This window comes from Peromyscus leucopus, chromosome 1, assembly GCF_004664715.2.
Source record: "Peromyscus leucopus breed LL Stock chromosome 1, UCI_PerLeu_2.1, whole genome shotgun sequence".
In the NCBI taxonomy this organism is placed as follows: domain Eukaryota; kingdom Metazoa; phylum Chordata; class Mammalia; order Rodentia; family Cricetidae; genus Peromyscus; species Peromyscus leucopus.
The window spans coordinates 50,457,748-50,584,896 of NC_051063.1; the positions used below are offsets into that span (position 1 = coordinate 50,457,748).

Consider the following 127,149-nt stretch of genomic DNA (forward strand, 5'->3'; position numbering starts at 1 on the left):
ATCACCTCAATTCTCACAGAATGTTTTTGGAGAATTTCTCCCCACTTAGAAAGCTAATACCCTAGTAGCAAAGAAAGGGTTAAACTACACAATTTAATCTTTCACTTTTGTTTACATTCCAGTAAGAAATGCAATACTTTAACTTTTAAAATGTTAACATCCACCTTGAGAAACACAAAATAATTTTATACAAATTAGAGATCAAATATACTACAAAGGGGACTTCTAGGGAAGCCCAGGACTCGGCCAACAGAGCCATCACTTTTTCTGGGAATGCCTCAAAGATAAATTAAATCCCAGACTCTGCTGCTTCAATAAGTCCTCTCAAGCACCAAACATATGGAGGGAGCGCCCTCTAGTGGTAGACCAAGATAAATGGGAGGATTCCCCACAAAAACTGTGCTCTGGTTTTCTTTGCAAGGTAGAACTAGAACCAAGGCACAAAGCTGTAGCTGCCCAGAACGGTTAAAGAATCTTTACCTTCCGCTGGATTCATGGCTGCATCATGAAGTAATGTTGCCACACATCCGGCTGCACCTGCAAATGAGAAAACAACTGCCACATGTAAGGCCAAGAGGGTGAGCATGTCACTGAGGCCCCAGGTAAGAGTGAGTGGCTGTGACAGAGTGAGGAAAGGCATGGTAAGAGGCAGTCCAAGAGGTGGCTTCAGAACCCACTGCTCCTGAGCTCCGGCTCCCAGAAAGGAAGACACACCCCCAACTTAAAAAGGCCGTCACTGCACATTCTACATCTGATAGGAAGGCCCAAAAGGGGCAAAGAAAATATGGCAAACATCTATCCTGAGAATAAAAGCAGCCGTGCCCTGGCAGGAAGCAGATACACTTCTGGCAAGGCATGCCACACAGCAATGGCCACCACTGCAGGGAGAATGAAGCCAGGTAGATGGAGCCTCGGTCTAACCTGCTTCCTATCCTGGGGCCTGGAAAACTCCTTCTCCTTTGGTCCTGACCCACTATGCCCTGCTCTCCACACTCAACGTGGCTTTCCATCTTCAAACCCTGGGTTGCTATTTTTTTCCTTTATTTCCACCCAACCTGTAAAGCATCTGGATTCTCCAAACAGTCCCTTGACCCCACCCCCATTCACTTGTCAGGGCTGTCATGTCCTCATCAACACCAACTGCCTCTGATGACATGGGATCCTGAAAAGGTGAGGTGAAGAGCTGGGGCTCCATTAAGTCTTCCTCGAGTGGTTGGGTCACCTCCAACCCTGCCTTGAGACGCAGGCTACCACCCAACTACCAAGAAACACATAGTGGGGGTCTGAGTGTGTCTCCACATTACCAGGCATTAGAAGCTGATGCCAGGGAGATGAGAGGAAAGTCAGGCTGGTAGGGAAGGGAGAATACTGTGACCTTTGTTGAGGTGCCCCAAAGGAGGAGTGGGGTTGAAGCAGCCCGCTGTCCGAGCACATGAGGTTTGGAAGTCCCTCCCCTATAATCTGGCCTACCCCAGCCCAAAGCTGCAGCTCCAAACCATGCTGAGACTGGGAAGCACTGGCAGCAGCAAAGCCCAGAGAGTTGGGGAAGTGGGGGACCAGCACAGGAAGGCTCAATACCATTGGCAATATGGCTATTGCCCCCTGGATGGATTACATCACTCAATGTCTTTTTTAACTTTTCGTAGCAGGCAAAATAGAGGGCGTGGGCAGGCCCCGCGCCTGTTGCTGTGACATTCAGCCCCCGCATGGGCCTCCACAGGCCCTCTGTTCTTATAATTCTCCAGAGGGCCTCCAACACGTTTCGATAGCGGGCGGCTGGGTCAGGCTGTAGACTCTGCATCCGGGTCTGAAATTACAGCAAAAAAGGCAAAGTCAGAGATTCCAACTTCTCGTCCGCCCCATCACACAGGCCCTGGGCACCAGACAAGCCTGTGGGAGTGATCCTTCGTATCCAGCTTTTACTTCTTCCCAAATCTATGACTCATCTTTCCAAGCCTTGGACCTTTTTTCATCTAGTCCTCCACAGCCAAAAAGCAGAACACCCTTGAGAACATCCTTTAAGAACACTGCCTCTTGGCAACATCCTCCAACTCCAAATGATCCACTATCTCAGCAATAAATACCAAGCGTGAGATCCAGGGTTGCTTTTTCACCTTAACAAAGTTTGGAGATCAGGGCTGGACAGATGGTGCAGTAGTTAAGAGCGTGCATTACTCTTGCAGAGGGCCTGAGTTCAGTTCCTGCGCTGGGTGGTTTAAATGCCTGCAATTCCAGCTCCAGGGGATCCAACACTCTTCTCTGGCCTCTCTGGTTACTTGCACTCACATGCACATACCCCTAATACAGGCGCACACACATAATGAAAAATAAAAATAAACCTTTAAGTTCAAATATTTACTGTCTAGAGCGCCCTCGGTGCTTTCTTTCTAAAGGTAAGCCCTGGCCCTACTTCCTGACCACATAATACCCTGACTAAACCAAGGGTGGCTCACCTTTTGACATCTTTTCAGAGCATTTGGCTTTGGCAGCTGGGTCTGCATGTTAAAGTCTTGATAGAAATAGCATTCCCAACAGATGCTGCTCCTAGGAGAAAAGCCTGGCCCCAAACTGTGGAGATGAGGAATCCAAACTAACCTTTCAAACTCAAGGACCACTCAGACTTATCTAAGTGGACTGGATTCTCAAAATGGCCTTGGCAAAGAAAGCCAGTCTCTATGAAATAGAACCTTCAAAGATTAATGACTGGCAGCAGAGTGTGGGTGGTAGACACTTGGAGAACAGCCACAAAGTTCACAGAAAGAGTCGAGTCACTGGCCACCAACCCTGACAACCTGAGTTTGATCCTTGAAATCCACATGGGGAAAGGAGAACTGATTCCTACAAGCGGTCCTCTGACCTCCACTGCCCTTTCAGAGGACCTGAATTCAGTTCCCAGTTACCCATGTTGGGGGGTTCATAACTGTAACTCCAGCTCTAGGGAATCCAATGCCTGTCTTCTAGAATCCATGTGTACATACTCTCCCCCGACACAAACACATATTAGATACAATTTTTGAAGTAGTAAGATAAATCTTTACAAGAAAATTGGAAATCCACCTTATCAGACCTTCTCTGAAGTATGTCTTTCCACAAAAATCTTAATATATTTCAAAGCTAAGGCAGCATGGAGCAGCAGTTTAGAAGCAAAGCCCGGCTACTGGTCCACAGGGGCCTATAGGGTTTGTTTGCTGAGTGGATGAATGAGTCTTTTGTCACACGCACGTCTACACCAGTTCAGAAAATAACACGCACAGCCACGGGGAGTCAATGGGGGCAACTGATGACCAGTGACATTTAAACTCCTGCTTCATATCAATCACTAGATTCAGTTTAGGTTTAAAAGCCTGAATCCTCCTGGTTCAAGTTAGGCAACTGGGATCCAAGAATAAGGCCTTTTCTCAAGAGCATGGACGAACTAACCAGATGAACAGGTCCTGGTTAGCCGCAAGCGATCCACATTCCTCTGGGGTTATTCTCTCCTGCCTGCTACTAAGAAAACGCGGCATGCTTAAACGTTAATTACCAGCCTTTCAATCAGAAATATCACATATCACTGTATCACAATGGACATTTGGTTTCCAGTTCTCAAAAGCACCCAAATACACAGTGTGCTTTACTTAAAGGGTGTGATTTTAATCTGGACCTGGTGGCTTAACAACACACACTTCCGAGAGTCTGTCTGAAACCAGTCTTCTACAGAAGGATTCAGAAACCACAGCGCTCTGCTGGAGTCAAGGGCACATTTGGCAACCAGTGATGAAAGATTCTGGCCTCAGAGAACTCTTCATCCCCAAGAGGAAACTGGACTATGCGGAAGTTACTCCCCGCATTTTACAAACATCTAAATCTAATTCAATGACAGTGCATACCTATGTAGAGACCCCAGGCCCCAGGCCCCAGGCAGAAAATATGCCGATATTTTTGAGCCAATAAATCTTTCTGCAGAATGATGAAATCTCTAAGAACATATGAAAAGCTGTAGTATGAAGAAACAAATACCATTACCTAACACTGAAGAAAAGCTACGTAAGTCTTGTGGTACACACCTTTAATCCCAACACTCGGGAGGCAAAGGCAGGTGGATCTCTGTGAGTTTGAGGTCAGCCTGGTCTACAGAGTGAGTTCCAGGACAGCCAGGACTACACAGAGAAACCCTGTCTCAAAAAAAAAAAAAAAAAAAAAAAGGTGGGGGGTTAGGTGCTTTGGTGAGGTCTGAGTCAGGAAGCCTAGACTGAGAGTCAGCTCTGGCAGACATGCTCAATCTTAGCTACGTCACTCAACTTCTCGAATTGTGAACCTCATGCAGGGCTAGAAAGACGGCCCAGCGGTTAATAGCGCTTGTTCTTGCAGAGGGAATGGGTTCAATTCCCAGCACCAACATGGCAGCTCACAACCATACGTTACTCCAGTCCCAGGGACTCCGATGCCCTTCTCATCTCCATGCACACCAGGCATTCACGGGGTGCTCAGACATATATGCAGGTAAAACACCCATACACGTAAAATAAAACAATCTAAAAAATAATCACAGAAAAAGAAAATCACCATGCTATGTCGATTAAAAGAAACAAAGCATGTAAAAACCATAATTTGCAAAGTACTATAAATGTAAGGGTTTTGACTATTAAAACATAATTCCAAATGTTCATATCCAAGAATTGACAGGTCATGGCAGCATGGTATACATCACTCACATGGGCAACTCTTCAGTCCTTAGCCACTAATGAATCCAGTTTAATTCTAAAGGTGTGTTTACTGAGGTTTTTCTGATCTATAGTAATTTATATGGCACATTCAGATGTCACTCTCAAGGTTATACACTCACAGGTGAACTCTGTCATTCTTTAGCTGGCTTGGCTCTTGAAACCTGATTTTGGGAAGCTATAAGGAAAGTTGATGAGTCACAGACTGAATTCAAATCACGACTGCCACTTAGACTCTGTGACCTTTGACAAGTTACCTAACTGCTCTCCAAGCCTTTCTTCACCTGTGAAATAATGAGCCGTGTTAAGTACTTTACACAGTGCTGGGAAGGGAAGAACATCTGGCATTCACTGATTACTTAGTTATCGTTATGAGGTGTGAGAAAACAAAGTACAAGTCAGAGACAACATTTCCTAACCTTTCACTGGTGGATGTTCAGAGATAACCCTTTACACCCGAAGTTCAAGAAAGGTTTCTCTCTGCTCCTTCCTTCTGCAAAGCACTTCGGGATACCTGCTTTGCCGCTGCAGAGCCCCACAGTCCTTTGCGCGGGGGAAGCAGCCAGTAGACTCTGAGAAGGGTTCTGCTGCTTTGGGTTTCAGAGCCTGTCCCTACAGATAAAGTCTGCCGCTTGCCTCTGAGGCCCAGAAAAGGAAACTGCGATTTATCTGGATTTCCAAAGCTCCCTATTATGATCATTATGATCTTGGAAATAGCAGGCTGGATAACCATGGCCTAGCAAGGCTATGCTGACTTCCCATGGTCCTTCCCAAGGATATTTTAAGTCAACTTGACCCTGATTAAGTGGCTAGGGAGACACAGGCCTGCATGCCAAGAGATAACGTCAGCATTCATTTGCAAGCACTGTGGTGTCTCTTCAGCTCCAACACTGACACCTGTCTCCAGGCTAGTCTTAGGGTCTGGTTGGGCGGCTTTTCCTCTTCACCACCCTTGGAAAAGCCGCCAGGGTACAAATGAACCAGGAAGCCCTTTCTAAGAGAAGGGATTTGAGTTTCATTCATGCCTGCACAAAAACATTAAACGGTGGGACACTAACTCATACCAGGCTACCTTCTCATTATCAAATTCCCAGCATTAAGAGCAAGGAGAAATGATTCTTCTAAGATAAACCTTTGCATTTTTGAAGACTCTTAGGCATTTGTCCTTCAAATCAAATAACCAATTCTTTAGTGTAGGGTTTAGAGGTAAGTTTGCAATACTGTACTGTCAATTCTTTAAAAATGCAAATCCTAAGATATATTCAGGTGATGAGGAACTATTAACCAAAATAGTTAACCTTGGTAGGCTAGACAGAGCTTCCTGCCTATGCAGCACACCTTTGGGACGCCCTTCTGTGTCCCCTCAATTTACAGGCCTTAGAAGTCACTCGGGGTTTGGTTTGCCAGCCCCTCCCTGTGTTCGGAGAGCAGGCAGTATGGCCCAGTTTGATGTGCCATATTTGACTCTCGGTGGTCTCTGTTGACTGAGTCTTGTCAAAGGACAAAGATGTGCCCCCATTAAGGATATTCTAGAGTTATTTCTTTTGTTTGTTTGTTTTTCTGTAACAGGGTTTCTCTCTGTAGCCTTGGCTGTCCTGGAACTCACTCTGTAGACTTAGGCTGGCCTCAAACTCACGAGATCCTTCTGCTTCTGCTTCCCGAGTGCTGGGATTAAAGGAGTTGGTCACAGCAGCCAGCTCTAGAAGCATGTCTAACAAAGAAATTTACAAAAATGTTTACAAGCCAATGTTTACTCTCTACAGTATTACAGAGTAAGGAACTAGTGTCCCAACACCTTGTAACACAATACAACCGTCAAACTGAGGTGGCAGTAGCGTTTCTCCTTCTCTTTCTGTGTGGCACCCGTACATGTTTAAGTGGGTATGTGTACCTTTGTGTATGTGGGGTGAGGGGCACAGACCCATCTTGGTGTCTTCCTTAACCACTTTCCACCTTGTTTATTTATTGAGGTGGTCCTACTACATAAACCAGGCTGGCCTCAAACACACAGATCTGACTCCTCTGCCTCCTAAATGCTGGGATTAGACAGGGGCCACCATACCAAGCCACCTTATTATCTTTTGAGACAGGATCTCTTACAGCCTGGAACTCATGGATTTAGCTACATGGGCTACCTGGTGAGCTCCAAGGATCTGCCTGTCTCTACTTTCCCAACACTGGGGTTATGGATGTGCACCACCATACCCAGATGAGTATGTGGGTGCAGCAGGCTAACAGAGCCATCTCCCCAATCCCAGTAGGAACATTTTTAAGTTGGTCATATTATCACAATGTATTTTCCATCCCATTAAATCATTTTTATGGCTTTCTCTGATCTGTTTTCCATCTGATACTTGTCCAAAATATAGCACCCTAGACTCTGTGCTGTACTTGCAGTTAAGAGGGAGACGTTGCGGGTCAGTGGTGGTGCACACCTTTGATCCCGGCGCTCGAGAGGCGAGGCAGGCAGATCTCTGAGTTAGAGGCCAACCTGGTCTACAGATTCAGGACAGGCTCCAAAGCTTCACAGAATAACCCTGTCTTGAAAAACCAGAGGGGGGGAGGTTTACTCTGCAGCTAGATCTTACTAGTTTTTGGATATGTTAGTAAAATGTTATTAACTTATGACATCCAACCTAAAGTCTATTTCCTAGAAGTCTGAATCACTGTAATATATTCATTTTATAATTATTATTTCATTAGTTATTTCTCTCACACAGGCTTTATTATTTCTTTTAAGGGAAGACCCAGCAAGTTGTCTGGCAAAAGTTCCTACCCAAAGAACAAGCCATGAGTCCAGTTCACGGTCTAATTCTCTGTTGACAAAGACATTTAAAATGCTAATGCTCACCTCAGGTGCACTGGACCACGTTTTTCAGTGGGGTATGGCTCTAGTTAGGAGTTATCCTACAATGTGCTGAGACACACTGGCCAACTCCACATCATTCACAAAGCGTCAGGAGCGCTTTCACATTTCCTCACCACAACTCAATGCCATTCACAAAGTGTCAGGAGCACTTGCCTTATTTCCTCATCCACTTTACTAGTGAAATTGTAAAATAGTACTGAAACCAGAAGCAAGCAGAAGAAACTGATTTTTCCAGGGCCGAAGTCAATGCTCTCCTCATGTGAGAAAACACACGTCAGGAGCTGACAGGGTATTGCCTGTACTAACTGGTGTCAAGAAAACACCGTTCTTACCAGTTATTTCAACAACCCCCTCGAAGTTACTTCCCCTTCAGTTTAGACTTCACCTTTAGCAGCTGGTGCCTCTACTAAAGCACAACAGTGAGGAAAAATACGTTTCCATCTTTACTCAGGCTGCTTCTGACCTGGATGTCCACCACCATCCTGCTTGGTTGTGGATGCAGTTGGTTTTACGTTCAACGCTGACCATACTCTGATAATCTCATTCTATTTCTTCCACGTTTACATCTACTTGCTAATATTATCACACTTTTCCCTTTTTGTCAAATTCAGGTGCCCAAAGAAAGAGACTGTTAGTTTCAGCTCTGTTGTGTAGGGGCTGATTCGGTCACACAGTCTTAACCCCAGCACAATTTTTACGGTCAGGAAATAGATGGGCTATCAGTCAGTCTTGCTTCACAGAGAAACCGAAACCTTTTCCTTAACATGCCCTTTCCCATATCCACCCCAGCCTGGAGCTCTTATTTTTGACTGAACAAATGATTTTAAACCACTCACGGGTTAAGACTGAATACGTACTTTTATCTAGCTGAGAGATCCCAGATTCCGGTTCCTGCCCAGTCACTTTTAAGGGGAGACGCAGCAAGGAGCTTGTAAAAGCACCGACCCGAAGCACATCTCAAGCCAAGCCATCAGATCGAGTTCACGATCTGACTTCATGCCGGCTGGCTTTACCTTAATCGAGTTGTAGACTTACCTGTGCTTCGGGATCCCCCATCCCACCCCATTCCTGCTCAGTCCCAGGCGGTATCAGGTCTCTGGCTGACAAGATTTTTGCTCCGAGTCTCGATTCAGATCTCACTGACCGTTAGAAATAAGTCCTGGTTCCTGACTGAGCTCAACTCCCAGCCAGGACTTTGCTTGCACGGAGTATCGGTTCAAATCGTGCGTAGAGGTAGAAGCCAGGAAGGAACCCATCGGCTCCGGGTCTCAGTCGGGATTCTGGCTCTAAACAGGGCTCAGGGTCGGGTCAGCCCCAGGTCGGGTTCGCAGCCCCCGGTCCAGGTCTCACCTTGACGCAGTCGACCGGGTACATCACGCAATGCTCCAGGATCCCTGCCACGGCGCCCGCCACCATGTGCGTGGTGACAGTGGCTCCAGCCGGCAGCGCCTCGTATTCCGGGCCGGAGTCTGGATCCTGCCGTACTGGGGGCTGACAGGCCCCCGCCTCCCCGCCGCCGGCCCCCCGGCCCACGCCCCGCTGCAGCCACCCGTCCAGCAGCGCCGACTCCCCGGGGCTCCGCCCGGGCCCAGCAGCTGGTCCTCCCGCCACACCGCCTGCACTTCGCCCCTCCAACTCCATCCACTCGGGCCAGCCGCGGCGCCCAGCCGCGCCACAGCCGCCGCCGCTACTGCCGCCGCCCCCCGGCCCCGTTGCGTCCGCCTCAGGCGCGGCCCAGAGAGCCCGGGGCCTCCGGCTCCCGCTTGGCCCCGCGGGCACGCCCCCCAGACAGCCATTGGTGCAGGCCTTAACGTGTCCCCACCCCCATTTTACGGAGCGAAATTCTATCTGTGGTATTCGCCAGACAGCTTGTCACTCCTCACGCAAGTCCCACCCCTTCCCCTTTGATCTTGGAAGCTTCTTGTTTATTGGCCACTGATTGGCGGACTTGGGCAATCGGCCCGCCCCTGGCGTCTCGGGGGCGGGAGAAACGTACAGCTGAACTTTGATAGGCTCAACCGCTCCGGCTACTTTGGCGGCGGCCATTGGCCCGGGCTACTCCGTTCTTCCATTGGCTGCGGAGAGAAGCGCCGGGAGGACAGGGACCGGCTCCCGGCTGCAGCCGGGCTCCGCGGGACGGCGTGCGTGGCTGCCCGGATTGCCGGGGAGAGGGGGCGGCGCCAGGCCTTCAAGGTCAAACCGCTGTCGGTTGCCGTTAGGACTCGTGCTCCGGCGTGCACCGAGTGCCGGGTAGCACGGCTCCCACTGTTCCCGCGGGATCTCAGGCGGGGGCGGAGTCGGCCGGGACCCTGCGTCCCCTGGCACGGCCCGACCCGCCGCTAGGGGAGGGCGGCGGCGAGCCTGCGGGCGCTCCGGAGTGGTGGATGCGCCGGGAGGCGTCCGTCGCTCGCCCAGGACCTCCCACCCAAAGCCGCCTCGTGAATCCTGCAGTGGGTGGGCTCTGCGCTGGGAATGGAGATGGCGAAATGGGGCGGGGTGAGTCAGAGGCGACGACAGGTGGTCAGGGGCTTGGAGCAGCATCCCAAGAGCGGCGGTGCAACTCCAGATGCTTCCAAGTTCAGCTTGTCCCGACTTTTAGAATATGGAGCATCTTCTCCCCGAGCCGACCCGCCGACGAACCCCACTGGCCGTGGTGACTGTCTTGTGATACGAGTCTGCTGAGCTGGATCTTGAGAATCGCTCCCTCGGGACCACCACAGGGCCACCACGTTGAGCAGAAGCAGGCACTGGAGCGACTCTAGAGCCTCCGCCTTTACTGAGGAGCGCGGGCTCCTTGGCTGGTGCTGTCGGCTTCCTCAGGTTCCCCTTCCCCGCGGCTTGTTTGCACACGCTTCCCCAGTTTCCAACCCTGCCTTTGCAGCCTATTTTAATGAGATGATGACGCAATTGCAAACTTTTCCATCTTTTCATAGCGTTTCCTTAGGATGGTAGGAGGGTTTCCCATTTCCTCTCTAAAACTTAACCCTTCTGTGAGTCTCAACTCATTTTTGGCAGTGGTTACTAACATTTGGATCGTAATCTTTTAGAAAATAAAAGTCCCCATCCCCAGCCACACATAAAATTGCATTTCATTTCGTATTTCAGCGAGATTTCCCTACAGCTTGTTCAGTCTTTTCTGTTGTCCCTTACATTTCTCTTGAGAGAGATGAAAAGGTCTCACAAAAGGATCCCTCAATCCTGTTAGACTATCACTTATTTCTTGTCAGATTGCTCCAATGATGATTAATACCTACTGTGTCCCCTCCTTATGCTCTACTATTTACTTATTTTATGATCTTTCCAAATTCAGTGGCTTCTCATGGTGAGGGACAACACTTGTCCTCCATTGACCTACACCTCACTAAAACATACTCCTCCCCCAAGAAGACTCCAATGGCACCTTTTAGATTTAGAAGTCTCTTTCACTGCTCTGGCTACTAAAGATGAACATTACTGCAGATTCAATGTTTCTTAATGGTCTTTAATACATGGTAGAATTTTGCCATTCCAAACCTGTTTTCCTCCCAGAAGCCTTCTGTTTTCCTGTCACATGCTTATTTTGTTTTTGTGGTACTGGAGAGCATTCTAGGGAAGTGCTCTACATTTCCAGCCCCTTACTGCAGTGTGGCTGAGTGGTTCTATCAGCATGGCCAGGCAAGGCCTTTGAGACAACGCGATGAGTTCTGAGTGGCAAGCAGAGGTCAGTGATGACAGATTTGGAAAAGAGCATTGTAGAAGAAGAACAGGCACGATTACCCTCATGTGAGAACAGGTTAAAGAAAAGGCTTGTTTATTACCCAATTGGGTTTAATCTGGGTATTTGTTACACAGCTGAATTACATATGGACATATATGCATGTCCCAAGAATACATTTTCTCTCCCCCCCCCTTTTAAAATCAAAATATTCATTCTTGAAAGTCCAAAATTTAGCGCGCACACACACACCCAAGCTGGCATTGTACCTGGCATATCAGTGGAGAATAAAAAGACTGATGACTGTCAGAACGATAAGACTTCTCTAAGTGATGGTCTGACCATGGGAACTGTGGCAGTCAACCAAGTGGATGAGGTGATTGTTTTCGATCTGAAACTGTAGAGGAAGACTTCCTGAAGCATATGTGGGAAAGAGTTTCAGGAGAATCTGTCTGCTGTTCTTCTCTTCGTGGACTTTTTCCTAAAACTTCATGGAGGAGCTGGAGAGATGGCTCAGTGGTTAAGAATGCTTGTGGCAGCCAGGGGTGGTGGCGCAGGCCTCTAATCTCAGCACTCTGGAGGCAGAGGCAGGTGGATCTCAGCCAAGGCTACACAGAGAAACTGTCTCAAAAAACCAAAACCAAAACAAAGCCAAACAAAAACATTTGTTGCAGAGGACTGGGTTCACTAACCAGCGTCCTTATGGTGGTTCTCAGCCTTCGGTAATCCCAGTTCCAGGGGATCCAATACCCTTTTCTGACTTCCTTGAACAGTAAGCATGCATGTGGTTCACATACATACATATAATATGAGTAAGTCTAATTAAACAACCAGCCTTTGCCTGGAAAAGCAGTTCTGAAGCAAGGCAGTTCTTTCTCTTGTTTCTCAATCAGTTTTTTTACCTTTACAAAAGAAAGGGGTGACCTCACCCATCCTTCACCTTGCTGGTTCACTTCCAGGCATATAAAAACTTCCCACTTGTCAAGGGATCCTAATGTTGGCAAGTTTACCTCCTTTACTCACATTTGTAGACTTCATGTCTTTCCTGGTTTAAATATATTCCTGCTAAGAACATATGTCCTCTGTGTGTGTGTGTGTGTGTGTGTGTGTGTGTGTGTGTGTGTGTGTGTGTTACAGTGGAGCAGTGGGTTTTAAGTCTTATGTCACCTACCCCCCCACTGCTTCCAAAGGATATGCTTCTGTATTCCCTGAGATCAAAGCCAAAAAAAAAAAAAAATGCAATATGAAACATGGTGGTAATGTCTAATTTCATTCAGGTAAGAGCTGTGTCTTACCTATTTATTCTGGGATAGGATATTAGAGATTTATACTTTTCATTTTTGTGCTGGGAGCTAAGAATGTGCTGCAAAGGCAGTGCCCTGCTACTCGAATAAATAAAAAGCTAATGATACTTTGGGGAATGGCTCTAGTCGGTCTTAATTTTATATTTTGTGTTATTTCTATGATTCCAACCCCCTCCCCAATAGATAGTATTGGGGATGGAACCTGGAGCTTCATACACACAAGACAAATGCTGTACCACTGAACTATAACCCCAGCTTCATTATGGTATTTCTAGAAGTCTGGAGAAAGTATATTCTTACACATTTTCACAAGTGAACATTATGACTTCAATAAAAGATGTAGGGGCTGGAGAGAAGGCTCAGTGGTTAAGAGCTCTGGCTGCTCTTCCGAGGACCTGGGTTCAATTCCCAGCACCCACGTAGTGACTTACAACCATCTATAATGCCAGTCCTAGGAGAGCCAATCCCCATTCTGGCTTCGATGGACACCAGAATGCATGTGGTACACAAACATGCATGCAGGCAAAGCATTAACACACATTAAATTAAAAAAAAAAAACCAAAGTGAACTTGTGTCTTATGTTGTTTAATATCTAAGTAGTGACAACATTTTTATTTCCCTTTGTCGAAAGATTATGTGCCACTTTATACCCACTACAGTGGCTTTAATAAAAATACAACCACCAAGCCATGGCATAAATCTGTATTCCTAGCACTTAGGAGGCCAAGGCAGGAGGATCTCCAGTTTCAGGCCAACCTGAACCCACATAGATTCGGTCTCCAAAACCAAACAGAAAACCTTACTCATGGCTGAAAAACAACAACCATTGTTGAGGGTGTGGAGAAAAGGAAATGTTCACCCAGTTGATGATGGGAATGTGCATGCCACTGTTTCAGTTTGGCGAGTCCTCAAAAGTTCAAGCTGGAGCTGGTGAGATGCTCCGAGAGTAAAGGCACTTGCTGCTCAAGCCTGACCGCCTGAATTTTATCCTGGAAGCCCTGCTGATGGAATGAGAGAGCCGGCTCCTGAGTTCTCCCCTGACCTTCATACACAGTTAAGGAACTGCTGTGTGACCAGCAATTTCTCTCCTAGGTACAGTTCCAGAAGAAAAGGAGGAGATAAGTGCCCATGGGTTAATAGTGGACCTTTCCACAGCAGGCAAAAGGCAGAAACATTGCAAATGTCCATCAGTAGTAGAACAGGTAAAGTCTGTGGCTATGCAGTATATAAACACAGTAACTACCATTTAGTTAGCTTTGAAAGGAACCCGGTACCTACTGATACCTGCTCTATTGTGAATGAACCTTGAAAACTTTGTTTAATGAAGGAAGGCAGAAGCACGTGGAATTCCACTAATGCGAAATGTTTGGAGTAGGCAGCTATATCTCGGCCTCAAACAAACTGAGGAAAACCCTTCCCCCCCCCAACTAAGCTGGAACAGAAAGAAAATTCGGCATGGAAAATGTTCTTTTTTTGTTTCTCATAAATTTTACTGCCACCCTCTTTGCTCACATTTCTAATATCTGCATTGCATTGACAGAATGTTATAAATTCTGTAAATAAGTCTCCCCAAACAATTGCAGGATTTTGTAAGTCCTAACAGTCCTACAAGTCCTTTTGGCTGTTCATGTCTACAAAGCAGATGAACGGTGTTTTTGGTTTTGTGGTGCTGGAGATTGAAGCTAGAGCTCCATGCATTTAGATAAGTTCTCTCAGCGTGAGCCTCTCCCCTCCTCAAGCCCGTCTTGTAGTCAAGGCAGGCTTTGAATTTGGGATCCTCCTGCTGCAGTGCCCCAAGTAGTGTGGTTATAGGGCTGTGGGACCAGGCCTGGCCATTCCGTAGTTTCTTACACAGTATGAACACAGCCTACTTCCTCTCTAGATCAACTTTGTAACAAACTGACAGCTGAATTAGAATGAGGAAGGAAGGAAGAGAGAAGGAAGGAAGAGCTTTATCCAACTCACTGCATCCTGGTTTCATCTTGACTCGCCAGCAGGAAATGAGAGCAAGGAAGACAGCACAAGTCTCTTCTAGACCTCAGCTTCACTTTCTTCTTCGGCAACATGGTGATAATTAGAATGACAGCGGTACTTGCTGTGTGACTAAACTTCCCCGGGAAGATGCAACACACAGATCTACTGATCCCAGATAAGGAGCCCATGACAGATCAAAGCACAGATAACACCAAAGTCCAACTTGGTGAACCATGAGTTTTAATTGAGATTACTTACTGGAATATGGATGAGAGGTTATCTACAGGAGCAGAAATGACTCAAAGACAGCTGCGTCACCAAAGTCACCCCAGCATGGGTGACAGCTCACGAAGCTGGGAACCTGGAGCACAGTGAGCCGGCAGGCAGGTCAACAGGTTAGATGGTGTACTTTGCAGATGCCACATTTGGTCTAATCGTCTTCCAGGCAGCTCAGAGGGTTTCTGCTCTTCCAGACAGCTGGTGGTCTCAGAGTCTAAGAAAGTTGTCTAAGACTCTTCTTTGCAGCTCGGCGTCACTTAGGCTGGGAGGCACTCTCTCCGCTTTTCTTGTTTACTCTGTCATGGAGGGGCCTAGTGAATCTGGTCAGTTTTAGGGACTTCCTGAAGCTTTTTTTTTTTTTTTTTTGAGTTGTTTACCTTTCTGCTTAAAGAGCTTTAGGAGCTTTCTGCAGGCTAGAATGTTCCAATACTCAGAGGAAACTGTTACACAACAGGTATTATGATTGAGAGTTAAATTAGAAAAAGAATGTTAGCCTGAGTTGGGGGCCCACGCCTTTAATGCCAGTACTTGGGAGGCAGAGGCAGGAGAATCTGTGAGTTCAAGGCCAGCTTGGTTTATAAAGTGAGTTCTAGAGTGGCCAGGGCTACACAGAAAAATCCTGTCTTGAAAAAACAACTGGGTGGTGGTGACGCATGCCTTTAATCTGAGAACTTGAGGGGCAGAGCCAGGTGGATCTCTGTAAATTCAAGGCCAGCCTGGTCTACAGAGCAAGATCCAGGACAGGCACCAAAACTACATGGAAAAACCCTGTCTGGTGGAGGGGGAGGGCAGGAAAGAAAAAAAAAAAAAACAACAAACAAGAAAAAGAATGTTACATGCTTAGTACTCTATTAGGCATAAAGTCAGAGCTCAACAAATGTTGGTTGCTATTAATACTGTTACTAGCTTCATGAGGTGGCTCACACCTTTTCAATCCCAGCACACAAGAGGCAGAAGCAGGAGGATCTCTGAGTTCAAGGCTGGCCTTGTCTACAGAGCAAGTTGTGGGACAGCCAAGGCTACACAGAGAAACCCTGTCTCAAAAAACAAAACAAAAATGCTAGTGTTAATATTATTCACTTTTCCTCTATAAATGTTTGTCAATCATTGCTGAAATCCATGCCATCATATTATCCCCTCCCAAGCAACTAACTAAAATGACCAAGTCATACTGTCCTGTGTTTGTTGTCCTGTTTTTTGTTTGTGTGTGTGTGTGTTTTCTGTCCTTTGTTTGTTGTCCTGTTTTTTGTTTGTGTTTGTGTGTGTGTGTGTATGTGTGTGTGTGTGTGTGTGTGTGTTTTCTGTCAATTTGGGAGGAAGGTGTCTCAATTGAGGAACTGTCCAGCTCAGATTGGGCCTGTGGCTATGTCTGTTGCGAATTGTCTTGATTTTTGATTGATGTGGGGAAGTCCAACCCAAAGTGGGCAGCACCATCGCTAGGCAAACGAGCCTAGACTCTTCAAGAAAGCTGGATGACAGCCATTAAGTGGCCTGCTGTGGAATGGTTTTTCTGTATGCTGTGAATAGGTGTTGCTATGATTGGCCTGTGGTGAGTCAGGTTATAGCCAAGCAGGAAATCCAGGAGAGAGACAGGAAGAAGAAAGGCAGAGGAGGAAGAAACAACATGCCAGCAGACCAGTAACACCACAGCCACGTGGCAACTCACAGATTAATAGGAATGTGTTGAATTAAGTTGAAATAGTTAACATAAGCTGACCCACAGGCTGTATAGTGTAATTAATATAAGCCTCTGGGTGATGATTTTATAAGTGGCTGCGGGACTGTGGGTGACAGAGGTTTGACCTGACTGTAGGGCCCGGCAGGACAGGAGAAACTTCGAGCTTCAGTGGCCTTCCTCTGAGGTTTCTGTTTCAGTTCCTGCTTGAATTCCTGCCCTGACTTCTCTCTGTGATGGACCGTGACCTGAAAGTATAAGCCAAATGAACTCCTTCCTTCCCAAGCTTTTTTTTCCCAGTGTTTTATCAAAGCAACAGAATGCATATCAGGACACTTGTTTGTGCAATCAGCTTGTTGCTAGATTACAGAAGTAAATTTGACATAATCTCACAAATAACCTTTTTCTTCTCACAACAGCATCAGTGAACTCCAGGGCCAGGTCATATGTGCTCTTAATCATTGTATGAACTTACCTTTCATGAAGACTAGCTAAAACCCTTACGCACAATGGTTAGCATTAGGACACTGTCTTCAGCTGTGCATAGTAGTCACTTGCTTGTAAGCTGAGCACTTGGAAGGATTAGAAGTTGAAGGTCAATCCTCAGCTACATAGTAGTTTAAAGCTAAGCTGGCCTGTATGAGTAGAGCTTATCTCAATTAAAAAAAAAAAAAAAAAGCTCTCTTGAGTGTTACCAAATAAAGTAATGGTCTGTTGTCCTTGACATACAAAGAACATAGGCTATCAGCAGGGATGAGGTTTGGATGGGCTGTGGGTATTTTTTTTTTTTTTGCGAGTTTTTTTTTTTTTTATGCTTTGTGATATAAATATGAGACACATTATCAAAGCAACCAAACATGGTTCTGGAGTCAGCAAACATCAACATAATAGCTTCATCATTAATAAATGACTTAGGGCAGCATATGTGGGCCTCGAACCCACAGACATCCTGAGCTATCTGCATGTGGCTGTTCTCTATGTTGCATTTTTATAGACTCCATTCATTCATTCATTCATTCATTCATATCCCCCCCTTTGGCTCTCCCTCTCCCCCTCCCCAGCTGATGGACAAACCCAGTGCCATGCACACGCTAGGCAAGCACTATACTACTGAGCCCCCGCCCTGCTTACATTTTTATTGCAGCCACATCTATGCTTCTACTTATCCAATGTCCTCTTTCTTTTAATTCTTTTTTCTCTTTGTGTACCCTGTGTGTCCTGGAGCTAGCTTTGTTGACCAGGCTAGCCTTGAACTCATAGAGATCGACCTGTCTCTGCCTTCCAAGTGCTGGGATTAAAGGCATGCTCCTCCACCATCTGGCTCTTTTAATTCTTTTAATTAGTCAACTCTTGACCTGTTAAACTTCCTTGTTTTTACAGCTTACCCATTACAAACTAGCACCTACAGGGCAGATATTCTAGGTGCAATAGTGTAAATTTATAATTTTTGCACTTTGGAGGCTGAGGTAGAGGATCTGAGTTCAAGGGCAGCCTAAACTAATAACAAGAGCCTTTGGGGGTGAGTGGATCAGGGTGGTGGTGGTAGTAGTGGAGAGGAGAAATTTAGACTTCTACATCATCAACTACCTCAGAAGAGGTGAAACAGGAAGTTATCCCCATAGTTACAAACTCTCCAAAACTGCTCTTGGATTTGATTGGCTCAGCTCAGGAGTTATCTGTTGGACTTCAGGTATGAATGCACTCAGGCCTGCCCTAAGTGGCCGAGAAAGATGAAGGGAGGCAGAGGGGCCAGGGAGGAGGCTTGAGCAGCAATCTGGTGAAAAACAGACATTCATACACTACACAACAATGATAATACCTATTATGAAGGGATTACAAGGTATACCCAACATATACATTTATTTTAAGCCTGTGTGGTTGTATATTGGTTATCTGCTGTTCAGTGATAACTTACCACACACTTTAGTGGCTTAAAACAATAAACATTTATTATCTCTGTGGCTGGGGAATCTGATACAGTTGGCTGGGACTGCAGATACCTGAAGGCTATCCAGGATGGCAAATGTACCTTTCCAGTGGCTGCCTCCCCTGACTGGCCAGCTGATGGTGGTTATTGGAAGGTGGCCTCAGTTCCTTTCCACACTGGCCTCTCCAGAGGGCTTCTTAAGTGTCTTTGTAACATAGTAGTGCATGGTACCACATTCTTGGCAAATTACTGTATCATCCTCAGTTACATGGTAAGTTCCAGGCCAACCTGGACTACATCACCATTGAATATTATCAAACATGTAGGTCCCTGTTAGTTTTAGTTGATGCTAACAAGGACCTGGGAGTTTTCATACAACATTTCTATTCTGTTATTCCCAGGCTTGTGCTGCAGCAGCACCAGGTGTCTTAGCCTTAAGGTTATGATCAAAGATTGGGTCTCACTAGCTGAGGCTGGTCTCAAAGTCACTGTGTACCCCAGGCTGGCCTTAAACTCTTGTTACTACTATTTCTGCTTCCCAAGAGCTAGGATTATAGGTGTATTCCAAAATGTCTGATTTATCATATTTTTTGAACTACAGCCATTCTAGATGATATATATTATGGTAATATTTCATTGTAGTTTTAGTTTGAATTTTATCAATGATTAATGTTGAAATTGACTTCTTGTGTTTATTTGCTGTGGTGAGTCTTGTCTAGTGTGGTGTTTGAGTATTTTTCATTTATATTTGGGAACTTTTTTCTTTAGTTTTAAGAATTCTTTTTTATATCTCTATACAAGTCCTTTATTAAATACATGATTTACAAATATCTCCCCTGCAGTGTGTGACTTATATTTTATTTTCCTAATAAACATTTTAAAGAGTAGGCCTTATTTTTAATAAAGACTGTAGTGGTTTGAATAGGTATGGACCCCATAGACTCATGTGTTTGAATGCTTCGACCATAGGGAGTGGCACTATTAGGAGGTGTGGCCTTGTTGGAAGAAGTGTGTCACTGTGGAGGTGGGTTTTGAAGTCTCATATGTGCTCAAGCTATTGTGGCACACAGTCTCCTTCTGGTGCCTACAGGTCAAGATGTAGAACTCTCAGCTCCTTCTCCAGCACCATGTCTATCTACATGCTTCCATGTTTCCTGCCATGATGATAATGAACTAAACCTCTGAAACTGTAGGCCAGCCCCAATTAAATGTCTTCCTTTATAAGAGTTGCTGTGGCACACATCTTTAATCCCAGCACTTGGGAGGCAGAGCCAGGCAGATCTCTGTGAGTTCGAGCCCAGCCTGGTCTACAGAGCAAGATCCAAGACAGGCACCAAAACTACACAGAGAAACCCTGTCTTGAAAAACCAAAAAGAGAAAAGAGGGGAAAAAAAGAGTTGCTGTGGTCATGGTATCTCTTCACAGCAACAGAAATCTTAACTAAGACAAAGACCACATCTTAAAGTCTCTGTTGTTAGCCGGGCGTTGGTGGCACACACCTTTAGTCCCAGCACTCGGGAGGCAGAGCCAGGCGGATCTCTGTGAGTTCGAGGCCAGCCTGGTCTCCAAAGCGAGTTCCAGGAATGGCACAAAACTGCACAGAGAAACCCTGTCTCGAAAAACCAAAAAAAAAAAAAAAAAAGTCTCTGTTGTGGAACTTGCTTTTATTGTCAAGTGTTAAGGAATTTTCCAGGCCCAAGGCCACTATGTAATGAGTCTTTCTGTCTACCACCAGCCAGCTCTCAAATAATGACATGGAGACTTCTTATTAATTATGAAAGCTCAGCCTGTAGCTTAGGCTTGTTCCTAACTAGTTCTTATAACTTCAATTAACCCTTTACATTAATTTACATTCTGTCATTGTGGCATTACCTCTTGTTTACCTTGCACTTCCAGTTTCCTCTGTGTCTCCTGACTTCTCCTGCATGCCTAGATTCCTCCCTTTCTTCCTTTCTCTCCCTGGAAATCCCACCTATACCTCCTGCCTAGCTATTGGCCGTTCAGCTTTTTATTACACCAATCACAGAAGTACACCTTCACACAGAGTACAACTATCCCACAACATTACTAAGGTATTCTCATTTTTTTCTCTTACAAGTGTTAGAGTTTTACCCATTGTATCTAATACTTCAAATTAGGTTTTATGTATACGGTATATGTAATGGTGGCTATTCTTGCTTGTCAACTTGACTACATCTGGAATTAAAACCCGAGTGACTGCATATACCTGTGAGAGATTTTCTTTATTACGTCATTTGAAGTGGGAAGACCCACCTTTAATCCAGATCTTTTGAGGTGGGAAGTGTTTGGTTGGAACCTCCAGCTTGCTCCTGCATGGTCTGAGAAGCCCCATCTCTGTCTCTCCAACCCCACCCTGTCAAAGTATCTCCAACAAAGAGAAGGCACCAAAAAGCCCAGTTCTTTGTTCTTGGCGGCTACAGCAGCTCCTCTCCTGAAGTTGCCAGCAGCCCAAGTCCCCACCTAAAGCGTTCAGTTTTTTTTTTTTTACCATACTTGGGCACAAACCCAGCTTGTGGTGGACACATCATCACTCCTCACCTACAGGGTATATAATCTCCCTGCTTTAATTCAAGAGCATAACTTTTTCTGCCTCAGTCTCTGGGACTGGAGAACTCACCCTGGAGTTGCTTTGCTCAAATAAACCTGTTCTTTTACTTTTTCAGTTCACCATGATCTGGCTTACTGTGTCAGTGGAGAAACTTATTATAAGGCTACAGAAAACTTCCTAGAAAGATCCACCTTTAATCTGGGCCACACTCTCTGCTGGCAGACTATTTAAAGAACATGGAAGGAGGAAGATCGCTCTTGTTGCCTGCTTGCTACCAAGTCCACTCCTTCACTGGCAATAGAGCCGACTTCTTCAGGATTCCAGCATATACTGAAGACCAGCTGAGACTTCCAGACCCATGGAGTAAACAACTACTTTGGACCTTCTGTTGGTAGACAACCATTGTTGGACTAGCTGAACCACAGCCTGTAAGTCCGTCTAATAAATTCCTTTCATATATATGGATGTTAAGTGTTCATTGTATCAGTTCTGTTCCCCTGGCTAGGGTCTTTTTTTTGTTTTGTTTTTGTTTTTTAATTGTTGTCAGCTGTCAGTGTTTGGTTTGTTCTTTCAGTTTGGGGGACAAGGTCTTGCTATATAACCTTGGTTGACGTCAAACCTTCCATTTGCCTGCCCTAGTTTCACAAGGGCTAGGAATACAGATGCACATCACTGCTGTGGGATAGTTGCACACTGTGTGAAGATGTATTGCTGTGATTGGTGTAATAAAAAGCTGAACGGCCAATAGCTAGGCAGGAGGTATAGGTGGAACTTTTGGACAGAGAGAGAACTCCGAGAAGAAGAAAGGTGAAGTCTCCAGCCAGACATGGAGAGGAAATGGGAGCTGCAAGATGGAAGAGAGGTAACGCCACATGGCAGAACGTAGATTAATATGAATGGGTTAATTTAGGTTATAAGAGCTAGTTGAGACAAGCCTAAGCTAAAGGCCAAGCTTTCATAATTATTAAGTCTCTGTGTCATTATTTGCGGGCTGGCAGTCTCAACAAAAAAGTACTACTATTCATCACCATGTCTGCTTTTATCAGTGTTTTTATTTAACAATATTTCTTTGAGATCTTCTTCTATATGTACACAATGAGCTTTCTTTTTCATTTTTTTAAATTTTATTTTATTTTATTTTATTTTACAATATAATTTAGTTCTACATATCAGCCACAGATTCCCTTGTTTTCTCCCTCCCGCCCCCCTCTCTTTTTCATTTTTGCTTTGATGGAATTATTATTCTCGTTGTAGGAAGACAGTAAACCAGTCTGTAAGACTGGGGATGTTGCTCAATGGAATAGTGTTTGCCCAGCACTCAAGCAGCTCTTGAGTTCACTACCCAGTACTGAAAAACAAAATAACTGCTGAATGAGTAAAATACTTTGTAGTAAAACAACGCTATAGGAAATATGGGCAATTGGAAGTGAGTGGGAAGAGTTGCAATTTTAAATAAAGTGGTTAAGAGCACTTCCTGCTCTTGCAGAGGACCTGGGTTCTGTTCCCAGCACCCACCTAGAGGCTCACAATCATCTGAAATTCTAGTTCCAGGGGATCCAGTTCCCTCTTCTGGCTTTCACAGGCATTGCACACATATGGTGCACATATATACATGAAGGCAAATACCCATACACACAAAATAAAAAATAAAATAAATTGTTAAAGGATTTCAAGTCAGGAAGAAGCATGATTAAATTTCACAATAATCAGGATGGGGTGCTGTCCTGGAGGGCACAAGTCTAGAGTAGAGGTAGGGCTAATAGTCAGAAAACTTCTCAGAAGGTACCGGGGAGGATTTTAAGTCCTTATGTAACAGGACCCCAGACATTAGTAGGCACTGAGACCTTAGCACAACTGACTCCATGATGGAAGTGCCATCCAGACCCTAAAACTCAGCATGCAGACATCACCACCTGCCAACACTAAAACAAAGACCTAAGCCATCAAAGTTCATAGTTCTGGAAAGTCTCTAAATGTATTGACCTTTCTTTTTGGCTTCTGTAGTTCCTCGTCTGCCTAACTGTTTTTGTGAACTGAAGACTTTTTTTGTGTTTAAAATCTCACCCTGAGAAGGCTTGGGGCTACACTGGGATCCTGAACACCCAGTGTAGTAAACAGCTGGCTAATAAAGACTTTCCATTGGCTTAAACCCATGTCTGAGCAGTCTTCTCTGGTGAATACCCCACAACACTTGAGAACACAGATTGGATGGAAATGAGGAAAGAGAGAGGAGAGATTCTAGAATGACTCCTGCATAGGTTCCCACATGGGTAGCAACCCACTGGGTAATCACTATCCAAGATGAGCATTTGGATGGACGATGTTGGGAGGGGGGCATAAAATGAGGGGAGAGACTGCAGTTTTGGTTTTGAACGAGATGCCTGAAAGGCACGCAAAGAGGGATGATTAAACATGGGAGAGAAACCTTTGGAAGTTAGACAAGTGAGGGTGTGAAAGATGGAGCATTGATTAAGGGGAAATGATGCAGCAGGACACCCGTGTTGAGGCAGGGTAGGGGCTGTGGGGGCCGGGGGAGGAGGGAGAGCGTGTTCAGGGTTGAACATTGAGGGCATATCGATAAAGTTTTTAATGTCAGAGTAGACAAACCTTTAAGGAGCAGTTCAAAGCCTGTTTTGAAATGTGGCTTTCTAGCATTTGTTTCAAGATGTCATTGGCCTACAGCAAACGAGGAAGGGAAATGGTCTCAACCTTTTGTGATTCGGCCTGCCTACTGGAAACCTCAGAACGCAACCTGGTGAACTGCTAATCAGATAAGCATGGCAGGGCTTTGTAGGGAATCATGCTGAGCACATGCCTGTGGGCAGGCAGGTTTATTAGAGGAAGTACTGTCCAAGCCAGTCAAAGAGAAATTGGCAAGGAAAGTGTAATGAGCAACTCTTTGGATTAAAATACAGCTTTCTGTCTTATGATAGTAGTTATACCTTCTAACTTTAGAGGGTGTTTCAACCCCCCTTTGGATTATAAAGTTAATGTAGCTTATAAACCCTATGAATGAGACATTGTTTACAAATAGGTAGGAATCTTGCTTATACTCTAAAACACCTATTTAGTGGAGTACTGGAGTTTGAAATATACATATTTTAGACTTAGAATTCAAAGAACAAGGTTCAAGAGGCAGTTATTAGCTGCCTTGCTAATAGCTCTGACCCCCGGGCAACTTTATTTATTAACATACAATTAAAATCACATTTCAGTACAAATAAAATACCACCATATTTCCCATTTTCTATTTTAATAAAAAGAAAAAAAAGCAAAAGGTTATAACTAACAAAAGAAAAACTATATACAAAAGTACAATAACTATATACAATATACAAGTAATAAATACCTAAACAATGTCTAGTCCATTTGTATTTGACAAATCAGAGAAAATAATTCCATTATCTATCCTGTTTTGGTAAGTCCAAAATGTATCTAATTCACTTTCTATCCTAATTAATCTTCAACTATAACTAACTAATCTTCAACTCCCTCAGAGACCCAGGAAGGAAATAATATTAGCTAACAAAAATAAAAACAGGAAGTGCATGCAAGCAACTTCCAAAAAATTTGTGAGTTGACAGAAACAGCCAGCTGCTGGACAGTCACCTGAGGTTTCTCCGCAGTGTTGGGGCATCATCTTCAGCCTATAGGCTTAGTGTATCTGATAGACTCATTTGTGATGTAGGATATACACAAGGTCAACAGTTCAACCTCACATTGGGTGAGAGCAGTCCATGTACCAGAAACACCTGAATTCCACTAGTGTCATGTCATGATTCAGGATTTTAAATTCTGGAAATTGTTGACGGTTTTTGAATTCAGCTGTTCATTCTTCTTGGCTGTGTATATATGGCTTCTTCTCAGCATCCCCTTCTTCTCCACATCCCTCTATTAAATGCCAGTCTACTATTGAGAGGCGTGAGCTTAGTTACTCTTCAAGAATAACTGTTTCAGCTGCTGTTCCATTGCACATCAGAAGCCATCAGCTCACTGCCTGTTCAGCTGCCTTCGAAGAAAAGGACACTGTACCTTTTCCGATTGCGAAGGCCACTTCAGGGATGGTGCCATATTGTCCTGGCCTCAGAAGATGCCTTTTGATAAAGCCATAACCACACTTGTTTTGGCAAGAATCAGTAGTCCTTTGTTTCTTGTCATGTCTGTCCATTTTGTCCTGTTGATTCAAGGATACTTTGTTGTCCAGTGGCTAACTTTTGCCACAATGAAAGTTAACTCCATATGCAGTTTCTTCAATGCCCATATTTTCTCTGAAGTACATTGGTACTGCCAGGAGCCGACATGTCTCAAAAAAAAATGTTTTGTTATTAAAACATTTTAAATGCCATATTCTGTAGATATCTGAAGGGTTTGAAGATAACCTGTCCATCTAAAATATATCTGCTCAATTTTTAAAACATATCTAATATGACTACAAGTTCTATTGTAATGTCTAACTACTAACTTTCATTTCTTTATATCCTAATAGTTGGTAATAATAACATTCAAGGATCAGAAAATTGCATTACATTGTTAAATGAATGGTATAAGTACAATTAGAAATATACATATAGCATCTTCTAACGATATCAATTTCAATATATATAATTTGTATACAATATAAAACAATCCAATCCAATGTAAAGTATTTAAAACTAGTAATTGTCTTTTTCTTCTTTTCTTCCTTTCTTTTACTTTCTTTCTTCCTTTCTTCCTTCCTTTCTTTCTTTCTTTCTTTCTTCCTTTCTTTTTTGAAAGAACCTTAAATCTAATCTCCTTTGCTTAGCCTTTTTCCTAACCCTTGACAACAACTGTAACCAACCCCCCTAAACAATGAAAATCATCCCAGACCCAAAACCCATTAAAAAGACCAAAAAACCACCCACCCCACAAAGAAGTTTAAAAAGTATTTCAAAACAGCCTTTGAAATATTTCCATGCCTTCCTTTCTTTAGGCACTGAACTGTTCTCTGGAATAATAAAATTATCTGATATTTATATAATTTTGTGGTTAATACCAACTTTATGCAATATGCATGCGTGTGTGGATGTGTGTGTTTGCATGAGTGTGTGTGTGCATGTGTGTCCATGTGTTTGAAAGTGGTGTGTTTGCATGAGTGTGTGTGTGTGTGTGTGTGTGTGTGTGTGTGTGTGTGTGCGTGAGTGTGTGAGTGTGTGTGTGTTTAGGGTAAGCTCTCACCAAGTAGTCCAAACTGCCTCACAGCAGTCTTCCCACTACAGCTTCCTAGTGAAGAGCTCAGGTTAGAGGACTGAGGCATCAAGCCCAGTCCCACCTTTTCTTTTTCGAGACAGGGTCTCATGTAGTTCAGGTTGGCCTCAAATTTGCAATGTATCAGAAAATGACTGTGAGATTTGAATGAAAAGAGTCCCATAGGCCCATAGAGACTGGCACTGCTGGAAGTCGTGGCCTTGGAGTAGGTGTGGCCTTGCTGGAGGAAGTGTGTTATTGGGGGCAGGCTTTGAGGTTTCAGAAGCTCAAATTGTGGCACACAGTTTCCTCTTCCTGCCTTCCAATTCAGATGTAGAACTCTCATCTACCTCTACAGGACCATGTCTGCCTGTGGACCACCATGCTTCCTACCATGATGATAATGGACTAAACCTCTGAACTGTAAGCCAGCCCCAATTAAATGCTCTCCTTTATAAGAGTTGCTGTGGCCATGGTGTCTCTTCACAGCAATGGAGACCTTAAGACAATGACCTTGAACTTCTGATCCTCTGCCTCTACCTCTGACTGCAGGAATTACAATCATGCACCATCATGCTCAGATTATTTATTTATTTATTTATTTATTTGATTTTTCAGTGTGATGCTGGGGGTCAGCACAGGGTTTCATGGTCTCTCCCGCAGACCTACATCCCCAGCCTCCACGCTTGCCTGTATACTTTCTTCTCAGTCTGTTTTCAGTGTCCCAGGTTAGGTAGAACATTAAAGCAGCGTGGTGCTTAAGAGGGAAGAAAGTTGAGAGATGAGAATTCAAGGGGAAGGACAAGACGGCAACCTGACAAACGGAGCAGCAGACGGTCAGATCACAGACGACAGAATACTGATCAGCCAGAATGAGCAGGACCTGATCAATTGTAGCTCCTCCTCCTCTTCCTCCTCCTCCTCCATCTCCTCCTACTTTCTGACCTCCCCTCCCCTCTTCTCCTCCTTCTTCAACAGGGTCTTTCTACTTAGTCCTGCCTCTCCTGGAACTCACTACACAGATCAGGCTGGCCTCAAACCGACAGATCTGGCTGCCTCTGCCTCCCAAGTGGTAGAATTAAAGGCGTGCATCCCCCAGACCCACCCTCAGCTAACTTCTTTTTTTTTATCTGCTCCTTTCCTTTCCAACTCAGGCCCAGCCAGAGAGCACTGAACATGCAGCTCTGACCCAGTCAACCAGCCTTCAGTCTTTCTCTGCTATTAATAATACTCTGATGTCATGAACATATGAACCCTTGTCCCTTTCATTATTAAGCTGTTTTACTCCTCTGACAGCATCGATTCTCTGTCAAATGCAGTGACAGTGACTGTCACTGGTTACAGTCAGCTTTGAATGAAATAGCTGCTATTGATCTCATCTTGGTCTTCGTCCCTGTCCCAGCGTCCATATATATCCTAAGCTAGCAGTGTTTTATGTGCGAAAGAGTGGCCTGGCTTTGGGAATGTGGAAAAGCAGACAGTCTTGTCCTCAAGGATCTTCCGGCTAGTGGAGCAGACAGGCACATGATTGTAATTCAAGAGGTAACTGGAACAGAGGTGTTTATAAAGAGATGTGTGGGTCGAATAAGATTTTTGGAGGAAGATGACCCTTAAGCCAAAGGTAACATATGAGCAGGGGCTGATAGTCAAAGCAGGTAGAAGAAGGGCCAGAATGAACAAAAACTATCAGGTCCAAACACACAAGGGTTCGTGCAGAGCTTAACCAAGAGGCCAGGACACGCCGCGGGTGCACCGTGTACAGTAGTGGAAGAGATACTTGAGAAAACCTTAGACTTCTGCCGTTCAAGAGGCTTCTTTATGCAAATGAGACACAGAGGCTGGTGTCAGCAAGAGTAAAAGCACCAAACGACCACTGCTTTTGTGTGTATCACCGTAAGGTCCAGGACAATGACACAAATGTTCATGATCCGCACAAGTAGACAGTCGACGTTGAAGGAATGGACATAAGCGCTCTGATGCAAACATCACTGTCTCTACAATTTTCCCCCTCCACAATGTTTCTATCACGAGAGATGACAATGAGCCCAGGACATCGATTTGTGGGCAAAAGGAACGGGATGGAGGAACTGCCATTGTGGGAAGAAAGGTTGTGGGCAAGGGGTGTACTGCTGTGGTGAATACCCCGAGACCCATCCACGGGAACGGTCCAACTGTGGGAGCAGCAGCGGCGGAGGCCGCCCGCAGGGAGCTGGCGACCCAGCTGTCGCTGGCCTTCTTACCTGTGCGGGCCACTGCCCGCCCTCCAGGCGGAGCTTGGGTGCGACGCCTTTTCGATTGGCCGCGGCACTAAGTCCAGGGGCGGGCATTCGGGGCCGGGCGCCCTTGAGGATTGGCCCGGTTGTGAACAGACTCTGTTTGTGGACGCCGCGGGTTCGTCGGCAGCTCCCTGCTGCGCACAGGGCGGGCTCCTCGCGGTCCCCTGTAGTCATTGGTTCGGTGCGGTTTCCTTGGGGACGTGGCGCCGCTGGCGGCCAGGCCTCCTTCCGGCTGTGCCGGGAGCCACGGGGAACCGCTGGGGACCAGGCTGGGCTGTGCAGAGGGACGAGCGGGCCTCGGGATCCCGTGAGTGAGATCGCGGGAGAGTTGCGGGGAGGAGAGGGACGGGAAGAGGAAGCGGGGTCCCCCATCCCTGCCACCTGGGGTGGCGTGCTCCACGAGCACGGAGCCGGCCGGCAGGGAAGCCTTGAGTCCGGGATGCTCGTTAGGGTCCTCCGGGCCCGGGGGAGGAGAGAGACCCGACCCGGAGTTGGGGATCAGTACAGTGGGAGGGAAGTGTGCAGTCACTGCGGGGATCTGGTCCTGTGGGCACTGCTGGAGGTATGTCTGAAAGCCAGCCAACCCTTTCCAGGCTGCAGCCTTAGGAGATGCCGGGGACAAGGAGGCCACCTTCTCAGGGCAAAAGGAAAAGAAGGTGACAGACGTTGAGTCTACTGAAGGGAACCCATGGCTAGGTAAGGTTATCTCTGGCAAAGGGCTCAGTGGAGGGTGGTAAGCGGGTTGAGTGGGTGGGTGGGGGGCGGTGGGTGAGGTTTGTCCTGAGGCTTCACCTGAACTTTGCATCCTGGTCAGGTGTATGCAAAGACGTCAAAAGTGGTTTTCTTTTGAAAGGCCAGTGCAATAATTTCCTGCCCATTGCCTGGGGTCGTGGGAGTAGCAGTGGTTGCCTCTGAAAGGTGGTGGTGGAGTCAGAGCCAGATTCACATTTTACTCTGTATCAGTTAAAGCTGATGTTTAAAAAGAGTCTCTCTGTGTATAACTTGTTAAAGCATTAAACTCGGTTAAATAACTTTTCTAGCTAGGCTTCTCCCAGCATTGCTAGCGGGCATGTCGCAGTTCCTCTGATTCACCGGGGTTGGGAGGTGGCCCCCGGGAGACTCATGATCTTTCCATTCACACGAGATGAAATCTTTGAATTACACTCGAGCCCAGAGTTTGGAAACAGCAGATGAGGTCTTTCTGAACTGCATAATAGAAATACTATGAGCCATACAGGTGTTTTTCTCTCGTATGGGAATGGGGGAATAAAAAACATTTAGCTTTCTCTTGTCATGAATTTTTGCCTTGAGGGCTTTCATCTAGTTATAAAACCGTTTTAAAGCAGCCACTTACAGAGAGTTTTAAGGCTTAACAAATGTTTGTCTCATTCCAGGATCAGTTTTTCCTACCTCTGCCCAGCCTCCTGGTACTTCACTGTGCCCACAGTGAGCCCATTTCTCCGTCAGCGGGTGGCATTCCTGGGACTCTTTTTTATACCCTGTCTCCTTTTGCTTCTGTTAATCATGGACTTAGGACATCGGGGCGCTTCGTCACCACGAGATAGGCAGTACGAGAGGTGAGTCAGCTTTACATCACTTTGGCTAGCCTGGTGTTGAAGTTATAAACTTACTTTTGCAGCTGGGGGCTGCGCCAGGGTCTTATATGTTGGTAAGCATTCTATCACTGAGTTATGGCCTCACTCTCCTTTTTATTTTGATTGTTGAGACAGGGTTCTCACTAAGTTTCCCAGACCCAGAATGATCTGGAACTCACTCTGTGGGCTGATCTTGGAACTTGCAGTCAGCATACAGCTCAGCCTCTTGACTAGTGGGCTAGCAGTCTGTGTCACCAGACTTAGCTATCTTTTTTTTTTTTTTTAATTCTTTAATGCATACCTTTGACTCATGAGAGATATGATACTTTTATTAGTAAAAATGCATGCCATTTATTACATAGGAAGGTCCTAAGTCCCATTTTGGCTCTGTTCAGCTTTGGTTCAAGAATGCTGATGCTGTATTTTAACCATGAAAGACGGCTTTCTATTTTCTTGTCTGAGTGGATTGAGGCTCACTGGGTACATACATGTTTAGGATTGCTGTATGCTTTTAATGAGTTTATGAATTCTCTGTCTTTGCTAAAGAGTCTCTAGCCTTGATTTTATTCTTTGTTCTGGTCTACTAGTGTGATATTAATATAACTATTTCAGATTTCTTCTGAATCGTGTTAATGTGATACTTTTCTGGTCTTTTAAGTTTGTCTTTAAAATATTTATTATTAGCTGAGTGTGGTGATACATGCTTTTAATCCCAGCACTTGGGAGGCAGAGGCAGGTGGATTTCTGTGTGTTCAACCTGTGAGGACAGCCTGGTCTATAAAGCAAGTTCCAGGACAGCCTGGGTTACACAGGCAAAATCCTGTCTTGAAAAACAACAAACAAACAAACAAACAAACAAACCAAAAACCCAAAAAAACAAAAGAAAAGAAAAAAGAAAAAATGTTTTTAGAGAGAGGAAAAGACAGTGTGTGTGTGTGTGTGTGTGTGTGTGTGTGTGTGTGTGTCCGTACTGTGTGAGTTTATGTGCACCACATGCCTGAAGAGGCCAGAGGGTATTTGATCCCCTGGAACTGGAGTTACAGATGGTTGTGAGCCACCATGTGGGTGCTGGGAACCAAACCTAGGTCCTCTGGAAGAGCAGTCATTGCTCTAAGTGGCTGAGATACCTCTTCAGTGCCCTTTTTTATCTTATGTTCAAGGGGGCTTTTTGTGGATCACTAGTTCAGCCTTGCTTTTTATCCCTTTTGGCCGTCCGTGTCTTCCTTTTAAGTGGGTGGTGAAGCCGTTTGCGTATTGTCTGTTAATTAGGTCGAGGCCTGGTCTGTCTCACTGTTTGTGTTTCTCATATTTGTTTGTCCCACCTCTTGTCCTTTTTTTGGAATGAGCACATTTTCTACTTTATCCCTCTTGTTGGATCATCAGATGTAATTTAATTTCCTTTAATGGTGGCTTTAGGATTTATAGTGCACAGCTTTATCACATTGCTTGTACTTGAACTAATGTGTTGTAACAGAGTTTAACAACAGTAAACTTTTGGTCCTCCTTTCCCCATAGTCTTTAAGCTATTGTCATACATTTTATTTCTGCAAATGGTGTCAGTTCCATAATATACTGCTATTGACCAGTCAGCTATCTTTTCAAGGATTTTTAAAACTGAAGAAAGTATTGTATGTTTACTCATATAGTCTATAGGGGGTGAATTATTTCAATTTTTTTTTTTCAAGACAGGTTTCTCTGTGTAGCCCAGGCTGTCCTGGAATTCACTCTGTAGACCAGGCTGGCTTCGAACTCAGATATCTGCCTATCTCTGCCTCCCAAGTGCTGAGATTAGAGGTGTGTGCCACTACTGCCTGGCATTTCAACTTTTATGCAACAGAGAACATCCTTACTTTGCTTTCATTTTGGGAAAAAGATCCATTGTTAAGGAACTCTATGTTGATTGATTTCTTGTTGGCTTGAATACTTTCTGAGAAGTCTGCTGTCACATGTATCTTGGTTCTCTCTGTACACCTGTGTCCTTTCTCCTGGGTGCTCTTTTAAGCAGTTTGATTGGGATGTGCTTTGTGAGAGTTTGCTACATGATTCAGGAGCAGTCATTTTCGGAGCGCTCAATCTGCCTGATACTGAGCTATAGAGCCGAGTAGAGTCTGGCCCTTAGATTTTTAGATTCATAAGGCTAGACTTTAAAAACCAAATTTGGACAAATGTTGACCATCATTTCTTCATATATTTTTCTGTTTTCCCTTTCTCCATTGAGGACCCTAATTGCATGTGTATTGAGCCCGGGATGCTTTCCCCAAATTAACTGATGATCTGGGTTTTTTTTGTTTGTTTGTTTTTGTTTTTTCTCTGTGTGTGTTTTATTCTGAATATTTTATTTCTATTTATTTTTTGATAGAGTCTGACTTTGTAGCCCTGCTAGCCTCAAACTCTGTGTAGACCAGGCTGGCCTCAAAGCAGAGATCTGACTGCCTCTGCTTCGGCATACCATTACCTGGCTCATTAATATTGTCTTCTGCAATGCTTCATCTACTGTAAATTAACAGTGAATACAGAATATCCTTTCCTCATAGAAAATTCTCCTAAATGATTTACTATGCTTTCAATGCCCTCCCAACTGCACATGAAGGCCTATATTCTTTTATAAAAAACTCATGTTGCTATATTTTTTAGATTAATTCTGCTGAGGCTACAGAATTAAATGATGTCATGTTGTATTCATCATTTTCAACATTTCAACATTTCAAAAGATTGTCTTCTTTCTTTTTTTTTTTAAATTTTCTGTTTTTGCTTTCTGAATCATTGTCAGATGTCGAATAAAGATTTTGCTATTATTTTAACATGTCTGTCTTCTTTCTTTTTTTAAAAATTGCTTCTCAGACATGTGTTAGGAGACTTTGTGCTCCAAGTTAAAAACTCACACTGACTTAAATAATAATAATTACAAACCAAACCAAACCAAACCCTTACTGGCTCATATAACTGTATGTCCAGAGACAGAAGACCATGGGTGCCACATTCACCAGCTGGATGGAAGTTGCTGTCTCCAGGGTTAGCTTATTTAATGGTTGTAAAATAGCAGCCGATAGCACCCAGGGCCATGGGCACCCTCAGGTCCTTCGAGAGAGAAATAGGCTCTGCGTGGCCTTCTCAGGAGGATGGAGGGGGATCTTGCCAGAATCCTCTAGCAACATGTTCCTTGAAGCTTCTGTGGTCGGAATTGTGACAGATGCCTATTCTAGTTTTCAATGGTTCTGTCCCCAGAATTTCTCATTTCATATTTCATTTTGTTGTTAGTCAGCTAAAAATGTGTTGAAAGCCATGATATGCAGGTACCGCTGGGACAGAGATGATTTGGTACCTTTCCTCAAGCTGCTTGTATGGTCAACCTTCCTTCTGTTAGAACTCCTGTTTATTTGTAGTTTGGAGTCATCCTTTCCAGGAGAGAACATACTGTTTGGGTGACCATAGTAGCCAGTAGTTGATCTTAAGAAATTTGTTAATTAAAACCATAAGTTTAAAATCCCAATTCATAAATTGAATTTCTTGGCTGCTGAATGGGATTTTCTTGGCAGATCTTAACACAGTTTCCCACTGGAAGACAGACGGCACTGGTCTGGCTGTGGTATTCCACAAGCATGGTCTGACTGTGGTGTTCCACATGCATTAGCTAACATGGCGAGGGTAGACTGTCAGGAGTGAGTAGTGAGCTGTATGGTAGAGAGGTAGATTAGGGCCTGGCCTGTTAAGCTGTTGGATCACGAGTGGGGATAGGAGTGGGAGCGGGGGATGGGTGGGAGTGTTCAGACTTCACCAGGGTAGAGAAAAGGCTTAGAAGGTTTTGAAGAGGAGCCTCGTGTTACAGTTTGCTCTTTAAAAAGTTCAGCAGTGGTGGGGGTGGGGTGAGGGGTGGGTGATGGTGGTGGTGGTGGGGGTGGTGGTGATGGTGGTGATGGTGGTGATGGTGGTGGGGTGGTGATGGTGGTGGTGGGTGGTGATGGTGGTGATGGTGGTGGGGTGGTGATGGTGGTGAGGTGGTGATGGTGGTGGTGGTGATGGTGGTGGGTGGTGATGGTGGTGGGATGGTGATGGTGGTGGGATGGTGATGGTGGTGGGTGGTGATGGTGGTGGGGTGGTGATGGTGGTGGGGTGGTGATGGTGGTGGGTGGTGATGGTGGTGGGGTGGTGATGGTGGTGGGGTGGTGATGGTGGTGGGGTGGTGATGGTGGTGATGGTGGTGAGGTGGTGATGGTGGTGTGGTGGTGATGGTGGTGGGGGTGGGGTGGTGATGGTGGTGAGGTGGTGATGGTGGTGAGGTGGTGATGGTGGCGGGCGGCAGTGGCAGCTGCGCACGCTTTTAATCCTCAGGAGACAGAGGCAGGTGGATCTGAGTTTGAGGCCAGCCTGGTCTACAGAATGAATTTCAGGCGAGTCAGGGCTACACAGAGAAACCCTGTCTCAAAAAACAAACAAACACAAAAAGCTCACCTTGATGGCTTTGTGAAGAATGAATTGGAAGGAAATAAGGAAGCAGAGAGACTTACTGTAATACTTGAGAGTAGCCTGAAGTTGGGTGGCCGCAGCACAGGTGGGGGTGGAAACAGTGGTCTGCAGGAGGTAGAGTGACCGTAGTTCTTACTAACTGTATCCTAAGTGACCAGATCCAATAACTAACTACTCGTGAGGTTGATTTAAGTGAAAGAAGGTCTCTGGGGCTGTGGAGCACACGACTGTTTGCTATAAGGACATTGCTCAAGTCCTCACACCTTGAAACGCTGTGGTCAAGCCGCCAGCAGCCCTGTACCTACAGCTTATTGTACACACTGCCACAAACAGCTGTACGCTATAAGTTCCACGGTGGCGGCCTCCGTGAGACTGTGGGTTCACATCGTGTCAGACACTGAGGTACAAAGATGAATAAAACGTGGCCCCTGAACACAGAGTTCATAACCTCATTAGAGAGCAGACCTGAGGGAATAATTGAGATAATCATTTCAGATCAGGAACAAAGTTAATCATAAATGAACGCGAAGAGACCCATGAGTAACTGACCAGATGTGCAATCACTAAGTTCATGTCCCATAAGTTCGTGTACTTTACTGATAAGATAGGCTGTCATATACAGCTTGTTTTTCTTCTTCCTGCCCCTACTCCTCTTCCTCCTCTTCCTTCTTCTCCTTGTTTCGTTTTTTTTAATGAAAATTTTTTATTTAATATGTAATTAATTATGTATACATAATATATATCAAGGAAATTATATATTTTAAACCCATGTGAGTCAGCTCACTGGCTAGGGTTTTAAAAAGTGATTTGTCAATGTTTATTGAATTCATTGAGAAAGTAATGGAGTCTTTATTTTTTTATTTTTTTATTATTGTTTATTCATTCTTGAAATTTTCTTTTTTTATTTATTTTATTTTATTTTTCTTTATTAAGAAATTTTCTACTCATTCCTCATGCTATCCACAGACCCCCCTCCTCCCTCCTCCCACCCCCCAGCCCTCTTTCCCAAGCTACCCCGCATCCCCACATCCCCCAAATCATCCCCCCAATCGAGGTCTCCCATGGGGAGTCAGCAGAGCCCAGTTCACCGAGCCTAGGCAGGTCCAAGCTGCTTCCCACTGCACCAAGGCTGTGCAAGGTGTTCTTACTCCATAGGTCAGGTTGGCCCGAGGGTGCCCCAGGGCAGCCTCAACGGTTAGCACTCTTCCGGCCTCAGACCCTCATACACTGCGAGTATGGTCAGGAGCCACCACGCCATTCCTGTCCTTTTCCAGTGTTTTCATGTGCATGGCTCCTGCTTGTCTCACAAAACCAAAGTTACAGCAAATTAGAATGGTGGCTCCTGGGAGTTCAGGTCCCCTAAATGCAGTGATAACTGTCATGTGACAGTGAGGCAGAGGAGGGATTTATTAAAGACAGATGGAAGCCATGTTGTACTGCATGCCTGTAAGGCTGGCTGGGCTACATAATAATTCCTGTCTCAAAAGTATTAGGGAAAAAATACACTGAATAATTCAAAATTTCTACAGTGTCTATCGTGGTAAACAGCTCTGTGTATTTTGTTAAAACTTTTATTATACAGTCTGATAATTTAGTTAATGATGATCTTGGATAATTGCTTGTAGTCTTTTATCTTTGAATCTCTTAGGGACCTGTAACAAATGTAAGTGACAAGGTCTTTGAAGTACAGATGCTTCCCGTATGCAGCCTAGGTGAGAACCTTAAGGCTGGTTATAGTTCCCTGGGGCGGTATTGTGATTTTAGGGTTAATTAGCCCTAATCATTTGCTATTCGGGTGATCATGGGGAGGCTTCTTAATATTCTAGAATCCTATTCATTTTAATGCATAAAGTGGGAGTGAAAATGATTTCTTACCTTGTCATTTGAATAGGAATAAAGCATCTAGCCAGCTGGAGTGGTGCATGCCTGTAATCCCAGCACTTGAGAGGCAGAGGTGCTGAGATCCTGTCTTGGAAAAACAAAGCCAGCAACAAATAAAGAAATAAAGTGTCTAGACTTCCCGACACATTGATTGACTTAAGCAAATGTTAGCCCTAGGATGTTATTCGAAATAATGTTGATTTTTCTATTCTTTAATTCCCTTCTCTGCCCTGAAGTATATTCCGAAGATGACGGCCAATACTGTCTCTGTTAAAAGTTCTGCTTTTTCTTTGTTTCTTTTTCTCTCCCTTTTTTTTCTTTTCTTTTCTTTTTTCTGTAGCAGCTACTGCTGCTTGAGTACCAGGAAACACTAGCTGCCAATAGAATGACAAATCAGGTAACTAGGAATCATGGGGAAAGCTTTATCGCAGTTCTGAAAGATTGAAGGCAAGTCCATGTGCTCGTGACTTGGATATTACATGCAGTTATAATATAGTTATACTTTTCCTACTTGAGTTCTTCCTAAGTCACATGCTGAAATTTGAATCCATGTTCTGTGGTGTTCCACAGAGGGTGCCATGCTGCTGGGAACTGACCACAGGTGTCCTCACAGGAATGTGGAGACCTTTGCTCAGGAGAATGTGCCAAGGAATACTGCAGCATTCTGTGGTCTCAGTAAATAACAGCTTAAGCTTATGGTGATCTTCATCTTTGTGTTTCAATGCGTGTGGAAGTGATGTTTTGTAATATTTTAACTATTTTCTGTTAGAGACCTTTAATTTACATTTTATTCATCTCTTAGTGATGTACCATTTCTAAGGTAATACGACTGGAACTATTAGAAGCTCCTGTGTGGGTTTTCTGAAGGTAGTTTCAAAGCAAAAGAGTTGTCTTTCCTTTTTTATTGTGAGAATATACCCATATTGTTTCTGGAGGTCAAAAAGAAGCATTGCATTAAATTAAAATAAAAATGGTTCACTTCTGGACATACATTTGAAGTTAGGTTTTCTTTATAAGAGTTTGAAAGAAGTGCTGGAGAGATAGCTCAGAGGTTAAGAGCACTGGCTGCTCTTCCAAAGGTCCTGAGTTCAATTTCCAGCAACCACATGGTGGCTCACAACCATCTACAATGAGATCTGATGCCCTCTTCTGACCTGCAGGCACACATGCAGGCAGAACACTGTATACATAATAAATAAAAATCTAGAAAAAAGTTTGAATGAGCCCTTTTCTGGTGAAATTGAGGACACCTCTCCACATGCATTCATTTGCTTATCTTAATGCCATTTATTCCACTTAAAAGCAGGGGTTTAAGTTATAAATGTTCTTGTCTGCTTTGGTTAATCTTGTTAGGCGGCAAGCAGTAACCTTTCAAACTGTTTTTCTGGGTGTGTATTGCTGTCAGTCATGGACAGCTACTGTAATGGCCCTGTGTTTGATTTTGAGTTATGAGTCGGGTCATAAAATACGATGACATTCAGCAAAGAGCTGGTAGGTCCGTACCGATGGAGGCCTCATTTATTGGCTTCTGGCACGTTGCTGAGTTCTATTTGAACTCTGAAAGGGGTTTAATTGGTGTTGATCAAGCAAGCCAGGTAATAGTTCGGTCACTTACAGCTGTAATGCTGTTAATCTTTTCAGGATAATGGCTGTGCAAAGCCCTGGTCTTTCATTTCTTCTTGAGGGGATGTTTTTGTGGTTAGCTTTCATTGACTCAGCAGTGACTAGAGGAAGGTCTTGTTAGAGAGAGAGGAGGTGGGAAGAGGAGGAGTCGGGGAGATGGAGGAGATGAGCTGTAAGAGGGAAGGGAAGGTCAGTGAGGTGTGTGTTGGAAAACTGGCTCTTTCTTGGGAAGGCGGCTGAAGAATTCCGAAGCTTTTAGACATTTTCTCTTAGGCTTTGGGTTCTTTCTAGAAATTGCTTTGTGTGGTGTCGGCCAAGGAGATGGGTCCAGCGGTGCACGTGATTCACCGTGAGTCTGCAAATCATAAATGAAGACGTTCAGGAGACTGGAGAGTGTAAGCGGGTGGATGAGGTTATCCGAGGTTAGCCCTCCAGAAAGTGGGACTTCTGCTACTTCCTGAGGGGAAGCTCTTCTTCAGTTACCTGTCTGCATACAAGATAAGAAAAGGAGACTTCCTGCTGCCCGCAGTGATTGCTCCAAGACTGAACTAGGGAGCAGAAAATAAATGCCATCTGGTCCTTCCTTTCTGCCCTGTGGTCTAAAGCCAGCTGACATTTTTTTCTTTTCGCTGTTTCTGTCATGGCGAAGTCTAAAGGAAGAGAAAGCTAAGTTGAGCTGCACCAGAATTAGAACTGGGGAATTGCTTATTCCAGCAGGAATCAGGAAGGATAACAGGACATTCTGCAAAGTCATCAAGACTGTCTGAGAGGCCGGTTGATTTTGAGGATTGCAGAAGGAAGACATGGAAGAATTGTGAGCAAACCAATAGCCTCCATGCTGTGTGCTCCGGGAGTAGTGAGTACCGAGTGACCGAGTCTTAGGCGCAGGAATGTAGGGACCATTGGCAAGTCCAGCAAGTAGTTGGCCTGCTTTGAGAATGGCCTAAGCTGTCTATGGCCATACCTCCCTGAACGCGCCCGATCTTCTCTGATCTCGGAAGCTAAGCAGGGTTGGGCCTGGTTAGTACTTGGATGGGAGGGAGGATGGCCTAAGCAAATGGAGAAAAACCTTAAGGGTTCATGCTGAAATGTACATGAGCTACTACGCAAAAAGCATAATGGCACTCTTAGAACAGAAGGCATTTTCAGTGGCCCCAGAGATGGTGTTGTGGTTAAGAGTGATTCCCTTGCAGAGGATTTGAGTATGGTTCCAGCACCAGCGCCCTTTAGATGGTTCACAGCCGCCTGTAACTCCAGCTCCAGGGGAATCTAGGCTCCTGGCTTCTTAAGGGCACTTGGGCCAGGTTATTGGCGCACATCTTTAGTTTCAGCACTCGGGAGGCAGAGGCAGGTGTATCTCTGTGAGTGTGAGGCCAACCTAGTCCGCAGAGTGAGTTCCAGGTGAGTTGAAGCTTCTTAGCGAGACCCTGTCAAAAATAAACAAACGAAAATAAAGGCTTTTGAAAGACTGTGGGCATTATCAGAGCCCCCATTGCTGCACAGTGGCTTCTTCTGAGAGAGCAGGCTGGGCAGTCGTTAGCCCAGGTTTGATCCCTAATACCGCATTAACCAAGTAACCCTAGGACTTGGGAAGTGGAGGGCGAGATACAAGAGACCCTGCCTCAAAAAAAAAAAAAAAAAAAAAAAATCTGGGAAACATTCCAAAGGCGATGAGAAAGAATAAGTAGACACCAGGGTGAGAGGGCGGATGCTTGGGAGGAAAAGGGTAGCATTGCAGCATTGGCTGCCAAAATGTGAGTCCTTGGGGTCCCCGGGACCACTCTGAGAGCCACTGTTGTAGTGATACTGAGATATTACGCATCCTTTTCGTTGTAGTGATTCACATAGCGTTTAAGTGTGCAGTTCAGTGGTGTTCAGCGTACTTACATTGCCATCTCGCAAGTCTGAAGCTCTCTGCCCATCAAATAACAACTTCCCTTTATTCCTCCTGCCAGCCAGTGGTCCCTAACTATCTCACTTTTGTTTCTGTGACTTTGACTCTTTCACATACCTCATGCAAGTGGAATAAAGAGAGCGTTTATCTTGTTGTGGCCAGCTTATTTCTCTTGGCATCATGTCCCGCGGTAGCTTGTAAGGAGAACCTCCTTTGTCAAAGCTGAATAGTGTTTCTTTGTACGCATAGCCCCCCCCCCCACTTACGCCTGCATCCCCTGCTGGGTGTTTGCGTGGCTTCCACTTCCTGACTGTGGTCATTGCTGTTTGCGGTTTTCAGCAGGTTGACGATGACGTTTGCCGCCACGATGTAAGAGGACATACAGTTGTGATGGCTTAGCACAAACCAAGACAGCAGGACTAAATTGTATGTGTAGTTCTTGCATTTCGCTTTGCGATGCAGTTGTCATGGGTGGGGATCTAATGCACCTGATGGCGTTTTGTTTACTGTGTAATGAGATGAAAAGTAGGCATTCGACACTCCTGCACACCAAAGCTGTCCAAGGGAGAATCCTTGGGCGGGTAAGCTGTGAAACTATTTTTACTGTGAGAAAAACCATAGTTTTCAGATTTAGGTATTTCATAGATATTTTATTTATTTCTAAAGATTCTGTCTTAAATCTGGGTGTAGTGGTCTGTGCCTTTAATCTCAGCACTCAGGAGGCAGAGGGGGTAGATGTCTGTGAGTTCTAGAACAACATGGTGTACTTAGTGAATTCTAGGTCAGCCAGAGCTACTTATTCTGTGGTGAAACTCTCAAAAAAAGGAGGGTATGTGGGCGGAGAAAGGGCTCAGTGGTTAAGACGGAGGACGCAGGTCTGATCCCAGTAACAAGGTGTCTCACAAAGGCCGGTAACTGCAGTTCCAAGGTATCCAACACCTTCTGGACTCTGTGTGTGCCAGCCCTGCACACGGTATGAATGTGTGCATGTGTGTGGTGTGTTTGTGTGTATGTTTGCAAAAACTCAGACACATAAAATAATATATATATCTTCAAAATTAAAAAAAATTGGTATACAAAGGTATAAACCTTAGGCCTTGTACATGCTAGGCAAGCAGGCAGTCTACTACTAAGTCACACTTTTAACCTGTAGACCTTCTCATGAAAATGAATGATAAACCTGTTACCTTTAAAGGAAACTAATGTCAGTATTTAAATAGAAAATAGTTGAGCTTCCAAGTGGGAAGTAGAATTTCAAGTTGATCTTTGCAGCTTTGAATTTGGCACTTCCCAGGGCCTTAAAGATTTTTATGAGAAACACTGGTGCTGATATTAGTGAATTTTTAAACTCTAGAATGAAATATGTCAGCATTAGGAAGGTTTGATAATTAATTGAATCAAGTTTTTCCAGTAATGATGTTACAGAATCATGCCTTGTTACAAAAGGTATCCTTTCTGTAGAGCACGATAAACCAATAGATTTTAATGTAGCAGTGTGGTGGTATTCTATTTGTACTGAAATGTGATTTTGATTGTATGTTAATAAATAAAGTTGCCCGGGGGTCAGAGCTGTTAGAGCCATAGCAAAAGCGTGGCGGTGGTGGCGCATGCCTTTAATCCCAGCGCTTGGTAGACAGAGCTAGGCGGATCTCTGTGTGTTCAGGGATACAGCCAGCATTGGAGACATACGACTTTAAGACCTGGAGGGCTGTACTTACAGGCAGTGACAAAGCAGTCATGTGTTTGGGTTTACAACCAATGAGAAGGCAGAACAGAAAGACTATGTAAAGACAGACAAACAGGAAGTAGCTCTCTTTCGGAGAGCTAGGACCACCTCAGGAGGAAGGGTGAGATTTTAGCTCTGAGCTCTGACCTCTTGGCTTTCTCTTTTACATTGGTTCTGTTTCTTATTTAATAAGACGGTTGGTTACATCTACATCTGGGGCCCAATGTGGGGCTCGAACCCACGACCCTGAGATTAAGAGTCTCATCCTCTACCGACTGAGTTAGCCGGGCTAGTAGAATGTAATTTTTTCTTTAGTAGGGCTTTTGTGTTGGTTTAGGTTTTGGTAGTTTTTTGTTGTTGTTGTTTCGTTTTGCGACAGGGTCTCTTTATGTAGCTTTGGCTGGCCTGGAGCTCACTATGTAGACCAAACTGGCCTCCAGCTTACAGAGATCTGCCTGCCTCTGCCTCTGAGTGTTGAGATTAAAGGTCTGAGCCACAATACCTGGCTTGTTAGTTTTTTGTCAATTTGACACAAGCTAGGTCCTTCTGGGAAGAAGGACACCTCAACTGTGAAAATGCCTCCCTAAGTCTTGATTAATGAGCCATGACAGAGGCTCTCTGAGTGGTACCATCCTTGGGCAGGTAGGTGGTACTGGGTGGCATTAGAAACTAGGCTGAGCAAACCATGAAGAGCAAGCCAGTGAGCAGCATTCATTCATGGCTTCTACATCAGTTCCTGCCTCCAGATTCCTGCCTTATGTTCCTCCTGCTCTGATTTCTGACAGTGATGGTGTGTGACCTGAAAGTGTAAGATGAAATAAACTCTCTCCTCCCCAAAGTGCTTTTGGTCATGGTGCTTATCACAGAGTACAAACCTGAACTAAGACAGTTTAGGTTCCAGTTGTAGCAGATCTCTAAGAAACTCTCCTTACTTCAGGTTATAGTATAGAAGCAGAGTGTCTCCAGCATCCTGAAGGTCTGTCAAAACTACTTCTTGGTCTGGGGCCGTAACTTGGTGGTAGAATGCTTGCCTAGCATGTGTGAGGTTCAGTCTTTACATCATTCAACCAATGAATAAATAAAAATAAATTTTAAAAAGAAAGAACACCTCTTCCCCTTTGCAGCAGGTGTGGAAGGTTAGACTATCATACACTCAACTAAAGCTGTCTGTAGCACATTGAATACCGAAGCAAATGTGAGAACGTTGATCAAGGCGCAAAAGACATTTGCGGAATTATGAACCAAAACTACTTGTTTCAGAAAGTGTAGCATAGATATGTATGTATATATGTGTATATAAATATGTTGTGTTAATATGGAAGGAATTTATCATTATCTAAGTGATTAATATTTAAACATTTGCTGGGTCTAGTGGCTCACACCTTTAATTCTAGCACTCAGGAGACTGAGGCAGGTAGATCTTTGTGAGTTCAAGGCCAGCCTGGTCTATGAAATGAGCTCCAGGCTAGCCAAGGGCTACATAGTGAAATCCTGTCTCAAAAAACAAAAACAAAGAAACAAAAACCATTTTTCACTTTATTTTGTAAGATACCAAGTGTTCATAGATAGATCCCAAGTACACAAAAGCTTGGGGGCCCAATAGGACGTGAGGACATTAGTGAAGACCCGTGATCAGCTGAAGTGAGTGCTTGTCCTCTTCATAGATCCAGCTCATTTCTCTTTTATCCATCTTAGGTATCTGGCTCGGGTAGGAGACCTTGAAGCCACCAACATCGAAGACCCAAATCTGAATTATGGACTTGTGGTGGACTGTGGCAGCAGTGGCTCCCGGATTTTTGTTTACTTCTGGCCAAGACACAATGGGAACCCACATGACTTACTGGACATCAAACAGATGAGAGACCGAAACAGCCAGCCTGTGGTTAAAAAAATCAAGCCAGGTACTCATCGGAGTACAGTTTGTTGCTAATCTCTTCCCTACTGTAGGTGTGAGAAAGGGGAGGAAGGGGGCTCCCCTTGTTTTCGTGGGGGTCTGGGCAGTGGGAGGAATCTCTCACTTATCTGTCATCCCACAAGTCTTCCAAAAACATAAATGTAGGTCTTTGGACAGAACCTTATGAGTGTTTGTTTTCTGAGTCTTATGTGATCTACACTCTCTCTCTCTACACACACACACACACACACACACACACACACACACACACACAGACACACACATATGTATGTATAAATGTTTGATTTTTCTTAAGGAATCTCCGCAATGGCAGACACTCCAGAACATGCCAGCGATTACCTGCGACCTCTGCTGAGCTTTGCTGCTGCTCACGTGCCCGTGAAGAAGCACAAGGAGACCCCCCTTTACATCCTCTGCACAGCGGGCATGAGGTTGCTCCCTGAGAGGTGAGATTCAGGACTGCAGGGGACTTAGGGAAGCGAGTCCCATGCAGCCAGGATGGAGGCAGGTGAGGGGACACCGCACAGAGTTCACAGGTGGCGAAGGCCGCTTGCTCAGAAACAGAGTGGAGCCATCCCTGTACCCAGTTACTGCACGGCCAGGCAGGCACATCTTCCTGTCCTTTGTTGTATCTCTGGGATGACAAAGGGGTTCTGAGTTTGGATTGAGGGTGTGGTGGCAGTTGGGAGTGGTGGCAGGGGTGACTGGGTCATGAAGCGAGTGTGGTGAGACTGTGTTTGCACAAAGGCAGTAGAAGAGTCACCCGAGGAACAGGAGTCACACTGGGGGCTCGGGGAGACTGGGGCAGCAATGTGACCTTCTCTGTGACTCTGCCTGGGTCCCGGGATGGCTGGTGATTCCCCCCTCTCCCTCTTACACAAACCTCTGCTGTGGGATGGTCTGTATGTCAAATGTGTTGTTCTGATTGGTTAGTAAATAAAACACTGATTGGCCAGTAGCCAGGCAGGAAGTATAGGCGGGACTAGCACAGAGGAGAATTGAGAGAACAAAAAGGCGGAGAGGAGGAGGCGCCAGCCTGCCGTCCAGGGAGCATCATGTAGAGGCAGCAGGTAATGCCACGGAACATGTGATGACATATAGGTTAACAGAAATGGGCTGAGTATAAGAGTAAGAGCTAGACAATGGTAGGCCTGAGCTAATGGCCGAGCAGTTTAAATAATATAAGCGTCTGTATGTTTATTTTATAAGTGGGCTATGGGACTGCCCGGGTTTGGCGGGACCCGGAGAGAAAAACTCGAGCTACAAACCTCAGTCTCTGTTGCTTTGGATAGCTTTCTCAGACCTAACCAGTTCGGTCTTTCTCACCTGAACCCTGAATTCAGCCTGATATCTTTGTTGTTGTTTTTTTTTTGAGACAGGGTTTCTCTGTGTGTGGCTCCCTGGCTGTCCTGGAACTCTTTTTGTAGACCAGGCTGGCCTCGAACTCAGAGATTTGCCTGCTTCTGTCTCATGAGTGCTAGGATCAAAGGTGTGCGCCACCACTTCAAGAAAGATTCAACTAGGGTTGAATACAGAGCCTAGCTAGGGAGGTGATACAGCACTAAGACTTCAACCCCAGCTGCCTATATACATTTTTTTTAAAAGGTTTGTTTTTATTTCATGTGTATGATGGTTTGCCTCCATGTATGTCTTGCACCGCATGCATGTAGAGCCCACAGATGCTAGAAGAGGGCATTAGGTCCCCTGGAACTAGAGGTTACAGATGGTTGTGAGCCACCATGTGGATACCAAGAACCAAACCTGGGTCCTCTGCAAGAGCAGCCAGTGTTCTTAAACACTGAGCCAACTCTCCAGCCATCCCTAGGTACTTTTAAAGTTTTTTTTTTTTTTTTTAAATACTGTGTGTGTGTGTGTGTGTGTGTGTGTGTGTGTGTGTGTGTGTGTGTGTGTTCGAACAGAGGTCAAAGAACAGCTTGCAGGAGTTGATTCTCTCCTTCCAACATGTAGGCTCCAGGGATTGAAGTTTGCTTGTCAGGGTTGGCGGCAAGCGCCCTTCCCTGCAGAGGCATCCCACTGCCCTCCCTACGCACTTTCTCAACCAGCTGGATGTTGTTTTCCATAGCTGCTCTACCGACTGCTGTCCCCCTGTCAAGGGTTCTTATATTCCACATCCCTGCAAATACTCGTCTTTTATTTTTCTGGTAATAGGCACCCCAGCAGGTGTGAAGTAGTCTTTGCCTGCAATGTTGATTTGCGTTTCCCTCTTGCAAACCTTAGGAAATTTTCATAGAACAGCTGGCCATTTGTCTGTAGAGGAATATCTGATCAAGTCTATAGTCCCATTTTAAAATCAGGTTGTAGGTTTCTTTCTATTAAGCTGTAGAAGTTTCTCCTGTTTTGTTTAGTTTTGAGGACTAGCCCCTCATCAGATGTGCGGGTTGTGAATACGTCATTACGAAGCTTGCCTTTTCCTTTGGTTGCTTGTTCCAGAGGCGTCTCGGTTTAGTGTGCTCCCACTTGCTGACTTTGGTTTTTGTTGCCTGTGCCTTTGGTGCCATATTAATGAGCTCAGTGCCAACGTCGACATTGGAACTGAGCCTCCAGGAGTGAGCATAAGTCTCATAAGCATTGGGCATTCCTTATTAATGGAAATATTTTTCCTTGATAAATAGCAGTTTTCTTTTCCACATGTTTAAATTTTCTCACTGGGTGTTTCCTAAAACGGCAATAATAAAAACCCTAGCTGTTGATGTAGAGCTTTGATCTGGGTGTGCCGAGCCGGGTAATAACCCCCAGTGCTGTGCTCAGCGGACTTCTTGCCTCTCTGTAGACTCCTTGAGTCATTTGGCTGTTGGCTCTCTGGTGAAAGGCAGATCATTTATGTTGTCATGAGAGGCCTTCTAGTTCTCTGTTGACAAAATTTCATTTCGATTTTACCAGCCACATTTTAAATGTTAAAGCTATAACCTTACATCATTACAGGAAGTCCTAAAAGTACATGCACCACGCCAAATAAAACTGTTCATTCTGCCTCCCAGCCTTTTCATTTTGTGTTGGTGCCTTTTATTTGTGTATCTGTATGTAATTTCTATGAAGTTATAATCATCCTATAATTTATATTATTTATTTATTCTAGACAGGATCTTACCGTATAGCCTCAAATTCAGAGAGATCCACTTGCCTCTGCCGCCCAAGTGCTGAGATTAAATGCATAAACTACTGTGTAGCTGAGGATGACCTTGAATTGGAGATCTTTCTGCCTCTACCTCCAAGCGCTAAGATTAGTAGTACGCATGCTCCATCATGCCTGGTTGTTTTTTTAGTGTGTTCCTAGGGCTGAACCTAGGGCTTTGTTCATGCGAGGCAAGCACTCTACTAATAAAGCTACATCCTCCACTCTGAGAATTTTCTTTTAGATTTATTTTCTTATTTTATTTGTACGAATGTTTTGGCTGCATGTATGTACGTGCACCACATGTGTGCCTGGTGTCCACGGAGTTCAGAAGAGCGCTTCAGATCCTGTGGGACTGGAGTTACAGCTGGTTGTGAGCCTCCATGAGGACGCTAGGAATGACACCCAGATCCTCTGTAAAAGCAACAAGTGCTCTTAATCGAGGAGCCAAATTCCCAACTCCAGAGTGTTTGTTTTTTGAAGTAAGTAATAATATGCTTTGTTTGTGACCTTCTGATGGCAGAAGGTGAGGGTGCCAGGTCACTCAGCCTGCGGCTTGCCCGAGGTCCCACCACCCAGGCAGGGGAGGAAACCCAGAACAAAGATCACAGAGTCCCCAGCAGGGCTGGGCCCAGGGACCTGGCTAGGGGTTAGCCACCATTTGTGTGTCTGGAGCAAAGAAGACACCAGGTTCACCTCCTGGCATTGCCTCTGTCCCAGAAGTTTCCATGGAGACAAAGCTCACTGTGTAGGTCCACCTGTGAGTCTGGAAGCTCTGAATGTCTGTCTTTACTATGTTGAGCCTTTCCCAAGCGTTGTACCTTCTCTTGGACTTCTTTTATGATTGACTTTAGTAGTGCATGTGTCTGTTCTGAGCTTAATGAAATCATGGCTGCCTCTAAGGCAAGTCAGTTACTGATATACATCTGCCTCTTACTGTAAGGACCTGCCTTGTATGATTAATACCTTTCTGTTTTATTAGTATTTGCCAGTAGTGCTCGTGAGTCACCTGGACTGGATTTGAATATATCTAGGTTTTATTTCTTTGCCAACAATCAAGCAGATATTTTTTTTCTGCTTCCTTTTTGTTTTATTATGGAAATACCTTTTAAAATTACATAAAGGTATTCACAGGGTCTTATTTAACTTTTAAAGATATTTTTGAGATTATAGTATAATTACAGCATTTCTTCCCTTTCTTCCCTGCAAACCCTCCCGTATATCCCTTCTTACTCTTCTTCAAATCCATGTCCTCTTCTCTCGTTCTTACATGCATATATCTGTACACGTTTGTTCCTGAAAATAACCTGCTCAGTGTGGATCACGGTACTTGTACGTGTGTTTTCAGGGCTGACCATTTGGCACTGGACAGCCCGTTGGTGTTCTCTTCCCTGGGGAAGACCACCTCTCCGGCCGCCAGTTTCCGAGGGTGCTTGTGGTTCTCATTTAGGGTTGAGGACTCGTGGGCGGTCCGTGTTCGCTGTGGCCTGTCCACTGGTGCGGTCATTGTTGAGTTCCTGTTTGGGAAGTCACGTTGGCGAGTGTTTTTTTTTTTTTTTTTTCGAGACAGGGTTTCTCTGTGTAGCTTTGCGCCTTTCCTGGGACTCACTTGGTAGCCCAGGCTGGCCTCGAACTCACAGAGATCCGCCTGGCTCTGCCTTCCGAGTGCTGGGATTAAAGGCGTGCGCCACCACTGCCCGGCGAGTGTTTGTTTTTTTTTAACGGTAGGAAATTTCAACTGTGGAAGTGTTCGGAAGGAGAGAGGGCAGTGCAGCGGTCTTCTCTAACCTGGGGCTCTGTGGAGTAGCTCGCAAGGTTGTGTCACTAAGTTTAAAGTAAAGAAATGGTGATGAAAGAAAAGTTTCGTTCTGGTGCAGTATATGAGGAGGTTTTTTTTTTTTCATTTTATTTCTTTTGAAAAAATTTAAGATTTTATTTATCTTCAATTACATGTGTCTGTGTGGGTATGTATGTGCACATGAGTGCAAGAACCTGAGAGACCAGAAGAAGCTGGAGTCGCAGGTGGTTGTGACACTTGATAACGGTGCTGGGACCTGGACTCAGGTCCTCTGCCAGAGCGACAAGCACTCCTAAATTCCGAGCCACTTCCAGCCTCTGCCTCTGTTTTTGTTTTTTAAACAAACTCAACCAAGTATATTGAAAATCTTTGCATGTTATCATATAAAAATATAAATTGCCGGGCGGTGGTGGCGCACGCCTTTAATCCCAGCACTCGGGAGGCAGAGCCAGGCGGATCTCTGAGTTCGAGGCCAGCCTGGGCTACCAAGTGAGCTCCAGGAAAGGCGCAAAGCTACACAGAGAAACCCTGTCTCGAAAAAAAAAAAAAAAAAAAAAAAAAATATATATATATATATATATATATATATTGATCTCATTCCCTGTAACATCAATATGATATTAATTTCATTATATAGATGCCCCATAAATGAACTAATTCCCTTCTGTCACCTTATTTCCCCAGATTATTATAGTAAGTATTGTTATGGTTGTCTTTATTACTTAGATTTTATTTTTAAAGCATAGTGGCTCGGGTTGGAGAGACAGCTAGACAGTCAAGAGCACTTGTTCTCTCAGAGGACCCAGGTCCAGTTCCCAGCACCGCCATGATAGTCACAGCCACCCATAACTCCAGTTCCAGGGGATGTGATGTCCTCTTCTGACCTCTGTGGGCACCAGGAACACACATGGTTCACAGACATATATGCAGGCAAACACTTATATACATGGAATGGAACCAAATCTAAAACAAAAATTTGCTAAAGTATCCTGGCTGAACAAAAGGGTAACCACAAATGAACTTCAGCAAGGTAGTTTACATCTCACGCAACCAGCAGTGAAGGGTGGTGGCCATCCCTCCCTGTCATCACCAGATCCAGCAAGCCCTCTCTTGTGGGTCACTCAGAAGCATATCCAATCTGGAGAGGTGGATAGCCCCTCGTTACCCCTATAAACTCTCTGCAAAACTTTATTATGTGTAACAGTTAACAATTTAAAACAAATGGGCAGTTGGTGGCGCACTCGGGAGGCAGAGGCAGGCGGATCTCTGTGAGTTCAAGACCAGCCTGGGCGACAGAGTGAGTTTCCCCTAAAGGTGTAAACCTATACAGAGAAACCCTGTCTTGAAAAACCAAAACAAACAAACAAACAAAAAACCACAAACAAATAAACAAAAAATTTAAAACAGTGTACATGAGATTGTATTGGAAAATTGGTTCTTCAAGTACAATTCTGCACTTTTAATAGTAGCAATATTTTTCACTGAGTCATGGTGACAGTTATCTGACCCAGTAGAATATTCCTGTGATAAATAACTTTAAAAATCCAAGATGGGTGGAGAGAGGGCTCAGTTGAGAAAGTACTTGCTTCTGATGTCCTCTTCTGACCTCCACGGGCATCAAGCATGCATGTGGTACACATACATACATGTAGGCCAAACACACATAAAATAAAATGAATAAATCTAAATTTTTAAAAAGGGTAGAGCCTACTTGAGGAAGACATCCAATGCCAACTTCTGGCCTCCCCATATGTACATACACACACACACACACACACACACACACACACACATACACACACACACACAGATGCACGCACCCACTCACCCATGCACTCACAGGCACAGTGCAAATCTAAGATGATTACTGGTCTCATTTTAACTAACATTTTCCTTGGATTCATTTTATTATCCTTTTTGTTCATTTTTACTTTGTCTAATAATCCCAGGAAAACACTTAAAACCTCAGAAGAGAAATACCCACATAGATACTAAGTTTCAAATGTCACCCTTGAAGTGGAAATTCTTATGAACTTTGGGTTCTGAACCTGATCTGGGTTTTTTCAAATGATAAGATTTTTATAAAGAAAAAAAAAAAAGCCAACCCTTGAAACATGGAAAAGTTAATTGTTAGCTCATATAAAAGATTATATAAAAGCATGAGGCACTCAGGGCAGAGTTTGTGTGGTCACGTGAGGCATTGTCTGTATTGTGTAAGGTCTGAGGGTGAATTTGTGCTCTGTAACTGACATCTCCCCTCGGTAGTTGAGAATGATGTAGTTAGGATTGTTTCACAGCCTGTGACTCTGCCGTAATTTCCTATGACTTAACTCCTACCCTCCCTGAGATAGAAAGCCATGTGCTCCTCACTTGACATTGTTTGAGTCACAGCATTATTTAAGGACTCTAGCCAGCCCAAGCATGGCGAATATGGCCCTCGCCATATTTCTTCAACCCTGTTAAAAACCGTCAGATCACATTCCTGAAGCTGGCCCCCACGGTCTGTTCCCTTATTTGGCCACTTCCTCCTCCTGAGGCTGACTACCAAGGTCCAGCTATCAAAGTATTGAAGTCCAGCAGTTAAAGACCCCTGTAGCTCACCCAGTAAACATGCCCTATTAAAACTAAACACCCCATCCTGACAGTTTCCCTTTACCTTTGTAACCCGCCATTTCCCTGTGGGCCATGTCTGTCTCCTCTCTATCCGAGGCAGTCCTTTGTCCCTGTAGGACGCCTATCCCTGTCCCTCCCCCTTGTTCCCGTCCCTTTCTCCCTTGGCCTCTGTCTCCCATCCTTGTCTCTGCCCTCTGTCCTTCTGGGGCAAATAAATCTCCTTTGTGCTGAGAACTTGGTCTTGGGGTCCTGAGCTGATACTGGTCCCTAAATAAGGGATATCGCCTTTGTGTAGGAGGATGTTCTTCGGATGTGGTCTGACCCTCTGAAGTCAAAATAGGAACCAAAGTAGGAAAGAGCTAGACAAGTGGATGGGGTAGGTGGGAGGTGTCATCACAGGACTCAATGGAAGGGCAGTTTGTGATAATAAGAGGTTTTTGTTTGTTTTCTTTAAGAGATGGGGACTCACCATGTTTCCCAGGCTAGCCCCTGGCCCCTGGGAAAGCACTTCTTCTGCCACAGCCCCCTGGGCCACTTTGGTGCCAGGTGAAAAGATGGTTAATAATTAACTTTGGGATTTTTGTGTTCTTTTCCCCGCAGGCAGCAGTTGGCTATCTTGGCTGATTTAGTGAAAGATTTGCCGCTGGAGTTTGACTTCCTCTTTTCACAGTCGCAGGCCGAAGTGATCTCTGGGAAGCAGGAAGGTACTGGGGCTGGCGGGGTGGAGCTGGGTCGCCTCTGAGGCACTGAGGATTCAGCTTCCGTAGCAGGGGCGTGGGATCACCGCGTGCGCCCACTTTCCATTTTCCTGTCCAGAGCTGTCTTGAGTAGGTGTACAGTCTGTTTATAGATTCTGCACTAGTAATCTGTTTCAGATGGCTGTTTCTAGAAGTCTCACATTTATATCTGGTTTTCACTTAGCACAAAGCACCATACTTAGTATTTAATGATTCCAAATGGAATCATCCAGTGTCATGTCTGGTCTCCATGTACCCTTAACATGCACACACGCACACGTGCACATGCACACACGCACGCACGCACGCACAATTAAAGAAAATCATTTCCAAAGGAGGGGTTTTTGTATGTCTTACAGTTGCAGTCCACCAAAGGGAAGAGATTTATTTTTAAAAATTTAATCCTGAAGTTTCCATTTCCTTCTTAATGTTCTATTTCTCTGTCTGTCTGTCTGTCTGTCTGTCTCTCTCTCTCATCACAGCCACTTTTCCATCTTTTTCATTCCAAGTGGTGTCTTTATCATCTCAAAGTTGACATCTTTTTACTCCTTTTCCCTTATGAGGTGACATTTTCTTGCCCTTTGTGTGCCCAATAACTTTATTCTATCCATGAATATCGTGAGATTCTGGGTCTTGTTCATGTCAGAAAGAGAATATTCATTTTTTAAGTAGGCAGTTACTGCCATCAGGTTTGCATTCAGCTTCGTACCTTCTTTATGTGGATTGATTCTATTGTTTTATTTTATTCTTACTTATTGTGCATGCGCTATCATGGCTTGTGTGTGAAGGTCAGCCTTAGGAAGTCATTTTTCTCCTTTCAAAACGTGGGCCCCAGGAAACTGAGGTCAGGTCATCAGAACTGGCTACACATGTCTTTACCTACTGAGTCATCTCCCTGGCCCTGTACCAGTGGTTTATTCTGCTCTCTACCACAGTATGTGTGTAGTGTGCTCATTGTAAACACCTTTGTCTGATGAGCTGTTCGCTGGCTCGCAATGATTAGTTTCTTAATCAAAGCTTTGACATTACTGTTTGCATTTGTCCCATGTATATCAGCCGGTGACCAGTCTGGGACTGGGTGATGAACTGTCCCACAATTCAGTTCGGAAAGCTGTGAGTATAGTTTAGGATCAGATCCATGCATGTGAACCTTGGAGGTGAGCCGAGAAGTTTATCACAGCTGTGCTCTGTGTCCTTCTGACTTTCCAACACTTTCTGTTTCCTGGGAGCTTATGTTCATGGTCCTGTGGTCAGAAAAGAGGCTTTTGGTTTGACCAGTCTGCCAAGCCAGCACTGCATCCACTGCATCCGCATCCACATCCAGTGCTCTGGACTGCACCTGTGTCCAGAGCCAAGAGGCTGGAGAATAAGGGGAGAAAAATAAATGTATTTTCCCAATGTGCTTGAGGCTATAGCTCCTCTGACCAAAGAGAATTCACTTCTTTAGCATTTTAGGTGTCTAGCCATCTGTACCTTGTCTGTGACAGGAATGCCCAGGTAGGGAGGAACAGAATGAAACAGAGGCAAGCCAGGCCCGGTGTGGTGGCACATGCCTGTAATTCTAGCCCTTGGACTGAGACAGGAGGATTACTCCAAGTCCGAAGGTGCATAGTGAGGTGAATTGCCGGCCAGCCTGGGCTGCAGAGCGAGATTGTCAACAACAAAATGAAATGGGCTAGGAAGATGGTGCGGTGAAGCTTGGTGGTGTCAGCACCAGGGGCTGAGTGTGGATCCCCAGCACGCACATAGAAGGCTAGGCATGATAGCATGTGCCTGTAAACCCATCACTGGGGAGGCAGGCAGAAGAAATCCTGGGGCTGGTGGCCAGTCAGCCTTGCTGAGGTAGTGAGCTTGTTCAGGGAGTGATCGTGTCTCAGAAAAATAAGCTATAGAGCAGTAGAGGAAGATCTCACACACACAGACACAGACACACACAGACACAGACACACACACACAGATACACACACAGAGACATGCAGACAGACACACACCACCATACCACCACCACCACCAACAACAACAACAACCGGACAAACAAGCAACAACAAATGCCCCTGGAGATCCCCCTGCTGCCTCTGAACCTCTGGGGTCTGTTTTCCTACTTCTTGAGCTAGAGAACAGCCTGGGAGTTCTTTCTATCCACACCTGGTTCATACTTCATCTCAAACTGCTTTTGAGGTGAAGCCGAGAAATACCTATGGGGGTGGGGGTGGGGATGAGAGACTCAGTCTAGTTTGGGAACACTTTCAATTCTCGTCTCTCCGCGTCCACTATTGGTCTCACTTTCAGAGTTCTTACAGACTGCTGCGGGCATCCCACCCACAGGTTATATTTGCATCTTGTGTGTTGTGGGGACGCTGGGTTGGTGCAGTCCCCCACTTTTCTCAGGAGCCACGCTACAAGACTCACTCTTCTCCCCCAGTGCCAGGACCAAACCCAAGCCCTTGTCCATGCTGAGCAGGTGCCCCCACCAAGCTGCACCCCAGGCCCCTCCCATCTCTCTCCCAGCAGGGTCTCACTATATAGCCCTGTTTGGCCTGAGACAAGCTGTTTAGACCAGGCTGGCCTCAAATTCATAGAAATCCACCTGCCTCTGCCTCCTGAGTGCTGTGGTTAGAGATGTGTGCCACCACCATGCCTGGCCCTTGATGCAGTTTTAAACATTCTTTTTGGAAGAGTTGTTTTTTAATAATTAGTTCGTAGTCTTTGTAGAATGATTAGAAGTTATGAATGATTGTAGAAAGGAAGAAAAGATGTAGGTGATTGGGGATGTAGGTAACTAGGGTGCATGAGCCCCAGCATGGGATGAGCCCCAGTAGGGATGGGGGTGGGGAGCAGTATGCTAGGTGGAGAAAGGAGGAGGAAGAGAGAGAGAGAGGAAAAAGAAGATTTAAGGTCCATGCACTGAGTATGGAGCAGTGGCTAGAGAGATGGCTCAGAGGTTAAGAGCAATGGCTGCTGCTCTTCCAGAGGTCCTGAGTTCAATTCCCAGCAACCATCTGTAATGAGATCTGGTGCCCTCTTCTGGCAGGCAGGCATACATGCAGGCAGTACATTGTATACATGATAAATAAATAAATAAATAAATAAATATGGAAAAGATGGGAATAGACTGAGAGATGGCTCAGTGGTTATGCACTGGCTGCTCTTCCAGAGGACCCAGGTTCAATTCCCAGGACCCACATTGTCCCTCATAATTGTCTGTAACTCCAGTTCCTGGGAATCTGGCATCCTAACACATACATGCAGGCAAAATACCAATGCACATAAAATAAAAATAAATAAATCTTTTAAAAAAAGGAGTATGGAATAGAATATTATGGTTCTTTTTATTTTTATTTTCCCAAGAAAAGGAGAAAAAGGGCACCCTTTGGAAGGGTGTGGTCCAGCAGTAGAGAATTACAGAGAGGCCTTGTCCATCTCTTCCTTAGGAGTCTATGCGTGGATTGGAATCAACTTTGTTCTGGGACGATTTGACCATGAAGATGGTAAGTCGGTTCTGCCGTGTGATATTCTTCAAGGGTGGCAGCTTCTCTTTAAGCTCTCAGTAGTGTGTACAAGCTTGCTGTGAGTTTTTCTTTGTCCTTGTCATCTTTTTATGGAAAGCTTCAAATGTCTGTAAAAGTAGAAGTAACAAAATGAACGTGGATGAACCCATCACCCAGTCTCAACACTCAGAATATTTTGCTATTTTTTTTTTTTTTTTTTTTTTGGTTTTTCGAGACAGGGTTTCTCTGTGTATTTTGCTATTTTTTGTGTCTGCTCTCTTCCCACTGAACACATTTAAAAAAAACAAAATCCTCCATGGTTGTTATTGTTTGAACAATACTTACTGTATGTGTATGAGGGTAGACATATGCACATGCCATGGGGCATTTGTAGAAGACCACATGTAGAAGAAGAGGTGGTTCTCTCCTAGCCCTCTGGATACATAGTTGAAATATTATATTTAAGCCATTTGAAAGAATTATTCTCTATATAATATACACTCAGTAATTAGATTAATTTATTTTAGTTACTTTCAAGTTAAAAGCTGGAGCTTTTTACCAACTAAGCCATCTTGTTGGCCTGGCATTTTTTTTTTTTGAAGAGGGATGGGGGTAGGTGGGGGTCGGGGTGTAGGAGGGGTGGGAATTGGGGGTGTCTTTCCCTTTGGACTCGGTTTCTGTTCTTAACTATTTGAATCCTGTCCTTGATTTCAGAGTCAGATGCTGACACTTCCCTGGACTCGGCAACGGGACGCCGGAGGACGGTGGGGATACTGGACATGGGAGGAGCTTCTCTCCAAATTGCCTATGAAGTCCCTACCTCAGCCTCTGTCCTTCCTCCCAAACAGGTATTTGGCCTTGTGTGGAAGTTCAGTTAGAAGTACCAGTGCCAGTGAAGGAAGGTCCCTGTTTGAAGCTGTACTGCCTGGGGCTGGAGTCCTGGATCTGTTCAGATAGTTGGTAGCTTTGGTTCTTTTTTTTTTTCCCACCTGGAGATGTGGGTCTCACTATGTGGCATTGGCTGGCCTTGAACTCACAATCATCTGCCTGCCATTGCTCAGTAAAGGTCTGTGCCTGCCACCACCCTGGCACTAGCTTGCATTATCATGAGTAGGTTACCTCCCTGAGCCTGAGTGTCCAAAAGGCAAAATAGTATCTATCTCCTGAAGTTGTGAGGAGATCAGAGTGTTACATAAGTGCTTGATACATTTTAGCAATTATAATTAACACTGTGTATCTTTGGGGGTTGCCTGAAGAGTTAATATACAGGTCAGTCCTGGAGACATTCATACATACCCTTTCCCTACTGTTCCTTTCCTTCAGCTCTAATCCTGTTTACCTGTGCGTTCATGTGTGTGGGTGTACACACATTTGTGTGCATATGTATGTGAAGGTCGGTGTCTTCCTTCATCTTGCGTCTCCTTCCTCTTTGAGACAGGGTCTCTCCCTGAACTTGGAACTTGCCTGTTAGACTGGCTAGTCAGCAAGTCCCAGGTCCCAGGTGCCCTTCTGTCCTCTCTTCCCCAACACTGGGATTATAGACATGTACTGCCACTCGTGTGTGTGTGTGTGTGTGTGTGTGTGTGTGTGTGTGTGTGTGTGTGGTGCGTGTGTAGGTGAGAGTGAGTGTGGAGACCCGAGATTGACAACACACATCTGCTTTTTCGTGTGAGCAGTCGGGATCAAACTCCAGCCCTCATTCTGTTCGTGGCAAATACTTGACTGAGTTCCTGGCCCCTTAAGAGTATATTTTGATGCTGACTTTGATTTTTCTCTTTGTGGCACTGTGGGTTAATCCCAGGGTTCTGTATATGATAGACAAGTGCTGTACCAATGAGTTTCATCACCAGTCAGGAATATGTTTTTAGGGAGAAGATTCATTATAGAGAGACAATAGAAACATCCCTTTTTAAACATGTAGTATGCACAAGGAATAGGACGTGCTAGTTACATTGCCTTCAGAAGTCGGTGAGTCAGCCAGCATCAGGCAGACCACGGCAGTCCTGTAAGTTGAGCTAAATAATTGGTTCTCAACCTGTGGGTTGTGACCCCCTTGGGGGAAGGGGTTGAACAGCCCTTTCCTAGGGGTCGAATATCAAATATCATATAGATATTACATTAAATTCCTAACAGTAGCAAAATACAGTTATGAAGTAGCAGTGAAACTAATTTATGGTTACACCAAACATGTATTAAAAACTGTATTAAAGGTCACAGCATTAGGAAGCTTCTCAGCTTGTGCTGTTGATATTTGGGGTGAATACTGTGTGTGGCTGGTTGTACGATGCTTAGCGTTGCCGTGATGAGACCCTGTTATGCAGCTGAGGGGCTAGGGAGTGCAGGGGCGCATCTGTGAGGCTTGGGCAGGACGTGCGCTTCATGGGGGGCTATGTACTGGGATAGGATAAGGTCAAGCTGAGCAGAGACCGTCTCCCATGGTCCCAGTGTGTACAGAGGCACAGAACAGGCAGCAGAATCTGGCTGTAGGAGGGTCAGTGGCCGATCATGCTGGGTTCAGGGACAGGTTCTGAGGACAGGATGGAATTGGATCATGAGGAATCTTGAATGTTCTTGTGGGGGCTTGGTTTTCAGTTCTGTCGCTTGTAAGGACCCAGTGAAAGTTTCAAGCAAGGCAGGCATGTGAGCCTCAGTTCCATAGTTAGACAGACTCGGAAGGTGACTCCCAGCTGTAAGTTTTGTGGCCACATTGGCTATGTGCCTGTCGGTCTCTCTCTCTCTCTCTCTCTCTCTCTCTCTCTCTCTCTCTCTCTCTCTCTCTCTTTTTTAGTAAAGTAATTTTGGTGTGAGTAGGAAAGAAAAATGTAGGTCAGTGAACCTTCAGTGAGAAGTTGCAGGGTTGGAATAGACAGTGGAAATGGAATTGGATGGAAGGGAACACATTTCAACAAATATTTGGAGCAAAAATCCAATATATATTTAGGTGAGTGGGTGTGGTGTTGTAAGAAGGACAGGGACGGATCAGCAGAAGTACTGATGGTCCAGGCTGGGGAACTAGGAGGGCGAAGAACCCAGCGAAGAATGGAGAAAGCCGAGGAAGGGCAGAGGCAACAGTGGAGTCCTGAGCTGGGGTCACAGTGAACAGTGGGGTCCTAAGCTGGGGTCAGAGCGAGCAGTGGGGTCAGAGCCTAAGCCGGGGTCAGAGTGAGCAGTGGGGTCAGAGTGAACAGTGGGGTCCTGAGCCGGGGTCAGAGCATCTTTTTGGTCTTCTAGCTCTCAAGTCCTAAGACTTCATAAGTTAAAATGAATTCACATTTGTGGTCCTTGAGTGTTAGGCCATAAGTGACTCGTGTGTACAGATTTAGAACGCAGCAGTGGAAGTACTTGCAGGCACCAACTTAGATGCAGACACAGCAGTCGTGACTCAAAGATGGATGTCAGTGTTTGGTTAAACAGACTGCGCAGCTGTTGCTTTGAATTCATAACATTTCACCAGTGCCAAAAGGAAACTCCATATTCCTTAGCAGTTATCTCCCATTGTCCCAACTTCCCGTCGCTTTCTCCCCTCTAGGGATCTGCTTATTCTGGAATTTTCTTATAATGAAATCATGCAGAATGGCCCTTTATGGCTGACTCTTAGAAAACTGTCTACAAGGTAATGGCGTTGTCCGTAGCCGTCATCACTGGTTTGGGGGCAGAGTAACTGTCCATCGAATCACCGTTCCACATTTTGTTCATTCATTCATCACCGGATTCATAGTTGAGCTGCTTCCACACTTAGGCTGTTATGGATAGTGGTGCTGTGAATATTCATGAACACATGTTTGTGTAGACCTAAGTTTTTCAGTCTCTTGGGTATAAATCTGGGAGTAGAGTTGCTAGGTGCAGAAATATGTTCACAAATTAAAAACACAGAATCCAGATAGTTATTTCCATTTCGCAATAATACGCATTAAACAAAATTACACAAGAAGTACATTAGGATTGGGATGGTCCTTCATAGCAGGGGTAGGGATAGGACTGGATATGAGGGTGAACAGGATTGATTAGACCAGAAGAGGGGCTTTGCTATGGCATTGGACTGCCAGCTCAGGGACATAATTTAATCGCTACATTTAAAGTGGAAAACCCAAAACAAGGCTGGGTGTTGGTGGCACACCCTTTTAATCCCAGCACTTGGGAGGCAGAGCCAAGTGAATTTTTGTGAGTTTAAGGCTATCCTAGCCTACATAGTGAGTATCAGGCCAGCCATGGCTACACAGTGAGACCCTGCTTGAAACAAATAAACAAAAAACACCCCCAAACAACAAAACAAAACAAAAAACACCCCCAAACCTCTTTTATTTTGAAGATAAAACTGAACTTTCCCAATGCCCAAGCCTGTCACAGGAAATAGTAAAGCTTTTTGAATAGTTCTAGACAAGGTCATAAAATAGATTCCACGATGATCTTTTCTTTGCTAAAGGATTTTTTTCTAATTAGGAAAATAGTACATTCCCATTGTGGAGAACTGGAAACTGTAGAAGTCCATACCAGAAAATGGCATCCACCATAAATGAGCCCTCCTCCCTCTGCCAGCTGCCCCTCTTGTCGCTGACACAGAGTGAATGTCCGAGGAAGGGTCACTTTGGCTTCCATCTTGAGGGGACACAACCTGGGGATTGTACTGCCCACATGCAGGATGGGTCCTCTCTCTTCAGTTAACCCTCTCAGGAAATGACCTCCCAGACACACACGGGACCCTGTCTTTGGATGTGTGATCCTCCTGCCTCAGCTGCATGGGTGCTGGGAATACAGGAGTGCATTACTGCACCTGGCCATGAGATGAAAAAAGGCCATTTTAAATAGTGGTCACAGAAGTGAAGCCTCTTGGCTTCACAGTGCCACCGCTTTCTGGAAAGGACTGGAACCCTCTTTTTTTTCTCTTGATGTTGTGTTACAGGAAGAAGCGGCCAAGATCCTGTTGGCCGAGTTCAACCTGGGCTGTGACGTGCAGCACACGGAGCATGTGTACAGGGTTTACGTCACCACCTTTCTGGGCTTTGGAGGCAACTTTGCCCGGCAGCGCTATGAAGAGCTTGTGCTGAATGAAACGCTCAACAAAAACAGGTACATTTGACACGGAATCCTCATGTCTGCCGGACGGCAGATGTTAGGGAAAAATGGTGACATCCAGCTCCAATGGCTAAGTTTGCCTCCTCCTTTCCCGCCATATTTCTAGGGACCCATTTTGGCCCCTGTTTTGCCCTAAGGGTACATTCTGCCCTTTAGTAATAAGGCTGGCAAAAATGTCCATCTTTGTGTTATTTTGTTGTATCCACAACCACACCTGACATCATGAAATGTTTACAGCTAGGAAAAGTGGATTAGCTCCTCTCGTGTGAGAGATTAGCTTGAATGCATTAAATTTAACAAGTGCATAAGGTTAAATTGCTTTTAAAATAGTGTCCAAGTCTTGAATAGTCAGTTTTTCATCCAGAACTGCAAAGATCACTGATTTCTTTAAAAAGATTTGTTTTTATTTTTATTTACATGTACATGTATGTTTGAATGTGTGTAGGTACCTGTAGACATGAGAAGAGGGCATTGGATCCCCAGGAGCTGGAGTTATGCTTGATTGTGAGCTACCTCATGTGGGTGCCAGGAACTGGTCTTGGGTCCTCTTCAAAAGCAGGAAGTACTCTTAACAGCTGAGCCGCTCTTCAGCCCCGAGATCACTGATTTTTCATTTCAATACCTTCAGGCCATAATGAATAGCTATGAAGTAATTGTTCTTATTTGTTTGTTTTAAAGTTATTTATCATTGTATTGTTGAAGGTACAATAAACAACGGTTCTTTTCTACCTAAAGAGGTACTGGTGCATCCCACTTGTAATAATTTCTCCATAGTAGTTGTCTTAGATTTAGAGAATGTTGAATACTGTCTCATCCGTCTTTTTAGCTGTTTAAGCCCCCGTCACTAGGAGTTCACGGAGCTTTGGGGGATCCGGCATTCTGGGTGATTGCATGAACAGCCCGCAGAGTGTTTCTGTTAGTCCGCACAAGCTGACCTGAGCCGGGGCACTCGTTGCTCGTGCTGGTGCTGCTGTGAGAACTGGGGATCCCTGGCTCCTAAGGCTTCGAGTTGGTTCTCTCCTTCTTCGGGAACTGCTGTGCTCCCCTCCTGCTGCGTGTGCTCTTTCTTGTGTTGCTCTCGCTGGGCTGCATCCACCCATCCATCGCCTTGGCACTTCCTGGGCAAGCCCTGAAGTTGCCCACTTTAGGATTGTTGAGGTCAAAGTATGGCTCCCATAGCTGGCAGTCTACCAGACAAACCTATCCTCCTGGGATGGTTCTCACTTCCTCATAAACATTTGAGTTTTCCTTGTAGTTAGTGACATGCCCTTAACACAGTCGATTCCATTTATTCTCTAGCGTCCTGTTGCCTTGCCCTTTCCCGTGTCCTCCTTCAGTTTCTAATTGTTCGTGCATCTCCACCCCGCAGAGTCCACGCCTTCATACCTGCCTTTGTAGGAACTGATAATGAACAACTAATGCAGGTACCAGTGGTCTCCATGTGAGTTCTGTCCTTGGCCAGATCTGCACGTTAATCTCCTTAGTAGCGAGAACACGATTGCTAGACAAGTATAGACTAGAGCCGTAGAACTGTATGATCCATGAAAGGAGTCAAGTCCTGCTCTTCCTCCCATTTTACACTGAGGGATCTGTGATTCCTTCTCTGGAGCTGTCACTCTGCCTGCTACATCCCAGCACCACTCACTCAAGGCCAGACGTCACTGTGCCTCTGCCATGGTTCCCTCTTCAGGAAGCTCTCCTCTCTGAATTCTTCCCTCTTTGTCTCTTCCCAGTTGGCGTGTGTGTACTGTTGTGTGTATATGGTGTGTGTGTGTACTGTTGTGTGTATATGGGTGTGTGTGTTACTGTTGTGTGTATATGGTGTGTGTGTGTGTGTGTGTGTGTGTGTATGTGTGTGTGTGTGTACATGCTGATAGGTGTGGATGTGGGCATGTGTTTGTCATGGGACACTTGAGGTCTTGCCTCAGTCCTCACCTTCACCTTGTTGGAGAGCAGGGTCTCTTTGGTTGTCCGCCGTCCGTGCCCTAAAGCAGTGGGATCTGGGAGAGCGGAGCCGATAAATGAAGCGACCAAAGCCTCATGTCACAGCCAGCTTTATTCAGAGCCTCAGACAATTTGTACTCTGAGGGTAAAGAAAGGTCACATGAGTGAAGTTCTCGTGAGTTCAAGCTGTATGCAACCACAAGCACAAGCCACATGTGACAAAAGCATGTTTCTCCATGGAGGCATATAAAGGAGAGTCGAAACATTTAATCGAACAGCAGCAAGCAATGATGAATAATCCGGAGTAAATTCACTCCTATCTGCTACACCTGGGAGCAGTGTGAAAACACAGTCCAAGAACAGTTCTGTGTTTTGAAGACACTGAGGTCACAAGACTCTTGTTTCCTTGGAGTGGTCTCACAGGCACCCAGAATTCTCACACGACTCCATTCCTGGACCGTGTTCCGACAGTCCACTACTGTGCTCCCAGGCCAGCTGGCCCTTTAGCTTGCAGGGAGTTTTCTGTCTGCCTCCTGTCTCCCTGTAAGGCACTCGGTTACAGTCACGTGTCTCCTCAGCTGGCTGTCCCGTGGGTTCCGGGGATTCAAACTCAGATCCTCCCACTTGTGCGTGAGTGCTTTACCCACCGGGCCGTCTCTCCAGCCCCCCGTGTGTTAAACCCGAACTCCTGGCACTTTTCAGAGGTCTGTGGGGACGAAGGCCGGAGAGAGAGCAGCAGATTCACAGCTCCTGTTTGACGTAGACTGGGAAATAAATGTTGATGTAGGGTTGAGTGAGATCCATCACTGGTACATCTCTCTTTTTCTAAATGTAATTTACTTAAGTATGCAGATGTTGCTGCTGTATAGTAATACTCAACCCTTGTTGCTAGTGTTGTCATTGATAATCAGAAGACATTTGTGAAGTGAACTTAGTTCTCAGGAGAGGTCAGGGTCAGCACTCTCAATGTTCTGTCTGTTTTTGTCATTGTGACAGATTGCTGGGCCAGAAGACAGGCCTGAGTCCTGACAATCCATTTCTGGACCCCTGTCTGCCTGTGGGACTGACAGATGTGGTGGAGAGGAACAGCCAGGTCCTGCATGTCCGAGGAAAGGGGGACTGGGCCACTTGTAGGGCGATGCTGAGCCCCCTGCTGGCCCGTTCCAACACCAGCCAGGCCTCGTTGAATGGCATTTACCAGTCTCCAATTGACTTCAACAACAGCGAGTTCTATGGCTTCTCTGAGTTTTTTTACTGCACAGAGGATGTGTTGCGCATCGGTGGCCGCTACCACGGGCCAACATTTGCCAAGGCTGCTCAGGTAACTCATTAATAATCAAGATGACTCATGCTGGCAGCTACCATTTATTGGATGCCTGCCTTTCTGCCAGGCAGTATACAAAGGGCATTGCATGCATGATCTCATTTGAGTCTTCATAAGGGCCTATGAGCCTTCATTTTAAGAGGAGAAAGTGACCTCAGAGGTTAAGGGACCATCTCTGCTGAACCGCCTCCTGGTTTTAGGTTTCCATGGGTATATTATCACCAAGGTATAAAATTGTTCTAATGGTGCACAGTTAGCTTCTCTTCCAACTTCCCTGATATTTATGGCTCACAAGTATCATCTCATATAGTTTCCCCTTCGCTAGGTGTCTGACTTGTAAGTTGCTCTTGGTGGACGAGTCTGCTTTTCTTCTCTTGATTTGAGCCAGCGTCGGGGCTGCCAAGACGGCTCAGTGGCTAAGCCGTTGTTATTCTTCCAGAGGACCAGTGTTCCGTTCCCAGCATCCAGGTTGGGTAGCTTACAACAGACTCCTGTAAAAATCCAGCTCCAGGAAGGAGCTCTGATGCTGTTTTCTGGTCTTCTTGGGCACCCACACAGATGTGGCACATACATGCCCCCCCTATACACACACACACACACACACACACACACATACACACACTTATACACACAAAAAAAAAGTAAAAAAAAAAAATCTTAAAAAGAGGCCAGAATGTATGATGTAATAAGGTCATGGATATAAGGTATTATGAACCCCAGTGGTGGTAGAAATACTTTTCTAAGTGAAAAGTTAAAAATTCACTTTGCACATAAATAGAACTTAAACATCTTACAAGCTTACCACATCTTTAGTTACCAGCACAGCTAAAAATTTAACCAGCTCTCTGTAGCTCCTGCCTTAGTTTAGAGTCTGTATTAGTTAAGTTTGTTGTTGTTTCTCATTTTATTTTTTGGTTTTGTTAATTGTTTTTGAGACAGAGTCCCGCTATGTTGCCCTGGCTAGCCTAGAACTTGCTATATAGACCAGGCTGGCCTCCCTACCTCTGCTAGGATGAAAGGCATGTGTCACTACACCTGGATTTGTTAGTCAACTAAGAAAGATCACCAAAAATAAACAATCAAACAAATAAATAAGTAAAAATAAAAAATAAAAAGAGTACTGTAACAAAATATTTGCAGTGTTCAACTTAAAAAAACAAAAGTTTGTTTTCACAGTTTATAAGTTCCAATCCATTGGTCAACTGGTGCCTTTCTTTGGGCATATCATGGTGGAAATGCATGCAGAGTCAAACTGTTTACATCATGAGTCTGGGAGCAAAGAGTATGGAGGAAGCTGGGGTCCCATAATGTCCTTTAAAGGGGCTGCCCCGGTGATCTGCTCACTAGTCCTCATTTAAGGACTTGGTCCCACCTTGTCTCAATGGTGCCACACAGGGCCCCACATCTCTAATACATGAGTCTTAGGGAACATTCTAGATTCAGCAGTCATGTTTTTGATTTTTATTTAATTCAGTGATCTGTCCTTGACTTTTTAGAATTCCGATGCAAGTGTTGTCTTCCCGCCTGTCCTAGATAAGCTGCGCACGGTTACCACCTCCTATCGCCATTGCCTTCCCTGCTTGTTTTCACTGAATATTGTGCCGTCTTGCAGACTCTGGTGCCCCTTTGTTTATTCTCTTACCAGTAGAGTGCAAGCTTCATGGGGACAGAGTTTTTCTTCTCACCACTTCATCCTCTGACACACAGGAGAGCACCTGGCACCTGATAGTCAGCAAATGTCCTTTTCCTGAACCATCCGAAAACAATTCTTTGAGAGTTGAACCCCCCAGGCAGGCTGACGGGCTGCTCTCCGTGCCCATATGAGTTCCCCCTAGAGTGGGAGGGTACTAGCTCCCTGACTTTTGATGTTATTCTTGAGGCTCTCTGAAGCCTAAGAGGCTCAGAGCCAGCTTGGGCTGGTTCGTATTATATGTGGAAGCCATGGGAGAAGAGGCGTGGCATCGTGTTCAGTGGTCCAATGTGCCATTCATTTTCCTTGGTGAGACAGAAGCCCACGACAACTAGAAATGGAACAGCCGTGCCTGTGGGGAAGGTGGAGAATTCGCCTGTAATTTTGTGTTGCACTGTTTTCTCTGTGCTGGTTCCAGGATTACTGTGGCATGGCGTGGTCAGTGCTAACGCAAAGATTCAAAAACGGCCTCTTTTCTTCACATGCGGACGAGCATCGACTCAAGTAAGCGGACTTCTTTTCTGCTGTAGACATGGCCTTAAAACATGGGTGGCAGATTACAATGGACAGTCAGTGAACAGTACGGATCAGATTTTAGGCTGAAGGAGAATTTGGTTATTTCAGATTTTGGTTTTCTGGAGGATTGGGAGCAAACAGTGTGTTCGTTTCTGTGGCAGGAAACCAGAAGTTACCAAAGAACTCTCTCCAAGTGATGCGTGTCAACAGTGATGACCTTTTTATTTTAAACATTTTATTGTAGAAAATTAGCTGAAAAGTAGTGTCTTAGGGTTTCTATGGCTGTGAAGAGACACTGTGGCCACAGCAATTCTTATAAATGAAAACATTTAATTGTGGTGGCTTACTTTTTCAGAGGTTTAGTTCCTTATCATCATGACAGGAATCCAGGCAGCAGACAGGCAGACATGGCGCTAGAGAAGGAGCTGAGAGTTCTTACATCTTGACTCACAGGTAACAGGAAGTAATCTGAAACACTGGGTGTAGCTTGAGCATATATGTGACTTCATGCCCTCCTTCACAGTGACACACTTCCTCCATCAAGGTCAGACTTCCTAATAGGGCCACTCCCTTTGGCCTTTGGGGGCCATTTTCTTTCAGAGTGAAAATGTAACTGTTAACTAGTTCAACATTTTTTCAAGGATTCATAATCCCCCCATTTGTAAATGTTTAGTTTGAATAATTCAAAGGTGCCAGGCATGGCGGTGCACACCTTTAATCCCAGAACTCGGGAGGCAGAGACAGGCGAATCTCTTGAGTTCGTGGCCAGCCTGGTCTACAGGGTGAGTTCCAGGATGACCAGAGCTACAAAGAGAACAAAACAAAACAAAAAACAAAAGGAAAAAGAAAAGATAAATTCAATGACACAAGCAAACATAAAATAGTGCAACGAATCCCTGTACATCTGTCACCCAGCTTCCCTAATGACAGTAACTCCTGCCAGTCTGGTTTTTCATTATGCAAATCATAGATGTTGTACAAACACATCATAGTTATTTCAGGATGATCTCTGAAGACAGGGATCTTGAACATCAAGACTGGAGAAAACCACAGCCACAGGCTCACTTTGGCTCTACTTAGTTGACTGTTTTCATTTTACTCTTTTGACTCTTGGGGGCCCACCACCCAGCTCCCAAATAAATACACGGAGTCTCATTCTTGCTTATGAATGCCTGGTCTTAGCTTGGCTTGTTTCTAGCCAGCTTTTTTTTTTTTTTTTTTTGTTAAAAACATATTTTATTGTATTATTATCTGCATCTTCAAGAAATCCTTAGAAGCAAAGCAATGCTTCAAGTGAAATGCAAATGTAAAAATAAAAAAAAAAAAAAATAAAAAAATATATATATTGTGCATAAATATATATTGATAACAAAAATCTATGTATCAATACACATTTGATTGATTATCTACTTTATTACATCTTACAATAAAAGAAAATACTGCTGAAAAACATGAGTATTAATGTTCTTACAGTCTCATTTAACATTAACACTATTATATATGTTAAAAATAGCACCAAATATATACTGATAATATACATAAAGAAAAAAAAAAAATTCAATAATAAAATAAAAAAAAAAAGAAAAACAACACTTTCACACACATCTTACTTAAAAGTATGATCAACATTGCCTATATTTATATAACAATGGACGACTTAGATGGATCCCATTTCATACTATTACTAAGTAAAAGCACAATAGTTTATTCACAGAGTATGGCAACTCATTTGATTTACATATACAATCAGTTACCTATGTTTCTCGTGGGCGGCCGCATCTCTGTGAGTCGAGCAGCTGGCTGTGAGTCCAGGAAAGCGCAGCTACCAGAGACCCTGTCTCCCTCACTATCTCCCTCACTTTCTTCTTTGATCATCTCGCCATTCTCATCTAGTCTTTGTCTTCTTCTCCAGATTTCTCTCTCTCTCTCTCTCTTTTTTTATTCCCTTTGCCTGCCAGCCCACATAGCCTTTCTCCTGCCTGGCTATTGGCTGTTCAGCTCTTTATTAGACCGATCAGGTGTTTTAGACAGGCAAAGTAACATAGCTTCATAGAGTTAAAGAAATGCACCATAAAAGAATGCAACACATCTTTGCATCATTAAACAAATGTTCCACAGCATAAACTAATGTAACACATTTTCAATGAATTTTGCACAACCTAGAGGTGAGAAGGTAAAGCAAGGAGAAGCTGGTTGCCTGACATCTGACAGAAAAGCATGGGTTCCTTCAAAGGAATGCATTACAGTTCTATTTTCTTTTTAGATTTTAAAGCTTGATAGACTTCCTTCTCGCCACTCAGGTATCAGTGTTTTAAGTCAGCGTGGATGTACCAAGTCCTGCACGAGGGGTTCCACTTCCCCTATGACTACCCAAACCTGCAGACAGCGCAGCTGGTGTATGACCGGGAGGTGCAGTGGACGCTGGGAGCCATTCTGTATAAAACCCGATTCCTGCCACTCAGGTAAAGTCAGACTAAGCAGGCTGCCCTGACCTCAGAGGATGTTAAGTCAGTGCCTCAGAATAGATTTCTCCAGTCAACCACTCAACTCCTCCACCCTCCAGAGACGCCCGCAGTTTCTTCCATCTGAGCCATTGCTCCAGTCAGGCGCGCTGGAACAGAAAGGTGGAGACGGACTGGCCTGGAATCCCTTCTAACCTTTGCATTTCAGCAAGCCGGCTTTACTGGCCCTCCGACAGACTGGTCTTTAGGTTTGGGCTCATACCAAACGCTTCTAGGATATGCACTGGTGACCTGAAATGTGAATCTTAGTTAGTCTGCAAAATGTATTTGACAGGGCATTGAAGGAGGCAGTCTGGGCAAAGCACTCGTTCCTAGTGGATAGAAGCATTCCAGAAATGGTGTCATTGACCTGGCAGTCTGTGGTGGTCTAGCACTAGAAAAAGGACCTGACATGTTTTTTTTGTTTGTTTGTTTTTGTTTTTTGTCTGTCTGTCTGTTTGTTTTGGTTTTTCGAGACAGGGTTTCTCTGTGTAGTTTTGGTGCCTGTCCTGGATCTCGCTCTGTAGACTAGGCTGGCCTCGAACCCACAGAGATCTACCTGGCTCTGCCCCCCAAGTGCTGGGATTAAAGGCATGCACCACTGCCGCCTGGCTCTGACATGGTTTTAAGATGGGTATTTTCATCCGGTTATGGGAGACCCATGCCTTGCCGTTCTGTGCTGTAAGATATTTGGGATATGTTTTAGGTCCTCTTTTCTAGGCCAGGTTCAGAGGAAATAAGATGGACTTTTTCTCTCCTGTGCCTGGTCCTCTAGACTCTGTGATCAGGAACCAGACGGTGTGTACCAACTAAAGGACTGATTCCTGTCACTCAGAGGTACTGCCTGTCCCCGCATTTGCCCAGAGAAATCAGAAATCCATATTTTATATGAAATCCTCCCATTTGAAAAGTTACATTTTTAAAAACCATTGCAGGTCATACAAACAAAAATGGATCTAATGCCTGGATGATGCAAGAGTGGCATCCTAGCCAGGCCAGTAAACCAGTGCTCTTTGGTTTATACAATGCTGTTTGTCCAGGTGATGCTGCTACAGCTGCTCAGGCCACAACTGCCTTCGAGTATAGAAATGCTAGATCCTAAGAATATTACAACTTTTTTTTTTTTAAGGTGTAGACACATTCAGTTTGTCTTGTTTAGATTCAAGGAATACCCTGTTCTTAGTACTGTATTTGCAAACTACATTTTCAGATTTATGTTACAGCCAGTGTGGTGGCGCGCGTACAGTTTTAATCCCAGCATTCGGGAGGCAGAGGCAGGTGGATCTCTGAGTTGGAGGCCAGCCTGGTCTACAATACTGAGTTCCAGGATAGCCAGGGCTCAAAATGAACAGACAAACCAAAAAGCAACAAATAATGATAACAACAATAAAAAAAAATTATTTTGCAGGTGACCAGTTTTGTCTTTACTTTAAAAAACAAACAAACAAACAAAAAAAACACTTTAGTTTCAGTGGCCTTTTGACTTTGTCTCCACATTCTGCAGCATTAGAGCCCACGGGGCTCCTCCTCCTGTAGGCCAGGGGAAGGAAGGTTCAAGAGGAGTCAGCCCTTGGGCTGGGGACGTCCTTAAGCTTAGCTTGCTCGGGGCAGCTGGTTTCTTAGGATGTTTGAGTGGGACAAACTCGGTGGACCCTTCAAACCTTGGCCAATGTTTCACTCCCCAGGGACCTTCGGCAGGGAGCTGTCCGGCAAGCCCACGGCGGCTGGTTCCGCCTCTCCTTCGTCTACAACCACTATCTCTTCTTCGCTTGTACCCTGGTGGTGCTGCTGGCCATCGTCCTGTACCTCCTGCGAATCCACAGAATTCACCGCCGACAGACTCGAGCCTCGGCTCCGCTGGACCTGCTGTGGATCGAACAGGTGGTTCCGATGATCGGGGTGCAGGTGGGGCCCTGAGGCCGGACCAGAGCTGGAGGAACCCCAGGACTTGAGGAGTGCTGCTCACAGAATGCCTCCACTTTCCCGAACTGGCCTCGGATGCTGCTTTGGCCTGGGAATTTCTACTTTTTCACTTTCATTTCTTCTTAATGCCCAGGACAGGGCCTTTTCTCAGAAGCCGTAACCTAATCTGTGAGGAACTAAGGGGCGAGAGGCTGGTGCTAACACAGGGGACTAAGCTTAGCCCAAATGAGCATGCTTCTCCTTTATCTCGGAAATCTGGTGTGTTTCTGGGATGTAGCATTTTCCCCTCTTGCTGAAGCAAGTTTTTGATTGGGCAACTGGAATCGCGGTTGAAACCCACTTGGATCAACTGATACAAAGCCAGAGACGTTGTGCAGCTGCCCCTGCTTTCTTTCTCTGTAACAGAGATATCCTTATGTGGAGATCCACAGCCTTGAATAGGGACCCAAGGTCTCTGAGGTTCAGTGGACCAGGATCTCAAGGCAACCCAAACGATACAAGCTCCTTGCTTCCTTGACATCCCCGACGGGGTTGCTGTTGTTATCTAGATGGGAGAGGTTAAAACCCCTTTACAATGAACGCCCCACTGGAGATCTGACAGTATTTTATCTGATATTTGGTCTGGCCAGTACAGAAGACGTTTCCATGTCTACGTGCCTCACGGGCTGTTGGGCATCAATGTTGCCTTTTGAGCCTTAAGCGTGCTTACAGAATGGAGCAGCTGTGATGGGAACCGGGGACCTGGTTTGCCTGTTTTCAGGCAAATCTCACAGGCGTATTTTTCTGTGCAGAAGATTCAAAGCAACTTGCCTCATTTCAGTGCTAAGATCTTACATATTTTGGGATGGGATGTATTTGGGGTTTTTTGTTTAAGGAAGAATAGGATCAAGAGAGTGGGCAAAGGCAATAAAATCAAAGTGTTTTTTTTTTTTTTTTTTCCTTTTGGTTTTTCAGACAGGGTTTCTGTGTAGCCTGGGCTGTTCTGGAATTCACTCTGTAGGCCAGGCTGGCCTGAATTCAAACTCACAGAGATCTGCCTGCCTCTGCCTCCTGAGTGCTGGGATTAAAGGTGTGCGCCACTATGCCTGGCTTAAAATCAAAGTTCTTACCTATTTTTGGAATGCTTGAAAGAGCAAATTCTAAACTTTGGAACAACTAGATAAATTTCCCATGGAGCAGCCTGGCCACTTTTTGGACATGTCACAAATAGCACTTCCTTTACAGGGGAGAGGAAAGCCATATCCATGTTCTCACCCACGGCCTCTCACACTGGCTCCTGTGCAGCCTAGCTGTCTTGCAGTTCTATGAAGAGTCAGTGTTCATTAGCTCCTCCCTGCCCCCCACGGACTCTTATTTCCATAGAAAACCATGAGGGGCCTGCCTGGGATTGTTCCCAGGGCGGAAGTAGTAGCTTGACTTCCTCTTTTTGGGAGTAAGGCAAGTCTCTTGAGCCCAATTTTTTAGGTAGCCAAGACTAGCCTTGAACTCCTGATCCTGCCTCCATCTCCTCCAAGTGCTGGGTTTAAAGGTGCACCCCAAGACCTGGCTCATTTCCTTTCCTCTTGCCAAATCCTTTTATTTGTAGGGTTAGAATAGAGAATAAAAAAGTCAAAATTTAAGGAATAAAAATTGATTTCTTTGAAAATATATTCCATATTGGGAACAGAAAGGAATAAAATACTTTATGAAATAGAGAAAAAAAACAAACAAACAAACAAAAAAAAACTAAAATGGTCCTAGGGAAGCCAAGGTGAAGACAAGTGTATTGACTCTGCAGTCAGGCAAGTTCTGAATTATTTTCCTTTTCCTTTTTTCTGAGGCAGGGTCTCATCATATGACCCAGGCTGGCCTGGTACTCAGTGAGCCTCCTGCCTTAGCCTTCTGAGAGCTGGGGTCACAGGTGTGCATCACTGTGTGCACATTAGATAAGGAGACATCTAGCAAAGAATCCTTCACTTTTACATCTTTTACTTTTCATTGGGACTGTCATTGACATTTTAAATTTTAAGTATCTCTTGAATTCTGATTTTGACGTCCCATGAGTGAGCCTTTGCCTTTTTAATGCTGCTTTAAGATGACAAAGATGTCCTTGCTAGCCATTTGCCTCCTCAGGGAACTTTTCATTTCATCTTGGTTTCTATATGCCAGTTTTGGTGTTCTTGGGAGATCTAGTTCCCATTGACCCCGGTTTGTGTGACTTCATTGCTCAAACTGAGGTTGGAGGAGGGAGGAGGGAACCGGTCCAGTTTGGAGGCTCTCCTCACTGAACCTACTCTTTGCCCTTTGCCAAGCACTTACTTGTATTGCTCTTTAAGACTTCATGTGTTCTTTGTATATTATTTAATCATATGACAGCCTTTTGGATTGATAGCCCTACATCCTTTTTATAGTTGAAAAAAAAAATCTCAGGATGCCGATCTTTATCATTTTTCAATATAAATATATTTCTTAATTTATTTTAATTAGTCTTTGAGTTTTTGTTTGGTACATTATATCCTGTTTACTGTTTTGACATTATGGGATCCGGACTTACCCTTATTGATCTAAGACTTCCCGGAGTTCCACAGACTGAGAACAAGAAGGGACACTTTGCTGTGTGATTGAGAAGAACTGAGCATTTTGTTCTTGACTGGTCCCGGGTGCTTCCGTCACCCCTGTCGGGTACATTTCCCGGGGAATCAGGCAAGTTTTCACTGCAGCTGTTGTAGTCTTTTTTTTTTTTTACTTTAGGTTTTTACTTTTAAGCAATTAGCTTAACTTTGCACAATTTTTTTCCTAACCACAACATTCCCGACACATAATTACAATCTGAATGAAGGTACAAATGCCTAATAGAGATATCTACCTCATTGGAGAACTTGGTGGTGATTCTTGGGCAGTTTCCAGATTGGGATTTGTGTGATTTCATTTCGGTTGGGATTAGGAATTACAGTCAGAGTAGCCGTGGCTGTTTCCGTCTCCTTAGTCCGTCTCCTAGTCTGTGCTTAGCTTCAGTCTTGCTGTTGGCATGATAAGACTTCTGCCAAACTTGTGAAGATTTTGTTGGTGTTACAAAAATTACTATGCTCAAAAGTGAGATGTCAAAACCAAGTTTGGCACCTTTGACCAACACAGAATAACAAATATTTTTGTAAACAGTGAATGCATCTGAAATCAAATACTTTTAGGTAATGTTCTGAATCCTGAGTGACTGTCCTGGACCTCCACCTTGCTCCTAACTGGGATCTGATCTAACTGGAAAGCTCTTGCACCCTACTTGGGTTTGTCAATGCTGGGGTTTCTGTTTCTGTGGGTGGCTCCTTAAGGGTCTATTGTAAGCCAGCTTTGTCTTGTTTTATATCCGAGTAGGCTGTCATTGTAGTATTTCACATTTCCCCTTTGCCCCAGTATTTCATTATTTTTGTTTCTTAATACTATTATTAGAGGGACAGAAGAAAATCACACCAACAGACCATTTTGTTTTTTGGAAATCTGAGCAATAAAGAGATCCTTTTATAAGTGGAATTACTGCTCATATATAAGGGCTTCCATTTTTTTCAATTATAAGATCATTGCTTCCATTTTTATAAAACCAGAGTTGCAAATATTCTGAGTAATAGGAGGTCTAGTCATGCATGCATGTCAGACAAGCTTGAAGATGTGTCTCCTCCTGAGCCCCTCCTTCAAGTAGGACAACCGCTGATAGACACCCCCGCGTCCCCCACCCCCAAGCCTGCTAGTCTGTTCCCTCTGTGTGTCACTGTTTACAGGAGTGCAACACCTGAGATCACTTATGAAGAGAAAAGGGTTTTAAGGATTCAGTTTTAGAGTCCAGCTCAGTAGTCCAGTGCCCCTTTTGCTTTGAGCTTGTGATGAAGAAGTGTACATTGTGGCAGAACTGCTTAGCTTACAGTCAGGATGCAAGAGAGGAAGAAATTGGGAGTCTCCTATGTCCTCCAGTGACTTAAAGACCTATGAAGCTATGCCTGCAAGGGTCCCACCACCTCCCAATAATGTCACCCTGGGACCAAGCCTTTTACATGTGAGTCCTTGGAGGACATTCCAGCCCTAAACTACAGCATGATTTGAAGGCAGTCCTGGCAATTCCTAAGCAGCCCACCATGGAGCACGACCGAGTTTGGCAGTAAAGGATTTGCCTCTTCAGCTTCTTAAGGCCGCCTTTGCCAGCAGGTATTTCTGCTTCAAATTCTCCTTCACACTTTCTGTCTACTGAAGATGATCTTTACCTCTAGTGTGGTCTCTGCAGTGGCCATGGCGTCTCCACGGTGATCTACAGTCAGATGTGCTGCACCTGTGGCTAGGACTGCTTCCCAGATGCTTCACATTAGATAAGAATTTTGTGGAATTCTTAAATTTTATGAATAGTTCTTAATATTCTGATGAACATAAAGTTCTAGAAAATGTGTACTGTGCTGGAATGGTGGCTCAATCACCCTCATGTGGGGGCATAGCTCGGTGTTACACATGCCAATCTATAAGCCACCATTCACCCCAGACCAGAAGGAGGGCGGCAGGGAACCTGTAAAATCACGGTTCTCCAGAGTCGGTCTTGTGAGCAACCTCACTTGTGGCAGTCGTTCACTCTGCCACAGTAGACGCTTATCTCGGAGTAGGTTAGTCAACAATCTGGGCCACTGAGACAGACAGCTCAGCAGGTAACACCACTTGCCACATAAGCCTGGCAACCTGAGTTTGACCCCAGAACCCACACCAAGGTGGCAGGAGAGAACCGATTCACACGAGTTATCCCCTGACCTCTGCATGCATATGCATGTATAGTATGGATTCCCCTATCATATACATGCACACAAAATAGTAAGTAAATTCTTTAAAAAATTAAATCATGTAATGAGAGTTATGGCCTAATCAACCCAAAGGGGCTGGTAAAAGGAAAAAATTAAATCCTGGGTTAGCTGATTGAAAATACATGTTTTAATTACCTTTATGTTTAAAAACAATTGACAAAACTGTTGATAGACTGTTGAAAACATTAAAGGAAATTTATTTGATCCTTTAAGTGTACAATGGCCTTTTCTGAACTAGACAGTGGAACATAAAATCAGTAACTGTATTATTCCCACCAACTCATGCTTCCCTCATTCAGTATTTGGTATCTATCAGTATTTGTAAATCATACAAATACAAAAATAGTTAAGATGTATCTGTTCACCAGGAGCGCACAGAAACCGTAATACAGTTAAATAGCTCAATACCAGACCTGTTTCCTGACATGCTCAACTGTAATAAGAGAAAAGTGAAGTAAAAAATCTGAAGCACTTTTCCCTGGCCTCCACGGGCATCTGTACACAATAGGAACACAAAGACACACACAAACACATAAAAGATGATCTTCACTTCCAAATCTAGCTAGTTAGCTGCTTTTAAAAACCAGAAGATATGACAGCCCTAGACCTTGGTAACAAACGTTCAGTTACCCGTCGACTGGTCCAGTGAGTCCACTGGGCACCTGTTCTTGAGTCTACCAGCCTGGTGTCACCAACCTGACTAGTGGACACGACTGCAGCACAAGACACAGAAACCCAAGATCTTCCTAATGCCAAGAAAAGCCAGACTGCCTACTAAGAAGCAGCAAATGACAGACACTTCTGCGATAGATTTTAAAGGGAACCTCTGATGTAAGCACACCTTAGTGACATTCTTGATCCAGTGCCCATCTCAAAACAGTCTTGAGAGACTTGACCAATTTGGAAACCATGTCAAGGCCACTCTCTTAAGTTCTTGTGCTTGCTTATGAATTCCCAAGGCAATTCCAGTCCTAGGAAGTGATTCTCAGAATTATTTTGGGACTCTTCGGAGTTCATTCATGAGCCAAAGGGCACCACTGAGCAGAGCCAGGGAGCCTGACTGGTGTGTGGCAGCCAGAGGAGTTGGAACATACATAAGCAGAGTGCTAATGCCCAAGGCCACCTGTTGAAGAAGAAGAAGAAAGGTAGTAATACTGAAAGTGACTGCACGTGACCAGAGACACACCTCCACAGTCTCGTCAGAACATTAGGAAGCATGTGTCTGACCTAAGTAAACAGAAAACAATGAAACTCAAACAGAAATGGTAGACCTCAATTCCCCTTAGTGTCCTCTAACCACTCTTTATTTTCCTTTGGGAATGGGTCTTACTCTAAGCCATGCTGGCCTGGAACGCATGGTTCTAGCAATCTTCTTCCTTGGTCTCCTGAGTGCTAGGATTATAGGCAGGAGCTACCATACCCAGCTTCTACCTGTCTTATTCCACACTGGTAGTTAGCATTACCAGTTTCTATATGCCTTACTTTCATATATATGGTTATTGAGAGATACATGTTTTTTGTTTTTGTTGGAGGCAGTTTCTCTGTGTAGCCCTGGCTAGCCTAGAACTCACTATGTAGACCAGGCTAGTCTGGAACTCACCTGCCTGTCTTCCAAGTGCTGGAATACACAGATACATAGAGTTCTGTGTTGTTAAAAATGTTCTGTCCCTTGAGTTTCCTTAAACTGCTGTGCAGTATTCCATAGCAAAGACACACCATGCATGGTTGTTTGTTTCCAATTTTAATCAGCACAATTCCAAGTTTCCTCACACTAAGTTCTTACTATATTAGGTATTTCTAAGGCATATACAACCATCAGTTTTCTGGACCAAAGCATTATATATTATATATATCACATATATTGTCTAATTGCCCTCTGAAGAAAGCTAGTATAGAGTCATGGTCTCACCAAGAATATCAAAACATCCATTTTCCTATACTTTCCTATGCTAATAACATTATCTCTTTGCCTGCTCCCCGCACATTCAAACTTGAGCTCTCCAGAGTCATAAGCACAAAATGATATCAGTTGCTCCTCTCTGACATTAAGAAGCTGTTGTGTTTAATAGCCATTTGTCATGATTAATCTACCATTAACATTAACTTGGGGGATGGCATCAGATCAAGAAGGGCTCTGTACCTGTGCATATGCCAGAGCGAGCAGAGTCACTGCTGCCATCTTGGTCCTTCGAGGAAGGGGGATTCTCCGGGACAGGAAATAGAGCACTGTAATGGCAGTGACGGACGTGATTCCCTAGGGAAAGAAGATTATCATTGTGCATGCTAGGCTTTCCGCCACACTGACTCCCGTTCAACTCCTACCTCTCAGGAACCCTGAGCAACCAGGGAGACCTGTACTAGGCACAAAGAACACTGTTCCACCCCTGTTGTATCATTAGCATCACCCACAGTCCTCTTCTGCTTGAACTGAGGTGGCACTGTCCACCCAGGGTACCTTCTGAGTTTGTGTTTACTACTTTATACACATTTACCTTCCCTTAGGTAAGAGCCTTGCCTTTTAAATCAGACCACGTATCTTTAGCTGTAATTTTGTATCTAATTTTAAATTCCTTTTTTCAAAGGTTTATCTTATGTGCAGGGGTGTTTTGCATGCATGCATTTCTGTGCACTATGTACATGCGGTGTCTGAAGCACTACCATCTCTACTCACAGAAAAGGGTGTTGGAGCCTCTGGAACCAGAGTTAGTGCGAGCCCCCATGTGGATGCTGGGAACTGAACTTGGGTCTTCTGCAAGAGCAACAAGTACTCTTAACCACTGAGCCATCTCTCCAGCCCTAAACCACTATTCTTAAAGCAGGGCTGACCTTAGCACATAAAGGGTTAAACTTTCCTGGGTTGTGAGTAGAGATGGTAGTGCTCCCAGCTGGTAAAAACAATGAAAATCTTGGTTTTAATTATACCAGGACAAGGGTCTAGGGTTGGCAATAAGGTTTCTTTTCCATCCATGCCAGAGAGAATGTTTTCTGTCATATTTTTATATGTTTCAAAACAAGCCATAGGGGCAGATTCAACCATACTTTATTTATGCTAAAATACTGTGTAGGGGTGGGGACTGAGACTACCTGGGAATGTCAGCCCTAGACAATGGATTTGCATCCTCTCTGCATCTCCTCATCTATCATCTCACACTCAGCATGCCTCCATCTGATGTCTTCCTGACTTTAGCTTAACACTCACTCTAGAGGTTCCATTTCTGCTAGTCATGTTTTATGAATGCTGCAGGAGAAACTTTGGGGTCTCCTTTGATCTCTTTTTACATGTATTCCTAACAGCTAATCTTAACTTCATGCTCCTTTAAAGTTCCTCAGATCCGCCAGCTATCAAGGTTTTCCACTTATGTCTTGTTCCCTGTGACCATATTCTGCTTTCCCTAACAACACTGGGGTTTCCTGGGTGACACCGGTTCACCACACTCAGGCTGCCAGGCCAGTCTTAGTACTGTTCTCACACTGTCAGTACCTATGGGCTTAAATAAGTGGAAACGTATTAATGAAGCACCTCCGGGGCTCTTCCGAGCTGTGTGCTCAAAGACTACAGTCTGTTCTCTAGTCAACCGCATCTCGCTGAAATGACACTTAAGCGTATTCAGGACTGAGGGGGTTAGTATTAACTTGCCTCTCTGATTTTAAGCTAGAATTTGGGTGTAATGACAAAAATGTCAGATTATTAGACATCTGGTCAGTCCTAGAATTGCTTCCAAAGAACAAGCAGCTACTGCTGTGCTAACTGCAGCTGCCAGTGCCTCACTGGCACCCCCGAAACGTGTGTGAGGGTCCCAATGCCCAGTGCCTCACGTCTCACTGGCACCCCTGAAACGTGTGTGAGGGTCCGATGCCCAGTGCCTCACTGACACCCCCAAAACGTGTGTGAGGGTCCAATGCCCAGTGCCTCACTGGCACCCCCAAAACGTGTGTGAGGGTCCAATGCCCAGTGCCTCACGTCTCACTGGCATTCCCAAACGTGTGTGAGGGTCCTTATGCCTCACACCTCACTGGCATTCCCATGTATATTAGGGTCCCAATACCTCACGTCTCACTGGCACCCCCGAAACGTGTGTGAGGGTCCCGATGCCCAGTGCCTCACACCTCACTGGCACTCCCAATGTGTATTAGGGTCCCTATGCCCAGCAGTACAGACCAACGCACTTACCAGAAGCCGGTGATCAAACTGTACCATGGTGGGGTTCTCAAAAACATTCTTCAGGATGGGAGAGAAGGTAAGGAGGTCCTCTGGGATCCAAGAGTCTCCCATTTTGGGGAAGGAGTTGTAAACAAGCCCAGCATCCAGCCCTGCTACAAAAGCCCCTGCATGCCAAGATACACAGGACTTCTCAAAATAAAGACCAAATATTAGCTCTGAACACAGAAGTCTCCTAGCCCAGAGCTAGACAAAGGAACTATTTGGAAGATAATAGAAAAATAGGCAATTGGGCTTCTCGGGTAGAGTACATCACAATCTCCACAGGAACTCAGCAACACCTCGAACCCTTATCTGCTCCGATCCCAAGACTGTAGTGTGTCTCTGCTAGAGAGCAGAAGCTCTGGAGGAGATGCCTAGTCATTTGGAAAAGTCCTTGTTTTTGATTCTGTGTCCTTCCTGGCCCTAACTTCTGCTGATCGAGCTTGGAACTGTACCCCTGACTTCCTCAGTCTGCCCCATGCTCTGACGTGGGAATCTTCTGCCCGTTCCTCCCCCTTCATCCTGCTTGATTTTCCGCACAGCACTGAACGTTACCGGACGTGCTTTGGTTGTGCTTTTCTGTTTTTCTTCCAAGGATTCAATAAATATTGGTTGAAGGAACAAAGAAGATACAAAAAAATTTTTACAAACTTACAAACTAAACCCTGGATGAGCACAAAAAGAAGGCAGGTGTGAATGGACGGATGATCGATCCATTATTACCAACAGAGTCAAAGAAATGTGAATCATTTTTGTAAACATGACTTACAAGATCAAAATACACATTATATAGGAAAGGAATGGAGAGCAGAGAATCAGGGGTGGGTGCTCTTGGTTTGAATTAATGTCATTTTCATGACCGAGCAGTGCTGTCCAGTGAAGCTTTCTGTTATAGTGGAAGTGCTCCATGTCTGTCTCCTACAACACATTAGCCATAAGGTACATGTGCCTGTTGATCACTCAGTGTGGCTAGTGTAACCAAATGAAAGCTAAATGCTATTTAACCTTAACTTAAGTTCAACCATACGGGGCTTCTGATTCCTGTGTTAGACACAGCATTCCACAGTGAGAAAGGTGAAGGTGAACTTAGGATTTAAGGAAGAGAAGTCCAGGGCTGGAGCGATGGCTCAATGGCTGCAGTTCTTCCAGAAGACCTGAGTTCGATTCCCAGCACCCACGTTGGGTGGCTCCCAACTACATGTAACTCCAGCTACAGAGGATTCAATGCCCTCTTCTGGCCTCTGTGTACCTGTGCACACACATGGCATATACTCACACAGACACACACATGTACACATAAATAAAAAAAGCTCAAACTCTTAGGAGGAAAGACCTACACTGGTCCCAGCTCCAATGAACTTGAACATCTTTGACCACTGAGGACAGGCCATCTGTCTGACCCATTCTGTTCAATGTGTAACATAATGTTTATATAACACATAACACAGCTTCTGCTACATGCCAGGGACTGTTCTAAGCATTTCTTGTACGTGACTTACAGTCATCATCTCATCATCTGTTTCACACACAGCTTGCAGTTCCCACGTGAGGCTAGTAATCAATTTGAACTTGGGCAGTATGCATTTAAGTAAGTTAAAACTCAATAGTTTTGTTCAACTGAGTGGACAGTAGGAACCGAAAACAGAGGGTAGATGGTGGGAGTGAAGGAGCCAAGTGGGAAAGGAAAAGAGAAAGAGGCAGCAGGAATAACAGTGCTCGGCAGGAAAGGTCACTGCAAACTGGATGGGACGAAGCCTACCTGAGAGAGCCGTGAGGAACACCAGGCCGGCTGTTCCGCCAGCAAAGCGTCTCAACCACAGGAGCTGTCGGGTTTCAGGTAACTGAAAAGGATAATCAGGGAATCTCTTTGGTAGGAACTATGGAGGCAGCGAGATCTCCAAATCCAAACGCAGACAATTTAAGGTCAGGTTGTCTCTGTCTGCTAATGACACTGTTCTAATGGAGGATAAAGACTCAGCAGATATTGTTCTAACATAGGATAAGTACCCCAGCAGTACTGTTCCAACATACATCGATTTCATTGTTAGACATTTATCATGTATCTTCCCAGACATCTCAATTAATTAAATTTAAATAGTTCCCAGTAGCTAGTGGCTCCTGGGCTAGAGAACGTGACACTATATCACTTAACTAGCTATCATCTCAAATTCTTTCTATAATTGGGTAGAATATAAACAAAGAAAAGGAAAAATTGATAAAAGTTATCAGTAAGCTACCACAGTTCAATTCCTTGTTTGGGTATGTGTGTGAATGTGTGGGCGTATGTTTAGGGGTTGAAAAGGAAGAATAGGTTATCAGCAAATAGCTGTAGATGCAGGCAATTTATTTTATATATTTGTCTTGGAAGTCAGAGGAAGAACAATTTTTCAGATGAGGAATATTTACTATGAAAATGCTTCAATATGTGGCTTTCCTGTGAACATCTCCAGTCCTTACTGGGATCTAAGCCCTTAGCTGTAAATATCTACTAGATAATTCTGAACATCAAAATGTTCTCCATGAACAGCTTATCCAGGCCGACTCACGATTTAATAATATTTGTTTGATTATCACTTTTTAAATTAAACATTTTAAATGTTTATTCATTATTAGTGTGTATGTATGTGTGTGTGCATGCTTGTGCCCTAGCACAAGTGTGGATATCAAAATACAATTTTGTGTAATTGATTCTCCTCACCCACTTTCATGTGGGTTAGAGGATTGAACTCAGGTTTCCAGGCTTGTTGAGCCATTTTACCAAGCCAACATTCACTAGTTGTAAATATCAGGAAAAAAGTGAGCTGGGTGTGGTGGTGTACGCCCTTAATCCTAGCACTCAGGAGGCAGAGGCAGGCAGATCTCTGTGAGTTTGAGGCCAGCCTGGGCTACTGAGCAAGTTCCAGGACAGCAAGGGCTACATAGAGAAACCCCTGTCTCTAAAAACCAAAAGTGAAAAAAGTAAAAGAGAAAAGACAGAAAGACAGAAAACAGTGTCCTAAACAAGTCTGGCAACTCAAGACTTCTATTATAAATGAAGCCCCCCCCCTCCTAAAAGAAAACAAAAGTTTTATTTTGAGTCAAAGCATAAAATATAAAAGCTGACATTTTCCTGAGGGAAAACTAGCATACAGAAAAGTACCTTTTAGACACAAATCACTATGGTTTAATAAACAGTGTTAGACTGAATGCTAGGTCCCCACTTAATGACACTCTGGGCTGCTGTTCACCAGCACAAGTTCAGCCACAGCTCTTGTTCAGGTCCTCCTGTCTTGTCTCCATTCAAAGCGGTTGGGTTACGTCTTACATTCAGTTCACCTTGCCTTTTTCCTAAAATGTGTGTTTTCATATTCCTCATTAGACAGCGTTGACAATTCTATATTACCGAGCAATTCCACTTCTGGATATCTATATCTATATGTATATATCCCAAAGACCTGAAAGCGGCGTCTCAAAGAGCTAGCTGCGCACCCACGCTCACAGATACTTTCTTTACAACAGCCAGAGAGAGCAGCAGCTGTTAGAGGGATCTGAAGTCTGACTTACTAACTGCATCAGAACCAGATTCCTACTTCCCTGCCCTGTGGGCGGGCACCTGTGCAGCTGTGCTAACAATGACATTTACCTTGTGCTGAGGGAGGAGCAGGGACAGTGAGGTCCACAGGCTGGCACAGTAAAGAACAAGTGCGGATCCCAGGTGTGCTGCCAGGCGGTACTGACTGACCCGAGGGATGTCATAGGACTCTGGCTTTTCCTCTAGTCCACTTTTCACCATGTACCAGCCCAAGAGCCCCTGGAATTCAAGCAGAGAGGGGCAAATCACACAAGGTTTGATCTGTTAGGTTCTACTGAGAAAGCACATTATAAGAAAGAACACCCTGCCTACCCTTTTCCACACCTGCCTAGTGTTCATAGCCAGTGTTCAGGAAGTGTGAACAGGAAGTATTAGTGCTTGGTCACTGTTTAGACTTATGTTTTGTTGAAGTATAGTTCAGGTATATGAAATCATACAAAAGTTTACACTCAAAACTTTATAAATACTCGATATAACTTAACATGTAAACCAGTGAAACAGAATAGTTTACTCTATGAAAACTAGATTGTACTTGGAAAAAGCTTAATACAGGTTAACTGTTTAAAAACAATTACTGTAAAGACAGGTGGGTATAAGACAAACACAAAAGTGGGGGGGAAGTCATACAAATATGTAAGATTTTGCATGTAGATTGCTTTGCAAAAATATATTTCTACTCTAAGAAAAATGAAACTAGAAACTATAATTTGTGGAGGTGAAGAAATTTAAAGTTGAACTTTAAATTCCAAATTCAGTCAAAGAAAGACTTCAGCTCTTGGGAAGGAAGGAAGGAAGGAAGGAAAGGGGAGGGTGGAAGGAGATTGGTTTAAAAAAAAAAAAGTGCATGTTTAAACCAGATGTGGTGGCAGAGACTTATAATTCCAGCCCTTGGGAAGTAGAGGCACCAGGATCAGCAATTTGAGGTCATACTTGGCTACATAGCAAGTTGTAGGTCATAACAAGATTTGGCTACACAAGACTGTCTCATAAATCCAAACCAACCCAACCAAACAATAACAACAACCCCACCATTCCCCAACAAAATGCAGGTTTACGGTTAGAAAGCTCACAGGATGCATCACACTCCACGGTCCTCTGCTTTAACCAGCAAATAACCCAACTACATCCATCCAATCTTAGCAGATAAGACACAGTCATTTCACCTTCTGCCTCCCACCCCCAGAATCAGGTCAAAGGAGAGTTTCTACTATTCTTCAGGCAATTCTTCGGGGGTATTTCCTTCCGCTTTCAAGATTAGCGTGGCTATTCTAATTACCTTTCATCTTCAGAGACACTGGAGAAATGAGGCACGTACAGTGTGAATTCTCCAGCCTAACTTGCTTCCTGCCACAACCCTATCTGACATCTTAAACATCTACCTTCATTTCTAATGTTTAACTATAAAATTAAACTTACACTATTCCATCTAATTTGCTTAGTTACTAAAATATAATAAAAGTTAACTTTTATAACAAATTTCTATAAAATAACTTTTATTAGTGTTTGAGTCTTGACTATAGTTTGTATTGCCTCGTTAATTGCTTCTTAATTAGCTCATCTCCTTACCACTTCTGAGTTAAATTAACCACCTCGTCTCCTACTGGTCAAATGTTGATGTTTCTTTGATGCCGTGACATCATCAGGAACTTTACATTTTGACCCAAATACTTGTAGGTGTCTTCTCTAGTTCCTTTTCTTGGTTCTTAGCTTTAACTGTAAGAATCTCCCAAAGCTCTTTTCTTTAAGATAAGTCAGCTTACAGGATTTTAAATACCACTTATACTTGAACTTCGGCTATATCTGTATCTCAACTTTCACCCCCAAACTGTTTCTTTTGGCGTTCTCCTCTGTAGTCACTCTACAATAGGGACCAGTCCTTCTGAGACAGCAGAAGAGTTAGAGAAATGGAAGAGAGCCATGATGGGGGCACGAGCTCGACTTCTAGTGCCATAAGACAATGTTCTTATTGAGTGCTCACTGATCTGAGACACCCAGCCAACTGCTTAATAGCTGTTATCTCATTTAATATCTACACTCCCTGAGCGGCACTAGAGCTATCTCTACCTACAGGAAGGAGATCGTATATGACAAAAGCCAGGCAGCTTGCCCCACGTGGCAGAAGTGAGGTTAGAGCCAGGCCTATGGCACTAAATGCTCATTCTTACCTTCTCTCTTTCAGTGCTTCAGACCTGACTCCCTTAAATACTGCCAACTAGGCAGCTCTCTGGAGCATCTCTGCTTTCCCAATCTTGAATAAATCTTACCTGAAACAGACTAAGCCACAGAGGGCAAGAACGCGTCCTTTCATGCCACGGCTGAGCCAACCCTTTCTCCAAAAGTAGGCAGCGGGCAGGATGTACGCAAGGCCTACAGCTCGACCCCACATTCGGTGCGAGTATTCCATGTACCAGATAAACTTGAATTCCGCCAGTGTCATGTCATGATTCAGGCTAGGTGAAATGGGAGTCAAAAATGAAGAGAGAGGAACCTCTATGGGGTTTATTTACTTATTCTGTGTGCATGGACACATAGGTGCCACAGCATGTGTGTGTTTGTGGGGGGGGGGTCAGAGACAACTTTTTGGGAATCAGTTTTCTGTTCTCTCCTTCCACCTTGTGTTTGAGGCAGGGTCTCTCTCGTATCTGTCGGCCCTTGAATTTCTGGCTAATTTTCCTGCTTCCCCCTCCCATCTCACAACAGTGCTGGGATTAGAGATGTATACCGTCACATTTGGCTTGTCCCACAGCTTCTGGGGTTGCATTTAAGTCATGAAGGTAATGGGCAAGCACTTTCACTGCGAAGCCATCTCCTCAGTCCCTCCGCTCGTTTGTTTACCTGTGGGATGCAGAACTATTCTGTCTTGCAGCCTCACAGACCTGCACTCTTCCTCGTCAGTAACTCTAATGTGATTCTGGACTTAAAGTTTAGAGTAAGCAGCTCACTACGTTCACGTGAACCTGAGATCAAGAAATCAATCTAACCACTGTAAAGGATTTAAAGAAGCAAAAAATGCAGAGGATATGTGCTAGCTAATGTTATGTACTTGATACAGGCTAGAATCATTTGAGAGGAGGGATCCTGTTGAGACAATGCCTCCTGAGACTGAGCTGTAGACAAGTCTATAGAGCATTTTCTTCCCTTTTTTTTTTTTTGAGACAGGGTTTCTCTGTATAGCCCTGGCTATTCTGGAACTCGCTTTGTAGATCAGACTGTCCTCAAACTCAGAGAGATCTGCCTCTACCTCCCGAGTGCTGGGATTAAAGGCCTATGCCACCACTGCCCAACATACAGAGCATTTTCTTAATTAGTGATTGATGGATGAGGGCCCAGCCCATTGTGGGTGGGATCATCCCTGGGTAATGATCCCAGGGAGTTTCCTGATGCTCTGAATGAAGTTGGCTATTGCATGAGACTTTAGTCTGCTTCATTTTTAGGCTCCATTCTCCCAGGTTCCAGTGCCTTTAGGTGGTAAACATCCTCCATGGCCTCTGCATCAGCTCCTGCCTCCTGGTTCCTGCCCTCATTGCTTTTAATGATGGACTGTTATATGGAACTGTGAGTGAAATAAACCCTTTCCTCCCATGTTGCCTTTGGCCATGGCGCTTCATCACAGCAATAGTGACCCTAACTAAGACAGGATATTTACTTGAGGGGCTTCGGAGATGGCTCAGTACGTAAGCATGAAGTTGAGTTCAAATCCCCAGCACCCCTATCAAAACCCACCCATGGCCATGTGTTCCTGTAACTCTAGTGCTGTGGGGTCAGAGACAGGAAAATCACTGAGACTCGCCAGCAGTGAGCTTAGCACTAGGTTCAGTGAGAAACCATGTCTCCAAGCAGGCTGCGCACAAACACACACGTGCCTTCATCACACATAAATAAAGACATTTCCCTGATTGTTTCTAACACTTACATTTTAAATTCTGGAAATTGCTGATATTTTTGGAATTCAGCTTCCCATTCTTCTCGGCTTGTGGGTGGCTTCATCTCCTTTATTAAATGCCAGTCTACCATTGAGAGGCCAGACTCTGTCAGCCTTAGGATAGAACAGTTGTAAGTGTGTGATTTAGGTTATTCATAAATAGTTTACAGCAATAAGCAGATGTGAACTTAACCCTTGGGTAGGGATTCCTTCCCTCTTCCTTTTCTGTTTGCAATGTTGGAAATGGAATCCAGGTTCCTACACAAACCAGGCCCTGCATGCCAGCTCTTATTTCTTTACACTTTTAGTTTATTCTCTCAATTCTTTTACTCAGCCCCACCCCACGCCCCATTTATTGTTTGTTGATTTTTTTCTTTCTTTCCTGAAACAGAGTCTCTGAAGTAGCCTCAGTTTGCCTCTGAACACTTCCTAAGTGTTGAGATTACAGGCAACTGCCACATGACTGGGTCCCACTTAATTCTTTCACTAGCATTTCTTTACAGGCAAAAACAATGTTCAGATTAAAGAAATGTGTAATAAATACATAAACAACATCCTTACTACTTTGGTGCTAAGGACTGAACCCAGGGGCTTGCATACACTAAGTATTCATTGAACCATTGAGTTATGTATAATACCAGCTAAAACTAACATTCTCTACATCAGGAAAAGAGACTTATTACAGAAGTACAAGTTCAAGATAACAATATTTAAATTTGCTGCAATTTCCCATAGCAGCCAATGTTTAACAACATAGTACTTTGAAACAGGAGTGTAACGAATATGAAGATAAACACACACACTTCATTATGTTAAAAAGTTGGGGCTGGAGGGGCAGCTCATCCAATAAAGTGCTGGCCTGAACAAAGCCCCAGAGCCTACGTTTAAAAAAACAAAAAATAAGCACATACTTGTAATCCCAGTTATGGACAGGCAGAGATAAACAGATTCTGGAAACTCCATGGTCTATTTTGCAAGTTCAAGGTCAGTGATAGGCCTTGTCTCAAAAAACAAAACAAACAAACAAACAAACACAAAATGGTGGGCAGCACCTAGGAATGAAACCAGAAGTCATCTTCTGACCTCTACATGCATACAGATGCACATGCACACACACACAAACTAAAAAGTACTTTCAATAAAAAGGAATCAGGGTTCCTAATCTGAAGGCCAAGGCAAGAAATACAAAATAAGCCTGGAAAACCTATTGTAGCAGAAAGCAAAGATGCTATCAAAGGGCCTTATCAAAGGATGCTGGGACCAATCTCAAGAGATTAAGATGGGGGAATTTAAGGAAGCTATCAACACAATCCTCACAGTAGACTAAGACATATCCAATGTTTTTAAATGTATAAACTCATAACAAAACTTTAAAACCCAAATCCTTTATTTGTAACCTTTGGAGGGTCTTGGGAACAGATTTGTCATTTTGAAAATTAGTAAATGAAGAGAATGAATCAAGTCTTGCCTTTCCTATAAAGACTGGATCCCGGATAATGAAACTGCTAATGAGGTAAAGCTTCACTTTACAGTTGAGCTAATAAAAATATTACTATTTTGGAATGCTAATGAAATGGATGTATGCAATTGTTGTGGAATATTAGTTCAAGATGTATTACACTCATTTATGTTGTGGAACATTTGTTTAATGATGCAAAGATGTGTTGCATTCTTTTACATTGCATTTGTTTAACTCTGTAAAGCTATGTTACTTTGCCTACCTACAACTAAGAGCTGAAGGCCAATAGGTAGGCAGGAGAAAGGATAGGCATGCAAAGAGAATAAATAAGAGGAGAAATCTAGGCTCAAGAGAAGAGCAAGGAGTGAGAAAAGGAGGAGAGGAGGACGCCAGGGGTCAGCCACCCAGCTACACAGCCAGCCATGGAGTAAAAAGGAAAGAAAGATATACAGAATAAAGAAAGGCAAAAACCCCAGAGGCAAAATATAGTTATAGAGAAATGAGATAATTTAAGTTAGAAAAGCTGGCTAGAAACAAGCCAAGCTAAGATCTGGCATTCATAAGTAAAACTAAGTCTCTGTACTTCTTTGGGAGCTGGGTGGAGGGCCCCCAAAGAGTAAAAAAGCCAACTATAGGCAATAGTAATCAAGACAGTTGAAGTCCGTCCGCAATAGATTCAAGAATGAATGCTCCAATCACCTATGCAGTATTTTGTACCCTCATTACCAACCTGAATCTAATAAGCAACAGGACAGACAGGGACAAAGGATATGTTAGACATCACCAGACAGTCAGACTGTGGGTAACCATAGGACAAAGGACTTGGCCTTCTTCAGTAACAACAAAACTTTGAAGACGAGGGAGGAGGGAGAGCCTGAATTCATAAAGTCTGTTTACAGATATAAAGAGAACCTAGGAAACATATGAAGCAATGGTGACACTTGAACTTATGTGTTTAATCTAAGCAAACAAACTGCAGGGGGGAAAGATAAATCTCAACAGTGGAGAGGTAAACTCTACAGAAATAATGCCCAGCTATCAGGGAAGACTGAAACCTGTCCTTATGATAGGCTCCTACTAATAAAACACTACTCTGTTCTAAGATACAGCAAGCTATTAAGTTTCTCCATCTGTAAATTGAAAGCGCTAAGCCAGATGATGCCCAAAGCCTGGTGTTCCCACAGATAACCTGGTTCACCAAGAGCAAATGACTCACCTAGTCACTCCTCCAAGAATAACTGCTCCAGCCACTGTTCCGCTGCACACCAGGAGCCACCGGCCCACTGCCTGCTCAGCCGCCTTCGAAGGAAGGGCCACTGTGCCTTTTCCGGATTGCAAAGCCACTTCAGCCACGGTGCCATATTGCCCTGGCCTCAGAGGACGCCTGCTGCCAAAGCCGCAACCACACTAAGGAGCAAGAAAGAACATTATAACTGGAAGAATCGGGGAAAGACTGCTACCCACACTCAGCCTCAATTTGCCGGGAGAAAAGTACCCCATAAGGCTACATTTTCACAGCTACCTCTCTGGCTGACCGTTGTCTCTCAGCTGGATTCCTGGAGCCCTTTCCCTAATGGGTTTCTCCTTCCAGTCTCTAAATGTGCTCTCCCCTCCCATCCACTTGCCTGACTGATACTCCCCACTGTGGATCTGGGCTTGCATTGGTACTCCCCAAACTTTCCAGAGTCTTACAACAGGCCACTCTCACAGCACAAGGACCTCCCCTACCACGACTCTTAACACACTGTCATGTATCTCAGGTGATCTGTCGTGTGTCTCACTAATCTGGGAGGTCTGCAGGTTCTGATCAATCTTGCTCTCCCTCTCTCTCTCACCTTCTACTAATAATTGTCAGATAAGAGAATGCATGTCCTCTTATGGTTCTAACCCTACAAGTAGGATGTATGTTCAGTTTCCTACTTCCAGTTAACTGAGTAGCTTAGACAAGCAACTTAAAATAAGCCTCAATTCCCTTCTCTGTAGAATGGGGTTATACAGTAGTTCCTGACTACTTGTAGCAAAAACCCATGTGCAAAAATACTGAGCTTTTTTTTTTTTTTTAATCATGTGCTAAAGGTCTGATGTATATTAAAAAATGTAATCCTCACCAACACCTTGTGAAATAGTAGTTACCCCATTCTACAGATTAGGAAACTGAAACCTAAAAGCTAAATAAATTGGCCAGTGATACACAAACAGGGGACAGTATTTCCGGATCCGCATTCAGGTAGCTGTCTGGACACAAGGAAAAGTATCGTGAAATGATAAGGAGATAACCACTGGCCGGGCGGTTCGTTGACTTCATTCTAGCCTTTTTCACCCCGGCCGGGCTTCCGTGATCGGCGCCAGCTGCAGTGGGTACCTGTGCTCTGGACGCCGCCCTAGGGACGAGGAGCCCGACACTGTGGCTCCCCGTGAAGAACTTGAGGGGCGGAAGGAGCAACCGCTGCATACTGGCAGTGCACCGCCTCCGCCAGAGTGGCCCAACAACCGGCGGTCCTCTTCTCCCCTCCGGAAAGGGGAAGCCCTTCCGGGTCAGACACCGCGCGCGCCCCCTGCGCCGGGGGCTGGCCACTGCGCTTGCGCCCACGACTCCGCTCCGCTGGGCCCGCGGGGCGCGGGCGCCGGGAGCGCGCCTGCTCGGGCGCTTGCGCAGCCGCGGGGACTCCGTGGAAACCGAAGGCGAGCGAGGGCGGAACGCGGGAAGCATGAGGAAAGGGGCTTCCTGCGAGCGGAAACCGGCGTGGATGCCGACGGGGAAGGCGGGTGCGGAAGGTGGCGGGGCCGGGGGTGGTGGTCGGCCGGTGGACCCCGGGGTGGGGCCGGCCTGCGGTCGAGTGTCCTCCGCTCCGCGTGGGTCCCGGGCAGTCACGCTCCCCCGGGGTCGCTCAGCCTCTCCGGGGTCCCGAGGGCGGCATCCCCGCCCACCCCCCTGTCGCTGGGGTAGAGAATACATGTGTGGCTGTGCCGGCCTTGGGCTGGCTGGCGAGGCAGACAGAACTCGGCAAATTTCTTCTCTTCCTACTCAGTGAAGGTTCTCTTGGTTCTCCCAAGCAGCGGCTCTCACATTGCTGTCCTCAGGACTCACGGTCCCGAAAATACTGTAACTGTTATATGTTAACGCAACTCACTTTTATGAAGGATAAATATCCCTCAACAAGATAGTGTAAGTGGCAGTGCTCTGTGTTTTGCAAATCTCTTTAATAATGGACGATAGCTGGATTCTCCTCACACCTACACCTGCATTCCATCTGGCACGTTTAGTAGTGTCCTGAAAACTACAGTCCACTGATGAGAGGCTAAGAGAAAAAAAAGGGAAGAAAAGCCACAGACTCAGAGTCCCCGAAGCTACCTGAAGTATCTTACTGAGAGTATTATTATTATTATTATTATTATTATTAATTTGGTCCCTACAAAAATCTTTGTTGCTCAGGCTCCTGTTATAGCCATTCCTATCCTCTTGTGGGAAGCTACTGATAGTCCCTCAGCATCGTCAGGCTCACTGGTGTGACTTGTTGATATGGCTATCTGATTTGTGGAGTTAGTGCATTGTTGTTTAAGACCATAGGCTAACACTGGAATCCCAGTCTATGGGACCAATAGTCTTTTATTAATGACAATTTCACCTTCATATTAGGAGGTGACAGATTTTTGTTTCTCGATGTAATTTTCCATCATAAAAGCAATATTGGGTAGAAAAAGTCAAACAATATAGAAAAGTAAAATTAATTACAAATTCACTGCCCATTAGTAACCACTACCACAATATGGTGACTGTTCTTACAGAGATCAGTACATGAAGTATGAATTAAACATTTTTAAATTGTGTTGATCATTATTGTGTTGGGGTGGGTCCATGTGGCATAGTGAGTGTGTGGAGGTCAGAGGACAACTTTGTGATGTTAGCTCTTTGCTTCCAATTTTAAATACATTCAGGGCATGAACTCAAGTTACCCACTGAACCATTTCCTGGGCTCCAACGTTCAAATCTTTAATTAAAAATAAGTTACACATTTAACTTGCAGGAACAACCCAAAGCTTATACCCTACTTTTTAGTATTAACATGTGAATTTGTAATTCAGGTTTTAGTCTATATTTGAATGACTTATTAGCATGGTAGTTCCCATGCTAGCTGAGAGGTGAAGATAAAGAATTCGTAAATAACAATCTTTAACTTCATGTCAACCAATAGAGATCAGATTATCTCAGAAGTAAGAGGTGAAGCTAGGGTTTTAATGGAAATATATAACTCAAGTTATTGGAGTTCAAAAGGAGATAAACTTTTCTACTTTGGGGGGAAAAACGTGGAAATGTGACTTGGTCCGATCCTTGGGAAAGTTTAGCATTTGAAGATGAAACTAGAAGGATTTTGTCAGTTAGCTAGTATAACTATTGGCAAAGATGGAGACTGAGGAAAACCGGAGTCATAAAGAGGAAATAATAAGTAGTTTGGTAAATGATAATGAATACTTAGTGGGTGTACCCTTTATGTGAATTACCTCAGTGTTCATTACTCTGAGGGCAGGAATTAAAACTTCTATTTTATAGAAAAGTAACTTGTCTAGGGTCACACAGTGAATAAAATGGTGGGACCAGGATTTGAAATCTAATCTTTGTTTTTAAATATGTAGTCCTTATAACTGCTAGCATTGAGAAACATTCCAAGAGTCTGAGCCAGGACGTGATGATGAGATCTGTGTTTTAGGAAGATTAATTTCGCATTCACTATGTACTAAAGATTGTTTCAGTTTGGTTTCTTTTACAGATGTCTGTATATCTGCTTCACAGTCTGGAGACACTGGTTTTCATTTTACCACGTGGGTGGGTCTTAGTACGTCTGTTTGTTTCTCTATTGCACATTGGGATTCAGGCAGCAAAAACTGAAGTATTAGTGGAAGATTGGTAGAACTTGCTAGTTCCTTCAAGCATTTTTGTTGTTCGTATATTTTAGGAGCACCAAATGGATTTCTTATGGAAATATGTGTAGATTCAGTGGAGTCAGCTGTGAATGCAGAGAGAGGAGGTAAGGGAAACTAGATAATGAATCTCGGCTGACAACCTTTTTTAAGTGTCTAACAATGAATCCTATGGTCTGACCTCAAAAAAAAAAAACCCTTGCCAAGCTGGGCACTTGGGAGGCTGTGGCAGAAGGGTCACTGTGAAGTCAGTTTGGGCTATAGAGTGAGAATCCATTAAAAGAAAAAAAAAAAGCCCTTGTCAACTCTTGGATAGTAATAGTCTTTTCAGAAACAACCAACTAGAAAACCTACTGAAGAGCTTGGCATGGTGGCACATGCTTATAATCCCAGCATCGGGGAGCTTGAGGCCTGGGGGTTCAAAGTTTGAGGCCAGCTTGAGCTAGATAGGGAGATCTTGCTTTAGAAAATAAAGCAAAACAATTTTTTTTTTTTTTTGGAAAATTACAGTCTAATCTCCCCTTTCCCCCAGCAGGTCACATTTTAAGTCAAGCGTCTATAATCCTGCTTGCTCATTCACATGATTATTTTATTGAACTTGACACAAATTTAAGAACTTGAAACAGTTTAGAGATCTCTTTAGGGGACTGAGATGTAGCTCGGAGGTAAAGCATTTGTGGTGTGTGCAATCCCCAGTATTGAATAAGAATTAAAATTAAAGATGGTTCTAGACTTCTTATCTTTTTACCATAGATGCTGTTTTGTTTTGTGTTCTAAATTTGTTTTTGTGAGAAGCATAGACATTTCCATCATCTCAAGATCAGAAAAATAATTTTAACTCATTTTTTTCGGTGTTACTAGGGGTAGAACCCAGGATCTTGTGCGTGTTGGACAAGCATTCTACTAAGCTATGTCTCCAAACCTTTATTTTTATTTAAGGAACATTTTCAAACAAATGAATTGGGCATAACATGGGAATTCCCATGTGCTGGCTAGTTTTATCATTGGGAAGAAGGAACCTCAGAATATAAACTATCCCCCCAGTTTGGCCTATGAGCACATTTTCTTGATTAATGATTGATATAGGAGGACCCACCTCACTGTGGGTAATACCACTCGTGGGCTGGTGGTCCTGGGTGCTATAAGAAAACAGGTTGAGCAAGCCAGTAAACAGCACTCCTCCATGACTTCTCTAGTTCCTGCCCTCGCTTCCCTTAATGATGGACTTACAAGGTGAAGTAAACTCTTTCCTGAGTTGCTTTTGGTCATAATGTTTCCCATCTACTCATCCCTCAATTTTGTATTAGTTACTTTTCTGTGACAGATTTCCGAACAAAAGAAACTTGCAGGAGGAAGCGTTTATTTTGGCCCACAGTTTGAGGGACACAGTCCATCATGTCACTGAAGGCATGGTGGAGAGCTTGAGGCCACTGATGACTGTGTCTGCAGTCAGGAAGCAGACAGAAGTGGATGCTGATGCTCAGTTGGCTTCCGTGTTCTTTTTTTTGTTTTGGGACTTCAACCCATACAACAGTGCCACCCACATTCAATGTGGATCTTTCCTCCTCAGTTAAACTTCTCTGGAAACGCCCTCAAAGATGCACTCAGAGATATGTCTCCCATGTGATTCCAAATCTGATCAAATTGACAATGAAAAGTGATCATTACAAATTCAACCATTTTTAAGTCACTGTCAGTCATTTTCAGCAATTTTTTTGGTGGGGAACAATTTACATGTTTTCAGTTTTGCTGAACACATTTGATTATTGTCACTCAATCTCTTTGTGGCAATAAAAAGGAATAAAAGATTGATGGTTGCTGTAACAGATGGTTTGTTCCCCTGGTGCCAAACTGGGGCTTTGTACATGCTGGGTGCTGTATTATTGAGCTACTTCCCTTATTCTAGGTTGTTTTGAGAGAGTCTTGCTATAACCCAGGGCCACCTAACACTGTGATGCTCTCGTCTAAGCCTTTCAAGTGCTATGATTGCAGACATGTACTACCATACTTTATGGTTTCCTCGTTTTTTTAAAAAAAAGGTTTATTTTTCTCTTTTTTCGTAGTTGATTTGTTACATGCACTATGATGTTCATCATTCAGAGCACCACAGTCTCAATTTTGCTGATTATGTAAGTGGTGCCATATGATATTCTTTTCTAATCACATTATTTCCTGTTGAGTTGTTAACCCAGCAGTTTAAAATCCAATTCAGAATTCAGTTTTAATAAAATTGTTTCATAGGGCTGGAGAGATGGCTCATTGGTTGCACACACTGGGTGTTTTCCCAGAAGATATGGGTTCAATTCCTAGCACCTTCATGGTTGGTCACAACTGTCTTTAACTGCAGTTCCAGGGAAACTGATGCCCTCTTCTGGCCTCTATGGGAAGTAGGCATACACAGACATGCAGGCAAAACACCCATACTTATAAAATTAAGTGAATAAGCTGGGCAAGGTTGTGCATGTCTTTAAAACCAACACTCAGGAGGTGGAGGCAGGCAGATCTCTGAGTCTGAGGCCAGCCTGGTCTATGCAGCCAGTTCTAGAACAGCCAGGGCTATAGAAAGAGACCCTGTCTCAAAACACCAAAATTAAAGTAAAAATTTAGAAATAAAAAATAATTTTTAAAAAATACTTTATAGGCAACATTATGTTGTATTATATTAGGAGGTCATCTTGTGTTTTTGTGTGTGTGTCTGTCTGTATGTCTGTCTGTTTGTCTGTGTGTGTCTGTGTAATGTTAAGATTATTTAGTGAATTCAGGTGTTACCAACCTGATCTTTTATAAGTTTTCCAGTCATTTGTTAATCTAATAATTTTAGTATATAACACACACACACACACACACACACACACACACACACACACACACACGAGTTTCTTTTGTTCTTTTGATTTTGGAGGGACATAGGGTATCACTATGTAGTTGACACTGGCCTTGAACTCAATCTTTCTACCTCAGCATTCCATGTGCTAGAATTACAGGTATATACCACCATGCCCTGCTTAATATTTATTTATTAACTAGTATACAACTGGAAAGAACATCTTTCTCACCATTTGGTCATGTTGAAATTTGGTTTGTATGAGAGGGGAAGGAAGAAAGGCTGGCTTCTTTGTTCACTGATTTTCAAAGGAACACATCTGTTTGCTGTCTTCCAATGAGTTGTTTCCTCATTATAAAACTAGATTTAGACATAGGTGTTTTCATCTATCATAGTTATTTTATTGATGCTTTAAATATGCTATCTTTGGCTAATGAGAGCCTTGTCCATGAGACCTTTTAACATGACCCCAAAAGTTTGATTGTTCTTTTGCTATCAGTATTCACTGCATCTTGAAATTTTCTTGATAGCTACTCCAAAGTAACTGTTTGGTTTTGTTTTAAAGCTTAGAGTAATGAGGAATGTTTTGAAAAGTTGATATTACTTTCTTATTGTTTGACAGTTAACATTCTACTATTTTCTATCCAATAATGTCTTTATTCCCTATGCACGGCAACTCTAATACAAATTTTAAGAGAACTGGCTTAACTTGCATTAACTCTTAATTTGGCTATCAGTAATACAATGAGGGTTGTATAATACAATTGAGATTTAAAATATTTTTACTCTAATTTTATAATTTGATTTCTTTCAATTAAGTTCTCAGATTCATTTTATGTTTAGATAAACAGTTTGCTTTGTCATAGGAACTTTTAAAAAAATGTGTGTTTTTAAAAAGGTGCTGGTCGGATTGAATTATGTGCTGGTTTACTAGAGGGAGGAATCACACCCAGCATGGGTAAGTATCTTTTTTTGTCACCAAATTTCTCATACAGAGATTGGGACAACTGATTATTTAATGTTATATTAAGTATATGATGACTATGATAGCAATTAGAATTGCTTATGGTTGTAAATAACATCATCAAAAGATTTAATTAAACATATTTTTGTCCTCAAACATCAAAAAATTGGAAGGTAAATAGTTTTTATTGTATCAACTGACAAGTGCTTTTAAGTATCTTCAGTCTTTGTAAATTGCTCTTCTTTACCCCATGATTTTCCTATGACTTACCTTCTATTATAAACACTTTTGGCCTCCACTGCATCCTGCATGGCTTGGTCCTGGAAACTTTACTCAGGCAATGAAGAAATGGAGCAAAGACAGACACACACACACACCCTCACACATACAGGGAAGCTGGGATGTAATGGATCTGCTTACTCTGATGGAGTGGCGCCAGCTGTGAAACAGCCTGGGGCCTCAGCATGTTTAGTGTGTACAGCAGGGCGAGGAGTAAGCTAGTCTCAGTATGGGGTCTCTGTAGGGGAGCAGTCTTAGGGTGCAATCATCTGGGAGGAGGAAGCTGCAGTTGTTAGTTTTTACACACTGCTCAGTCATTTGTAAATGCTCATACTTGGACCAGAGGAAGGCTTTGCCCATTTCTATGAGTCTGAGGCATTAGTCTTTGTTAATAGTACACATTCACTAAGAACTTCATCCATTCTTTACACATTCACTCAAGGTTTCCTCTCTTCCCCACAGGCCTCCTTCCCTGTATATCAGCATTCTCTGATTTGTCCTGTTCACTCTTTTCCTTTGGAAATAATACATAAGAATAACTATATATGACCAATGATATTTTAATAACGTCTCCAGATCTTTTAGCTCACAGTTGAACTTTAGTCTGCTTCTGTTCTTAAAGGTATTCTTCAAGTAGTAAAACAAAGTGTCCAAATTCCAGTTTTTGTGATGATTCGACCACGGGGAGGTGATTTTTTATATTCAGATCGTGAAGTTGAAGTGATGAAGGCTGACATTCGTCTTGCCAAGCTTTATGGTGCTGATGGTTTGGTATTTGGGGCATTGACTGAAGACGGACATGTTGACAAAGAGCTATGCATGTCTCTTTTGGGTAAGAATTTATAGCTGAGGTGTAAGAGCTTCTAACACACACACACACACACACACACACATTCCTGATGCAGAAAAAAAAATCACAAAATTGATTTTTCAGCCATACCTACAGACACTTAAATTAACCCATCTTAAAAAGAAGTTGTCTAAGTATTTGGGGTAGAGGGCATATGTGGCAAAGGCCTCTCAACATTCCTTTGTTGTTGTAGATCAGGTACTGCATGTAGCTAGAGTTTCCCTGCCTTGCCCACAGTCTGGACAAATCTTTGTTACCCGCCAGTCCCACAGCTGCTCAGACCCAACCAAGTAAACACAGAGACTTATATTGCTTACAAACTGTATGGCCATGGCAGGCTTCTTGCTAACTGTTCTTACAGCTTAAATTAATCCATTTCCACAAACCTATATGCTGCCACGTGGCTTGTGGCTTACTGCCATCTTCACATGCTGTTTGTCATGGCGGCGGCTGGCAGTGACTCCTTCTGCCTTCCTGTTCTTTCTTTTCTCCTCTCTGTTAGTCCCACCTATACTTCCTGCCTAGCCACTGGCCAATCAGTGTTTTATTTATTGACCAATCAGAGTAATTTGACATACAGACCACCCCACAGCAACTGTGCTTGCAGAATTTAAGATAAATGTACATTGATTGCATTAACCAATGCACCAAAACTTGAAAAGTTATTCTAGTCAATAATGAGGAGAGGAGGTGGAGAGGATAGACGCAAACTACCTACATTATAAGGTCAAAGTTCTTCTTGAAGATCCTCAGAGTAGCCAAATAATCGATGTAGTGTTGTCTTTATAGTTGATGTAATTTTTGTTTGGTGCCCCCTAAGGTATAGATAGCTATATTTTATGTAAGAGTCAGAACTTAGGGGAAAGGTGGGACTTTTGAGTCTATAAGACTGCCAAAGCTGCCATTTTGTTACTATTTTAGTTCACTGTCCTAGCAGAAGAGAGTATAAAGGAGAATTCTGCATATAGTCATCAGCCTCTTCATGTGTTGTATGACTTTCTTTTTATAGCTCTTTGCCGTCCTCTGCCAGTCACTTTTCACCGAGGTGAGTCATTTCTGTTTTTAATAGGTTTGTTCAATGGTGTCAGTTTTTAAATTTTACCAGCTGGCACAACCCTTCTAATGAACACTGTTATATAGTGTTACAGTGATACTAGTTAATATCTTAGTTCTTGGGAAGAAGAGTTATAGATTTAGAGATGGTGTTCAGTGCCTAGAAAACTTAAAAACTTTGTTATGAAATTTTAAGAAGGTGGTGGTAGCATGTACTCGAGAAGAGAGTAAACATTGCCTGTAAGTGTATGTGTCCATCCAAGTAGCAATCTTAAGATTCATTATTTATTAGATTGCCTTAGATCATATACAGCCCTACAATGAATAAATCACCATGGTCATTGAAATGAAATGTACCTCCTGGCTTATGCCAGGCAAAACCATTCCTAGAGCTCACAGTGAGGTCAGCTTTATCAAATGTAGACTTCTTAAGAAAGAAAGTAGATGTTTGAACAAGAATCAGACATTTTTACCAAGAAATAGATGCTAATAGTTGTAGTTCCCATGTACATTGGCTAAGTCTTATTAAGCCTTGGGAAAATGGAGAGACATGTGTCACTTGTGTTCAGTAGGCACTGCCATTGCAGATGGAAAGAAAGAAACCTTTAGTCTAAACAGTGATATACTTGAGAAAGGGTGAAATATTTTCTTCTTTTTAAATAGGCCCAGAGTGAATTGTCGGTATCTGTCTCCATGTACAGCAATTAAGATAAAGTATTTGTTACCCTTTGAAATGTGTGACCCTACCAGAAACGATTGTCTTATTTGATATTAGCAATGTTTGCTATAAAACGACAATAACTAAGAGAGTTAGTCTGTCAGCATCTTGATGACAGACACAACAACAAATTTTAAACATGAAAAGTATTTTTAAATTAGTGAACATTTATCTGAAAAAGTAGTTTAAATTTTGTCATTCTTAATAGTTTTAAAAATATAGACCAGTCACATAGAATATATTTTTAAAATTTTAAACTAAAAGATGACTTCAAATTTCTATTCCTTTCTCTTTCTCTGATAAGTCTAACAAAAATATTTTCACAATTTATAGAAACATTGGTAGTGTTCTTGGTTCCATGTTTTCCCACGTGTTAATTTAATAAGGCAGGATAAGCACTGTTGAGAAAGCGATGGCACTGAACCAGGAATGCTTCTGTAGGACGTTAAAGGTGGAGAAAGTCTGTCCCCGAGGACCCATAGTGCCTCATTACCATACATCAGAATTCTGTACCATATGATAGTGTTGAGAACCAAAGCAGAAGTAGTTTTTCTTAAGATTCCTAGGCCACTTTCCTTTCTTAGTGTTCTGAAGAGAGAAGTCCCGTCCCTTTCCTCTCCACTTAACCTCCTTTCCTCTCCTTTGCTCCCTTCCCTTGAACTTGGGGTCCTCCTGAGTGCTAGAATTATAAGCCTGGGCTTCCATGCCTGACTTGAGAAAGGAGTTATCTTAGTAGAATGGAACTGAAAGCTCATGTTGTCTGTTAAAAACAGCCACCTTACACTATGAGTCTTGACTGTATCAGGTAAATGATTTAGTACAAACTAAATGTGAATGGGAGGCTAAGTTTCTCCTAGGACAGGTGGGTGTCATGTGTCATTTTATGCAGTGTAGTTTGTCTGAAGCCTTTGAGCACTTTTCCAGATGTGATCATTCACATGTCACATTTACAGCATTGTCATATCTAAATGCTACTGCATAAATGTATTAATACTTTTTAAAAAAAAGATTTACTTGTTTATTATGTATACAGTGTTCTGCCTACGTGCCAAAAGAGGGCACTAGATCAAATTATAGATGGATGTGAGCCACCATGTGGTTGCTGGGAATTGAACTCAGGACCTCTGGAAGAGCAGTCAGTGTGCTTAACTTCTGAGCCATCTCTCCAGCCCCTTATTAGTACTTTTTTAAGATAAATTTTAAGTAAGTTTATTTTAAAGAGTAACACTTATGATTATTGAAAATGACCATGCATATTACCGGTGGTGTGCAAACTTTTGTACTGGCAAACTCTGACTCTTAGAAAAGAAAAAGAACCCTTAGGAATAAAAAAGAACTCTTAGAGCAGGCATAGTGGCACACACCTTTAATCCTGGAACCCTAGAAACAGAGCCAAGTGGTTCTCTCTGAGTTTGAGGCCTGCCTGGCTTACGTAGTGAGTACCAGACTAATTATAGCTACATGATGAGGTCCTGTCTCAAAAAGAAAAGAAGAAACTCTGATTTGTAACTTTTCCTTGTTTCTGTGGTTTAAATGCTTTACCTTGACTAATTTTGAATGCCAGTCTGACTTAAAAAAAATTATGAATTTTTCATAATTGTCTATTGTAAGCCAGTATAAATCTAGCATACTATTATATATAATGTATATTATAATATTTATACACACACAATACATTTGGAAACTATTGAATTTAGAGGATATTTCTGTTCAAAATTCAAATCAGTTTTACCTTTTTTAGCCTTTGATATGGTTTGTGATCCAATGGCAGCTCTGGAGACCCTCTTAACCCTGGGATTTGAACGCGTTTTGACCAGTGGATGTGACAGTTCAGCTCTGGAAGGACTGCCTCTAATAAAGCAGCTCATAGATGAGGTACAGGATGGCTGTGGTTCCTCTGAACATTCTGTTATTCCGCTGGTTTAGAGAAATGAGTATTACTGACTTGGTGATGATGGAAGAAAAGCAGAGCCAGTGACATGTTTATTTGATTTTTATTTATTGCGTGGGTGTTTTAAATAACCAAGGAACTTTAGATCAAATTGCAGACAGCAAATTTTACCTTTTCTCTGTCGTTAGTCTTGTCTAGTTTTACACCACTGTCAACCCGTGTATATGCGGGGAACCCCTTTAAAATTTATAGTTGTCATCTGTGCATATATCCTAAAATTTACATTCCTTTTAATTCTTCCCACCTATCAATATAGAAGAATATGTTTTCTCTTAGTGAACTAGATTTGTAGAGCAGTCAGTAATTGCTTTAAAAAAATTTTTTTTACATTTGTGTGTATGTCTGTGTGTGCATGAACGCACGCGTGCACACACATATGCACATATGCTTGCCATAGCGTGTCTGTGGAGGTCAGAGGACAGTTTGCAAGAGTTGTTCCTCTATGTCCACTGTGTCATTTTGGGAATTGAATTCAGGTTGTCAGATTTGGCAGCAAATGCCTTTACCCATAAGCCATCTGGCCAGCCTGAGGCTTGCTTTGCCATTAAAATGCATCTGTGTTTTTCTGACCAGTTCAGAGGCTTTCTAAGTTACTGAATACAGACTTTATGATATGAGAGTTCTATGCTTGAGCTCAGGATTGACATTTATTTGCTGTGTGATATTAAGTAGACTACTAACCTAAACCTCTTTGTGTACAATTGAAAAAAGTTTAATTTTCTCATTATTTAAAGAAGATGTGTATAGACCTTAGCACAGTGCTTGACATACAGTGGGTCTTAGTATATGTTATTCTCTATTATTATTACCTTTATTAATGATATCATTTAGCATTTTTGTGTAGACGTGATTATTTTCAGTTTTCATAAATACTATTCAGAAGGTTACTTAAGGATCGGATGTGATTTTGTCACTCTGGAATTTACTTATTTACAAATATTTACTTATTAAGTATATATTAGGTACAGGGTATTTATACCATTTGGTAGTTATGTGGTATGCGCATGTATGTGCATGTGCAATCTTTTCACAACAGGTACTATTTAATAGATTAATTTTTTGAAAGATGCTATAGGAGCACAGTGGAATGGAATTAATTCCAGATTTTCAGGGATAGAGGTTGGCAGTCATTAGAACTTCCTAGACAAAAAGACTTCCAAACTTAATGTCTTACTCCTTTGAAGGGTGTTTGGAAGTTATCCTGTCAAAGTCAGGGCCTTGTTTCTGCAGGAGGAATAGTGTGCAAAGGCCTGGAAGCAAGAGCAGGCATAGGTTACGGTCCTGAAGAATGACAGAGTTTGCAGTGAAGGAAAGAATATGTAGAACCTTGAAAACCTTGCTAAATAGTATTTTATAGTTAATCTTTGGCTATGGGGAAGCCCAAAATGTTTTGGAATAGAAGAGTTGATGAACTAGGTTTCTAGTTTTAAAAAATTATTGAAGAATAGAGAATAAGTTATAATGGTTGCTATAGTCATGTATTAGATTTTAGAAGTCCTCCTCCCCTCCCCTGGTGTGAGTGTGTGTGTGTGTGTGTGTGTGTGTGTGTGTGTGTGTATGTGCGTGCGTGCGTGCGCGCACACCTGTGTGTATGTTTATATGTTAATCATTGGTTGACACAGTTAGGTTAAGTATTTTCTTGCACTGACTTTTTACATCTTGGGTAACAGTCTACTTCTATAATATACTATACAGAGCATAGACTTTTGGGTTAGAATACAGCCTTAAATCTTGGTTTTTCCCTGGACAAATTACCTAAGCATTCTATAGTTAGTTTGCTTTTCTGCAAAAGTGAAGTAATAAGAATATCTACCTCCCCAAATGGTTAGAAGGTTGTTAGTCGGATTTTGATGGCTTTGATATAATATCTGACATGTATAACTTAAAGGGAAGAATGTTTTACTTTGGTTCCTTGCTTCCAAGGTTATAGTCTGGAGTCCATGACTGCTGCTTGTGAGTCCAGGACAGTTGAGAACGTAATGGTAGCAGGAGCATGTGGCGGACGCTGCTCACTTCATGGTGCACAGGAAGCAGAGAAAGTAGGAATGAGAAGGGCCAGAGCGAGATACAGCCCTCAAGGGGAGGTTCCCAGCAAACTACCACCTCCAAGGCCTCACCTTCCACACAGTTCTACCACCTGCCAATAGTCAATCCAGATTTGTTTTTCAAACACAGCCTAATCTAATTTATTCCATTTAAAATTCATTATCAGTGAATACAACTTCATTTTACCAGGATTTATTGTATTTGGAATTCTATAACCTATTCCTTTTTTCCCCCCACATCCTGGCCACAATTTCCCCTCCTTCCTCTCCTCCCAATCACTCTCACCCCAACCCCAATCCATTCCTCCTCAGTTTCTGTTCAGGAAAGGGCAGATCTCCCATGGATATCAACAAAGCATGACATATCAAGTTGTCATAAGACTAAGCACCTCCCATGTATTAAGGCTGGGCAAGGTGATTCAGTATGATGAATAGGGTCCTAAAAGCCAGCAAAAGAGTCAGAGATGGCCCCTGCTCCCACTGTTAGGAGTTCCACAAGAAGACTAAGCTACACAACTGTAACATATGCAGATTGTCTAGGTCAGTCCTTTGCAGGCTCCCTGGTTATCAGTTCAGTCTCCATGACCTCTGGTGAGCCCAGGTTAGTTGATTCTGTGGGTTTTCTTGTGGTGTCCTTGACCCCTCTGACTCCTACAATCCTTTCCCCTCTCTTCTGCAGGATTCCCAAGTTCTGCCTAATGTTTGGCTGTGGGTCTGCATCTGTTTCCATCAGTTACTGGGTGAAGCCTCTCTGATGACCAATCTATGAGTATAGCAGAATACCATTAGGCATCATTACACGGACTTTTTTTTCTCCAGTTGTGTTTGGTTCTATCCTAGGTCTCTGGGTCCTGATGCTCCGGGCAATGTCAGGGGTGGGCTTACTCTCCTGGCATGGGTTTTAGGCTGGACTGGTCATTGGTTGACCACTCCCCTCAATCTCTAGGCCACCCTTACCCCAGTACATCCCATTGGCAGGACAGACTGTAGGTCGAAGATTATGTGGCTGGGTTGGTTTCCCACTCCTTCCACTCACAGAATCTCTTCTATTTTCCCTTCCGAGGTAGATCAGCATGTCCCCTCTTGAACCATTCTTGTTACCTAATCTCTCTGGGTCTATGGATTATAGCATAGTTATCCTTTAATTTTATAGATAATATCTACTTATGAGTGAGTACATTCCATATTTGTCTTTCTTTAGGTCTGGATTACTTCACTCAGGATTTTTTTTTTTCTGGTTCCAGAAAATTTGCCTGAAAATTTCATGATGTCATTGTTTTTAACAGCTGAGTAATACTCCATTGTATAAATGTACCACATTTTTTTTTTTTTTTTTTTTTTTTTTTTTTTTTATCTATTCCTTGGATGAGGGACATCTAGGTTATTTCCAGGTTCTAGCTATTACAGATAAAGCTGCTAGAAACATAGTTGAACAAATGTCCTCATGGTATGGCGAGGTGACCTTTGGGTATATGCCCAAGAGTAGTATAGTTGGGTCTTGTGGTAGATTGATTTCCAGTGTTCTGAGAAACTGCCATATTGATTTCTAAAGTGCTATACAAGTTTGCACTCCCACCGCAATGGAGGAGTGTTCCCTTTGGTCCACATCCTCTCCAACATGAGCTGTCACTTGTTTTTTTGATCTTAGCCATTCTGACAGGTGTAAGATGGAATTTCAGAGTCGTTTTGATTTGCATTTCCCTGATGGCTAAGGATGTTGAACTTTGTTTCTTGGCCATTTGAGATTTTTCTGTTGAGAATTATCTGTTTAGATCTGTACCCCATTTTTAATTAAAGTATTTGGGTTTTTTTGATGTCTAGTTTCTTGAGTTCTTTATATAATTTGGAAATTAGCCCTCTGTCAGATGTGAGGTTGATAAAGATCATTTCTCATTCTATAGGCTGCTGTTTTGTCCTATTGACAGTGTCTTTTGCCTTACAGAAGTTTTTCAGCTTCATGAGGTGCAATTTATTAATTGTTGATCTTAATGTTTGCACTATTGGTGTTCTGTTCAGGAAGTTGTCTCCTGTGCCAATGTGTTTATAGCTATTTCCCACTTTTTCTTCTTTCAGGTTCAATGTATCTGGATTTATGTTGAGCTCTTTTATCCACTTGGACTTAAGTTTTGTTCAAGGTGATAAATATGGATGTATTTGTATTTTTCTACATGCCAACATCCAGTTATACCAGCACCCTTTGTTGAAGATGTTTTCTATTTTTCTATTGTATAATTATGGCTTCTTTGTGGAAAATCAGGTGTCCAAAGATATGTGGATTTATGACTGGGTCTTTGATTCTATTACATTTTTCCACCTGTCTGTTTTTATGCCAGTAACATGCTGTTCTTATTACTATAGCTCTGTACTAAAGCTTGAAGTCAAGGGTAGTGATACCTTGGGAGTTCTTTTATTGTACAGGATTGTTTTAGCTATTCTGTTGTTTTTTTTTTTCATATGAAGTTGAGTATTGTTCTTTAAAGGTCTGTAAAGAATTATGTTGAAATTTTGATGGGGGTTGCATTGAATCTGTAGATTGCTTTTGGCAAGATGGACATTTTTATTATGTTATTCCTACCAATCCATGAGCATGGGAGATCTTTTCATCTTCAGATATTTTCTCCAGTTTCTTTCTTCAAAGACTTAAAGTTCTTGTCATACAGGTCTTTCACTTGCTTGTTTAGAGTTAAACTAAGATATTTTATATTATTTGAGTCTATTGTGAAGGATATTGATTCCCTGATTTCTTTCTCAGACTATTTATCATTTGAATATAGGAGGGCTACTAATTTTTTGGAGTTAATCTTGAAACCAGCCACTTGACTAAAGGTGTTTATCAGTTGTAGGAGTTCCCTGGTAGAATTTTTGGAGTTGCTTATGTATACTATCATATCATCTATGAATAATGATACTTTGATTTCTTCCTTTCCGGTATCCCCTTGATGTTCTTTAGTTGTCTTATTGCTCTAGCTAGAACTTCAAGTACTGTATTGAATAGATAGAGAGAGAGTGGACAACCCTGTCTTGTTCCTGATTTTTGTGGAATTGCTTTGAGTTTCTCTTCATCTGATTTGATGTTGGCTATCAGCTTTTGTATATTGTTTTTATTATGTTTAGGTATGTCCCTTATATCCCTGATCTCTCTAAGACTTTTATTATGAAGGAATGTTGGATTTTGTTAAAGGCTTTTTCAGTATCTAATGAGATGATCATGTGGGTTTTTTTCTTTCAGTTTTTTTATATAATGGATTACATTGACAGATTTTCATATGTTGAACCATCCCTGAATTTCTGGGATGAAGCCTACTTGATCATGGTAGATAATCTTTTTGATGTATTCTTGGATTCAGTTTGTCAGTATTTTATTATTTTTATTCATTAATGTTCATGAATGAAATTGGTTCATAATTATCTTTCTTTGTTGAGTCTTTGGGTGAATTGGGTATCGGGGTGACTGTGGCCTCATAGAAAGAATTTGGCAATGTTCCTTCTGTTTCTATTTTGTAGAATAGTTCGAGGAGTGTTGGTATTAGCTCTTCTTTGAAAGTCTGGTAGAATTCTGTGTTAAAACCATCTGGCCTTGGGCTTTTTTGCTTGGGAGACTTAATGACTGCTTCTACTTCCTTAGGGGTTATAACAAATTGTTATATGATCTTGATTTAATTTTGGTATGTGGTCTCTATCAAGACTTTTTTTTTTTTTTTTTTTTAGGTTTTCCAATTTTGTGGAGTATAGGTTTTAAAGTATGACCTGATGATTCTCTGGATTTCATTAGTGTCTGTTGTTCCATTCCCCTTTTCATTTCTGATTTTGGTAATTTGGATATTCTCTCTGTGTTTTTTAGTTAGTTTGGATAAGAGTTTATCTTGTTGACTTTCTCAAAGAAGCAATTCTTTGGTTTCCTTGATTCTTTGTATTGTTCTTTGTGTTTCAATTTTTTGATTTCAGCCCTCAGTTTGATTATTTCCTGCCATCTACTCCTCCTGGGTGTGTTTGCTTCTTTCTGTTCTAAAGTTTTCAGGTATGCTGTTAAGTTGCTAGTATGTGATCTCTTCAAATTCTTTATGCAGGCAGTTAGTGCTATGAACTTCCTCTTAGCTTTCATTGTGTTCCATAAGTTTGAGTATGTTGTGCATTCATCTTCACTGAATTGTAGGAAGTCTTTAATTTCTTTCTTTATTGCTTCCTTAACCCAGTGATACTCAGTAGAGACTTGTTCAGTTTCCATGAGTTTGTAGGCTTTCTGTTGTTCCTGTTGCTGAAATTCAGCTTTAATCCATGATGGTCTGATAACATACAGAGGTTATTTCAGATTTTGGTATCTGAAATAACAAAATCTGAAATTTCAGATTTTGGTATCTCTGTTGAGACTTGCTTTGTGTCCAAGTCTATGATCAGTTTTGGAGGAAGTTCCATGAGGTGCTGAAAAGAAGGTATATTCTTTTGTGTTTGGGTGAAATGTTCTGTAAATATCAGTTAGGTCCATTTGAATCAATAACGTCTGTTAGTTCTGTTATTTCTCTGTTTAGTTTCTGTCTGGATGACTTGTCCATTGGTGAGAGTGGGATATTGAAGTCTCCCACTATTTTATTTATTTATTTATTTATTTGAGCTGAGGACCGAACCCAGGGTCTTGCGCTTGCTAGGCAAGTGCTCTACCACTGAGCTAAATCCCCAACCCGAAATCTCCCACTATTAATGCATTGGGTTCAATGTGTGATTTAGGCTTTAGTAATGTTTCTTTTACAAATGTGGTTGCCCTTGCATTTGGGGCATAGATGTTGAGAATTGAGACATCATTTTGGTAGATTTTTTCATTTGATGAGTATGAAATGCCCTTCTCCATCTCTTTTGATTAATTTTGGTTTGAAGTCTATTTTGTTAGGTATTAGGGTAGCTATACCACCTGACTTCTTAGTTGGAAATCTTTTTCCAACCCTTTACTCTGAGGTAATATCTTTCTTTGATGTTGAGGTGTCTTTCTTTCTTTCTTTCTTTCTTTCTTTCTTTCTTTCTTTCTTTCTTTCTTTCTTTCTCTCTCTTTTTTTCTTTTTTTTTTTCTTTTTTTTTTTTTTTTTTTTTTTTTTTTTTTCCTGAGACAGTGTTTCTCTGTGTAGCTTTGCGCTTTTCCTGGAACTCGCGTTGGAGACCAGGCTGGCCTCGAACTCACAGAGATCCACCTGCCTCTGCCTCCCGAGTGCTGGGATTAAAGGCGTGTGCCACCACTGCCCCGGTGAGGTGTGTTTCTTGTATATAGCAGAAGGATGGATCCTGTTTTTGTATCCGTTCTGTTATTTTGTGTCTTTTTAATTGGCGAATTGAGTCCATTGAGATTGAGGGTTACTAATGACTATTGATTGTTAATTCTTGTTATTGGTGGTGGTGGTGGTGGTGGTGGTGGTGGTGGTGGTGGTGGTGGTGGTGTGTGTGTGTGTGTTTCCCTTTGTTGGTTTTTGTTGGTGTGAGATTATTTATTGCCTGTGTTGTCATGGGTGTAGTTAACTTCCTTGAGTTGGAGTTTTCCTTCTAGTACTTTCTGTAGGATTGGATTTGTGGATCGATATTGTTTAAATTTGACTTTGTCATGAAATACCTTGTTTTCTCTATCTGATTGAAAGTTTTGCTTGGTATAGTAGTCTGGGCTGGCATCTGTGGTCTCTTAGAGTCTGCAAGATATCTGTCCAGGCCCTTCTTGATTTTAGGGTCTTTGCTGAGAAGTTGGGTGTGATTCTGATAGATCTGCCTTTATATGTTACTTTGCCTTGTCCCTTTACCACTTTTTTTTTTTTTTTTTTTTTTTTTTTTTTTTTTTTTTTTTTTTTTTTTTCGAGACAGGGTTTCTCTGTGTAGTTTTGCGCCTTTCCTGGGACTCACTTGGTAGCCCAGGCTGGCCTCGAACTCACAGAGATCCGCCTGGCTCTGCCTCCCGAGTGCTGGGATTAAAGGCGTGCGCCACCACCGCCCGGCCCCTTTACCACTTTTAATATTCTTTTTTTATTCTGTATGTTTAGTGTTTTGATTATAATGTGGTGTAGGTATTTTCTTTTCTGATCCAATCTATTTGGTGTCCTGTAAGCTTCTTGGACCTTTATAGGCATGTCCTTCTTTAGATTGAGAAAATTTTCTTCTATGATTTTGTTAAATATATTCTCTGGGTTTTTGAGCTGGGATTCTACTCTTCCTATTTTTCTTAGGTTTGCTCTTTTCTTAGTGTCCCAGATTTCCTGGATGTTTTGTGTTAGGAATTTTTTAGTTTTAACATTTTCTTTGACCAATTAATCTTTTTCCTCTATTTTGTGTCTTCAACACCTGAGATTCTCTTGTTTTCTATTGGTAATGCTTGTACCTACAGTTCTTGTTCCCTTACCCAGATTTTCCATTTCCAAAATTCCTTAGTTTGTGTTTTCTTTATTGCTTCTATTTCCATTTTCAGGTCTTGAACTGTTTCCTTCACCTGTTTGTTTTTTCTTGGCAATCTTTAAGGGATTTATTGATTTCTTCTTAATTTTTTTTGTTTGTCTTTTCCTCAGTTTTTTTTTTTTCAAGACAGGGTTTCTCTGTGTAGTTTTGGTGCTTTTCCTGGAACTCACTCTGTAGCCCAGGCTGGCTTTGAACTCACAGATATCCACCTGCTTCTGCCTCTCGAGTACTGAGATTAAAGGCGTGCGCCGCCCGGCTTTCCTTGATTTCTTTAAGGGATGTTTTTATTTCCTCTTTAAGGACCGCTTATCATCTTCATAAAGTTGTTTTTAAGGTTGTTTTCTTGTGCTTCATCTGCACTGGATTGTTCAGGTCTTGCTGTCATAGGAGAGCTGGACTCTGGTGGTGCCATGTTGCCCTTTCTGTTATTGACTGCATTCTTACACTGGTGTTTAGGCATCTGGGTTTGGGATGATTATAGGTCTAGGTGTTGATTTCTGTGTTTGTCTTTATTGGATGGGTGTTTTGTCCCTTGGTTTGTGTTTCTTCTCTTGTCTTCTGGCCTAAGTGTCCAAGGAGTCTAGTGAGTCTTGAGGTCCAGTAGGGTGTCTCCACTGGTGTTTTGGGGGCCTTCAAAACCTCTGAGGTTTTGGGTGCCAATGTTGCCTTTTCCATTCCAAGTACCTGTGTGGCCTCTGGAGTTCTGGTAACTGCTTGGCACCTGGGATTCCTAGTATAGCATGACTTCCAGTACAGCACAAGTGTTCTGCTGGGCCTGGCTTCCCTGGATCCAGCCTGGCCTCCAGTAAAGCCGAAGTTGTGTGTGTGTGTGTGTGTGTGTGTGTGTGTGTGTGTGTGTGTGTGTGTGTTTTGATTTTTCGAGACGGGGTTTCTCTGTGCAGTAGTCCTATCTGTCCAGTACTGTCCTGGAACTTGCTTTGTAAACTAGGCTGGCCTTGAACTCACAGAGATCCACCTGCCTCTGCCTTCCAAGGGCTGGGATTAAAGGTGTGCGGGGAGGGAGGAGGCAGCAAAGCCAAAGTCTTTTTCTGAAGTTGTAGGCCAGAATATGGAGCTGCGTGTCTATCCAGATTTTTAATCCATCAGTGGATTATTCCATTCATGAAGTCAGAGTCCTCATGATACAGTTATTTCCCCAAAGTCTGTCAGGGGGCAACCAAGCCTATGGGGGTCATTTCACATTCAAACCATAACATAAGGTTTGTCTTTCAGATAATTACTGATGCTCAATATTTTGTATTTTTAAGTCACTTCTGATAATGTTAGGTAAATATATTATTCTAAGTAATCTTTTATAGAAGGCCAAAAAGCATGATAATATTTATTTCTTTAAAATATTATTTGTCTTTATTTTGGAAAGCTTTCATTTGGTTACAGATGGTTGTGAGCCACCATGTGGGTGCTGGGAATTGAACTCAGGTCCTCTGGAAGAGCAGTCAGTGCTCTAAACCTCTGAGCCATCTCTCCAGCCCCGGAAAGCTTTCATTTGGAAGAAACAAATAAATATGACTTTCCCCTTTCTAAAATCATTTCAACTTCTTAGATAGTGAATGTTTTATGGATGCTTCACCTTTACACATTTGAGAACAGATAAATCTTTGATCCAGTTAATTTTTCTAACAATTATTAATTTTGTGAAATAGCCCCCTTCCTCTCAGTCTATATTTCATTACCTGACCGTACTATATTTTACCTTCATTGTACGTACTATCTGAAATTTATTATATAAATATTGTTTGTCTGTTATAGTCTTCTTTTCATGTTTAAGTTCCATGCAAGTAGGAACTTTCTCTTGTTCACCATGTCTAAGGGATGGATTTTTCTCTTCCCTCTTATGTTTAGTTCCTGGGGCATATAAACCAACAAAAGAATCTGTGCATAACTGTATATTCTTGTGTGTATGTTAGCAAAAAATATAACTCAAAGAGATGCTTAGAATAGAGCTTACATACGATTTTAATGGGTGGAGAGGAGGCTTGAGAAGGGCAACTGTGGGAGAAAAAGGGTTTTCCAGAAAGATAAATAGAATCTTAGGAGAATGGGTAGGCCGTATGATAATTTTATAATTCGTCCCTATCTTCCAAAATTATCAGAAATTAAATTGATTCTTACATTCTCAGTTAAATGAACGTATGGCTGTATTTTGCTGATATTTAGTTGAGGAGCCAAGATTTGAGTAGATTCCCATCTTCCCGTTCCCCTCACCATAATTTACAATTATGTTAGATTGTCTTTTCTACTAAAAGTTTACTTACGTGCACCTATTTTCATTCACAGCATACTGAAAACTCAAAATTTCTGTGATTATCCATAATATTTTTTTAAGATGATGTGGTTACAAAGTATATTTTTCCACCAATTTTTTGTGTTTATAATATACATTCATAAAGCAATATAATAAAAAATCTTTCTGTAAAAAAATTATGATGCTGAACATCTTTCTTGCTCAATACCCTTTCCCTCAGAGAGAGAGAGAGAGCTGTTGAAAAATTAAACATTAGCAGTAACTTAAATTTTTTAGTATACTTATTAATCTCAGTTGAGAGAAAGATACTAAAATTTCCTTTTTCTTCCCCTTTTTCAGGCCAAAGGCAGGATTGTGGTGATGCCAGGTATGTATCTCTGTTTTTTCTCATAACACTGAAATAAAGTGTTGGAAGAGCAAATGAGTCAGAAAAACGAAGGAAAAAGTGCTAGAATGTGGTACTTAGAGATAAAAATATATAGTTTGATTAAAATGTTTTAAGATTAGGCGGTCTCTGCTGAGATTTAGAAATAAAGAGCCCTCTAAGAGAAGCTGGCTCAAAGAGGAGCGATAAGGGATTTTCTCCGTGTTTGTATCTCGCCGTGTAGAGTACTATGAACTTGAATATTCACCTTGGTGAGGGAAGGCAATTCAGTGCTGCTGTCCTGTGATAAAGCCAAATGCCTGAATAAAGGGACTAGTCTGTCAGCTCAGACAGTTGTACCAACAAACTTTAGGACATAAGTCACATCTCTAAATCCAACTTCTTCATGATAAGTTCAGAAGAAAGTGGGGCTAGAAGGAACATATCTCAACATAAAAAGGCTGTATATGACAAACCTACATTTACAAAGTTCAAAGTATTTCCACTAAAATCAATTGAGATTCAGTACTTTCAGTGAGATCACACAGCTTTTTACAGTTACCGTGGGAAAGCCCAGAATTCTTCTCTAAGTCTGACTTGTCGGCCTGTGTTCTTTCTGTTTTGTCTCATTCTGTTCTGCATTTTGTGTTGTGTTGGATTGTGTTTTGTTGTTGTTGTTCATTGTTTTATTGTTTTGTTTTGTGAGACAGGGTCTTGTTATGTAGCCCAGGCTGGTCAAACTTGAGATCATCCTGCCTCAGCCTCATGTGCTGTGGTTAAAGACATTCAGCACTGTGCCTGGCTTGTTCTTTCCACTCTGAAGAGTTCAGCAGTGTGACTGTAGCACTAACAACAACCGTAACAACAAAAAGCCAAGTTAATGAGTCTGAAGAAGTATATGAAAAGCATAGCTTAAAGTACAAAGTACATAACTAATACTATCTTTAAATAGTTGAATATATTTTCTATATCAGAATATGATGCTGAATAATTTCATATTTATAATTACTGGTATCAGTTCAGAGTATGACTGTCATAAATATTTGGCTATGTAGTTTAAACTAAATGAAATTAGGCTCGTCAGTGAAATGAAACAAGCAGTTATTCTTCGGATGAACAAGCTGGAAAGAGTTTGCTTCTTCTTGTTGCCAGTACAATCAGTACGCTCTTCAAATCCTAGGCCAGAGCAAAACGTTACAGGTTCTCTGTTGAGGATAAGTTTCTGATGCTTTTGTAGCTTTTTCCTTGAACCTTTCTTAAACTTTCCATATATAAGTTAAGGGGAAAGCAATGATGAAGTGCGGAATAATTTTCCTTGTCCAGAATAGTCTTTTTAAATCCAAAGTTAGTAATGCATAGCATCGTGACATAAACCAATGGATGAATGAGTTTCCTTTATAAGCTCTGTCCTTAAAAATTCTCCAGAGTCTGTAGCATAGGTCTTCTATGTTTTCTGATCCCATTTTAGCTTAGAGACAAAAATTCTTGAATCACTGAAAATTTTTAGAATGGAGATTTTATGTAGAAGAATGATTTATCTATATTTAAATTTTATGTGATATTCTGTCCCGCTTAATGTATTACTTTTTCTTTGTAACAGGAGGTGGCATAACAGATAAAAATCTGCAAAGGATCCTTGAGGGTTCAGGTGCTACGGAATTCCACTGTTCTGCTCGGTCTTCTAGAGACTCAGGAATGAAGTTTCGGTACAAATACATTCTTTATATACAGGAATTATATATTAATGAAATTAATCTTTGCTTGCTTAAATAAGAAAACTTGCCGGATGGCGGTGGCGCATGCCTTTAATCCCAGCACTGGGGAGGCAGAGCCAGGTGGATCTCTGTGAGTTTGAGGACAGCCTGGTCTACAGAGCAAGATCCTGGACAGACAGCAAAACTACACAGAGAAACCCTGTCTTGAAAAACAAAAAAGAAAAAAAGAAAACTTTAGTTAATGTCATTATTAAATAATGGAATGCTGTGATTAGTAAGTATTGTGATTGGTTTTTCAGTTGAAAAATATTCCTAAAATGATTGTTGTTCTTCCCGAAATAAGCAGTAACTTCAGAATATGAGTTAACCTTTATCTGGCCTTTGCTTAGTTTTGCTAGTTATAACCGTTTTTAATGGTTATGTCTAGTCTGGGTCTACTAAGAGAGAAACTTAATTCAGTGGGAATGATTTCCTAATTCAAACACTGCTGAATATAAGCACTTAATAAATTAATTCAGCAGTAAAGGATCCAGTGAGTCAGATACTCACATGTACTCATCCTGTATGCCTTCCTTTTACAAAGTTAATAATTGGTATAAGGCAGCCTCAGCACCATTTTTATCTCTCCTGCTGTAAATAGTCTTCCTTTACCTTTGCTCTCTACTTGCAGTTGTTTTGAAATTTTATCACTGTTAAGGACTTTAAACCACTGTGTTTTTCAACATCCTAGAGGATTCCTACAACTTAATTGAATCATCTCATTTACTAGTGGGGGAGAGTTCAACATAAAAAAAAGGAAGACTTTATCATGTACATTTTCAGATACAAAATCCAATTTCCTGCCTGTTAGATTTAGCTACTAGATTTTTCAAGTAATTAATCAATGTAAATTGTGAGTATAGTAGTCCAGCATCTTTGACCTTCCTTTATTCTTGAGGCATGAATTAGTCTATAAAGTGAAGGAGAGTGTATTTAACAACTGATATGATTACCTATCTGTTCTTTGTTATTTCTATTGCAGAAATTCCTCTGTTGCAATGGGAGCTTCACTTGCTCATTCAGAATATTCTCTAAAGGTAACAGATGTGACAAAAGTAAGGACTTTGAATGCTATTGCCAAGGATGTCCTAGTTTAGTTAAGGCTCCTCTGAGAGACATGGATATCAGAGTGTGCAGGCAGAATTAGGACCTTCAGTTCTCCACGTGGCCATGGAGTACGTTTCTAAGAAGAAAAAGAAATTGGACCGGCAATGCACTCATTTTCTTTGCTAGTCATTTCTGTCATCGTGGCTACATTTGGTCTGTGCTTCTTCCATGGAGAGAGACTTAGTCAGTTTTCAGTGGAATTAACTGATAAACTGGCAAAGTTCAACTACAAGGTATGAAATCAGAGTTTGGGTTAGGATCAATTAGTACCACTTTTTTGCCTTTCATTTGTAAAATAAAAATTCTTATTCTATCGTGTTATAGTCTCATATTCTTTCACTTAATATTTTCAGTAGCTTACTATGAAAGGAGATTGTTTGTTTTGCTTTTCTGTTTCTTTTAGTTTTTCTGTCTATCATGTACTCATTGGATTTGTTGCTCAGGGCAGGATGTAAAGGTTACAGTAAAATAGTCTAGTATAAAAATTCCCAGATTTGGACTTTTTTTCTTTCTCTTACATTCTGACATCCAAGTTGAGGCAGGGAGATGATGTGTCTTCCAATGTGAATGTTTGGATTTCTCTGGGCCTCCCAGTAGCCACAGTGAAAACGTGCTGAGAACAACGTAGGAACCAGAAATCTGCATCTCTGCTGTAGGGGTCTCGGTGCTGGGTGACACAGTGATAGCCACAGTTGAAGGCAAACCAGAGCTCGAAAGAAAGTACAGCCGACAATGGGAACTGGCAGGGAAGTCACACCGGAGCCAGGTGCAGTGGTGCATGCCTGTAATTCCAACTCTAGAGAGGCTGAAGCAGGAGGATGGCTTGAATCAGGAGTTCTGGGCTGTAGTGTACTTTGCGATCATCAGGTTGCTATAGAGGGATGAACCAGTGAAGGTCAGACAGTCATATATTACTTTAAAGATAACGCAGGGGTCATGGTAAATTGTTCACAATAAAGGTGAGATGAAAGGTTCTGCCATTCAGGATCAGTTGCAAGGAGTTTGCAGATTTGTGATTCAGGGTTGCAGACTGTACAGGTAGAATTGCATGATTCTGGGCATTTTGTTAAATCCCCAGACCTGGAAAGCAGGATTTAAAAGTCCCTAGAGTTAGTCAGTAATCCCAGCACTTAGGAGACCGAGGTAGAGGAATTGCCATGAGTTTGAGAGCAGCCCCAGCTACAAACTGAGACCTTGTCTCAAAGATCAAATAGCAGGGCTGGAGAAATCACAGCAATTTAGAGTACTAGGTGCTCTTCCAGAGGACCCAGATTTAATTCCCAGCACCCACATGATGGCTCACAGTCATCTTTCACTAGAGTTCCAGGAGATCCAAAGCCTTCCTGTGGCCTCTTTGGACACCAGGCATGCATGTGGCACACAGACTTTCATGCAGGCAAAACACCATATACATAAAATACACACAAAAAAGCAAAAACAAGTTTTAAGACTCAGTACCATATGTGCTTTCAAAGAAATATAATTTAGTGTTTTAGCCTGACCCTCTCCCATGCTTGGACTGTCTAATCCTCAGAGATAAGAATTGTTCTGTAGCCTCTGTTTTATTTAAATAATTTAGCAAAGGATCTAAGAGGTGAGGTGAATTCCTTGAGATTTAATAACAAATCCAGGTTGTTTATAAGACCTGAACATTGGGCTCCTAACTTCCCAAGTCAAGTTGTCATCTTTAAGATGCTTTGGGTTGTGGATCTTGTACAAAGGACAATACTCCTGGGCAAATCAGACGTACAAGGGATCATATCTTATCTCACAATGTCATCAGAAGACAGCTAACTTTTTAAGCCTTAATTCCTTCATTCCTAAATATCCTAAGGAATAAAAACTAAAGCATGGTTTCTGGCTAAATGATACATTAAAGTACCAGACACTCGTTGTTTCTTCTTTTCTGCCATGTTAGCTTTCTAGTATCAGTCTTTGATAGTTGAAAGCTCTTTTGGGAGGCGTAGAGTTTTGAAACCAGCACTTACTCTGTATACTCCATGATATGAGTATAAAAAAGAAAATAATATAAGGTAACCCTTTCCTTGATTTTTCTACATTTTAGTCCTGTTTTAAAATACTTTTTGCCATCAGGCAGTGTGGCACAGGACTTTAATCCCAGCACTTGGAGGCAGAGACAGGCAGATCTCTGTGAGTTCCCAGACAGCCAGAGCTACACAGAGAGACCCTGTCTTGAAAAAAATAAATAAATAAATAAATAATAATAAATAAAATACTTTTTGCCTTGGTCATTATGTTTTGTCACAACAATGGAAAAGTAACTAGTACAATAGGCTTCTAAGACAGGTCACTGGGAAATCTGTTTGTTTACAGTAGTCTCAACAAATGATACTGGAAAAACTGAATATCCACATGCAAAAGGTTGGAGCTAAGGCTTTATACCATGTACAAAGATAAAAGGAGTCCTAAACCTAAATATAAGGCCAATAGCACAAACCATTCAGAAGAGAACAGTAGTGAGTCTGTGGCCATAGATTAGGCAAAGAGCACATGTGGCAAATGTAAAATAGGAACAAATTGGACTATATCAGAATAAAAACCTTATACTCCCAAGGATAACATCGATAACAAACTAGAAGGACAGCCGGCACAGAGTGGAGGGAATCTTGACAGTTGTGTCTGATAGTGCATAGTAGCTAGAATATATAAAAACATTAAAACTCAGTCAGGAAAACCAACCTAATTTTAAAATAGCAAATGATAAAGTTACAAATAGTTTCCATCCTTTTTAGTCACTAGGGAACTGCAAATCAAAACCACAATAAATTCCCTTTTTCTATGTACAAGGATGACTGTATTCCAAGTGCTGGCAAAGATGTGGGGCAGCTAGAACCTTCAGATTCTGATAATGGGAGTGTAAAATGGTGCAGCTATTTTTGTACAACCGTCTGGGAATCATCAGAGTGTTAAACACAGATGCAGTATGACTCAGCAATTATATACCCAAAGAACTAAAAGTATATGAGTGTCTATACAAAAACTTGATACATGAATATTCATGATGATACTATCCTTTAGAGACTAATCATTTTGCAGCTCCTAATGAAATAGGAGTTAAGGATGATCTGTGTTAATGTTGATTGGGAGATAAATTTTCTGCATGGTGCTGAAATGTTGATTTACAGATTACTAGTCATTAAAACGGGAACTTGATCTTATATTTCACTATTTGGTTATAAACCACCATAACTCATCTGTCAAACTTAAGTTACAAATAGTGGAAGACCATGGAAGGAACTACTTTTGCACAGGTTGGCAAATACCTGGATTGAACCAAGGAAGACCTTCTGAAGGATAGGATTTGAAGAGTTAGACACCTGGAAAACAACTATAACAAAGTATGTAGTGGTGGCCATTGGCCAAACAACTGGATTATGCATTTCATTATTTTATACAAATATGCACACTAACAAAATAAAGGTGAATTGCAGATTCAGCTCGTAGGGTGACAACCATCTCATTTTGGAGTTTTTTTCAGTGTTAGCCTCGACAAAGGGAAAAATGACAGTAGGAATGCCACCTTGTTCCCCTTGGCTCTGGAAAGGAGGAGTGCTGAATTGGATATGAGGTTTATTTTTTTCTTTGGGGGTTTTATTTTATTTTGTTTTAGGAGATGATAGAAATGGTTCCCAAATTGATTGTGATGATGGTTATTGTATACTTCTAAATAGGCTGAAAAATAATTTTCTCATAAAGTGATTGAATTGTATATTTCAATAAAGTTGATTTTTTTAAAGAAATATGTGAGGAAGGTTTTTTAATTACATTGGTCTAGAACATTTCATATCTAAAACACCAAAAAGTGATAGTATCTGTCTGAGATGGAGTAAAGAATAGATAATATGTGTGAATACACCAGTGAAAGCAAAATACTGTTTCTCATTCTCTTAATTTGTATCTCTCAGTAGTATGTTTTTGCTAAAACACAAAGAATATCCACTCCATCCTTCCCCTTGGAATCATTAAATTTAACCTTGGGTAATATCACAAATAGTTGAACCTAGAACCGCTTTCATCCCAGGCAAGCACTCTCATCACTTAGATGCGCACCAGTGTTCATCTGCTTTATGTGGGTGTTGTATAGTTTTCCACATATTTATATATAACTTATTTTCTTCTTTGACAACTTCATACATGTATATAACGTATCTGGTTACTCCCCTCTCCTCATCTCCTTCCCACAGTTATTTAACCTTCACCTCTTTGTAGATCTTACTTAATCTTGTCTTGGCTTTGTCTTGTGACTCACTGAGCTTAACCAGGAATATCTATGTGGTCATAGGTTTCAAACTATCCACTGGAGCCTGGTAGGCTCAACTTGTGGGTATGTGACTGAAGAAGATATTGCCTTTCCTCCAGAATCTACCCAGTTGTTCACCAGATGTATGGTCCTGTGAATACTTCCTCTACCCATGATTGACTGATGACAGGCTCAGTTTTATGAAGACCCAATAGAATCAACTTCAGTTACTGTGAGATGATTGCAATAGCTGTGTGATGCCCAGAAGGTAGCATTTTATAGGCCTTCTTCCTATCTTCCAGATCTTACATTCTTTCTGCTTTCTCTACTGTGATGTTCCTTGAGGCTCAGAAAAGGTGGTATGAATTTCCTGCTTCAGACTGAGCTCTCAGCCATCACTTAATACCCAATGCCTTGAGCAGTCATGAGTCTGCCTCAGTGAAGTTCATTGCCAGGCATCATAGTGGTCTAAGGGTATAAACATAAAATAGTTAGAAGTCAGTTTGGTGACATGTCACTTTAGCTAAATAGTAGTTAAGTTTCCTCTTAAAGCCTGAGAGCTCATCAGATTTTTTTTTTTTTAATTTTTTTGGGGTTCTTGTTTTGTTTTGTTTTGACTGAGTTTACAGTACCAGGCATGAATTCCCTCCTGTAGACTGGGCCTCAAATCAAAGCAGAGAAGTTAACTACTACTCTAACAGCCGTGCCAGTTTTGTGCATGTGGTACTTCTTGCCTGACAAGTTAGTATAATAACTAGGGTTCACAGCTAGGTAGGATCCATTGATGCCTGTTTTTGCCCCAACAGCAGCTTACATAGCAACTTTCAAGAGTCTTGGAACTTAACAATCCCAAGTCACCTGAGTAACAGTGACTACAGGCCTACGTCACCAAATTTGGCAGGGACCATATTTAAATAACAACTGCAAATGTAATACATTCAGTAACATACAACATTTCATTTGTGTTGTATATCTTTTGGACTTCATCTTGGGACCGCCAGCTTCCAAATAATTACACAGAGGCTATTATTAGTTATGAAAGCGTAGGCTTGTTTCTAGCTAGCTCTTACAACTTAAATTAACCAGTTTCTATTTATCTATATTTTCCCAAATGTCTCTTTACCTCTCCTCCATTCTGTACATCTGACTTCATCAGTGTCTCTCTGGCATTTCCAAGAGCCTAAATTCTAGACCTGAGTTTCTCTCTCCACAAAAGTTCCACCTATTCTCTCCTGCCTAGCTATTGGCTGTTCAGCTCTTTATTAAACCAGTCAGATGCCTTAGCCAGGCAAGGTAAAACATAGACATATCTTCATGCAGTGTAAACAAATATCCTGCAACACATTTGTATGAAATCTGGAATGTTTTTGTCTCTGAAGCTGCCCTTGTATAATGATTTTTTTTTTTTTTTGGTAACATTGTCAGCCATAAAGCTTCATTTCCCTTGCCTATAGGAGAGACCACATGACCCAAACTAGTCAATCAGAATTCCTCATTTGTTTGTCTACATTTATTGGCCCAGAGATAGGAATATAGTACAAAAACAATCCTACCAAAGATCCTTTTCTGAACTATCAAAAAAGATTCCATCACCTACCCCTACCACCCAATGCCTTGCCCTATAGAATTAGTGACTATGAGACTTACAGTCTCATAGCCATAAATGTATGGCCATCTTTACTAGCAAATGAGAAAAGCACACAGAATCAAACTGGAAGAAACAAACATTGTGAAGACATTGTTTGAGCCTCTTGACCTGTCTCTAAATCCAGATCCGTTCGTCAACTTTTCTATTAGATTTAGATTTATTAGATTAAAAAAAAAAAAAAAACATCCGAGTTTGATTTGGATCTGTTACTTGAAACCAAACAAAGCTTGACTAAATTACTAAGTTTCCCTCTCTTCATTGGCCGACGAGAGCAGCAGAGTCAAATTTGCAGCATTTGTGGAGATGGAAGCAGAAGGAGTGAATGCTGCACAAGTAACTTGTCCCCTGTTCTGTCTGTTCATTCTTCATTTGCATTTCTGTCATATTTTATGTAGTTTTAAAAACTGTTTTAAGTCCCTTTCTGATATGAAACTGAATAGAGTTTGTTCCTGTATTACCTTGAGTCTGTACTAGAACAAAACTTTGCTCAGTCCTTTTCATGATGCATCAGTGCCTTAGAGAAGGCCATCTTCAGCTGCAGATTCAAGGATGAGCCTTTTTTTTTTTTTGGTTTTTCGAGACAGGGTTTCTTTGTGTAGCTTTGCGCCTTTCCTGAACTCACTTGTAGCCCAGCTGCCTCGAACTCACAGAGATCCGCCTGCCTCTGCCTCCCGAGTGCTGGGATTAAAGGCGTGCGCCACCACTGCCCGGCAAGGATGAGCCTTTTAAAGGAGGAACTTGTATCATTCAACATGCCAGAAAAGTTGCTTCTACCTCTAGAAGCCCTTCTGAAAGCAGTCCTTTCTCTTAATATATGTTATATCTAGAGATGAGTCCTGAAGATACTGCAGTCATCTTACACCTGTTTAAGAGTAAAGCTGGGGGGCTGGAGAGATGGCTCAGCAGTTAAGAGCACTGGCAGCCCTTCCAGAGGACCTGAGTTCAATTCCCAGCAACCACATGGTGGCTCACAACCATCTGTAATGGGATCCAATGCCCTCTTCTGTCATGCAGGCATACATGCAAGTAGAACACTCATATATAAAAAATACATTTAAAAAAAAGAAGCTTAAAATCAGAGAGAGGGGTATGAAATAGAGTCACTGGAATTAATTCTGTGAACTGTAATTTCTCAGGGTTTTAGTTACTTAGTTATATAAAACAAATTATTCAAGCCACTTGGATTTAGTCATAACCTATGCAAGGGGTCCTGAATTACTGTAAAAAACAACAACAACAACAACAACACCAAAAAAAAAACCAGTCAGATTCCAGTCTGACTGCTGCTACGGGCTGGGAAAACTAAAGCTATGTAGTGTGTCAATAATTTGCAAGAGATAGCTTATCTTTGGAAATGCAATCTTAACTAGTAAGGTAAGTCTCTTGGTTGACTTGAGTTCAAAGGCCTCAAAAGTTCGATGGAGTTTGTTGAAGCCACTCTGAGTTTAAGTCTTCTTCTCAGAGAATGTGTTTTATACCTGAGATTGCTCAGAAGTCATGTTTCCGTGAAGATAGGACACCATAAATCATCATGTTTGCATATTTTGTAATTCATTCTCAAGGGTCTAATCACAAGATACTGAGGAGGTAGTCCATTTGTCTTTAGAGGCCACAGGGAAAACAATCTCTTAAGGAAATGATAACACAGCACAGTTGTCTTTCATGTCAAAGTTACGATTTTGAGAACATTTTTTAGCCCGAATTTGTATGCCCACAGTGTACCTGCTGCTCTTTAGATGCGTCCTCCATAGTAAAAGATTTAAACATTGAATTATAAATTTTAAGGTATTATTTAAATAAAATATAGGCCTCATTTCAAATTCCTTAAAATTACTGATTGATAGACCTTCAAAGGTGTCTTCAAACAAATAAAAGCTAACTACTAACAAAAGTACTTGCAGATTTTTTTTTCAGATTTTCTACATACACACAAGTATTTTATAGTCTTAGCAGTAGGCTTAAAGATATTAATCTAGCAAATTTTCTTGAGCCCCGTAATTTGGCCATCTTTATGTTGTCAATTTGCATTACTGTCTATAATAAAAGTCTAGTCACCTATAAGAATGCATTTGATATTTAGAGATTAAACTAGTTCATAGGCATATGTCAAGGTAGTGCTTTTTGCTGGGATTTAACTTTGTCTAACAAGTATTTCACTCACCAGGTCACATTGATTATGACTTGAGGAGCTAATATTCTAAAGTATTCAAATCTTATAGGCAGTATCATGCCATTTCCTTCAGTTGTCTAGTTCCCCTGAAAGCAATGGCTATTAATTTCTTGCTAGGCAGTGGCTCGTGCCTGTATTCCCATATACTTTGGAAACAGGTAGGAGGGTTGCTTGGACCAGGAGTTTGAGGCTAGTCTTGGCAATATAGTGAGACCTTTTCTCAAGAAAAATCATACAATTTACTTGCACTTACACTAGTAAACTTATATGTCTCTCCATGATGTTATAGCTTAAAGTGCCCTCTCTGTATATAATTTATGTCAGATAAATTTTCCATCTGGCTATTTCTTATCAGTATTTGTTTTAGAAATTCCCTTTTGGAAAATGATAAACTGTGTTTTCCCATTTCCTATATCACCTTCTGTTTTTCAGAACACCGAAGAGCATCTTCCTTTCTCCTGAATATCTTTTCATGCTTGTCTGTCTGCTTCTGCTGTCAAAAATATTTTATAGGATGATGTGAAGGATCTAAAAAATTGTTACTTTTCTATATCGATATCTTGCTGTCCAAAGAACACTGTATAGGACATTCCATTCTGTCTTGTGTGTCAAAGGTTAAAAGCTGCTTGTAATCTTAGCACTTAAAGGAGGCTGAAGCTTGAAGATTGAAAGCCCCAGCCAGCCTGGGTTTGCAGTAAGACCTTACCTCAAACACACAACAGCCCCTCTCCCCAAAACCCACAATCTCTAAACAAAAGTATACTCTTTGAATCTACTAGGAATATGATTCTATGCCATTGATAACGTTTATAATTTTATTGTTGTAATTTTGTGTGTGTGCCAGGGTATGCCTCTACAGATCAGAGGACAACTGTGGAGTTGGTTCTCACCTTTCACCATTCTGTGGGCTCCAGGGTAGGAACTCGGGCTTCCAGGCTCTTGTGGCCAGCACCCCTGTCCACTTGCTGGACCAACTTTTATGATTTTTAAAAGTATGAACTTAAAGATCACATAAGCTTTTCGTTTATTAATTATCCTATTTGGGATGGGCTTTAAGTGTGATGAGTTCATTTATTATTTAAATATGTTCTCTGCAATTTTATCCCTTAGAAAGAATTTCACTATTTCTAGGTTTTCATAACTGAAAGGAAAATAATTTCAAAGTAAAATATTAAAGTGATGTTAATTATTACTTGTATATCTTTCTTTGATCCATGGATTTGTTTGTTGTTTTAAGTGCTGGACTTAAAACTCGGGGTCTTGCACATAGATAGGTGCTCTACCACTGAACTACACCCTAACTCTTGGTTCCTGGATATTCTAAAACAAACAGCAACAAAAAATCATTGTCACTTACGCAATATGAGAATAGCCATATTACCTTTGATGGGAGGGATTATTTTGCTATTTCATAGTCATTTTTTGATAGTCAAAATTTTTAACTTTTATCTAGGTACAAGATTACTATGGTAAATTTTAAACTATGAAGGTAAAAATAATCTTTTTATTGTTGCCATTTTACTCTGGGTGTCTAAGTATTACACAAGAAAGAAAACCTTCCTTAAATATATCTCTAATCATTAACCAAAGTGTACAATTCTTTTAGTTATCTTAGTCATTGAACTTCTGTAAATTTTTAAAGAGTTTTTTACCAACTTATTCAATGAATAACTTATTAATCAAACTTTGCTTGCTAAGTATGAATAATATAGTACATTTTTCTCCTGAGTCATTATGATTAAACATTCCCTGTCACTTAATTATATCTATGTGATTAGTTATAGTAGTGCATCACTAAACAGAATGAAAAATGTGATCATAATGAAATTGCATTCTGCAGAAGTCACACAAACTAGTATAGCTCTGTCAGCGGACTATAGAACTTAGGAGACTACTATTGCTGTGAACATCACTGTGTTGACTGACACATCATGCTGTAAAGGTTTTCTATATGCACACACTGAGCTGTTGAAAGGCTTTTTTGGAGACACATAAGGGAAGATTTGGTGGCTTGGGTTATAGCTGGATGGTAGAGAGCTCTGGCCTAGCCTGAATAAAGTCCAAGGTTGCACCTCTACAATTAAAGAAGGAAAGAAATTAAGAAAATCCTCTTACATAAGACTAGCTTTCTGACTCCTTTATTATGTCTTACAGCCCTTTGTAGTACAGACTTTAAGTATGAATGGTAGCTCTTAAAAGGGGGAAATTCACTGAGCAAATAAAAAGCCTCACTGATAGACTAGGAACATTCCTAAAATTTTGCATATATTGGGCTTAGACCATACCTTCAAGGTCTAGGAGAGTTTGTAATTTAAAGAAAGCCTTCTGTTTGTCATTAGGGAAAAGAAATTGTCACACTATTTTTGTTTTTTGTGTAATTTTTATATTCATTGAATCATAAAAACTTACAGATTTTTTAGTTGAAACTTCTCCCCAAAGTAGATATCCTTTCTTGTGTCTCCTACCTCATTTGGGAGTGGAAGACTTGTTGGTATTTCTGCCACATAGATATGTGTAGCTGAAGTTTTCTGTGGTCCTGCCCAGCCTCACAGACCCCACAGCCACTTATAAAATAATCACTCAGAAGCTTATATTAATTTAAACTGCTCGACCATTAGCTCAGGCTAACTACTGGCTAGCTCTTACACTTAAACTCAGCCCATTTCTATTAATCTATATGTCACCACGTGTTTTGTGGCTTTACCTGTGTGCCATTACATGCTGCTCCCTGGACAGCGGGCTGGTGTCTACCCTGACTCAGCCTTCCTCTTCCCACAATTCTCCTTGTCTGCTTATCATGCCTATACTTCCTGCCTGGCTACTGGCCAATCAGCATTTTATTTATTAACCAATCAGAGCAACACATTCACAGAATACAGAGTGATATCCACAGCAGATATGAAACATTATTCTTTGTAACTTGTTGGATGCAGAATGATTCTCTTAAGCTTTCTGGATCCCAGATTCCTGATTGGTAAAACAAGAATAAAAATATCTACCTTTTAGAATTGTTGAAAGAAATAAATGAAACAAATAGGAGTGCCTAATGTAAAAATGTATTTATTGTTTAAGAAATCTATAATGGCCAGACATGATGGTGCATACCTGTTATGTCAGCACTTAGAAGGCTGAGGCAGGGGGCCATTTCTAGCTACATAGAGAGACTGTCCAAAAATCCTAGAAAAGAACATTGTAATGGTGATGACATGTTATAGATATCCATTAAATGCAAGTTCTCTTAATGCCTGGCAGCCATTGATGAAAACAACGAAGATGGGCTGGAAAGATG

At 42.7% G+C, this 127,149-nt stretch overlaps 4 protein-coding genes across 11 annotated transcripts in view; 2 read left to right on the forward strand and 2 right to left on the reverse strand.

The window, feature by feature from the left end:
* Nucleotides 1-9,329, reverse strand: part of Slc25a28 (solute carrier family 25 member 28) — a 10,808-nt gene extending 1,479 nt beyond the window's left edge. The window contains exons 1-3 of one of the 6 annotated variants that reach the window (XM_028888809.2): nt 8,923-9,329; nt 1,471-1,807; nt 481-537 (exon numbers count right to left, since the gene is read on the reverse strand). In XM_028888809.2, the coding sequence (XP_028744642.1) occupies nt 481-537; nt 1,471-1,807; nt 8,923-9,213 (685 nt within the window). In that variant the 5' untranslated portion in view covers nt 9,214-9,329. The other 5 variants (XM_028888810.2, XM_028888811.2, XM_028888812.2 and 2 more) reach the window with 5 other exon arrangements.
* Nucleotides 9,330-28,574: 19,245 nt separating this feature from the next.
* Nucleotides 28,575-71,240, forward strand: Entpd7 (ectonucleoside triphosphate diphosphohydrolase 7). Its single transcript, XM_028888839.2, has 13 exons — nt 28,575-28,783; nt 29,070-29,172; nt 29,871-30,053; nt 43,355-43,560; nt 43,870-44,020; nt 51,719-51,822; nt 55,287-55,343; nt 56,058-56,191; nt 60,244-60,410; nt 63,357-63,681; nt 65,793-65,878; nt 68,191-68,352; nt 70,077-71,240. The coding sequence occupies exons 2-13, from the start codon at nt 29,165-29,167 to the stop codon at nt 70,306-70,308; spliced, it is 1,815 nt and encodes a 604-aa protein (XP_028744672.1). The 5' UTR covers nt 28,575-28,783; nt 29,070-29,164; the 3' UTR covers nt 70,309-71,240.
* A 4,044-nt stretch (nt 71,241-75,284) lies between these two features.
* Nucleotides 75,285-90,812, reverse strand: LOC114706436 (cytochrome c oxidase assembly protein COX15 homolog). The gene is made up of 9 exons (XM_028888827.2): nt 90,635-90,812; nt 89,489-89,679; nt 86,805-86,927; nt 85,161-85,341; nt 82,943-83,116; nt 81,080-81,161; nt 79,291-79,445; nt 77,260-77,373; nt 75,285-76,242 (listed from the first exon to the last, which is right to left on the reverse strand). The coding sequence occupies exons 1-9, from the start codon at nt 90,722-90,724 to the stop codon at nt 76,111-76,113; spliced, it is 1,242 nt and encodes a 413-aa protein (XP_028744660.1). The 5' UTR covers nt 90,725-90,812; the 3' UTR covers nt 75,285-76,110.
* A 28-nt stretch (nt 90,813-90,840) lies between these two features.
* On the forward strand, nt 90,841-116,099 carry Cutc (cutC copper transporter). 3 transcript variants are annotated; one of them, XM_028888837.2, is made up of 9 exons: nt 90,841-91,038; nt 93,225-93,296; nt 96,912-96,971; nt 97,879-98,088; nt 99,116-99,151; nt 101,649-101,752; nt 112,896-112,923; nt 114,521-114,626; nt 115,657-116,099. In XM_028888837.2, exons 1-9 carry the CDS (start codon nt 90,981-90,983, stop codon nt 115,769-115,771), a joined length of 789 nt encoding a protein of 262 aa, XP_028744670.1. In that variant the 5' UTR covers nt 90,841-90,980; the 3' UTR covers nt 115,772-116,099. The 3 variants fall into 3 exon arrangements, with proteins under 3 accessions (XP_028744670.1, XP_028744669.1, XP_037062977.1); XM_028888836.2 differs by having other exon boundaries at nt 90,842-91,038; nt 101,619-101,752; XM_037207082.1 differs by lacking the exon at nt 90,841-91,038 and adding an exon at nt 91,330-91,438 and having other exon boundaries at nt 101,619-101,752.
* Nucleotides 116,100-127,149: the final 11,050 nt, after the last annotated feature.

Bases quoted from the DNA above. Each gene is read 5' to 3' on its own strand.
- Cutc (XM_028888836.2), top strand. From the start codon at position 90,981: ATGAGGAAAGGGGCTTCCTGCGAGCGGAAACCGGCGTGGATGCCGACG. The intron at 91,039-93,224 runs GTGCGGAAGGTG...CGTATATTTTAG, and splicing joins GATGCCGACGGGGAAGGCGG to GAGCACCAAATGGATTTCTT. The intron at 98,089-99,115 runs GTAAGAATTTAT...TTCTTTTTATAG, and splicing joins GCTATGCATGTCTCTTTTGG to CTCTTTGCCGTCCTCTGCCA.
- LOC114706436 (XM_028888827.2), bottom strand. From the start codon at position 90,724: ATGCAGCGGTTGCTCCTTCCGCCCCTCAAGTTCTTCACGGGGAGCCAC. The intron at 85,342-86,804 runs GTAAGTGTTAGA...CATTTCACCTAG, and splicing joins CAATTTCCAGAATTTAAAAT to CCTGAATCATGACATGACAC. The intron at 83,117-85,160 runs TTCAGGTAAGAT...TCTCTGCTTGAA, and splicing joins CCCTCTGTGGCTTAGTCTGT to TTCCAGGGGCTCTTGGGCTG.
- Entpd7 (XM_028888839.2), top strand. The intron at 56,192-60,243 runs GTATTTGGCCTT...GTTGTGTTACAG, and splicing joins CTGTCCTTCCTCCCAAACAG to GAAGAAGCGGCCAAGATCCT. The intron at 65,879-68,190 runs GTAAGCGGACTT...CTCGCCACTCAG, and splicing joins GCGGACGAGCATCGACTCAA to GTATCAGTGTTTTAAGTCAG.